Source organism: Ruditapes philippinarum, unplaced genomic scaffold, assembly GCF_026571515.1.
Source record: "Ruditapes philippinarum isolate M1 unplaced genomic scaffold, ASM2657151v2 ctg2920_1_1_1_1, whole genome shotgun sequence".
Taxonomy (NCBI): Eukaryota; Metazoa; Mollusca; class Bivalvia; order Venerida; family Veneridae; genus Ruditapes; species Ruditapes philippinarum.
Genome location: NW_026865871.1, coordinates 1 through 132,626, shown reverse-complemented (window position 1 = coordinate 132,626; position 132,626 = coordinate 1). Strand labels below are relative to the sequence as shown.

At 31.6% G+C, this 132,626-nt stretch overlaps 3 protein-coding genes and 1 pseudogene across 7 annotated transcripts; 2 read left to right on the top strand and 2 right to left on the bottom strand.

The window, feature by feature from the left end:
* The first annotated feature begins 630 nt into the window (after positions 1 to 630).
* LOC132730614 (heat shock 70 kDa protein 12A-like) lies at positions 631 to 7,272 on the top strand (annotated as a pseudogene).
* Positions 7,273 to 26,880: 19,608 nt separating this feature from the next.
* On the bottom strand, positions 26,881 to 28,931 carry LOC132730613 (uncharacterized). Its single transcript, XM_060716583.1, has 3 exons — positions 28,497 to 28,931; positions 27,562 to 27,679; positions 26,881 to 26,990 (listed from the first exon to the last, which is right to left on the bottom strand). Exons 1-3 carry the CDS (start codon positions 28,662 to 28,664, stop codon positions 26,881 to 26,883), a joined length of 396 nt encoding a protein of 131 aa, XP_060572566.1. The 5' UTR covers positions 28,665 to 28,931.
* Positions 28,932 to 31,396: 2,465 nt separating this feature from the next.
* Positions 31,397 to 40,175, bottom strand: LOC132730611 (leucine-rich repeat protein 1-like). Its single transcript, XM_060716577.1, has 6 exons — positions 40,055 to 40,175; positions 38,160 to 38,346; positions 37,518 to 37,616; positions 36,160 to 36,360; positions 33,456 to 33,985; positions 31,397 to 32,187 (listed from the first exon to the last, which is right to left on the bottom strand). The coding sequence occupies exons 2-6, from the start codon at positions 38,343 to 38,345 to the stop codon at positions 31,935 to 31,937; spliced, it is 1,269 nt and encodes a 422-aa protein (XP_060572560.1). The 5' UTR covers position 38,346; positions 40,055 to 40,175; the 3' UTR covers positions 31,397 to 31,934.
* Positions 40,176 to 40,299: 124 nt separating this feature from the next.
* On the top strand, positions 40,300 to 128,711 carry LOC132730612 (potassium channel subfamily K member 1-like). Of its 5 annotated transcripts, none has more exons than XM_060716581.1 (4): positions 40,300 to 40,802; positions 123,389 to 123,532; positions 123,805 to 124,203; positions 125,896 to 128,711. In XM_060716581.1, the coding sequence occupies exons 1-4, from the start codon at positions 40,625 to 40,627 to the stop codon at positions 126,168 to 126,170; spliced, it is 996 nt and encodes a 331-aa protein (XP_060572564.1). In that variant the 5' UTR covers positions 40,300 to 40,624; the 3' UTR covers positions 126,171 to 128,711. The 5 variants fall into 5 exon arrangements, with proteins under 5 accessions (XP_060572564.1, XP_060572565.1, XP_060572561.1 ...); XM_060716582.1 differs by lacking the exon at positions 40,300 to 40,802 and adding an exon at positions 98,989 to 99,229; XM_060716578.1 differs by lacking the exon at positions 40,300 to 40,802 and adding an exon at positions 101,818 to 102,506.
* The last annotated feature ends 3,915 nt before the right edge of the window (positions 128,712 to 132,626 follow it).

Below are 132,626 nucleotides of genomic sequence, written 5' to 3'. Positions count from 1 at the left end.
TCGAAATCATTTGGTATTTTGTTAAAGTAGATCATTAAATGAAGAGTAAATTATCTTATTTAAATACCTTATTATTTACCTAAAATGTAATACAATTAATTTCATGTCTTTGTTCGCGTTTCATTTGAACTATGACAGTATTTAAATGGATAAAATGATTACCTTTTATAAGTCGGGATGCTATTCTGAACCAGGATCCAACTTCTTGATGTATCTATTATTGAAATATTCAAGGTCTCTAAATTCCCCCAACAATAACTTCCATATTCATCCACTTTTCATTGATTTCCATAGAAATAGATTCTTCTGTGGAACAAAACTGCAGTGTGTTATGTGTGTGGACCATTGATGTTGAAAAACCAATATCATTTTGCAGACTAATTGATTGTCGTCTGCCAGCGCTGAGTACTCAGGGCCAATATTAGTCAGAACTGCATTACAGACAGATATTCTTTAGGGTAAACATTTCTACCAGGGAACGCTCTTTATTGAATTTTAAATGAAGGTTCCCAATTTATTGTCAGCTAAAAAGGTTGTTTTCACTTTAGGCTAATTTCTAGTGAGCGTTTCTACTGATCACGACTGAGCCAAATTGGACTGTGTCATGGAGAGCTTGAAAAGTATTTTTAAAGTACGTGTACAACATCATATATACTGAAGTTATACACTCCTATTTTTGTTCCTTTTACTATTGTTTTACTAAATGTTATAGACAACTTGTTTATGATTATGAGTATTAATTTTACTACATGTGTGTATTCTATTTATAACGGGCAGTAAGTGTACAACTCATTGCATGTTCAGAGATTAAATAAGAAAATCCTCAGAAAAAAGTTTGGTAAACAAAGTAAAGGACACCATAATTTATTAGTAATATATTTCTGCATGCATAAATAGATAATACGTCAATATGCAGAGTTAGTCCCTATGAATATCATACGATAGGAAATTCGTTGCGAAAAAAAGTCTTCAATATCAATAGTCTGTAAACGGAGAGCCGGATGCTTTCTGTTGGAAATCGATACATGTTCCCATACAAGTAATAACTCTACTCTTAATGCCGCTTTGTTGGTGTTGACATTGTGTTGTTGAAAAAATGAGGAATATGGAGACGCTTTGAAACAAAGGAGATTATTTCTAATTAAAATTTCACAAAATAATGGCGGATGCAGAAAATGACGTAACAGAAAACGCCCTCTTCTGTGCATCAAGAGGAAACGCTTGCAGACGATTGATGACACTTATGAAGCAGACGACATTTCGGTGGTGGAAAACATCGCGGAAACCGATGACATTGCTTCTTCTACGCAGCAAAATGAAGACAGTTTCAAAAATCGTTGCTGCCATTGATTTTGGTACAACTTTTAGCGGGGTATCGCTTACTCTTTCGCAGACGAGTGTGATAAAATTTACACAATATAAAACTGGGGACAAACGCAAGGGTTTCTTCTGCATAAAACTCCAACATGCCTTCTTTTTGAGGCCCGGACGGGGAGTTTGAAGCATTCGGCTTTGAGGCGGTGTGTCAAAGTATAATGATCTAACTGAAGAAGAGGCGGATGAATACTTTTATTTCGACCGATTCAAGATGAAACTATTCGATAACAAGGTACGAAAATAACGACAACTCTGTTCTATTTTTACTTTATATGGTATGTTTACTTTTTTTAATAGTAAAACAAAGAAAAAGGGGTATTGTAATGGACGGGTAATGACCATTTAGCTAAACCATCACTAACTCTTCCTTTTAAAAGCAACTCAAAAGATGGCACTCGATTAATAATGCATATACCTCATTAACTGTAACAATTTCTATGCCATTTACCAATTATTCCGGCGGCAATTATTTACGGAAAGGACCGAGAAGTTTCGATTTTAAATAAAAGAAAACCAAAAATCCATATAATGCTATTTTCTTCTCTCAGTCTTGCAGAGTCGTAGTTTCGATCGATTATTCAATATTTGCAATGCATTTTGCCACTTTGTATAAATGTAAACGGTAATCTTATTCAATAATATTTCTTTGTCTTACATGGCCAAAATTTTATTTATTTAATTCAATATTCAACTTTAGAATCAATCTTTACATAACACCAGCCCCATTTAGCTCCAGGATCCGTGGTTCGATTAGAACTGTACTCACAATAGAGCATGAGTAATCGTGGTTTGTAAAAAAATATACATGTAAATACAAAATGTATAAATCAATAGAAAAACATCCTGTTTTAGAGGACGATCAGATACTTACAAAACTTTAAAAAAAATCATAAAGAAGTTAGAAATTGAACTGTTTTCCTGTATCACACGACACTGAATCATCGGAAATTAATTGATAAAAATGATAAAAGAAAATTTTAATGGTTATTCAATGGCTAAATTTAAATACGTTTCTCTAAAGGAAAAAAATCACATGGGAATTTCGGTTTTCGAATAAATGACAATAAAGGATTGTTATGAATGAAAAATAAATGGACAGCGATTGATGTGTCAATGATATGATGCAGTATCAATTTACGTTGGGCGTAATTATCTCAAGTGTCTCTAATCTAAGTCAAGTACCATCTTCATTGTCTGTGCATGTCACGTGATTAGCACGTGTGTTTGTTCCTTTATGGTATTAACGTTCAATGGTCAGTTTTGTCCCATTATTGATGTACACAATTGAAAATAAGAAAAAGGCTTGACCGGAGCAGAACGAAATTTCATTTAAACTCGTTATATTTTTCCTTGATCCATTAGTAATTTGTAAAACCCCAAATCAAAGAAAAACTAGTTATAGTTTTAGAAAGTACATTTAATTTTTAAATGACAATTAAAAATTCTGTCGGTGAAAGAAATATTGCTTCGAGTTTGCATCAACTTTTCCGAATTTTTGGATGTTATTCACTTAGGTCCCCAGTCCTTGCTACTGTATCAGTAAATTGGTGATCTATAAAATAGTAATTACATGTAGCGTTTGAATATTTTATACGTTCTGGTCAATTTCTCAGTTCAATATCAGTTTTAATCAAATTAAACAGACCAGCTAATTGATGTTATGCTATTTTCTATTGAAAAGAGATTAAGATAAATAGAGTTTGAATTTAACTAGAGAACGTTTTGGGCGATAACTACCCTATCTGTGGTGACATGATATCACATTAGTTACCTCCCTGAAATTTTACACACCGTGCAAATTGGTTTTAATTAATTTCAGATCCCTTTTTTTAACAATGCGCGAATTTGTGTTAACTTCACAAATTAAGAAAGGTAACATACGGTGATTAGAAATAATTTAAACACTTATGTTGAATATGACCTTATATGTGTAACTATCATATACATGTAATCTAATTTTTAAATGTTTGATATACAGGACCTGCATACTGATATTCTGCTTGAAGACGCAAAAGGTAAACAACAACCGGCAGTAGACGTTTTTGCAAAATCACTCTATTATATGAAAGAACATCTACTTAGGTAACTATGTAGTACATTGATTGTATCTTACACGTAAACCATCTTAAAGTTTTGCCATTGCCACGGTATCGAATTCTTGAATAGACTTTGGATTCCTACATTCTACTGAAGGACGGTGGTTCTGCTCACTCATCCGCCCGCATCTGTAGAACGCTCACGTCTGTACATAAAGCGCTCGCGACTATAAACGCTCACATCTGTAGACTCACGTCTGTAGAACGCTCAAGTCAAAGGATATGATTAAAGTAGTATGTGAGCTTTTTTATCACCAGTTAAGCGTGCAAGTCGCCATGGGATCTTTGTATTGTGAAATTAATTGCATTAATTAAGATTTCAAATATGCATTTCAACATTGCATACCATTTTCACGTATTTTTCAGAGCTATGAAAACTAATCTTGGGCTCGATCCAGACCCTCTGTCCGTTAGATGGGTGCTAACCGTGCCAGCAATCTGGGATGAAAATTCAAAACAATTCATGAGGGAAGCAGCTCATAGGGTAATTTCAATCAGTCGTAGGACAATGAACGACAACTCTTGAATCATATTTTTATTTAGTGTTACTCGGTTATCTTTCGTGTTAGCTGCATCCTTCATTACATTATTATGTTTAAGTATATACATGTAGAAAAAGAAAAAATTTACAAGTAAAAAACATATAATTTCTCCGTTACATTTTTTTTTTGTAATTTCAAAAAAACAAGATACACTATATACATGTATCTGATTATAACGAAGGGTCATGACTACCATTGACTAATACATAAATATATCTTATAATTATAGATCTACGTAATTCTTTATTTACATGTATCATAAATTTATATTCAAAGAGTTTTAATGCGCTTACTTTTATAAATCACATTCTCCTAGTGTTTTTATATAAATTCTATTCCTATAAAATATAATATCAAAACTTTTTTTCAAGGGTGGATTGATAGATACTCTCTACAGCAACCAGTTAGTTATCGCCCTCGAACCGGAAGCTGCGTCACTGTATTGTCGAACACTTCCGGTTAGCACATTCATGTCAACTGCCGACGATGCTACAAAAACCATGTTTTCGAGTCTGGCACAAAATACTTCGTCGTTGATGCCGGAGGTTAGTGGCTCTTTTGAGAAAAACACACAGAGTATCTTATATATAATACTATACCACTGACCGCAAACAAAAAAATATTAAATACCATTGACTGTTCTTAGTACAGCTAATAAATGCACGAAATTTTCATGAAATTTTGATCTCGAACATCAAGTCTAATGGACATTTGTCTCTCACCGCTGATTTAAAAAAAACCATGTGGGATTAGTAGTTGGTCACCTGGGGTGAAATTGGTAATTACTAGTTAGTAATCCAGGAAAGTCAATTTGGTAGACCAACGCCAAGATATGACCGAAATGTGTATTGAAATCGGCGTAGTAACTAACAATCTTCCTAAAGAAACCTATTTAAATGCCCTGTTTTTATTACGTGAAAAATTTTTTTCCGCAAAACTTTTTATCCGTATCTCTATATAAGTATACAGTAATTTTATGGCCAAAAGAAAACGGTGCGCCATTTTTAAAGAGAGGGGAAAAAAACTAGACAAATTTTGCTGCCCTCAATTTGTAGGGTTTAAACCCAAATTTTTCGTTAAAAAAAATGTAGAGAATAACAAATTTACATTCTAATATTTAAATTTCTTGATGCTAAAAGAAAGATAAAGCCCCTTTTAAAAATTTTTAAATTATCGGGACAGAGTCCGGTCAACCAGCACATCCATGCACACTATGACAACCACATTTTAGTATTTTGATACTCATAGTCCTGAATCTAATAATGATTTGCTCCAAATTCAAAAGGGCAAGTCCATTAGTTAAAGGGTTATAGACTTAGATTCTGTGTGATTTCTTGAATAAAAAAGAAGGGAACTTATTTATTTTTTGTATAGGTGGAACTATAGATATCGTTGACATAAGGTTAAAAAGATGGGCCGCATTTAAAGAAAATTGTTTTCGAGCAACAACAGGTGGCGCATTTTGGGGAGGTAAACCATGATCGACAATCATTCCTGAATCTTCTAAACAAGATATTCGGTGACGGGGAACGACTTTCATGCAAGCATTCCAGAATGAAAATTTCCAAAAGGACTTTGTTGAACTACTTTCAAGACTTTGAAATCAAGGAAAAGAGGCGAATGTGAAAGCATTAGGGGTTTCTTTACCGTATAACTTTTTGTAACTACAGACATTTAGGTCGATCTGTGCAAAGAATGTATTAAACAGTTTGCCGCGCAAGGCGGAAAGCGGAAATAAAATTCTTCGGTTCTGGTAAAACTTGTTGATGTCAGCAGCTGTGGGGAAACGAGCTGTTTCAAAAGATGCACTTGGTTACAAATAAACGATCATTTACAATCTTTAATGAAGAAAATCAAGGACTGAAAGACCGTAAGGTATATATATTTCTAGTAGGCGGATTTGCCGAGTCGAGTAGACTACAAAGAGCCATCAAGGACGAGTTTAGTAGCGAAACCGTAAGTGTCCTTATACCGGAAGAAGCTAGTTTAGCCGTTGTAAGGGAGCCGTGGCCTTTGGTAGGGATCCAAGCTCAATATGCCAAAGAATTTGTAGGTTTCACCTATGGTGTTGGTTTCTTATCTGCCCTTTTGAAAGAGGGCGTTCACAGACCAGATTTGAAAGTAGAATCTGATGGAATGACTTTATGTAAGAATATTTTACAAATCTGGGCGGAAACTGGAGAGTCATAGGGCATAACGAGATTTGGAAGGAACGTACACACCTATTATAACAAACCAAAAAGGGTATTATATTTGAGTTTTTTACAAGTCATCCAAAAGAAAGTAAAATACACTGACGAGGAAGGCGTCTCCAAATGCGGATGCTTGGTTGTTGAAATGCCGGATATGACAGGAGACAAGTCTCGTTCCGTTGACCTTGAGGTCATTATTTGGGGGGACTGAAATCCGTGTTGTCGGCTACGACCATTACAAGTAATACAACAAGAGAAACATACATTGATTTCCTAGCTTCATGAAATAATGCGCCTGACTGATTGAGACCCAATCGTACAGAGATGTCTTTTTATCTAATTCATTATCAGTGGAAAAAATATATCCTGATCAGATATATCTTTATTCATTCAGAATGTGCTGACGTAATGTGTTTTCCATTTGTAATGCTTAATTAATACGCTATGCCGTGTATCTTTTTTGGATGTTTTGATGTTGCAAAATTTCAGAATGCAAAACCTACTGCTTATGACTTAGGAAAGGTTTTAAATAGTTCAAATTTTAAATACAGTCAAACCTGTCTGGAGAAAATCGGAGAGACCATGAACAGAAAAAATCTTGATGAGTTTTAGACGGTTTACTGAGATTCTTTACATATGTGTTTTCTGAATAAAATGGATTCTTGTTAATTTACCTAACCAGAGCAAGTTTTAAACAGTTTCATTGCAAATGGTAATATAGCTTTGTCCAGAATATATCCGTGATTTCAATGATAGACGCAATAAGTATATTGTTGTCGGTCTTTTGAGTTGCATTTATGTGAATGTTATTATGATATATATTTACTGTTGTTTTATTTGTTTTTTTGTTTGTTGTTGTTGTTGTTGTATGACCTATACCTCTGTATGAACACTTGTGATTTATTTTCTTTATGATAGATGTTTTCTATACTTTATGTTAAATGTTTTCTGTATTATTTTCGTTTCAATGTGTCCATGTTTTGATAAGAAATAAGATATGCATACGTATAAAATGCAATGTTCATGTTTATTTCTTAACATATAATAAAGGTGTGGAAAATATAATCCGTTTGTCTTTTAATGCTTCTATATTTCAGTATGCAAAAATGGTATTGCTATCTCGAACTAGTTATTAAAATGCATTATTCCTTTTGATGCTTATTTAATAAAATGAAATCGATTTTTCAAACAAGTAATTAAAAGTCATTATTCTTTTAATGCTCCTTATTAAAATGGTATCACTATTTTGAACATGTTATTAATATTAATCATTCATTTAATACTTCTGTATCAAAATGGTATCTCTATATAGAACATCAAAATACATTTATTCTTATAATGCTCCTATATTAAAATGGTATCGCTGTCTCGAACAAGTTATTAACTGGCATTATTCTTTTAATGCTTTTTTTTAATAAAAATGGTATCACTATCCCGAACAAGTTATTAACAGGCATTATCTGTGTGTTTGGTTATTTTTACACTCGCCTCCGGAAAGAGACCATATTGGCGAGCATTTGCGTTATTCTTTTAATGCTTCTTAAGCTTTGTAGCTTTCTTCCCAATCCCAAAATGTACTTTGTAAATATTGTTCACTTGTTAAATGTTTGTGTTGAATAGATATGTATAAACCATTGCTTCTTTAATAAAATGGTATCGCAAATTTCGAACAAGTTATGAAAAGTCATTATTCTTTTAATGCTCCTTTATTAAAATGGTATAGCAATCTCAAACATGTTATTAATATTCATTATTTCGTTTAATTGCTTCATTATTAAATTTTAAAATGGTACCGCTGTCTCGAACAAGTTATTATAAAAAGACATCATTCTTTTAATACTTCTTTATTAAAATAGCACCGCATTCTCAAACATGTTATTTATATTATTTATTATTCATTTAATGCTTCATAATTAAAATGGTATCGATATCTCGAACATGGTATTAAAATGAACTATTCTTTTAATGCTGTACATTAAAATCGTATCGCTATCTCGCGCATGTTTTAAAAGGCTTTATTCTTTTAATGATTGTTTATTAAAATGGTGCCATGACCTCTTACATGTTATAAACAGGTGTGATTATTCGTCTTATGCACATAATCGTGTATAGTTTCAAAAACTTAGCTTGTTTAAGCAAGAGGCTTTATTGTATAATTTCAGGATATTTGATTTGCACATATTTAAGAAAATAATAGGATTTGTTTCACTTTTTCACCTTATGTATAGAGCGTACATGAAATCTACACTTTTTATGGATGAAAATAAAAAAAAGTCACGGATTAGCAAGTTTAAGAGTATAAAATTACTTACGTTCATGTTCTTTGCTTATGGATAGACATATGGAGTTTTCGATATAACTTGCTTGAAGCAGCGTTGGAGAACAAGAGATGTTATCTGAAGTTAGACAAATGTTGGGTTCTAATAGCTAATCTCCCAGCACGCAAAAAAAAAATAACTCAAAGCTTCACGGTGAACTACCGATTACTGAACCCAAGTTTTAAAAAAATTTTGATAGGAGCGAATGTAATGACAAATTAAACTATGAATATCAATGTTGTTTAATTATATTATATTATATTAGGATAAAAGACTACATGGTCCTTTTTATCTTTTAAAAAATTAAACATATATGCTCAAAGTGTTCAATGAGTGACGTTCACATTGTGAGTAGAGTTCAATGAGATATATATATTGTCAGAAGTGTTTAACGAGTAATGTTCATAACTTAAAATTGTCGATATAGTGTTTAATGAGTAGTTTTCAAATTGTTAGAAGTGTCCAGTGAATAATGTTTGTATTGTCAGTAGTCAATCTCATGATTGATCATTGGTTAATCCGATCATTCTACTTCGATCCTGGAGAACACGCACACCGCGCGCGCTTTCTTATTTAAATAAAGAGAAGGAATATATTTAGTGGTGTTATACACAGCAATAAAAAGTACGGTACGACACGGGGTTTAAATAAGAAAAAAGAAGTCAAGGGAAGTTACTCTAGAGCGAAAGAAAGTTACGTTAATCACTTAATTTGTAAGTACACTGTTGCAGTATATTTCTTGTTTTTTGAAACTATCTTTGCACTTAAAGTTATGGACATTTGTATATTTTAATATTTCTCTATAGTTTGCAAATAAGTCAGTATTCTGTCTTCTTTTGGAAGTTGAAAATTCATCTCGTAAAATATGCAGATATGATTCATTCACTCAGTGGCACCAGTGACCAGAGTCTAAATAATTATAATATGAAATCAAATAATACCCATGTAACAGAAAATGACAGAAACATTGTCAACATTACTTTTCAGGAACATCCGTATAGATACATGTTATCATGTGTTCATTTTATGATTGGAAGTGGACAGGCCCGTACGGCTAGCCAAAAGTTCTAGCCGTACGTGAATCATGTACGACTAGCAAGGACTCACTGTATTGGCTAGCCGTATTGCATTTTCAAAATTATATGGAAGTCAAAAATGCATATTAAAAGGTGTAATAATTGTAATTACCATAGCTGCTAGCTTAATTTCTTTGGTTTAAACATTTTACGGATTGTTATTTATAATATTTAATGGTTTCAAACCATTAGAAAAAGGTATTGTCCAAACAAAAAAATATCTTAATGTCTCCTTTACAAGTCTAATAATAAATTAGTTTATAGACTACATGGCTTTAAAATGGTCTGTTATTAGCATATTAAAAGCCCAGTCTTTGAACCACAAGTATGAGGCATTGATTGGTCACTACCCCCCTCCCCCCCCCTCTTTAACCATCTACCTTTCTCAAACAGTCTTAATTGCAGTGTTTTTTTCAGGTAACATGTGTTTAAATATATAAGTATATTTTCAGTAAAGTATGCAACTCACCACTCATTTTGCATTTTTCATTCAAATGTGAACTCCATAACTGACTTTAACTTCCAACATTTTTTCACCATATATTTCAAAATCTTCCTACCAAATATTAGGGAATTGAATCAATTGATTACTCTTAAGGGAAATAAAGCTGCCTTTCCAATGATTTCAAATAACAAATTAGATACATAATATCAAAGTCTTGGCAAGTGTGGAAGGACTGCTACATAATCTATGTGTTTTCATAAGAACTACCCAGCTGTTTATTCCATGCTCAACGATGCACTAATTTAGCCATTTAAGAGCCCATCACAGAAATTAGGAAAAGGTTAATTTCCCTATTTTTGTGTCAGCTCTGGCATTGGTAAGCCTAACTGTTTTATTACCGTATTTTAAATGTGATCTGTACACCAAGATGTATTTATTTTGTATACATTTCCTATATAACAAACTGTTTAGCATAATTTTATACTTTAAATTAATTTATTTTAAGGAAATATATTATTTTAAGGATTTGATTGCATGTTAAATTGTATTTAAACTTGATATTAGAGTCTTCTATTGTAAAGCAATGCATTAAATAGGAATGTTTACACTTACCGGTACTAGTCACTCACTTTCATATGCACTTGCAAAAATGCAGCACTTGCCTTTATCCCCAGACAAGGTAGAGAGCCCTTCTCTTAAATTTAGGAAAAAAAAACATGGGAAATTTCAAAAGGGGAAGAAAAAACTTTTTAGGAGGAGAGAACTCCATGATTTTAAATAATTTTCAGGGCTCTAGCTAGACCAAAATTTTAGGGAGAAGTGACTTCTCCCTCAGCTCCTATCAGGGAGAAGTTTGACGACATAAGGAGAAGTGAAAAAGTGCTTAGGACATTGATTTGATCTATAAAAAGGAGTTTTACTTATTTATTGATAGTGACATTTGAAGTATAAGTTCTAGAACCCTCTATCATCAGACCATTATAATGTTTTTCTTCCTGATTAACTCCACACCCCCCCTCCCTTAAGAAAATATTCATTGTACAGCACATACTGGCAAATTTTCAATGAAAATTTATGTAAACGATACCTTAAGGAATTTTCATTAATAAACTACATTTTAAGTGCTATTGGACACATTTTAACAAAACAATTTTTTCTTTTGGTAACTATTATTTTCATCGTAAAAATCGGCATCGCGAAAATATGTGACAAATGAAAATTTGTCTGTTTCCTGCAGAAACATTTACAATTCTAGTTGTTGTTGATTTTGATTATATTTTAATTAAATATTCAATGATTATTTTTAGAATTGTTATTCCACCGCTATTACAACACAGGCATTGTAAACACAAAATTTTCAAATTTGTAGTTTTACCGCATAATTTACCGACGTTTATGTAACTTTTTGAAGAAAAAAATTATCTACTAGTGTTTTTGACTTGTCAAATTGGTCTAAATGTGGGTCATGTTTTTTAAGTTCTTTAAAATTTCATGTTTTAATATTCAAAGGTGTCAACATTTACTTGTTGGCTCTGTGTGTATTAATTTATATGCAAGTATTTACACGATTGTGTGAGGTTGCGTGTAATTGTAATATGGTAAGAGCAATTTTTCAAGGTGGTAATTTGTTTTTAAATGTGGCAGGGTGTCGTAAAATTATGGCTTAAAATGTGATGTTTTACATCCGGCCCTTTACATCGCGAATTTCGATCATCTGCATACATGTCACTTTAAATGTGTTTTAATTGATGTCAATTATCGGCAGTAACTGCAATGTGCGTCACAATTAGGTTTGATTTATGCCTGGAGGCGAGGATGAAACTTAATTAACATGCATGGTATTGATATATTAGTACATGTGGTCAGTAAAAAAATGCGGCGAAATCGTTTTCGCTTTGATGTTCAAACTCGGCGAAGTTCTGACACTTTAGGCGACTAAGTCGCCGAAATCGCCCAGTTGCTAGAGCCCTGATTTTCCAGTTAGAAAATGTCCCCTGCTGTAGAATAGAAGTGGGGATGGAAAAACCCTGAATATAACCTTATTAAGATGAATTTTGAGTCTATTTTCTGGCAGTTTTTTTCCACATTAAAGTCAATGGTGCTAAGAGAAGAGTAAATGGTTTTATGTTGGCTTGATCCTGATGCATTGTATTAATCCTTACCATACTTAACATCTTAAATGGACTTGTCTATCATTCAATTTGAACAAAACCATTCTTCAGGGCGTTTTTTTTGATGGAGGAATACAGTATTTATACTAAGGATTAGAAACATCTCAACCTAGGTGCTTGATAGTCAGATTTGAATGGATACTTGTGCTCGGTCTGAATTTTAGTCTGCATATGCTTATTGCACTTGGTATAGTAAATGCTGTAGACAATGTATATGTAGATATGATTAAAGTTCAATGTCACGAAGAGCCTTCATAATATTCTATGCTCTTATTGTAAATATTTATATATATTTCAGCCAAGTTTATTGAATGCCATTGTGTATTGTTCGCTCTAGGCATATTCAGTGGTCTGAATCAATCTCTAATGTAGATATATTTTTGTCTGTTCAGTTATCAATATATCGACTGGGTGTTTTCTACATGTATATTTTGGTATTTATGAACATTATATCATTATAAATGATCGCTTACTGATTTTATGTAAAGTGTGATCAAGATAATATATGCCCAATGTGTGTTTCTATAGATAAGATTTCTTGATTTTTATTCTTTATTTTATAAATTGCACATTAAAATTCAACATTTTCTTATATTCAGGACGAGGAATTATTTTGTCACAGACTTGTTTTTTGCAGCATAATTTGCGCCTTCATTTTACTATGGATTTTGTTTGATGTTACAACTCCTACTCTATATCATTTTGATTTGATATTATATTATAAGCTTTTACACCTCTTTAATTTGGATTACGAGGATTTATATTGTCTGTTTAGGAATCATTTATTATACTGTCTGCATGCAATTATTAGTTTATTTTAATACTGTGTTAACGTTTACATGTCCACGGCGTCAAGCGAGAGGAGGGCTATTCTAGCCTAGCAACCACACATCATTGGGTGGAGATTTAAGCATATTTCTTCACTTTAATCGGAATGATAATGATGTACTGATATGAAAATACACTATTTCATAGCCTACCACTCTTATAGCTTGTGTTTGATGAGCATCATTGTGAATTAAAATATGTTATCATTTGAGAGTCTCCAATAGAGAGATATATACTAGGGATAGTTCTATTTACTGTCCTAGGAATGATCCTTTTTCTAGATAGCCAGTTTAATCATAAGTTATACATCCTAAGAACACTTTTTATGAATAAAATTACTCTCTCACACAAATACATCGGACGATCAAGAATTATGTTATTGAGATTGGCCAGCCCTTCCGATGGTAAATCCAGTTTTGCATGTTCCTGAAGGTTGGATATACTGATCCTTGGCTCCCAACATATTCATTGATTAGACTTAAAAGATGCAGGTGATGCACCTAGGTATAGGGTAGAGCTGATGGGACTTAAATGGAGCTAGAGGAGGTTTATAGGATGAGAAAATGTTACTCCTAATATACTATTATTAATAAGAAAGTTTCTAGAATAGTCCTATTAATGTTCTCAAGTATAACATAAAATCTACGCAACTTACATTAATAGAGGTTTCAGAGTGTCCTATATGAATGTGGTTCTCATTTAATATAATCGCACTGATGAGTATTTCTACTCATACAGTCTTATGAATAACGCTTCTATTGTACACATCAACCATGGTTATGTTTTAACTTACTGTTCTACTCAGTTTATAAGATAAGATAACTCGTGAATTTAAATGGAGATTGCGGAATATACTCCTTTAATCTTGGTGCAGTATATACTAACAGAGTTAGGAGTACCATTGGATTATATGTTGCATAGCATAAGACAAGACTTTTAGTATTGCTGGTTTTATCTTTAATTATTGTAGCATTAATATGTACAGAAAAAACACTCAAGAATTGCATAACTATACTCATTTTTTATTAACTTTAAACAGTATGGGTTTTTTGCACTCGCAAATTATATTTCTTTCTAGAGTGTGCTTGATTTCATTCTAATGTAATTTGGTCCTATATCAGCATTTGACCTTGTGTGAGCCAGTTTTGTACTAGGGCATCTAAACATCCGGGTATTAATAGTGAGGCGATCGTATATAGTCGGGCAAAGTTCTAAATTCCTTTTTATTTAATTTGTGTTGTCAAAATCTCACGCTATATGTTGATTCGTCGTGCAAGATGTCGTTATTTATCTTTGTCAATAGTTTACTATCTTGATATGTATTATTGGGTTTGGCGCAGTTCTTTGGATCCGTGCCCACGGTATGTCACACGTTGGCGTTATCACTTTATATCAGTAATTCGCATTACGTTGAATAGTCCAAATGTGCCTTGTGACATTGTAGATATGCGAAGTGTGGCATTGTTTCAGTATAATTCGACGGTTGCTACCAATATCTTAGCAGTGTGCAGAGAGATGTCGTATTTTGAGTAGTGAGCGCAGAATCTGCATTTATTTTTACGAGGTGTAGGGTGTAATGCACTATTATACAGCTTCGAATCTTTATTAGTAGGTATGTCTTTGAGTGTAAGTATGAGGATATTGAACTATGGTTGGACAGAAGATAACGATATGACAGAGAATACACTCTGTGTATTTTGGAGAGCGAAGGATTAAGTCAGTTGCGTTGTGATGGATTTTATCCATGTGTAAAGGGGAACAACTGCTTCTTCACAGATCAAGAGACCATGATTTTAATTGCTGGCACAATCGTTATGGTTATAAGATTGATTTCCTGTATGTTTATGCATTGGGAACGGGATGCAGCTTTTGCCAGCACATGATTTAAACTTGTGTTTTGTTTTCGCCAGCTCAAGGCTTTGCATAACACGAGTGAAATGTGAAATATAACTATATACTGCAAATCTCAGTGTATAATCACTTATAAAGGGAAATAGGCATAAAATTTCTAGGGCGCCTTATTACAATAGCATATGAGTATATAATTCTAATTATGAACTGCAACACTCATCTATGTCACTTTTTAGGTACTTGTATCTCTGCTATATTTCGAGTTGTGTACAAATAGGAGCGAAACATCACACGCGTAGAGCCTGCTTTGTGGGAATCGTGCAGGCTGTGAGTACTGGTGATTTACTAAAAGTACAGACAACCAGATAAACTAATTTTCTCATTGATCATAAGCTTATCTCCGAAGATTTTATTAGCATCGTCGACTTTAATATTGTATTAAGTTAGTGCCTTTTGATTCACATGATACACCACTGTTCCGGCGGTTTTCCACTGCCTGGTGAGCCGTTCGGCTCGTCTATATTTATTGCCACTAGACAGTAGATAATAGGGTGCCCTAGCTATGTCACCGTTGGCGACATGACCGTATCGATTGTCACTATGGTGATTTCTCAGTGTGTTGTATACTCGTGTCATCTGTTCTTTAGTTTACTCATACGCAGTTGGGTGTTGTATTAATGGAACTGGTCTGATGGGTTATGAGCTGCTATATGTTTTTACGCGTTGGTGTAAGTTAGGGAGTTCATGAAGTAAGTGTTGAGCAGTTTAATCGTAGGAAACAGACTGACGCTCACTTCCATCACTGTTTCTTTTAAGAATGGGTCATTTTTTCAGTTTTGCATGTGCTATGTTGATGGTAACGTAGGGTGAATGGCCTTCGCAGCTTCTGACGATATTGTCACACCTGTAATCATTCTCTGGAATCACACGCACATTGAATCATACCATGCTGATATTGTGGTGTTGTGAGGCCATGCTGTGTCGTGCTCGTCTATTGGTATCCTGCTTTGTACGTGTCTAATATTTTGCTCTTTATGAAGGAAGATACGCAAGTAGCACGTGCAGCCAGCATAATTGAATACGCCGCTAAGCCATATTATACTTGCTTGTTGTCGGCTACGACGGCAAGAAGGACGTTTTATCTAAATCGTTGAGTATTAAATTGTTAGTGATTTCTTATCTATTATAATTTTTCTAGCTATACGTTTAGCATAAGTTAGTCGTTTTAGTCTGATGTGGATCCTTTACATTAATAGTCTCTATATAGGGCCAGTGCCTTTGCCATGTTTGGTTTCACTTGGGGGGTATTTCTATATATACGGGTTTTTAGTGTTCAGCTTTACACTTTATCCTCTTGTGATGTCGCAGGTTTAGGCAGCTCTGTACATGGTATATTCCATATGATGCTCTTTATCCGCGAATGCAGCTTGCTATAATTGCTCTGGAGGCTAACATTGTTATCATCGTTTTTTTTTGTACGGCATGTCAGCCCTAAAACTAATATGATTTTGTGGAACTAATTTAGTGTGAAGCTTCATCCACGACAGATGTGCGCTAACATGACGCATTAGGGCGAAAAGAGTGATTTAAATCAGGGGTGGTTCTTTACGTGCACGGTTTGCCGGTTCTGGAAAATATACTTGTGCTTTTATCACCGACCGGGAATCCTCTTAGATAAAGAATGTGCATAATTACCATCACTTTCCTTGCCGCATGTTCATTTTCAATAGTTATTTTATGTAGGTTTGGTTATTTATCCACTCTGGCTCATTGCTTGGTAGCTTCCGTGCTTTCGCTAGTCTGGCGCCTTAAACTTCAGAGAATAAAAATCGAATGTAGTAATCATTTATGATTGTGAGGCTGGAGTGTACAATATTTTATCCTAATCCAAAGATTTACATACAGGTTGTAGCAAAATTAAATTACTATTGTACTATCTCTTTAAATAAACCAGTAACCAACATTACATTGCAGATCCGGTAGCCGAATTTTCTCAGATCTCAAGGGCTAAATCTATTAATGTGTTACACCTGGCGACCTTTTGCAAGCTGTGTGAATGCGGTGTGGCCTGAAAGTTTCAAGCTCGAATTTTTTTCCCACCGTTGTTGTTCAATTATTTGTGATTGTTAAATATATAATTGATATAGTTTTTCATATCTTTGTTTTGACCATGAGCTCATTTAGTGGCGTCTATGTGGGTGTACGATTAGTATTCTAACTATATTAGACCTGCTTGAGATCTATGCTCGTATCTTGTCTATTTTTGAACATTTTAGAATTGAAAGCAGAAAGTGTGTTAAGGTGTTATTTATGGGCAACAGAATGTCTGATATACGTTTGTATATTTTCTTGTCTTATTTAGTATACTGTGTGACATGTATATCATTTATTACAGTCACGTGAGGTAACCTACTAGAAAAATCTGACACGCTGATATAATTTAAGTTACGGAACAAATGTCATGGGGAGTGTGGTGTCCACGGTCGAGAGAGTGGGTGGCTGGTGTGTTCGAGGGGGGAGTGGTGCAGGAGGTGAGTGAGTGGGTGATTCTTTTAGTGTTTCACGGCTACATCCATCATTTTGATATGTCATTTCTGTTCACTGATCTCGAATACTTACCAAACAGTGATAGGGTATTGTTTGAGTGCGAGGTATGAAAATACTGTGTTTGGGATACTATTATTTTTTTGAAGTGTTAATCATTAGTTCCATTTTCTAGTAATTATAAAACAATACTTAGCCATTCCATTGATCATACTTGAGAAAAGATTTCCGCGTGTATTAATGCTAGTATGCCTTTATAGAGGATATAGTTTCCTGGGAAAATAATATATTTATTAAGATATATATATAGATTCTCTTAGTCTATAAATATATTATAGCTGGATTTTATCACTCAATTTGTCAAGAAACTATTTTCTAGTGGTTTGTAGGTGTTGAATCATATCGAGTGCCATAACAGAGATATTTTTGGCATTGGACCCGTCTTTCCGGACACTTCTTCATCGCGGCAATAATGGATGTGTAGGCAAGTTGTTGTGATAAGGGGGGGGGTGGGGGTTGTGGGGTGGGTACAATTACGTATAATATTTTTAACGTCTTTTAAATATGAGGAACGACTTTTCTTCCTGAATTTTCATGTATATGATACATGTTGTTTAACTTACTAGTTTTATAAGTTGTCTTTTAGGCCTCGGCATATTTTGGGAGGTGACATGTTTTAAATAATTTTTAGTATTTTCCTTTACCTTTTAATTATTTTTTTCTATATAAGCATACCGTAAGTTGTATTTTATATAATATTCTTCGTGTTGAATGATGGGCCGCAGACCGTGTTGTTGATCTTTCTATGTGGTTTTGTAGTTTTTTAACAGGTTTATTGCGGGGGGTGGCTCTTTTGACGCACCCGTTTTGACTTTCCGGTCCCGTTTAATCTGGATAAACTCTATGAGGTAATATCTAAATGTGCACGATAATGCAATTTCCTTTTGCAGTTCATGGGCGAGAAACAACACAGATGGCACAGTGTCGTATCTTATTGATCACCTTTAACTTTTTTTTATTTGAATAAGATATATTTAACACAATTGTTTTGTATATAATTTTGTAGACTATTGTTCGGGCAAGTTTGCGTATTTGAGGATGCTAATATAATCTTCTCTTCAATGATATTAGTGCTGGATGGATTAAAACGATAAGTTGTTTAGGGCCGTAAACATTATTAACAGAGATTGGCGACACCGTACTCTTATTTCATTTGATAGCGGCCTCGGCTTTTTTTGGTTTTTCATTTGGGTGTTATGGTTTCTGGTGTTTTCCAGTGGGATGTCATGTGAATTTCAATCAGAAGTAATGTTAATTGAGATGACTATGATGATGATATACTGATGTCTGAGATTGCATGTGAATCCTGACAGTTCTGCGATAATGTGGGGGGGACATTGTAATTATTATCGTAAACTTGTTAAGTGTCAATCGTTCCTTTGTGGTAGATATTCGGATTTGTTTGGATTTTTAGTAAACCAACATGTTCAGTATAGGAGTTGTTATTTTAGCGATCCAGGCGTTGAAGTGGCACGAGGATTTGATTTAATGAAAAATTTATGTAATAATTTTGCAAAATATATATTTTGATTTCCTTTTTTCGCGGATGTGAGACTCGATGTCACTGTTATTGACGAGTATATTTATATAGACACTTTCTCGCGAACTCTCAGTACATCGTTCCGTTTTTTTACTACTCGGGACCAATATGACTATTACCCTCGGAGCAATTTCCTTGGGACGTTTATGTTTTTGTGTAATGTATGGTATTTTTACTGTTTCGGAGTTCGGGATGTTTTATGGCGATGTTGTGGAAGTTATATCTGTCACATTGGCGGTGAGCCGGGGCAAGTGATATAGTATGATTTTTCTGCCGCTGTCGAAATCCGAACTGTAGTCAAATCTCATGAGTGATTTGTTATGCGGCTTCGCGAAGCGACTAAGGAATCCACGCTGATTTTGGTTTGTTAGATATTGTAGTATTCAATTCTATTAACTAGATGCACGACATACGAATAAATGTTGCCGTACTTGATAGATAAGCAATAATTTGAGTCGCTTATTTGACATTCCGTATCTTTATTTGTTCGCTGGGCTGGTTTTTTTTCTTGACAGATTTTTATTATGTTTGTTTCACTCGATCTTGTGTTCACTGAATACGCTCACAGTTGGATCTAAGTATGATTGTCTATGTAGCTATGTACTGTTGTGCATATACTTGAATTAACACACATCTTGGTGCTCTCTGGTTATCTTTCGACTATTGTATCTTATAGGTGGAAGGGGATAATTTGGGGTTGTCGTTGAAAGGTTATTGAGTTTTTTTTTATGAGTTCTTGAAAAAACATCTATTTCACACCATCTAGTAAAGGATCGGTATCCTAGTGGTTAATGTTATTAACCTTTGTTATCTTATTTTTTTTTTTTGGGTTCTTTCAACAAAATGTGAAATTTCCCATTAAAAAGTATAATTATACGATAAATTTATATGTTTTATAATAATCAGTCAAGAATGATTATATTGACTTATTGGATAGATGCGCATATAAGAACTATTAACTGATTTATATGGTTGTTTAATTATTATTTTGGAAGAATAAACTTCCAGTATTTTGGGCTTCCGCAATGAAATCTCTGTAAGTTTGCAATAACAAAATGAGGAAATTTGGAGAATAAGCTTGTCAGCCTCATTGCCCTTGCGATGCCATAAAGGGTGCCCTAGGAGTGGAGAGGAGGGGTGTGTGGCACCCTATATTCTTCGTGCATCATGTTGTAAATTCCTGTAAATGTATCATGGAATTAACCAAAATGTGTCTGCGCATCAAAGCGATTAAAATGTATGTTGTGCATAGCATTGAAATTTATTGTGACATTTTTATGTTCACTATAAATATATCGTTGGTATGATATGCCTAATCGTTATTTATTAAGGAACATTAAATGCCTAATACCTTCCTTTTTTTCTGTTACTGCTTTTGCCTCATTATTAAAAAGAAGTGTTGGCAGCCTCTTCACCAGGACATATTTTAAGCCGGTATGATACCGGGGTTGGTGAAATTGGCTGTTTTTTCTGCCACTCAACCGACTGATATATATTGTTTTCGAGAGGGCTGCATACTATCATCGTCCCCTATATAGTGAACAGTTCGGAAGCCATGTACATATTTCCCTGGCTGCACTTTATTGATCTCTGTCGCTATGTAATGGGTCAGTATGTGAAACAATGTGAAATAAGGTACCTTTTGAGTTTTATACCATCCATCATAACACGTTGCCTTAGTGGAATAGAGTGTTATGGGTATTGGATCTTCAAGGCCAGGGATTTCCATTTATTCTTTGGTTCCAAGTTTACTGATACTGTTGGTGGGTTCTTTCTGTTTCTAAATAAGTTATGTCAAAAGAGGTTGTATGAGAAAAATATGCGCTCTATTACTCTGGTGACTGGTGACTCCAGTGGGACCGCATTGTTAATTACACTGCGAAGCTGTGTATTATCTACTTGGGGCGTGAATGCATTCATAGTGTACTCTGCTTGCAACATTCTTTGCTCTTGTTAATAAGGTAATACGTTTCTGAGCTGTAAATTGAGAAAAAACATCAGTTTACAGTATACTTTTTTTATATGATTCCATATACCTATGTTTGTGCAGGTTAATGGTCCTGGCTTTGGACGCCCGGGGGGAAGTGGTAGACACGGTTTGGGTCTCTTACTTGTGATAGTAGGATCTGCATAGCCGCTTCTCGCTGCATTATAGGACGATGTTTTGCTCTGTGATGTCCTTTTTTATGTGTGTGGTTTTGTTACAATGAAATTTGGTGATTTTTTTTCTTTTTTTCACATATCAACAAACTTAGATGTAATTGGGTAACTCAATATTTTAACACGTTTAGATATGATTGTTGCCGTTGTGAAACTTAACTTGGTCTTCATTTCCTCTTAGGAGGTATATATAAGGTAAAATTTTTTATAAATAGATGTGATATGTATTTTGCTTCATCAATGAAAATTTGCCCTAAAGGTCGGTTTCTTCATTGTGGCAATATATCAAGGGGGTTTTGCTTTTATTTTAGTCTAATTAGAGGTGTAGTTAGTTATTCTTGATAGCTAGATATTTTTTTGTTTGATTCTATTGTGGCTGTTACTTTACTTGTTTGTTCGTGACCAGTAAGGTTATAAGTTGGTAACTTACCGCCTCAATTATTATAAAGTGATTCTAGATGTGGTAAAGCTTTATTGTTAATAAGCGATTGGAGTATTCCCTGCATTAGACCATACTTTCTTAATTTATCATGAAATTTATGTTGTTGGGGATTTTCTTATATATGCAGTCAATTGTGTTAGTGGGGTATAGTTTCTTTGACTTTAATATAATTAATAGCATGTTTAGCTCTGTGATACTTTCATGGACTTAGTGTTTAGTTCATTTCTTACTTTCAATCGAAGGGTTATATGTATGCAAATTGTCGATAGGTTACTTTCTCGCCTATTTAGTTTATATGAAATAGTTAAGGTGTGTACCAGCTTGTGATAAGTTATATGTCATGAATAAAGTGATTAATAAGGCCAGAATTTTTGAATATTCAATGTTAATTTATTGAGATATGTCTTATGTCAATCAACTTAGATATGCTTGTATTAATAGTATTCGTATTTACTGTTGGATCATTCTTATAATTCTGTTTCATTTCTAGGTCTGTTTATTTAATAAGGTAATAAATTCGGCCTCATTACCATTTATGTAGTGAATTGGTAGTTCTTATCTTAAGGAAAGTAAAGGTGCTGTACGGTAGAGATTGTATTGTCTATAATACTTCATCTTCATATTTTTTTGTAAGTGAGGAAATTTGTGTGGGACTTCTTCCGCTACTAATTAGTCATTAGATTTACGATTTGTTAATTAATATTGATAGATTATGTTTTGTTGTTCTCGCTAAGATATTATATTTCCACAAGGTTCTCTATAATTGGTTAATTATATGTTTTCATATCTTAGTGGTGTATTTGGGTGTTAGTTGCCATTGAATCTTAGGACATTTATCTTATGGGGCATCTAGGAGATTGCCTTGCCTAAATATCTCTCGATATTTTGTTAGGTTGAAGAATTTTGTTTATGGTACTTTGCCGTTTGTTCTAGGTGTCATTTTAGTATGGTATGTTTGTTTAGATTTTAATATGTAATAGTTATTATGTTACTATTAGTATGAGAAATTTCTGTATTGCATTTTTCAACGGTGAAGATAAGGATTAAGTTTTTTTTATTACGCGCTCCCTATATGTGTGAGGGAGCCGCGGGTGTAGGGTCAAGGGAGTTTTATGTGTGGCTATTCTGAGTGCTTTATGCTTGAATAGTTTGGGGTCTCACATAGAATTTTTCACTATATACATCAGTTATAAGTGTTGTCTCGTTTTCATGTGTTAACTACAGTCATGATTTGATATTTGATTTTTTTTAATGTCATGTTATACATAAGAGCTTTAATTACTTAGTTTATTCTCTTAAGTTACTCATATTCTGTCTTGCATATAGGTATTGTGAGCTGACCGTAACCCTATGAACCATAACAATTCGATATATGAAAGTGAAATAGTTAGAACTTACAAATCATATTTGAAGAATATATTTGTACACATGGTACCTCCAAAATGATATAATTAGTATGCAAATTTGGGTGTTTCTGTAAATATTTATATAAATTAGTCAAAGGAGAATGATTTTAGAAGTATATTTATAGTTAGATTTGTATCAGTTGGTTTATTGTGTCTTATAAACTCTCTTTGAGTGTTATGTTAAACTCAGTGACGTGGACTTCTAGGGCGCATACCTATTTCTACTCTAGTCTGATGAATAAAATCTTCCGTTATTAAGATGTCAGTATTGGTTGTAGTTATTGGAATAGGCTTATATTACTTGTGTGAAGAAGTTGAGTGCAAGAGTTGGCGACATCATTAGACTTATGCTTCAGGAGGTATACTGGTCAGAAGAGAGGGTATTGCATATGTGTCTTAAGTATATGATGTAATACCCTGATTTGAATAAAAATCCTAAAAGTGATAATTGTAGATTTTATTGATAATTTTGATTTGTTATAGTGTTTGATCGAAAAAAATCATATTATGTTGAGCTATATTATTTGTTTTTGATCGAAAGTGTGCTGGTTATATTATGAGAGACCTCATATTAGAGCCCATAAAAGGATGATATAATTTGGTGGTGGCGCGCGTCTCAGGTATAACCTAAAACATAATGGGTTGTCGAACCAGCATGGATCCAGACCAGTATCTCTCTTGGCTTGGTCATTTCTTTGAGTGGTTTCTGCGGCTTTCATCAAGTGTTATTATTATTGTCCGGGGTTTATAAGTGAAAACAGTAATTTTAAAGCTACTCCACATACAAACTAATGAGTGTAGTCTATGCTTGATTATTGAGGCTTGACAGACATAGGGGAATTTTGTAAAGGGTGGCTTAGCCTGTCTGTTGTTGGATTACATGTCTAAAAAGTACAACATGGTATATTTTAGCCATCATAGAATTTTTTATCTAGAAAAAAAATCAAGCTATTTTTTATTAGTACAAAAATATAGAAATAGTACAATGTACAATTTTTGATTATTAAAAATGTTCACTATACATGTACAAAAATAATGAAACTATTAACAAAATGTCGGTACAGCTGCGGTACGGTATTTAGAGGGTCACGGGTTCGAGTCCATGTCAGGATGCACTTTTTTTCTCACCTTGTGATTGACATACATTTGTATAGCCCAGCTAGAAATTAATTCACAATGCTAAGTAACCCTGGGAAATTCGAAGAAATATTTGCATACACAGTAGGTTTATAACTATTCAGGTTATTTTCCATTACTCAAGTATAACGCGTAAGCGGACCGATTAGACTCAGTTAAAGGTAAGTCCAAGAGCTCGGCGGAATCTGTGTATTACCGAAGTAGTCAGGGGTTTGAGTCCCTGCCAGGCTGGTCATTATCATTTATCAATGTTGTAAATCTGTCCATAGTAAAATATAGGAAGAACTGTTTGATATAATTATGCTGCAGCTATAGAACTTAGTGATTTTTCGGTATTATGTGTATCTCGGACAGTCGATATTGTGTAGGTGAAAAGTACAGAAGTATGTACTTCGTTAATGGCGGGCTGGGGTGCTTGTGCTCTGAATTTACCATCATTTTGATTCTTTACAGAACTTCATATCTTATATATAATGGTACGCGGGGACTATTAAACCCATGTCTTTGACTGAATTGATATATCAATGATTGCAATGATTTAAGGTAATTATATGCGTCTATGCGTATGTAATAGGATATAGTTATACTATTAATTGTGCTATCGGCATCTTGGTAAAAGTATGTAGAAATTCTGACCTGTATCTGCGCGTTAGGGCTCTGGACATTATCTTTAAACTTTTATGTTATATATTATTCGTAACAATAATACTTCCTTTATATAATATTTCTTTCATTTGGGGACACGGGACAGAACATCTCTTACATGGTTTAAGGAAAACAAGAAATTTTTACATAATATATCTATGAGCTATTCTTTTACTTATAAATATTTTGCAGAGAGGTGTTTAGACGTAGACTCGTCTAAATTCGCTTAGAGAACGTCAGACGCGCTAAAACGTATTCTGGAAATATTAGAGGAATGTCATCGGCTTTTCATTACGCACACGATAAAGTCGAAGAGAACGATACACGGAAAACGATAAACGTTAACTCGCTTGTAAACGATTCACGCTTGGAAGTCGTGTTCAGCAATCGCAGCGATTGCACGCTATAACGTAACACGCAGCGTTAGAAGGTTTCGAAAAAACGGACGCAGATTTTTCGTTGGGTCTAGTTTATGATTATTGAGGGTCATTTACAGTTTCGGAAAAGCGCTCTATTTTTGATACTAACCGAAACTGTTTTCACCCCTACTGTAATTTGCGGCCTTCCACGAAGGGGTTTCCTCTCATTGGCGTCGACGGCCAGGGGATCCAGGCTGTTTGGTTTATACAGAGGGGGTCTTTGGACACACCTCTTTGTAGGGGTCGTATGTCTCTAGTACGTTATCATCTATGAGTAATAAAGGATGACAGGTCAAGACGAATTAAGCTCTTATACTAACAACGAACTTCAAAGATTTGGTGATAAGTGGTCACTTATTTCTACAAAGAGGCCAGATGCACTGGGTGTTTAACAATTGCCATTGCCTTTGATTTTCACTACTTAACCAATAATTTACTAAGTTAATTTCTATTATAACCTATACTAAGGCCTTTGTGATTTATTACTTTAATGCACTTAATCTTCCAATTTAATTTTGGATTTTTAACTTAATACATCGTAATCTTACTCTTGCCGGTAGCTATGGGGCGTGGAACAGAATTAAGCTTGAATGCTTTCGCCTCAGTTTCTGACATTGAACAGACTCGGAATCGCAACCCGAGTCTCGTAACGCTTTCTTAAAAGATTCGTATTTGGCTTTGCTTTTTAACCATTTATATAATATTATTAATATGCGCGACTGTCCTGATTCATAGAGATCTGATTACAACTTGATGCCACGGAGGACAGTTTGGTGACGGGATATTGGGGAGGAGTTGAGTTCGTTTAAATTTGGCCACCGCAAGCGTGATTTTCCCGCAATTCAAGGGTGCCTCTATCTAGTTGCTCTGTGTACATAGATTGTAGAGGGAAGCGCTGTCAATTTGAAACTTGGGCAGAAATCTTTCAGTCGCACTAAAATATTAAATGTGCAATGAGGATAATACTTTTATCTCCATATACCTTCCGCTTAGGGCGTTAACTGACTCTAATCGCTGTTGCGATCTGATGCAGACGACGACGCATGAGCTGGTCACATTCTCGTTGTTTGCTCTGATGCTTAGTACGAAACTGTTCGCTTGTACTTTTCAGTCAGTGACTTTATTTTGGAAACATAAGTGTTCGGGTGGGAAAAATTGATTTTGTATTTGTCGTGTGATTGTTGTCTCCAGATTAATAAGCCGTGGACAAGTGCATTTAATATTTGACAGCGATAACCAAGTCGTCAATAATGGTTTTGTCGTTCATGCATGGATCCGACTTTTATTTGTCTGCACTCTTCGCTCAGACGGCCAGTCATGATTCTAGCGATATCCATCGCTGTCTTCGCTATTAGTGTTCCCACTGGTAATAGAGATTGGGTTAAGTGTTTGGCATAACAGGCATGGATTCCCTGCTATTTCAAGATGCTGTCGGTGATCATGCGCAGGCTGGTCTGGATCCATGCTGGTCGCAAACCCATTATGTTGGTTTTGTCGTGACGCGGCTCATATATTTAGCATGTTAAGTGTTGACTACAAAAATGTCATAGCACATATCGATAAAAAAACATAATTTATATAAGACTACTTAGCGTTTCTATAATTATTTATGAAAAATTATATAATAAATCTTAATATACCTGGGGCACTGCTCCGATTTTTGAACAGATAATGTTCGAGCCTTTGAACTCGCTTTCTATTTTTGTCAGTCTTTCTGTAAAACCGTACTCCTCATACAGGTCTGAAGCAGACGAACATCTCTTATAAACATGTAGCATGGTTTAAGCACAGTCATGGTTCAAATAAATACCATATGCATTTATTGATAGGAAACATAATACATGTGTAGAACGGCATTTTAAATGAGTCAAAAGGGAATGACCCTTTATTCAAATTGTAGTATTATTCTTTTATTTGCGTTTATTTGAAGTCACCATCAGAACCCAGTAAGAGCGATCATTCCAAACGAAAGTACGCATAGTTACTTTAACCGTTTTAGTGTACCACATTCAAGAGGTTACATAAGTTACCATGTCTGTGCTCACAAACCGGATATAGTTTCACTCTGAAAGAGTTATATACCATTTGACCACTCGTTTGCTCTTAAAATAAAAAGTTAAACAGAGGAACGACAGTAATTCCTACATTATCTTAACAAATACATTTATATGTTCATTGAAACTTTAAGACAATACTTTTCGGTCATATCTTAAGAGTTTAAAGGAAAACACAGACAAGACGACACGACATAATTCATATAAAAACTTATTCATCTTAGACAATTTTGTATTTGAATAAGAAATAAACCATACTTTTGATTTTCCCTGCTTTATACAATTTCTGAGCGAGATCGTCCACAATTTGGTTAATACATTCTCTCATAGGTTGTAACTCCGAATCTTTGAAGAAATCTTCTATTACAATGTAGCCCTTTAAATTAAAATATTAATTTTATAATTTATAATTTTATAATTACATAAAAGCCATTCATTATTTTTGAGAGGAATAATGTACCAAGGAATATGCACATAAATCAACACTGATTAAAACCATTGAAGAGAAAAATACTTAAAATCCATTACATTAGTAAGGTATATAACTGCAAGTCAAACTATTATTGTGTTTTGATGAAGTTGTCTCCCTTTATACATACATAAAGTTTGTTAAATATATGTACATGTATCAATTTTAGATAAAATAACGATTGCGACCTCGGACAAGCGTCATGTGCTAATTGATACTGGTTTAATGATATTTTTTATTTATTCCAGTCTCATCTATATACAATATAATATAAAATACTGGTTTAATGTGAGAAAACCTAACAGGACACGGACTTGGGATCCCTAGGCCGAGAGGTAGACACCTTGATTACTAATGAAACGTGTCTATAAAATAGTCAACACACTTTAATTACAATATGCTGAATCACACTGCGGTATTAATTCTTTAGTAAAGATTTCATTTATTTATCTATATTTTTCTTTTACATTTAATTGCAATCTAGATTGCCATATTTGTGACGTTGAATAAATTTATATTACAAGCACTACAGAATGTATCGTGTACGTTACGGGTATGAATAACGTGCACGGTAAAAATGAAGAGACAACATTAAGAGTTTAAGACATAAATGCCAGTGCTAAAGTCGACATGTTGATGAAAAAAGACTCAGTTTTTATTGTACTACTGTATAACCGATCTTATTTAAGTGAACCTGTACGTTAGTGTAGAACATTGTACTTACATTTTCAAAATACTCCCTTATTTGATCTTCTGGTAATTGTCCAGGTTTTAGCTCCTTTGGTTGCGTAGGCATTGCTCTGGAATCGAACAATTCCGGAAATGCATCTTCGGTATATCCCGGAAAATGTTTGTCGTCTGCTTCATTATTTCCTTTGCTCACGTTGGCCATTATTTCAACAGATTGTATATCACAAGTTCAATAGTCAAACATTTCAAAGGCCAAATAAAAAGAAATGAAGTTATTTGTTTCTCTGTCCAGTAAAAAAGAAAATAAGTGTCCGTAGCCACAATTAACGATAGACATACGGTTATAAACTCCAGTCATATCATAACGATCCATTCGTATATAAGAAATTAACACATATCTAGCATATGTTAATTTCTACTTCACATATGATAATGAAAACTTATTCGATATGTATGTAACATAACTCGTGTTATCGCTTATTTTCATTATGTTGTAAAAGTGGGCAAACGGGAATATCATTGGTCTGTCTAACTTTAATGCTAGCAGTCGTAACTTGCGATAATCATAAATTTCCTTTCCGTCAATCTTCGGATACTCGTCGGTGGACCAGCCCGCGTATCGAGACTCCCTTAAAATAATGGACAGTTCCAAATTAAAAGTATATCAGTCAATTGTCCTACATTAGCAGTCAATGACATGAACGTGTCGTATGCCGAAACACTTTGGACTTGGCATTCAAATATGAGAAAATAACCGTCATTTATATGCAATTTAATAACCAGCCACGATTAAATGAAATTGCCTGAAAACTACATAAAATTGGCGCGCGCCACCCGAACGGCTTTAAAGGGCATATCTAGTATTATTCAAGTTTAATTTTGTCTTAGCTTAGAATAACTTCATCGTACAAAGTACATATATAACGATGAAGAAACTAGATTGAAATAAATGGTTAAAGTTTATCTAACAATTTCGTCCATCAGTACATAAATAAAGGAAATGAAGAGAGATAAAAAGACTGCGAAACAAAGTGATAAACAATTGAGTGTGTGACCCAAATAATGATAATAGATTTACATCACCTATCTCCCATTAGATTTAAACATTTAGGTGTATTATAATAAGATCAAGAAGTATCATTTTAAACATAATCAAAATAAATATTTCTTCCCGGTTGAATGGAGTCAAAATTCGTTTTTAAATAAAATTTCTTAATTTTGAAAAATTTACCTTAAAGGGAAATGTCTTTTATGGTGTTTAAGTAAAGCAGTGATGGCCCAAATTGAAATACAAATGTACTAGACTAAGTACAAGTTCTAGTAGATATGCCCTACAAGAGCGACCAGTGATCACATGTGTCGCCTCCTTTTAGCCAATTGCATGCTGCTGTCTCTGTGTAGCAGGAGACACAAACATTATTGACAAGGCAAAATGCGTCTTTTTTTATTCAAGGGCCATAACTCAGCAAAAATCATTCAACCAGGAAACCCGAGTAATATGCGCAAGTACTTGAGCTACAGGTCAGGTCTGTAACTTTCATTGTAATTGCATTACTGTAGTGGTAGAAGAGGAGTAATCCGGACAAATTTAAGAAAATTAAAATCATTAAAGGGACATAACTTTGACAAATATTAATGAATTGAAAAATGTTTAGGAGATCCATAACTAGACTTGGTAGGATCATTCCTGTAAAGTTTGGATGAAATTGCACCAGTAGTTTTTGAGAAGTAGTCCAGAAAGACAAGCTTTGTGACAGACGGACAGACGACGGAGAAGTGATCCCTACTGTATAGGTCGCCACTACTCTGTAGTTATGGAGTTCATGGGTAAACAAGAAGTCTCAGTCCTTTGTTGCCTTTGCTTGATAAATTAGACTATTGAATGTAGGTTGAATCAACAAAGCTGCTAACTGAGAGAAGTTTTTTTTTTTAAGTTTACCCCTTCAGTTACCATTATGTTATACCCACATCATGGCAAGCTGATATAACTCATGTCAGGATTGTTTACAAAATAATGCCCTATCAACATAAAGATTGTACCACCCCACTTTTTGTATACCTGTATTGCTTTAAGACTTAGAAAAAATGTTTATGTCCATCATACTCATTTAAAAAATAACATACTTAACCTTTAGAAAAGTTGAAGGCTGCTTGAAAAGCATGATTTTATATCATCACTTTAACAGGCTGGTGAAAATGCCAGATTGGGCTTATGTCATAAAAAATCATATTTCTAGAAAAGAAATAAAGATATTTCTTTTAAACTTTGTTTATTGAGAATAATATTTGACATTCACAGAAAGAAAGATGTTTGGCTACTGTCACTTTTGTTAGATTTATTTCCCTTTTTTCATGTTTATATAACACATACTTTTTGAAGTCTTTAAAAAGTATGTTAGTCTTACATATGCAAAGTGTAAAACAAAATAGGTTAAATAACTTCTTTATGCTCTAATTCATTGCGCCAACACCTGTCAGCATACATTTCATTCAGTTTTCAGAGAAAACTTCAAAGTATAATGTTCAGTGTCAAAGAATTGTCAAAATATAAATGCCAGAAACAGAATATTTAATCCAAATATATAGAATAAAGGTATTGGCGCAATAATCTAGAGCAAAATGAAGTTGTTGGACACATTTTACATTACAATATAATTTTTATGAACTTCAAATATTTTGTTTCTAGAAAATGGGAAAAAAAAAAATATCAATGCTTAATAAACACAACAAGTGAGAAAGAAACATATACATTATTTTCCCAGAAATATGATATTTCATGTTTAAGCCCGATCGGGCATTTTCACCAGGCTGTTAAAATCTTGCAGTGAAATAGACGGGATTTTGTTTCCAATAACATAAATGTAGATGTACATACATTATCCTTATATTTAATTTGATACATAACAAACATTCCAACAAAGCACACAACAATCTTTTATAAAGGTTTTCTTTCAATTTATTTAAATAGAATAATAAATGCAAACCAATCAAGAACTTTCCTTTAAACAATATCTGCATGAATTAATTTCTACATGTTCTAGAAAAATGTTAAATTGATAACATTTGGGAAAATTGCTTTATAACAAATACAAACTATTGTTTTATAAATTAACAAAGAAATCCACATATATAATATGTACAGACACAGTCAATAGTTCTTTCTCCTGAAAAGTCATCTTTCTGTACAGTTTCTATTTCCAGCATAAATTTAAACAGCTATTTCAGCATAAATTTTAACAGCTATTTCCAGCACTTAATTCAAATATGTATTTCCAGCACTAAATTCCATCAGCTATTACTATCAATAAATATCAACTATTTCCAGCCCTAAATTTTAACAGCTATTTCCAGCACTTTATCTAATACAATGTACATGTATTTCCAGCACTAAAGTTCACTAACTACATTTTCATTTCCATCTGGCATTGATCAGTCAGTTTTAATAAATATTTCCAACACTTAATCTAAACAGCTATTTCCAGTAGGCATTTGGGTTGTTCTGGAACTTTTTCAGACATTGAGGCGAGCACAGAAATCCTTCCACGGGAACCCCAGTCCCTCCTTGTACATCCACAGCTGTAACTGTAGTGGCTACACGGCGCAGATCCACCTTGCTTGTGTATCGAACACTGCACTGGAAACAGTAGTTACCACACCAACACTGCCTGGCTGAGTCCAGGTATCGGCATAGATGTAAATGAAGGTCCTCTTCAGAATAGGATACTCTGTAACAACAAAAAGTACATTATAACTGCAGCTTTGTAGATATGACATTTGTTTAAGAACTAATATATCCCAAACTGTGATTATATCGCTCAATAAAATCACTGTTTGGAGTTCGGATGCCAGGAATTATATCACGAGGTCGTAGCCCGAGTGATATAATGATGCGCATCCGAACGACAAACAGTGATTTTATCAAGCGATAAAATCACCGATTTGGATATATTATTTCGATTCTAACACGACATCAACAAATAAATGCTGCCATACCTGATACCAAGCTAAACTGTGCCCGATTTCTTTTCGTACTTATTTTCAGCGTATCCCATTTTTAGTGGTAACGTCACATTTATAATGATTACGTCACAATTCTTTATATAGAACAACAACAGTGATTTTTATGCATAATAACACTCACTTTCGGTTCTTCTTTGTTCAATAGGGAAAAATGCGAGTTGTGTTAGAATATATAATTACTTAATTTGAAGACATGCTCTATAGGCCGTTGTAATGGTCATTTTGGCAAAAAAATTCTTAACATCATAGTTCATCTCAAAGTCAAGCTAAGGGTCCTGTCACTTTATACTGTAACAAATATATATGCCATAATGTATTATGTAAAAAATAAATTACTTCATCAAAATGTTTGTACATGTATCCATAAAAAAATCACAATAAATTAGTATTCAAAATGAATAAGCAAGGAAAAATTATCAACTGGAGATAGACGTTTGGTCAATATCACAGGCATTTATGATTGGCAAAGGCTATTTCAGTTTCTAATTGTGGGAGCTATTAACATCTGAAGTGTCAATGTTTTAGTCCCAAGATCAAGATCATAAATACATGCACAAACTGATACCCAAACATTAAGATATTTTGTATAGTCTTAGAGAGGAGATAACATTCAAAGCCTATGCACTGGCATAATGAAAGTACATGCCAAACATGAATTAAATACATGTGTCTTTTCCAGCTAAGAATAATTATTATCAGAAATGGATGAACATCATAATAGTAAAGCACATAATATTGAAATAGAGTAACAGTGCAAATACCATTATCTCTGTTATATTACTGTGAATATAATGGAATTGGAAACCTTCTAGAATGTTTGTGCAAAATCTCTTAACATTTCACCTTCACAGTCTCAATTAGAGGTCATTTAAAAGTGACTGTTAAAATTTACAAGAAATGTCTACAATACTGACACTTAAATTTTCATAAAAAACTTTTTAAAACAACATCTTTTTCACATATTTTTTGTTACCTTTCTTTCTTTATTGATCTTGCTGCACATTCCATCAACGTGGGCACATCCACAGACCCTGCTGAAATTTGGTAGTTCTCAATCGCATCAAAACTGTTCCCGAACAAATCCACACTGTCTAACCTCAGTTTCATGAAGTTGGCAGGCAAAACTCTTAATTTATTATTACAAGCAGATATAAACTGAAGTCTATTCAATCGACCGATTGTAGGTGGCAACATTTCCATTTCGTTATTATCAAATTTCAAGTTCACGAGGTGCATAAGTTCACATATCTGTAACGGCAGCTTCTGTATTTTGTTGTCACTTAGGTCTAACAAATTCAATGATTTTTGTAAAGACTCCTTAAGGCATACACTCGGTGAGAAAATTGTTAAGTTATTATGGGCTAACACAAGTTCTGACAAGTTCCGTAATTTTGATAATTCGTCGGGAACAAGTTCTATGCAGTTGTGACTCAGGTCAAGTCTCGTAAGGTTCCGCAAGTTGAAAATTCTTGAGTCAATTCTCTTCATACGGCACTCAGATACCTGAAATTATAGAATATACTTTTGTACAGTTTTAATTGACAATGATGTAATCTAGTAATTAGGTAGGATATTTATCTTAATCACACCTTAGAATGGATTTTACTCAATACAGTGTTGGAGCAGTGCCTCCAGACGCTTGCAGAAATCATAATCTCAGCTTCTAGCATTATTTTCTTAAATGATCGTATATAAATCTGTTTAAAGAGATGAATTAGACATCTTACAGTGCATTTTGGCATGTGAAAAGGCAAGATTAGCATTATTCAGGTGGTTGGTATGGTACATACCAGTATACAGTATTTAGTGTGGTGACCGAACACTTTTTTTAGTGTCTCTCCTTAAGAATTTCCAATAACCTCCTTTGTCAATTAAGGGATATAAGCATGAGAACTGTAATGTTTGCAATGTCATGACTAGACACCCCCCCCATGCCTAAATTGTAAAAGGGGTTTGATCCTTTTAGATTTGTGAAAGACAAGGTTTGATATTTTTTTTAAATTGTGAAGTTAAAGTGTCATTTTCTTCAAAAAGTGAAAGAAGAAGCATAGTATTGACATTTTTTTTGGAAACCTACATTTTTTCTTTCTTTGATAAACATTTGAGATATTTAAACTTGAACTGTTTGAATAACTCTTTCGTGAAGTTGTAAATTAAAATACACTTGGATAATAGTTAGGGATGGCAACGCATACCAAAATCAAAACTCGAGTACTCGGTCATTTTTTCCGATCGAGAACTCTGTTACTCGGATGATTTCCAGTGATATTCAAAGTTTATCACACAATATCAACACTGTCACAGCTACTTTCTTTTTATATTCAAATTCATAGAATTCTGTAGATAGAAAATAGGACTGCACGGGAGACAAATAAATTATAATCAAATCAACAACATTATATTTTACGATGTTTTAATTAATGCAATATCAAGTTTTAAACATGTATAACAGTTCCTATATTTTTTTTCTTCTTGAAATAATATAGACTGATCGGCGGCAACAAAAGTTTAACCTGGTCTAAATACTAGTTACCTTTATTCTTACATTCATGATAGTAATCAGCCCTTTGTTGTTTTCAAAACAATTACTTGGGCTACACAATTAAAGGTAATTAAATATCATAAGAGGCTGGATGACATAAGCGACACAGGTGTGCATGTCAAACTGTTGATCGCCTCGTTAAATTTGTAATGCACCTCTGCAAGGATGTTTTGATTGCAATTAACAGTTATTTATGAAGATACATGCACATCTTCGAATTTCTGAACTAATTGGATACACCAATCTTTCTAAATCGCAAAAAAAGAAAGAAAATATTTTTTTTTTTTCAAGTAATCGAATATCAATTTTGTTAACCGATATTCGGACAGTCGATCAGGTACTCGATTAACCGGTTACTTGTTGCCATCCCTAATAATAATACTTTGAAACATGTAGTAAAACAAATTAAAAGCCTTTTTTTCAGAGTTTGAAGGGGTGCATGTCCTTAATAAACAGGTTAACTGGACATTTCTATATTTTTCAGATGACCATTTTAGAGGAACTATTTATTGTAACCCTGGCCTCTTACCCTGCAAGAAGCATGGAGGTTACTTTGTGTAATGTTTTTACCATTTTCCCAACATTTCTGTGTCAAAACCTTAATTTTTGACATCAAAATAGCCATAGAATATTCAAATTGCAGTGATGAGGCATTTAGTTTCTAAATGTTCCTTCAGGGTGTGGCCTTTTTAAGGGATTTGAAAATCCTGGCAAAAAAGTTCCACTTTTCTCTTGAGATTAGGGGACCACGTTTTAACAACTACCTAATGCGTTACTGTTGACATTAAATACTTCTAACGCCTTTCGCTCTTAAGACTTTTAAATACTTTAGGACATAAATTGAAATCTTTTTAAAAATTATTACAAACCTTAATCAAGACATTTAGATTTTTGGGCTTCAGTGCCACATAATATTTCCCCATCAAAATTTAGAAAATTAACTTATGTTACTCTGGTCTTGAGACTGTCAATTTCAAGTACATATATATAAAGAATCTAAATGCTATATTTCAACAGTCTACTGAATAATTTCTAATCTCACTTCAAACAGTCTTGACTCTGCCTGGCATAATCAGAATCTAAATAAAAGTAAAACAAACTATTCAAAGGGAGGTAACTGGAGCAAGACTATTACCTGCAATGACTCTAATGACATAGGAAAATTAGTCGTCAGTGGGTAATCTCTCTTTGTTGTTATAACAAGTCGTGTCTTAGGTTTCTCAATGTTCTTAGAGGATGCTGGTGCAAGACTGGATAGCGTGATGTTGTCAAGGTTTTTCCCCTGTAACGCCTGCCGTAATACGTTCAGAAAACTTTTCAACTGAATAACATCAGCCTGTAATGTATTGAAATGTGCACATAACTGAAATATCACTTTCCTGTCTATAAAATAATATAGTTGTTAAAGAGTGAAAGTAAAACATCAGTTCCTATCATGATGAAGTTAAATTGAAAAGAATGATTTTTTCGACAAAGCAATCTACAGTTTTGTTACTACAGTTCAATAATCCGTAGGCTGATAAAATCAGAAGGGTTATGAATTTAATGGCATAAGCGCATGTCTATCGGTCAGCCAATCCCAAATCTTACTATCAGTTTCTTATATGTCTCTTGAAATTATACAACAATAAATCCTGTAATTGAAATGGAAAATGAGACTTCAAAAGCCAATAAAATCAACATATGAATTTTTGAGTTAGTTCCCTTTGTTACAACAAAAAAAAAATCCATTTTGAGCTATACTTTACAACTGGTTGATTGGATTGAAATGAAACTCAGCATAAATGCATATACTTATAAGGAAATGACACTCATCAAATTACTATCAAAATCGGATGCTACATAATCAAATGTATTTTTTAAGGTTCTTAATCCTTTAGCAATGCATTTGGCACCCTTCATTCCTTTAAAGGGAATTCTCCCAACATATTTCATTAATACCAGCATTTAGGAATTTTTATTATTATTATTTAAATCTAAAACAAAAATTCTGTAAACTGCTGGCAGCAGAGATATAGCTGCATACACTGTAACTTTATAGCTCTTTATAACTTTTAATCAGCCAATTTTTTAGAAAAATTTATATTCAGAGCAAACAATGATAATATAACAAGAGCTGTCCAAAACATAGCATGCTCAACTGTATAGTATTATTATTAATATCAGTGCTTGACAGTAAGAAAGGGGAATAACTCTGTAGAAAAGTTACTCAGAGTTACACGTATGTTAGATAATCAGAGAACAGGTGTGTGACCCAAAAAAGCTAAAAACAATGCCCAGGTTAGTACAATTATTATAACTCTCCCTATTCTTCGAAAAGTTAAGCTTAAAGGAAAGAAAAAAGAACCAGAGGCTGCAGTCAAAGATGGGAATATCAGCCTATCTGGTTAACTAATTACTACCTTAAACAGTCACCATTTGCATGGGCAGCCACTCTGCCAGTGAACTATTAAATTCTCTCTCAATTTGAAACAATTCTATGAATATAATTACTTTGCTTATACACAGATCTTGTTCAGGCTGCTTAAATCTTATGGTAGCTTTGCCTTCATTGACAAACTTTGTAAATACTTGTGATATATTGTCTTTTATCTGAAAAAAAGAAAGAAGAGAATATCAAATAAATCTTGAGAATAATTTTCAATGTTTAAGATAATGATGTGAATAAGCCCAAAACACATCTCAAAATGGTTAAAAAATAAATTAATAATTCAAAATATCTGTAATGATAAGTCCTTTGAACAATATATTTGAATTTTCATATAAAACATAATTATAATATATATTATAACACTGAATGACAAATTTGTTGTGAAAATGTAAACATTTATTTATCTTTCATAAAGTAAAATGTACAGTTCCCTGCCAGGATAAAAGAATTATAGATAACTAATTGATATTCACATAATTAAACTAAATTGATAATCACATAATTATACTTTCCCCTTTAAACACACAATATTGATGCACTTCAAGTAATTCACAGGGTTTTAGAATTTAAGACATAACAATTAATGACACTCCAGTAATGTGAAAGGGTCTGAAATTTCGCTACCATTATTTGTTTGGTCTGACAACCCAAACAAATAAAAACGAGAATTATTCTTAAAATGTGAAAAGTTGTCTTATACATACAGGATACCTGGTACCATTTCTGTCTTTTGCTGTACAAAGCATAATGTACAGAGCATTTTCTTTGAGCGGGCCATTTCCTGGTTTCTTCCCTATCGATATCTGTGATCGTGTTGATTTCCCTGTCTTCTTCATATTGTGTGTTGCCAAGGCCCTGTTCACACAATCTACATCACACGTTAGTCTCATTCTGGAAAGAAAAAGAAAAACTTTTTTAAAGTTGGTGTAAATTTTTTATTATATTATATAGTTCTGTAAAATAAACAAAGAAAGTGCGCATGTCCCCATACCTATATGCTAAAAATGATATTATCTGCTGCACCTTGCAAGATAAACTTTTCTGGTTACTTAATTTTAATAGTCACATTAATTTTATATATTTCATGAAATGCATTATCCCTGAAAATGTATTAATATGTACAGTAGTATGGAGAAATTGCCCATAAATAAAATAGCTCAAATTATTTGATTTTTGCATGTTCTACAAAATGATTTTGTTTTTATTAGTTTGTCCTACACATTAATTCTTTTTAGCTACCATTAAGGTTACGCGAGTATCTTTAGAAGTAGGGGTGTCATGGTTAGAAAAAATGCTAACCGTTTAAATGGCGACATAATAACAGTGTTTAACCGACCATACCAATAAAATCCTTAGATTTTAGGAAGTGGCTAGCCGTACGGGCCCGTACGGCTAGCCAAAAGTTCTAGCCGTACGTGAGTCACGTACGACTAGCCAGGACACACTGTATTGGCTAGCCGTACGGCACTTTTCAAAAATATATGGAAGGCGAAAGTGCATATGTTAATTATGACTTTAAGCGAGGATTTTAGTCAAGAATGTTTACTTTTTAGAGATTAATCGACGTGTTGGCTACAGTAAAGAATGTACTTTGTCATCTCAAGACGTCGAGAAAAAATAGCGTTTGGTTGCAGTTAAATAACATCAATTGAAATAGTTTACAAAATTTTGATAATAATCCTTTTTTGTTTCATTAAGTTTAATTTTTAAATTAAAAAAAACAAACAACAAACAAACAAAACAAAAACACCGAAAATAATTGTTGTTGGGCTCTGATAATTGCGTCAATTACCGACGGTATAGAAGTTTGTCCATCATTAAGGAAAGTTTGCATTATTAAATTATTTTTCCTTTTCACCGTTTTTTTTACTTTCTTTTTATTTATTTATTCATTCCCCTCCGATCATTGTTTATTCGATCCATGTGCTTAATTAACAGATTTAACAATTCATCTTTCATACAAATCATAAGCATGAAAATTAAGGACGTTATAACATTCAACTTTGACACTTAATCTTATTAAGATAGATTATACAACGCTTATAAATTCGTGTTCATTTTTTTTTTTTTTGGCAAAATTGCGGAGCATCTTTATTAAAGTGAACACACTAGGACAAATGCGGAGATTTGTTTAAAATCGTCGTTTAAGGTCACAAAATAACATATGCATTTTCGACTTCCATATAATTTTGAAAAGTGCCGTACGGCTAGCCAATACAGTGTGTCCAGGCTAGTCGTACGTGACTCACGTACGGCTAGAACTTTTGGCTAGCCGTACGGGCCCGTACCGCTAGCCACTTCCTAGATTTTAAATATCAATTTTGTTTCTAAGACAAGATATGCCACTGTCATTTAAATCATTCAATCTTGAAATCAATAAATGTAAGTTCAAATACACTATGTGTTAATATTAAGTTTGTAACACTGTGCAAAATGACTCTGATGACAACAAATGAGCGATAATCGGCTATATTGTTGGAAGCACATCGCGAATTCACATTGTATTTGCAACAAAATTTATACAATGGTAGCCCTTCAAAAAGTAGTTCATGAACTATGGACATTTGAACAATATATCAGAGATCAATATAAACAGTACCTTCAAAATGACGTTAACTTTTATCAGTTGATATTATGGGCGAAAAATCTTTATACAATTTTGTTTACAAATCGAATTTTCCGCGAAAACAGCTATGCCACTTCCGGTTTGAAAATCCATTACGAATAAAAAAAAATATACAATCGTTGTCGTCGACGTTGTGATTATTAAATTAAACGAAAGAAAATGATAGCGTGTGTTTACTACACTGTCACTCATCGAATATATATCTGCTTCAGTATTTCGATATAGGAAACACATTAGGAACTTTATTTTCCCGCGGGTTAAGTGACACTCTTACAGTAGACGATTCCGCTCAACTATTGATTTATTCCATTAGCGGTGAAGATCAACAGAATCAGGGAAACAAACAGTGGTAATGAATTTGAGACCGTGTGTCCTCTAAATTCCATGCCTTGTGACATTTATTATGGAAATCCAAATTCATAGAAATTGCCACTTATTTCGACATCGCGTACTTTCTCGTGTAAGTTGTTTGACAGTCTGCAGCGCTAGTGATTTTATTTCTGGAAGAGTCAAGTCGGGTTAATTTCATAACTAAAACTGATCATGCCGCTTCGGAAAAGTAATCTACGTTTGGTTGTTTTTGGATTATTCTATCTTTTGTATTTAATAATCGGTGCATCTATATTCTCTGCAATAGAAGGACCACAAGAGAAGGCACTGGTGAAAGAACTGAAAGAACAGAGGGCCTTGTTTCTGAAGGACCATAACAGCTGTATATCAGGTAAGGACTTTCATTTTGTCTCTGCCCGTATTCTAAGGATGCAGTTTGCAGGCGAATTATTCTGCTTGATTTGCTTTTTCATGTTTTGAACCAGCTTGGAGGCATACGCCTACAATTGGACCATAACGTTTTGATTCACTCTATCTTCCTTAACTGAACTCACACATCATTATTTCAACTACATTAAATATTCATGAAAACAAACCGTATGTGTTGGAGGATAGGTTTAATATTATACGTATATGCATATAATATACATAGAAAGAGCATATATAAATCGTTTGGTAAAACGTATAATTCACCGTTTATACTAGTTAAATTAGTTTCACGTTAATGAAGATCTCCCAAATAGAGAATTCTCATTGACTGAACGCCGAGTGACGAATATGTCAATTATTTCACTTAATTAGGACCTGTCGTGATGTTACAGACCAATTCTCTCGTTTCTAGCAGACGACAGTTTTTTGCTAATCAGACGAGAGAAAAAACCCACCAGAAACACAACTTTTGTTTCGTACTCTCCAGTCATATATACATCGCAGCTGAATATTGTTATGTTAACTCAGCAAACTGTATATTGGGTTATATATATTGGCGGATCGATATCGGAGCAACAACTCTCTCATGATTGATATTTCAACAGCAATACTTTACTTGTTAGGGTTCGATCAATGCGTATTCTAATGTAAATTGATTTGACAAGTATGAAACTTAAGCGGTGTCATTGAGCAAATAAATGTAATGGATTTGCAAATGATATTGATGTTAACCTCTAGAGACCTTTAAACAGAAGAAATGATTTTTCCCATGAAGATGTAACAAGCTGAAAATATTTATGCGAAGTTTCAAGTGACAATAAATACGAGCATATCTATACATTATAAGCTGCATGTCTCAATATTAGCAACAGTATTTCAAGAAAATCAACCTTGTGAAAAATTAACTAATATTGTAAGAAAAGTAAAAACTCTCAATTCAAGAAACAATTCACATGATATGCGTAATTAATAATACTTATTTTTTTAGCACCAAGCACCATATTTCCAATGCGCCACTGGCACAGTAAGGGCTAATTTTTTTTATATCCTGACCTGTATGTATTTCTCTTTTGAATTTTCATAGATTTTAAGTGTCATTTTGCAATGTGGAAACTACCACCATAGTTCACTTGACAATATTATACTTTTGAATACATTTTAAAAAAATCATGAAAATTTGCATGAATCCTGAGGCATGCTGCTTTAAAGACTTGACATCAAATCGTCTTTTCTTTGCCAAACATGGAACTTAAGAGCTATAATTAATAAGTGTCTATATTTATTTCAGAAGTTTCAGTTCACATGCAATACTTTTTAATCAAAACTGTAGATCTGCACATATTAATTAAAGTATCGTTTTCTTTGTGATGAGTCTACCCAATATATTATTAGTCATGACCCTGAATACAAAATCTTTTTTTCCCCTAATTTTGAACTAGGTGTATTATACACGTATGAATTTCTTTTTTTTTATTTTTCTTAATAAAGCATGAAACAAACAGTAACGTAATTGCACAAACAAACAACAAGATGCAACAACAACACAACATCAACAACAACAACAACAACAACAACAACAACAACATTATATGCTTATATGTTCTCACTAATTAACTTTGAGAAGGCTTCTTTGAAAGCATCCTTGAAATATTTACAGGCTTCATCTGCAATATGCTGATCGTTTTAAACAGACGTTAATATTAGAGACGTGTTATGTTTTAAGATAAATTATTTCCTCGTAAAGTGCAGTGTTTGGAGACTTGCAGACACCTTTATCCTGTCTGTCTGCAAGACGGTAATCATTTATACGAATATAAGAAGCCTTAACTTCACAAGAATCAATATCAGCTGGGCTATACAGCCGCATCCAATTATGAATGCAATACATATTACATTTGCAAGTTGCTAAATACGATTAAATATCATTTACTCAGACTAGTATTGATAATGAAACAAACAAACAAACGAACGAACGAACGGACGGACACACAAACAAACAAACGAACACGCAATCATGCATACACGCACATACCCGCGCACGCACACAAAACAGCACAGCAAATCAACAAACAAGAACGTACACAATCCACACCGGAGACACCCAGTTTGTATATTACATTGAAAACTATTAACATTTTGTTGTTGTTTCTTTAAATAAAGATTGTACTTTAGTTGATATACTTTATTGACATCTTCATTAAAATTTGTGACAATTTTAATGCCCAAAAACGCCCATTGATATTCTAGTTAATTAAGATGTTAAACCATTCCTCCGTTAGTGTTTTTTTAGTTAGAGTCAAAATACATATAATCGTTCGGATGGATTCTAATATAACCAATCAGTAAATTATACTCTGTGTTTCGTAAATCTTCAAAGAGTCCAAGTTGACATCTAGAAGAAGTCTCTTGAGTTTTCAAATATTCAAGAAATTTCCAGGAAAAGCGAAAAGATCAAACTGTATATGATACGCGCTGCTATGTTTTTTTGTCTGGCGATTTCCCAGGAAAGAATTGGTCTTGTTCATTATTTTATTCATACCTGTTTCAATAGAATTGGACGATTTGCTTATCGCAATTTTTTTCTCCCTTTCGTTAATTTCTTCATTAATCTTAGACTAAACGTTACTAGTTACATGTTGAAGGCGTTGCATTATTATAATGCGTGTTTCTCATTTGAATATGCGGAAAAGCAGACTTTGACTCGGTTCCTGTAATATTATAATTGATAAGCCGTGCGTATTGGGCTCAGATTTTCCAAATAATTTTGGACCATCACGAATTCTATGTCGTAAAATGAAGATACAGCTTGTTAACGACATATATAGTTGTCAGTTACATTGTCGTAAAATGTTTTTAGTAGCACCCGAAAGAGAAGATCTAGATGGTTGCTCTGAAGTTAAGAATGTGATTAAAGTGCTATTTGTAAAACGTAATATTTTGATGTATTTAAATGTGATAATGACGGGGAGAATTATAGAATGGCCATCGTAAAAATGAGTCTGTTTTTTTCTTTTCCATGATGCACCACTACATATACATGTTATTTCATAATTTTATATTTAAAACTTATATACACGTGATAGTATCTTTCCCACAAAAGCTCTTCATTGATTAATAATGAGTCTAAACATGGTAAGTTTAGAAGAACCTCTTATCTGACTGAAAAGATTTTGATCATTACTATAAATATCACTAGGGACCTATCTTCGTCACAGAAAGACATATATTTTCACATTGTCTTGGCAACACTCTTCGTTTATAGCATTCATGATTTATTGGAACAAACAGTGGCCAATGCAAAAAAAACATGTATTTGCGAGTGCCTGCTTTTAAACTTATTTGATATTAGTTTTCCTTGATTAAGTAAGAGAAGAAACATAATTGAAGGGACCTTGGTATTGAATTAAATCAAAGGTCGTAGATATCTTAAAACTAAAGAAAGTCTTATGGTAATGGAACTCCACTGAGGCCCAAAAGTATAAAAACAGAAAAAAAGAAATGCATTTCTTACAAAGATTATTTTAGACACTTAAAACAGAAGGATATTCAAAAGATAATAAGGAAATATACTCAGAAATGAATTGAAAATCATATTTGTGCTATTATAAGCCCGATTTTAGTGAAAAGCGTTGGTCATTTTATCATTCTGGAAAAACGGACTGAGCGAATGATCTGAAATTTTGCACACAAGCTTTTGGTCTAGACCTACATCTTGTGAATACCCCTTTACAGCTACGTTCTCTCACTTTTATGTAAATTTCTATGCTCCAGCTAGCGAGAAGTATTAATCTTATTGTATAAGACGACATTGAACATATAGCTGTGCGAGATGACCCGAATTCATTTACGTAAAGACATGAAAGAATAATTTAATTAGAGATGATATGCGGTATTGTATGCATTATAACTGGCCTCTCACCAGCATCTGTCTCTGTCAATAACGTGCATGAGATCATAAGGTCATTCCGTACAAATATTCACAATAATTCCATAAATAAAATGGTTAAAAAGAACAAGTTACTGCAGTGTAGTGACATTTTCTTATAAATGCGCCATATGTTGTTCCGTAGAATCATGTTTCACCTTTGGGCAATTATACGTTGAAAATTGTAATCATTTACATGTGACATGTTTTCTCGGAGAAAATAAGATTAACTGGAAATTGAAAGGATTATAATGTTATTAATTACTATTGTGTTTACTATGGTTGATTAACATTATTTATGTTCTTTTTCATACAGTAAAAACCTGTGAACCCCGATCTATTTGAACACTACTCTCCCACCTGATAGTTTTTGTCTTTATTGTTTGAAAACAATGATTTTCAGCTACGAAGTTTACTTATTAATATATCTTTTTCTGTCATCACATGCCTTTTTACTGCGCCAAGAAGATTTCTCTCGTGGTTCAAAATAGACAATTATTCCTTATACAATGATCAATTTAAATTTGACAAGATGCATGAATATTTATAAAACTCAATTATGCACAGCAATTTGAACTCTCGGAAGAAAAGATGTTGTGATGAATCTATATGTCACTACGTATAGCCAAATTAATGTTTCACAAAAGAAAGTTTCAAATCATGAAACATATGAGAAACGACAAAAATAACGCTTTATAAAACGTTTGAATTCTACACGAATTCTCACACGAAAGCTAATTATCTAAAGTTTTACAGAATAAAGATGCACCCGTATATTTATGAGAGTGGCATCATGTCCACCCATGGGTATATATTGAACAGACAGGTGAACGTAAAAATAAGTTTACAGTTGGCCATAATTCCCTTCAATTTGATATTTTACTACGCATGAACGATTTATAAACTCATATGGCTCACAGAAATTTCTGTAAATATCCACCAGAATTTACATGTAAAGTTCATTTTATATAAAGAATGGGACAGTCTTGATTTATATTTAATGAGCATTTTCCATGATCAGGTGTTTGTCAATCACCATTATAACAGTCAATCTTTTGAAATATATAGCCAGTTCAGCTCAACTTGACAATACAAAAATGAGCATAATGTCACTTTAAAGGCATAATGTCACTTTAAAGAAAAAGGTTCTCATTTTCATGTATCCCATTGAGAAGATTGCTACATTAAGCATTAACGAGTTGTAATAATGGTGCTAGGAATTGTTTAATGAACACAAATACACGTAGACAGAGGTCATAAAAGCGACATTCCTTGATTACAGTGAATTGTGTATTAGAGATTTTTAGCGTTGTTTTTACTGAAAGAGTCAATACTAGAAGATTGCTTCTCCTTAGAGCTTTACTATTTATCTTAATGCTTTAATGTTTTGGTAAACTGTATACAAACCTTAAGGCTGTAGGTCTATTTCGAATAATTGCAAAATGTAGTTTCTGGACTTTTTCAAGCAAATGATAGCTTATGGATGTAATAACTGTTAAATATTTTTAACGGTAGTAATGTAATATAGAATCAATGGAAATATTATACAGCTTATTTTATAATAAAAACAGGAAAAAATACACATTTTTAAGGCGCATCAGCCATTGCATTCCACTATTCGTGTTTTATTCTAACTCCACTGTAATGTATAGTTATATGTACAAATTACAAATTGTGAACCACCTTTCTTATAACATCGTTTTCATCCATCAGTATCAAGGACATAAAAAGAAAGTAAAGACAATTTAAGGTATACTCATGTTAGGTACAGATTTTTTTGTCATTTTCGTGTACACCACGCGAGACCCACTCTTGTCACATAACAGCATTCTAGCAACATTGTTTTAGATATTGTACATGCTTTATTATAACCAAATGTGTCACATGTACAAGAACGTTTTTCTAAGAATGAGTACCAATATAGGGACAAGAGTGCTGATTTGAAACCAAATCAAGACGATATATTAAAACTTAGAGCATAACTTATGTAATGGTCATATAGATATTGAGATGAACTTATTCGACCAGCCCTTAACTGTGATTTTCAATATTTTTTCCCCATTTAATATGTCTCGTATAACGTGAAATATGTCATGTTATATTCAAAAGATCGAAATTGAAAATATATCTGTGTGAGATGAATGTGCATAAAATAATGGTAATTATTGTATGAAAGCTAGACATAAAAGAATTATTCAGTTAAAGATGAGATTCAGCACTCTATATATTACAAAAGCCTGTCACCACCATCAATCTCTGTGATTAACGTGTATGATACCATAGGATCATTCCGTTCATAACCATATTTATACTTTAGCATAATAATGTAAATGGCTATATTATTTTGCAATGCAAAAATGCAAAACTGCATGACTTTTACTAAACATTTGGTTTTGTCTTGTCTTGACAGTGAACACTCTTTTACTGTGTAATAAGGTATTTTGAATTTCTTTCTTATAGTCGTGTTCTTGTGTATATTGTGTCATTTACTTCACCATTTAATTTGCTGTTTTCGTGATTAATAAAGAAAACTTAAGTCTTCAAATAGATTAAGTTGACATTTAGAAAGATTTCCCGGGGAAGAACTCATCTTACTTTAAAAAAGACTGTATCACACCTGCTTCTATGACATTAAAGCAATATGTTAATTTGCATTTTTCTGCCCTATATGTCATTCTTTCGCAGTGTCCATGCAATATATGCACAGATTTCATTATTTGAATGCATGTGTATCATAACAAGAATTCTACCCGGTTCTCTTATAAATATATGACAGAATGCTATTCTCTTAACATCCGCATCTTGTTTTCTATCCCGTAATATCAATAATACAACTGTTTACGGCATATAATGTTAGTAGCATTGTGTCGCATTGTCGTAAAACGTTTTATTAGTCTCCTTGACGATATATCAAAACGTGCTCCATGGAATGTAATTAAAGTGCAATAAATGAATGTAAATGAACGTGATAATCATAGAATGATCACAATAAAAGCCCAGTCAGTCATTTCGTTTCCATTATTCGTGTTTCATGCTATCTTCACTGCAATGTAGAGTTGTGAACCATCTATCTGATAACAAACAACCTTCTCATCGATCAGAAATAAGCTCAAACATGACTAGTTTAGGAGAACTTCAGGCGAGAAAGCTATTTTTCATTATAACCATGTACACATAGGCTTTGATAGATTCATTTTTGTCTAAAAAAGTCATAAACTTTACATTGTTTTAGCAACATGTTTAATAGAAGGTATGCATGGTCTATTCGATTTAATACCAAGTATACAAGAACTGATTTTACAGTGTCTGATTTTAAATTTTTCGTCCATGTTATATGCCTTCATTAGGTTAGAGTTCACATGTAGGGACAAGGGTGTTGAAGAAAACACAAATCAAGACAATATCCTAGATCTAGAATATAATTTTGGTTAAAGCCACATTTATATACTGACAATAAAGTGCTTGAGTAGCTGCTTACTGTAAGTTCTATCATTCACTTTTGTCCTTCTATATCTTAGAAAACAAGAAATATAAGTCTAAAAAAATAAGTAAAGGAAATAAGGTAAACGCATTGTTGCGGGAGATGAACGGGCAAAAACTACTGAAATAATTCTATTAACATATACTGTATGATAACTAGATATAAAGCAGTGATTAATTAAGAGGTGATGTGCGGCGTTGTATGTATTGTAAAAAGCCTGTCACCAACATCTGTCACGATATTACAAGGTCATTTATATACCGGTATTCTCGCTTCAGCACAGTTATTTCTAAAATGAACATATTGCTATGTATTTTTCAATGCAATGCAATAATAATCTTGTTTGAAGGTATGGTTTTATATTGTCTTGACTATGAATACTCTACCACTGTGTTTCCTCTCACATACATCGTTAACGTTCTTGTGTTCCATAAGTCAATTCTACAACTGCATGTGTTGCATTAGCACTTGATAATGAACACTAAAGTCTTCTCAAAGTCTAAGTTGGTATCTAGACAAGGTCCCTAGAGTTTTCAAATATTCAAGAAAATTCCATGAAACACGTGAAGATCAAATTGTATGGGATACACTGATGTGATTTATCCGATGCATTTGTCCAGGAATAATTCATCTTATTTCAAAATTTCATCATAATATTTTCTACGATATTTTAACCATTTATTGAAATGAACATTTCGGCCATTTCTGTCTTTCTGTTCCGCAGTGTCCATACAGTATAGAATATTTGTTTGTATACAAGCATTTCATTATTATAATAAATGAGTATCTTTCGCGTATGCATAATATCGAACACTTCAAAGTCATTTCTTTCATCGTTGGATGACATGCTAATGTACTGGATGATATATTCTCCTAACATTCTCAGATATTTGGCATATCCTGTTTTTTACATCTTAATATTAATGGTACAACTGTTTACGACATAAGATGGCTGTAGGATTGTGTCACAATGTCGTAAAATGTTTTATTAGCCTCCTTGACGATATATCGAAATGTGCTCCATGGAATGTAATTAAAGTGCAATAAATGAATGTAAATGAACGTGATAATCATGTTATGATCACAATAATTTCGTTTCCATTATTCGTGTTTCATGCTATCTCCACTGCAATGTTTAGTTGTGAACCATCTATCTGATAACAAACAGCCTTCTCATCGATCAGTAATAAGCTCAAACATGACTAGTTCCGAAGAACCTCAGGCAATAAAGCGATTTTTCATTATACCCATGTACACATAGGCTTTGATAGACTCACTTTTGTCTAAAAAAGTAATAAACTTCACATTGTTTTAGCAACATGTTTAATAGAGGGTATGCATGATTTATTCGATTTAATACTAAATATACAAGAACTGATTTTACAGTGTCTGGTTTTAATTTTTTTTTCCTTCTTATACGCCTTGACTAGGTAAGAGTTCACATGTAGGGACAAGGGTGTTAAAGTAATCGCAAATCAAGACAATATCCTAGATCTAGAATATAACTTTGGTTAATGTCATATTTATACTGAGAATGAAGTGCTTGAGTAGCCGCTTACTGCGAGTTCTATAATTCTCTTTGTCCTTTTATGTCTTAGAAAACGAGAAATACAATATATAAGTCTAATAAAATAAAAAGGGAATAAAAAAAAGCAAAAAGTAATGAAATAATTTAATTTAATATATACTATAATTATGATAACTACGATATAAAGCAGTGATTTTTTAAGGGAGGATAAACGGCGTTGTGTGTATTCTAACAAGCCGGTCACTAACATCTGGCACAGTCACTAGCATCTGGCACGATATCACAAGGTCATTTCGTACAAATATAAATTCTCGCTTCAGTACAATAGTTTCTGGAAGGAATATTGCTATGTAATAACGGCCTTGTTTTAAGGTATGGTTTTATATTGTCTTGGCTATGAACACACTACCACTTAGTCCTCTCTTACATACATCGTTAACGTTCTTGTGTTCAATAAGTCAATTCTACAATGGCATGTGTTGCATTTGCACTGGATAATGAAAACTTAAGTCTTCTCACAGTCTAAGTTGGCGTGTAGACAAGGTCTCTAGAGTTTTAAAATATTCAAGAAATTTCCATGAAACACGTGAATATCAAATTGTATAGCACACACTGACTGGCAGATGTGATTTATCCGGTGATTTCTGCTAGAAAAAAATTCTTATTTCAAAATTTCATCACAACATTTTCTACGATATTTTAACCATTTATTAAAATGAACGTTTCGGCCATTTCTGTCTTTCTGTTCCGCAGTGTCCAAACAATATAGAATATTTGTTTGTATGCAAACATTTCATTATTAAATGGGTATCTTTCGCGTATGCATAATATCGAACACTTCAAAGTCATTTCTCTCATCGATGGATGACATGCTAATGTACTGGATGATATATTCTCCTAACATTCTCAGATATTTTGGCATATCCTGTTTTCTACACCTTTATGTAAATGGTCCAACTGTTTACGACATGTAATAGTTGTAGCATTGTGTCCAATGTCGTAAAATGTTTTATTAGTCTCCTTGACGATATATCGAAATATGCTCCATGGAATGTAATTAAAGTGCAATCAATTAATGTAAATGAACGTGATAGTCACGTATTGATCACAATAAAAGCTTCGTCAGTCATTTCGCTTCCATTATTCGTGTTTCATGCTATCTCCACTGCAAGGTATACTGTAAAATCATTATTATTCGTGGGGCACGAATTTTCGTGGTTTTCCAGGGTATGTCAATCCACGAATTTAAGATCCGACGAAATTTTATCCCAACAAATACTTTTTACCCTGTTTCTGTCCTATATAATACAAACATGCGTCGGCTCTTTTCCGGCCGATTTTCGTGAAATAAATGTATATACATACTTACATGTACAGATAATCAGGTAGTGACAGATTTAATCCGTTTGCAATATTTAAGAAACTTGATAAAAAAACTCGATTATAATTATGTCCTCAATTTACTGTCACAAATGTCGGTCGCATATACACACTTGATCGTTGTTAGAATACTTGATATAATCGAGTAAATATGGGAACCCAGGCAATCCAATTAATTGGCGCTTATAAAAAATGTCAGTTTGCTCTTATTTATTAAAAAAAGTCTTTGATATTAATGTCGTAAATACACTAAACGATAAAAAATATAATCGCTAAAACAGATGAATTGTACTGTCTTTTGTCGTTTTTAAATGATCCAGTTTTACTAGATCCACACATATTTGTGTTATTTACTCAGATTAATTTATATGCATGTAAATTTACACAGTCGCTATGACGTTGCGTGTAGTTACTGTCAAATATGGTAAGACCAATTCAGGGTGTAAACTTTTTAAACTCGCTGGTTAAAACGTGTTAGGTGTCGTATAAATTATGCGATGTTTACATCGGCGAATTACAGGGGCAGTGTGTGTAATGGAGGTGCATATCAAGTCACATAAATGTGTTAATTGCAGCCAATTATCGGCAGTAACTGTGCTATATTAGAGTTATGCCCAGAGGCAAGGATTAAATTTATTGACAAGCGCTGTGTGACACATAAAGTTATATGCATGTTGTAAGTAAAAATGTTTGGCGATTAATATAAAGATTACTTTGCATTAGGTTACTAAATTTTTTACAAGAAAATGAAAATCCACGAATTTAAGAACCCACGAAAATGCCCGTTTTGATAAAACCACGAAATTTTATGCCCACGAATATAAGTGAATTCGCAGTAGTTGTGGAGCATCTATCTGATAACAAACAACCTTCTCATCGATCAGTAATAAGCACAAACATGACTAGTTTAGAATCATCTTTGGCGATAAAGTGATTTTCCGTATAACAATCTAGGTATACATCATGAGAGAACCACTTTAGTCACAAAAAGTCTTAAAACGTCGCATTATCCGAGAAACGTTTTTTTTCAGTTAGAAATCACGGTTTTTTGGCACAATTGATTAAATATACCAGAACTGTACTCTAAGTGTTTATTCTATATGCATTTGTTTTACATGTGCCTTGATTAAGAGAGAGCACAACTATAGGAACAAAGCTGTTGAATTAAACATTATTAAGACGACATCTTTAAATTACAGGATGCCTTTAGTTAATGTCAGACCAATACTGATAATGAAGTGATTGAGTAGCCTTTTACTATTACTGCGAGAGTTTTATCATTCTATTATGTCCATTTATGACCAAGAAAACGAGAAACATAAGTCTCATTGAATAGAAATGGGTAAAACAATGAACGCATTGCTTTGAGAAATAAAGGAGCAAAACTAATGGATAATTCAATTAATGTATATTGTATGATAACTAGATATAAAAGAGTGATTCGATAAGAAGTGATATGCGGGGTTTTATGTATTAAATCAAGCCTGTTACCTACATCTGTCTCCGTTCTGTATGTCCTTTTATGGCCTAGAAAACGGGAAACGAGAAATATAAGTCTTATTGAATAGAAAAGTGGCAAAACTGAACGCATTGCTTTGCGAGGCAAAGGGGCAGAACTAATGGATAATAATCAATTTACAAATAAAGTATGCTAGCTAGACATAAAAGTGTGATTCAATTGGAGATAGTGTGACGTTGTATATATGATAACAAGCTTGCCACCAGCATCTGTCTTCGTGAATAACGTGCACGATATCACCAGGTCATTCCGTTCAAATATATATTTATAGCTTAGCACAATGATTTCGTTTACAGAGCAAGTCAAATTTAAATGTCCTAAAATTGAATTAAACCCTTTAAAAAGTGGCAGGGAAAAAAACAACACCAAGTCCAAAGGAATGATAATCTTGTTAATGTTGCTTATTCGTAATGACGAACAGAGCAACGTATTTTTCTCAAGTCTTTACTTTGCTGCACTTATTTTTTTATTGTTCCTCATTCACACGGAATGCAATGATCTCCGATCTCGTTGATCACTTGTACTTTCACAATGGTTTTTTATGTCTGGAAATCTTCGCTCTATATACATGATATATATTCTTACATAGGTACATGTTGTAACAAATTGAACGAATTGGACCTATCTTGTTTCATATTTGTCCCAATTTATTCCATCTACAAATATGTTGTTGCCTTCCTGTAGCTACAGAGTATTATGTTTGATTCTTTTCCTTATTTTACAAGGTAACCAGTAGAGTCCTGCCGCAATATTTTTGTTTGTTATAGTTTTATTACGCACACAATGAATTTTATCGCATCGTCACTTTTTACTTAATATTTGAAATCTGTCTATTACCTCGCTCTTTCCTCTGCACCTAGAAGAGGAGTTCTGTTGTGGTTTAAAATATGCAAATATTATCATTTTTAGCTTGAAAGATGCATTCATATATTTAAAACACAGAATATATCTAACAAACACAATTATTACTCGCAAGAAGCCCCAGAATAAATGATATTTTGATGACTCTGAATTTCAATATTTTAGCCAAACTAATATTTCATAATAATGATACATATGGGAAATGAACAAAGATGCATGTTGTATGTAATGTTGTCTTGGGTCAGTTTTTAAGCTCTCATGCACAAAATAATCATTTTGAGTATCATAGAGATAAGATGCAACGGTACATTAGTAATATACAAATATTCCATTTTTCCTAGTATACATGAAATGTTTTAAGGAAAAGATTTTCATTTTTGTTCAACTAGAGAGTTATTACATTTCTGCATTTTATAAATGAACACATAATACACGTTAACAATGGTCATAAAAGAGACATATTTTCACAACAGTTAATAACTTATATAAGAGAAACGTTATTAAAGATGATAATACGTCTTAAGTTAGTTAAAATACTCATTGCAAAACAGAACAAATAGTACAAAGTATTACAATATCTACAATAGTTTAACTTTGAGTGTTTCGGACAAAGTAAACTATAATCGCTACTAACCAATAATGTAATGTCTTACAATTTGAAAGAAGCCAAAATGATGTATTAACTGCCTATAACAAATTTATACAGATCTGAATCTGTGAAACAATCTCTTTCCCCGTTTTGTCAGATATGCACATGAGATTTCCCAGACGACTAAAATTGTGCAGATATTAATGGAAAGTTAATAGTTTGAAAAAGTGTCCCTATATTACAACACGCAGTTTCTTTGAGACGAACTTACAAAACAAAATTACATCTATTAGAGCGTTTTTCAACTTCAAGGACAAATAGATTTTTCAATGATTCTGGAATGCTGGAAGATGCAAATATTTGTTTTTTTTCTTCATTTTCTACTTTTCTCAATTGATATATCAGCAACTTGCTAGATAATTATATTGTAAAACCACCTCGATCACAAATCAGATCACATGTTGGAATATGTGCATGTACAAAATACAGAGACATTTATATTAGTATAACTCGAAAGATTAAAAATATATTTGATGTCAAAAAGGAACAAATGATACAAATATTGCATTTCACAGGCATTAAAATATATTTTTTACATTACGAATTGTGAAGCAATGACTGCTTGTATTAAATTCTAGGGTTTCAAACATAGATTTAGACTAATACATGGTAAATTTCCTTATAATATGGACACATTTACATCATCATTTTTTTTTCTACAGTACCTTGTTTTGTTTGAAAAAGATAACAAAGCTAATAAAACTCTTATATCCAGTATTAATTCATGTCTATCCTCAAAATAAGTATTAACCATATATAAAACTAATATCAGTATAGACGAAAGTAAAGTAAACGTAGTTTTCGTTTTGTTTCTAAAGCAACTTGAAATATGTCACAAGTTTGCATTACGTGTTGCCATGCTGTTTGCAAAGCACTATATATTTGATGATGTGACGGAGAGAGTAAAAATGACTTTCAAACAAGTATCGATTATTATGCACAGTTTTTTTACTCAGATGATTTTCTTTCGACATATTGATGAATTTCAGGAATGTTTTATTAATAATAACGACCTCATGTTTTACACTTTATAACGTTACATGTATAGATGCGCTAGATACCATCATGCAAAATGTACCTGTCTTAATATACATGTATAACAGAGTAAATATATTTATTATTAATATATTTTGTCTACAACACTTACAGTAAAATAAGTATTGCAAAAGTTTGTTAGCTTCATATGCTTCTTTAACCTAGGTCAAATAGTCAACATCGACAAAACTGTTCTCGTTTCATTTGGCTCATTTTGCTATGCAAATTGCGATCAGGGGGATTTATAGGAGTTATAGGATCTACAACATCTAACAAATCATTAAGTGTGTTGGAAAACAAGCTGGAAAGATCAAGACAAATTAAGCCGTTGTCTTCTGGAACCGAATGTGGATAGCCTTTTCCACTAGTATAGAGGCAGATCATTCAGCACGACCAGACTCTATATCATTTGCTGCTTAAAAGTTGTATTTTGATACTGAAATCAATTAAGCTTTGAATGGAAGGTTTTAAATTCAAAAAAGGGCAAATTCACTACCCAATTTCATCAAGTTAAGAGTAAAGTATAACTTTTAGCAACAATATCATGAATGTATTTCAATTAAAATGAAAGTCGTTATAAGATAATCTAGCTCTCACAAAAGCGTTAATTTGTTTTTGATCGGCATATCGTAATAATGAAAGGGAAAACGCAGTCATGCAATTCAATCAGAAGCACGTATTGCGACGTAATATATTGTTATTAAAACCAATATATTAATGTTTAAATCTAGTTAACATTTAAAAGAAAATAACAACATTTTTTATTCTGTTAGTAATGGTACCATTGAATATACTTGGATTAAACTCTTAAAACAATATTGTTTTCCATTATAATAACAATGCCTTTCTAATGCTAAAAGCGTAAAATAAGGTTTAGCTTCGAAGGTGTCAATGCTACATTTTAATACGAAGTTGAACTAAGTTATAATTGTTACAGGACTGCACGGACTCAATGTTGAGCTTAGTTTCATCTCAATCCTTCCGGGGGAGGACATTTATTAATAATTCAAGGTACGAAAATAAATATCAAAACGAATATTTATGTAACAATATCTACTTTTTTCCTGGTAAATCCATTTGCTTCGTTTTTTATTTTATATTTCATTTCTTAAAGTCTTGATACCTGTAACTTAAATGACACACGCCGCCCTTTCCCACGTTTTAGTAAATGTTATGATTATATATTCGAATTAATTATAACATTACTACAAATAAATCGTGACTCACATATTAATTCCTCAAGAAAGTACTGTTCAAGATGACCTTGATGCTATATTAGCGAGAAAATAGTATTTTGCAATAGTGGATAAATACAATAAATTGTGCTGTGAGGTGTCTATTCCAACATTGAAACAAATCAATGAAATACAATTTGCTCTTTCTGATTTGTTAGAATAAGGATAACAATTCAATTAGAGAAATCCTGATCTTTTCCTCTACTAGCATCGAAAAACTTACGACAAGAAACATATCTTCGTCCAGAATCATAATTACAGATGTCTTTGAAAAAAAATCTGCTATTTACTGATATACTCTAACTTAGAAGAACTAAATTAAAAAATAAACAAATGTCATGAACTTCAGTGTATCATTCATTCGAAAGAACATTTTAACACATCAATTGACAAATGACATTGTTCATTTGCGTGAACTTCTTAACATGGAAATTGTTAAAATGCAGTGTTCGTTTATTCAAGGCTTCGTTTAGACAAATCTTGTTATGCTGACAGTGATTTTATCATTGGTCATTATGGTTGTAACTCTAAAATCAATAAGATTAAAATGAGCATTGATACATTTATATTTCAGCTATTGCACTGTCTCTTGTGAGGGTATTTGAGGCTTGATTTACTTTAATTTTCAAATTAAATTCTGCTGGGATTCTTTTTTTTGTACTAATTTTGACTTTTATCAATGTCAATGTCGCTGAAAAATGGAAGGTTTGCATTATAAATTGCTGAAAATAATGCAATTGCATGGTTTCATATTGTATGAGCGTTAAAAGCAACCTCATTTCAGGTAATTCAATTTAAAAGAAACATAAACAATATATAAGGTTTTCCTGTCTCAATAATTTTGCTTTGTAAATGTTATTTCCTTTGAATATTTATATCAGAATGGATACATGGTTATATTTAGATGTTTTCTTTCATGAATCAAAAGGGTCATAGAAATGATAGATGTTGCGTTGTATATCCTTTTTCAAATAAAAAAGTAAAACAATCTGATAAAAGGAGATCCCTTGCAAGCAACGAAAACAACAAAATATATAACAATTTCGAGACTCGGTTTGATCCAGTCCACTCATGAGAACGATGTAAAATTTCAGCAGCTGCCATGTTCTCTCACGCTGCCTTGAGCGGTATCCCATTTTCAACACTAAATGAGCTGAACATGTTTTTATGACATACTCAATTATCAAACATCATGTTTGCGTTGACCCTAATATCACAAATGAATGTCATACTTCACAAAGGACTCAGACAACAATATTACCTTACATTTATGCCAGATACATTAGTTAATATAGAATAGATTGCATGCGATGAGTAATAAAACCGTATTTGTAGGCATTTTCGCCTAAGGGAACACACATTATTGTGTGATAGTGACGTAACTGGAAACCAGCGTCATCAATAAATTGTACTAAAACTTCAGAAACATTATAAATATTTTATAAAGTAGCCATTAGTTACAACTTGCATTCTTTTCTAGCCTCCTAGTATATGTATGCAAATGCGAACACTGTTATATATATTGAATTCATGTTAACACAATATGCTAGAACGGTAATTAATTATATTTTGACTTCCACATTTCAATAAAAGACTCATTGGGCTTAAAAAGTGCAATCTCTTTATTTCACAAACGCTTTTTTTATTTGTGAGTATCAATAACGGTTTCAAATTAAAAACAAAAAAAAAATTAACATATTTCTTAAAGCTGAACCATATTTTGCTTCTTCTGATCTAGGGCAATTAGAATAGTTATATAGTGATTTAATGTTTTGAATAGAAGTCAAAATACTAGTTTATTTACATTTTGCTACATTTAAATCATATTTTGTTTTTCACATTCAGCGATAATTTCCACCAGCCTTATTGAAATGTTTTAAGATATGTTTTTTTATTGGTTTGCATTTTTCATGACAGCGAGCTCGGATTATTGACGATACATTACTAAATATACTTATTAATATTCATTCCTTAAAATGTAATACAATAATAGTATACAAGTAGCAGTCGAGTGTTCATACATATAGTGATTGTACATTGTTTTCAGATTACATTTACATCGGCAACAAATTAATAAGTGTTCGGTATATTCCTGCAAAACTGTCAAGTAACACAATGTTAAGTAAGGGAAATGCAAAATATATAGTTATTTTCAGCTTATTAATCGAATACAAATGTAATGGACATGCGATAAAAGTGACAAGAGGCATGATTGCAAATGTGTACAGGTACACCTGAACTTTAAAATGCCATTTGATATCATTCAGTACAATTGATTAATTGATTATGGTTATTAGTTGTCATTTGGTTTAATTTCCTGTCATCGCTTTGAAGAAATAGAATTATACGAATGTTTTTTGGGGGATTTTATTTCCTGTATATATGTTATTATACTGACTGTTCAGGTCAGGTATGGTGTATACCAGTTTCTAACAATATCATACGAATGGCTCTATCTGTACATCGAGGGTTGAGCGCAAAATTTGTTGTAAGTCCTTCTTGGTTTCATATAAGTTATAATATAATTGCAACGTTTATTAATTATCGAAATACAAATTAACCTGTCATTAAGTAATATCAGAAATATAAAGTAACGAGAAGTTCAGAAGAAATTTTGACAATATAAAAGATGTTCAGGACCCCACTTGTTTTCACAAAAAAGACACAAATCTTCACATTGTTCTAGCAAAATATTCTGGTACGTAGTGTACTTGATTTATTGGAACAAACTTTGTTATTATTTGGGTGTAAATTTTGTATCTTTCTCATTTCTTTTTTGTTAATATACGACACTTTGAAGAATATTAATAATTTTGTAACTCTAAGAACACTATTCAAGTATTCGCGAATTTTGTAATCAATATTTGTGTGAATTTCTAATAATTGTAATTCATTGTAAAATGATACCAATTTCGACTGCCGCTATTACATTTACTTATTTTATTTTTGTATTAATTCAGAATCCGTCTTCACAATCTGTCATTATGTTCTTTCTAATGTGGCAACTAGATTTCTCTTGTGGTACCAAAATACGCAATAATGTATGGGAAGTTGATCAATTTTTGTTTGGAAGGAAGGATCGATACCTAAAAATTTAATTATTTTGTGCAGTTTAAACACCTAGAATAAAAAGTGCTTTGATGAAAATGAATTTCAATACGTCAAAGCGTTTAGACACAGTAATTTTTCGCGGGAATAATTTATCATCATGCTCCATACAGGAAATAAGAAAAGATGGATGATATATAAAAAGCTGAACTGGGATATTTGAAAACTCCCATGTACAACTGAGTATTTTGAGTTGTGTATATTGTAAAGCGCCGTTCTTTCGTAGAATAATCAGTAAAATAGATATTGTTTATTTACATGTTTTTTTTTTTGTTTCAACGACTATGTTTTCATTGTATTTTAAGCATTAACAAACAATCATGGTATAAATTGAAGGCCAGAATTCTTTTATGAACAAAAGAAGTATGTTAACGATGGTCATAAAAGAAGCATTTTATAGTTAGTAGAGAAACAATTTCACGACAGTGAATTAGAGGTTTTTAGCACTGAGACGTGCGACTTTATTTAAGAATTTCTCAACTACAAATTGCGCTTTAAATGAAACGATCCGTGGTTGGTTAAATATCAAATAACACTCCAGACAACCTCTCATTTGACCTTAGCTTTAAAAAGAAGGATTTAATCTGCGACAGTTTTACAATCAGCAAAAGGAGAAATATATAAAAAAAAATGAAATACGTAGAAAAATAAAAGAATACTGAAACGAAAAAAGACTTTTCGCTATTATTGTATAATATGCAATTCATTCTAATGACAATATCTTCAACTGAACCATTTAATGTGTTTGTTTAGCAAGTTGTTATTGTTTATATATATCCATCAAGTGTGTACATGTGATTGATATGTAAAAATTCAAAGCGGTTCTCCTTTCTAAGGCCCGTTTATGGTATGAAATTCATGACCTACTGTGTAACAGGATTCAAGTTATTATGCCCCCATTTCGAAGAAAAGGGGGTATATTGCTTTGCACTTGTCGGTCCGTCGGTCCGTCGGTCCGTCGGTCCGTAGACCAAATGGTTTCCGAGTGATAACTAAAGAACCCTTAGGCCTAGGAACTTCAAACTTGGTATGGTGATTGGTCATGACCAGTAGATGACCCCTATTGATTTTGGGGTCAAGGGGTCAAAGGTCAAGGTCACATTGACCTTGTAAGCAAAAACGGTTTCCGATCAATAACTAAAGAACCTTAAGGCCTAGGAACTTCAAACTTGATATGGTGATTGGTCATGATCAGTAGATGATCCCTATTGATTTTGGGGTCAAGGGGTCAAAGGTCAAGGTCACATTGACCTTGTAAGCAAAAATGGTTTCCGATCAATAACTAAAGAACTTTAAGGCCTAGGAACTTCAAACTTGGTATGGTGATTGGTCATGATCAGTAGATGACCCCTATTGATTTTGGGGTCAAGGGGTCAAAGGTCAAGGTCACATTGACTTTGTAAGCAAAAACGGTTTCCGATCAATAACTAAAAACGCTAAGGCCTAGGAACTTCAAACTTTGTATGATGATTGGTTGTGACCAGCAGATGACCCCTATTGATTTTGGGGTCAAGGGGTCAAAGTTCAAGGTCACATTGACCTCTTGGGTAAAAACGGTTTCTGATCAATAACAAAAGAACCCTTAGGCCTAGGAACTTTAAACTTGGTATGGTGATTGGTCATGACCAGCAGATGACCCCTATTGATTTTGGGGTTAAGGGGTCAAAGGTCAAGGTCACATTGACCTTGTAGGTAAAAACGATTTCCGATCAATAACGAAAGAACCCTTAGGCCTAGGAACTTCAAACTTGGTATGGTGATTGGTCATGACCAGCAGATGACCCCTATTGATTTTGGGGTCAAGGGGTCAAAGGTCAAGGTCAAATTGACTTTGTAGGTAAAAACGGTTTCCGATCAATAACGAAAGAACCCTTAGGCCTAGGGACTTCAAACTTGATATGGTGATTGGTCATGATCAGTAGATGACCCCTATTGATTTTGGGGTCAAGGGGTCAAAGGTCAAGGTCACATTGACCTCTTAGGTAAAAACGGTTTCCGATCAATAACTAAAGAACCCTTAGGCCTAGGAACTTCAAACTTGGTATGATTATTGGTCATGACCAGTAGATGACCCCTATTGATATTGGGGTTAAGGGTCAAAGGGCAAGGTCACTTTGACCTTGTAGGTAAAAATGCTTTCAAATCAATAACTTAAGAACCCTTTGGCCTAGGAACTTCAAACATGGTATGGTGATTGGTCATGACCAGCAGATGACCTATTGATTTTGGGGTCAAGGGGTCAAAGGTCTAGGTCACATTGACCTTGTATGTTAAAACGGTTTCCGATCAATTAACTAAAAACGCTTAGGCCTAGGAACTTCAAACTTTGTATGATGATTGGTCGTGACCAGCAGATGACCCCTATTGAGTTTTGGGTCAAGGGGTCAAAGGTTAAGGTCATGACCAGTAGATACTTGATAACCCTTATTAATTGTTTGATCACTGGGTCAGAAGTCATAATAACCTTATCACATGACTAATTGGCTGCTGATAGGGGGCATACATGTTTTACAAACATATCTTGTTGGTCTATGAGATGGAAAACGAAGTGGCCAGAGCGATGCAAATTTTGAAGAAATTTTGACAATTTGGACTACTCGTGGTTTTTTAATGTTTTGAATGCGTATGTCCTTACTTCAGATATCTATTATGAAATCATTTGTACAAAAAATGTCCTTTGTACACCTTTTTCAGGCCTCGGTATTTTGGGAAAAGAAAATGTATACAAACCAATGTATAATGCAATGTTTGTACTGTCAGTCATTGATATATGCAATTTGAATCAACTAGCTATGGTGCATGAACAGTCTAAAAGTTGCTTTTAGTTCTAAATCCGGTATCAATTACTTTTGGTAATGCGTCTTTCCTAAATGCACAGCATAGTTCTCAAGCTTCTTTAATTGTGAAGAAATTTATGGAAAATTGATCGGCCTAGTTTGAACAGTTTCCCGACATTTTCAAAACGCAATTTCATTGAGCCGAATTTACAAAGCTATAATTATGTAGAGCCTTTTTTAACTTCTAGAACAAATTAGTTTTCAATTGTTCTGGGATGCGAGAGAATTCTTTTTTCAGAATGCTTTGATTGATTTTTTTCATTAGCAAAATTAATGTGCTTGTTTCGACAAATGGTGGAAATAGAAAAAGAAATGTATATTGTTTAAACAAGGTTATGCCCATGTTTATCACAGTCCTGGTGTAAAACATTATAACATGCAGGTTGATAAAAGCATATAACTAGAAAATAATCGTCAATTTGAAATTAAAACTTTTTCATCATCAATTTCATACTTTTACGGACAAGGTAAAAACGAAACATATTATTTTTAATATCAAACACTACATGTTCTCTGCAACAACGTAACCATAAACAAATTAGTGGTTGCTATCATTTGGTAGCTTAATAGGTCTCTGTGACAACAGCATTATGATAATAGTAAAACATCGGCAAAACTTTACTTGTTTCGTTTGGCTCATTATCCTATGCAAATTGCGATCAGGGGGATTTATAAGACATACAAAATAGAACGAACTTTTCTGTTAGATGGAAACAAGCTGGATGGATCAATGCAAATTAAGAATAACGATTGCCAACAGTAAGTAAGAATGCATCACGATTACAGAATGTATAGCCATCATACTGAATGTAAAATTGGTTACTCGTAGAAACGACCATCGTCTCACTATAACGTTCATCATTTGTTGCTGAAAAAGTCATTTGTTGCTGAAAAAGTCCGTATAATTCATAACTAAATAAAGAACAGAAAAAAATGCAATTTGTCCGGAGCAAACTCTTATTTGATATTATACAATTATGACTTTTTGTGATAATTGTGATATTCACCGGCAGATGACAAATCGCCTCGGTCAATATGACTTTCTGCCGGTGAATATCACATCATATTCAATGGCTCACTAGTCAATAATTGTTTTATTATATAAATAGGCTAAGAAATAAAAAAAAATCACAAAAAGTACAACCTTATATATACATGTACAAATTTTGCCTCGTTGAAGCGCGGGAAAAAAGACGCACGTGTTAGGCGTGGAACGACTTCGCGAACGCTGCGCATACAAAAGTAATTCAAGTTTATACTCATCATTGCGATGTAGCCTTTAAGTAAAATGGTAATGTATTTATATTCTAATCGAGAAATATGTTATAAAGAACAAAAAGCAACAATTATTGTTTAAGTAACACGCGTATTTAACAGTCTACGGTGTATGCTCATTGAATATGAGTCTCAATCTATTTTTAGACTGGGAAAATCCAATTCAGCCAGTGAATATGATACTACACCCAGTAAATATGATTTTATAAAACGTTCTGTTGACTACTGTTTGGACCAATGAGATTGCAGCTATATTTAGATCATATAATAATGTAAGTTATAGTAACACTTTTTAAGCACCCCTTGATTAATAATTGCACCATTTTCAAGTTAAAAATTTGAATTAAATCTGCTTAAACCGGTGCCAGGGGTCGTGAGCGGTAACTTCACTTTCAAGTACCGTCCATGAACAGGCATTTTAAGCGTTCTTTAGGGACTCCGTTTTTTTTTATTTAATAATGTTAAATTTCATGTTTGTATGCTTAAAATAATGTAGGGTTTGCCACTGTGACAAATGTTTGCACAAGTGGAAAAGTATGTGTCTATGTCGACAAAAGACTCAATCGATGAAATACAATTTGCTTATTCTTCTTTATCAGATATTTGGTAATAATTCAATCAAAGATGCGTGACTTTTTTCTTCGACTGGCAAGAAAGTCCTACTACAGACAATAAAATATCTCGTTTGGTGACCTGTAATATTATTTTCTTATTGAATGCTTCATTTAAGTATATCATTTTATGATTATCTTATATTATTGTTCATTATCGCTATCGCTATAAAACTAGCCATTAAAGCATAACGGGGGCTTGATACGTCTATAATTGAGGTACTGCTCTGTTTTCCGTTATGGAATTCGTGAAACAATTTGACTTTTTGAAGTTGATTAAATATTCGGTATTTTACATAACTCTCAGTCAGACTCGATGTTTCTAAATTCAAAAATTCACCATTTTTGTGTTTTAAATGTTGAATTCTGCTTAAGCCGGTGATATGGGGCGTAGACGGTAACTTGCACTTTCCAATACCGTCCATGAACATGCTCAATCAAACCGAGCTTGCAACATTTTACATTTTTGCCATGCTGGGTTTTCTTTAGGGATTCTGTTTTTCTCTTTTTGATAATTCAAATATTGTAACAAAACTACCTATATTGTCCCCAACGATGGTATTGCATTTATTTACATTACATGCGCATTATTATATAAAAATCATTTGGGTAATAGTACGTGAAAAACTATAAAATAAATGATAATTATGGTGTTTTTGTTCCGTAAGTGCTATTTTCTTTTGGACTTTTATATATCAGAAAGTAAACATTGTGAAGACTGCCATACATGTTACGTTTGAATGTTTTTTTTACAGCCAAAAGGTTCATCAATGAATATAATTATGTAAAATATCTTTATACCCTTTCTTCTTTTAAATAAAGGCAAAGTAAAAAAGCCAACAACAATATTTGATTATCAAACAGCATGATCGCTTTGACCTAAATTTTACTGACGAATGACATACGTCACAAAGTATCCAGACAGTGTATTGTATGTATGTAGGAAAATTACAAAAACCTTACATTCAGTCAGACCAGAAACAGTGGCTAATATAAAATAGATCGCATGCGAGGAATAATAAAGCCATATTTGGAAGCATTTTCTCCTGAGGGAGCACACATTATTGTGTGATTTGGAACGCAATTGGAAACAAGCGTAGTCAATAAATTGTACTGAAACTTCTGTTACAGTTACTTATCAATATTATATAAGGTAGCCAATAGTCACTTCTTGCATTATTGTCATGTGTATGTGTGTAAGACTGCTTGTTTGTGTACAAACACGAAATGTATTGAACAAATGTTGAAACAGTATGCTGTACTGTTGATCAATTATATGTTATCGTATTAAATAAAATTTCTAACTTTATGTTATAAACATATGCCCAAACATTGAAGTACCTTTGCCAATTTCTCTTTAGTACTCAATATGAAATAATTTTAGTGTTACTCAATGATAAGTATTCAAGATCATATTAGCAGCAATAGACACATTCTTATTACTATTCAGTTGTTGTTATATTTATTTTATGTTACTGTATAGCTCTAGAACTGTTATAATGATTTTGTTGTCAAAACGGACACACATATAAGCTTGATATTTAAATAATTATCGAACATATCATCTTAATTCATAATATTTGACTGTACATACTTCAAGTTTTCTATCAATAGCAAGATAACATATAAACTGCTTTTCCTCATGTTGGCCTCACTTCTGTATAACATGTATACTAAAATAAGTCCACAAAAATAGTTTCTTTTCAGATCGCTATACCCTCTGATTAAGAAGCTTATGATATCATGTCTGTCCATTTAGTTACTTTTTAATTTTCTATTAAATTATATTTAATTAAAGAGTATTTATTACAAATAAAACAAAATTCATACTTTCTTACTCTCCTATCTTCTTTTTCTTTCTTTCTTGGCGTGGACGAAAAAACCCAGTGTAAATTATTGTATGGTTGGCCTCGGCATTTTATGTAAATTGTCAGCGGGAAGACTTATACGATCAACAAAGTTGAACAAATTGTTCGGTGAGATGCAAACAGAATTGATCGATGCAAATTACAAATCACGGAAGACTGCATCTAAATTACAGTCACTGTGACCTTAATGTTGAATATTTTCTTGTTTACTATGAACTTGATGGGTGTCATGAGTAGTATGCTTGATATTATCAAGTTTGTGTAAATGGCAGTTTTTGTTTTGTCCAATACATATATATGAATTCTGTAACATACTTGTTACTTTCTGGTCTTACATTAAACAATCAAATTCATTTTATTGTAATTAACTAAATATTTTTTAATTGACAGATTATTACCAGTGCAATAAATGTTGACAATAAACATGTATCTTTATTGTCGGCAAAATCATTTGTAGATGGGAAAAACAGCATACAAATTGTTAATGATTAATACACAGTAATCTATTCTGCTCAAATGATAACTTAAAGTATTAAATAAAGAGTTAAAATTAAGCTGAATTTTATAAATCTCCAACTTTACTTTGCAACATGCATTAATTCTAAGCGAGAACAAATATAATAAGCAAATATGTCAGGAAAGCAAGGGGGAAAAAAGCTTGCATGCTGTGTATAAAAAAGCCCTGTTCCCAAGATTTTCCAAAGTTTTACATTTTAAATGTGAACTGGACACAAAAATAAATTGTTATAGTAAAATTGTCCTAAAGTACTTTAACACCCCAAAAATTGTCCCATTTCTGTTTAAAAGGGGGCTTTTAGGTTTCAATTTTCCCTTTAAAGGGTTTTTTAAATGAGGGGAAACATGGTGCTTTTAATGCTATAAACATTTTGATATGATTAATAATGGTAAAAGTTTATTGTATTGTACCTTGGTTTCGTCCATTGCGAACAGAACAGAACGATTTTATAAATGTAGCGATATGTTATCTACCGATACTGGCTGTCAACTTCCTTTTTGACAAGGTGCTATGCCAAATTTAACACTTTTTTTGATTAATAGAATCTACACGTTTTACAGATCAAACGTAACTGTTTTATAATTTAGTAATAGCAACGCAAAAAAAGGCCCTAGCATTCTTAATCGTGTAGATGAGTGTGCAAAGTAGTGGAAGAGAGCTAGACTGTAGATTTTCTTGATAAACCAGTCTGAGAGTGAAATTCCTTGAGGTTTGCCACAGAATTGACGTTTTGATATATAACTGTCAATATCCATAAAATGTAGATGAATATAATACAATGTAATTGCGTGACGTTTATAGCAAAGTCGTTTGTTAAGCCATTCTATATGTCAACACCTTTTATAAAAGACATTTGCAAAATATGAACTTGTTTTGTTCGCACTCTAGTTAACGCATCACGTAATCATTTGATCACTCACGCAACTTTAGACGAAAAGTGTTAGAAACCGATTCCCCGTTCATTATTTTTGTCAAGTCAGAGACAAGGTTACTTAAAAAAGATGTCATATTCAGGTTCTGAATAGAAAAACCTACAAGGACTCAAATTTACCCATAAGTTAACACATTACCTCTATGTTTAGCCTTAATTATAAAATACAATTAATTTGATTCAATCATCATCTGCATTTGTGTTACATACACATGTTTATCCGTCAAATTATGTCCTTGTTAAATCCCCATTTTAATAAGAATTGCAAATTATTTGTGTATGTGTCAATGTGTGCAAGGGTCCTATATTTTTGCCCTGGGTGTCAAACATCTCTTTATACTTTGTACAATTAAAGTAAATGATATCATTGTACCTTTTGTGAAATTTACATTTCATCTCACCGTACTGACAACACTGAGACGTACTTCTTAAATCTCCTATAATTAAAGAATCTGTCAATTGCTAGAATTAAAAGGTCTATGCTGCATTTGTCGATACAAACTCTGTCAGTTGGTTCTTCAGCGTATACATCTAATAAGCTATCCAGATGAATTGATATTCTAATCAAAGTAACATCGTCAAATGATCAGAACCGTTCACTTGTTTTTATATCTTCAATATCAGCAAGGTTCACAAATGGACGTAAATAATAACTACTATCAGCATTGAGAAGAATAACATTAATCAATCAATAGGCACTCATCTGGCTATTGATTACGTCGTTGGCAGTCCATCTCTATTTGATTTGATATCCTGTCCTTCTATGATGAAATGACAGAATACGTATGTTTTCCCCCTGAAAATGTCTATGGATTTCATATGTGGCATGTGATATTGCATTAGATCAAAGACTTATACAAACACAATATACAAATTTGAAACGTAACAAAAATACAAGGGATTTTAGCACTTGATCGCAAAAGTCCAATATGCGTTGGAATATGATATATCTTAAATGAGAAATGTCCATCTTGCTTTAGTTTGCTGTTATAATATGACACATGGCCGATATTTGGCTTATTTTTTGTCTTAGTGCTTTATAAAGCAATGCAAACAACTTTTATCTAGACCCTTTGGAGTAACCTTTTAAATTTGACGTTATTTATCATCTTGGATTGATGATAATAATATTTCGCTCGACTCAGGTGACCGTTCGTGTCTACAAAACAATGCAATGAATGCCATACGACCTATAATGTGTTGTTGCAACGTAACTCAACCAAAAAAAAGTTTCCTACGTAAAAGAAAACACTTCCACTTAAGAAATATGTAATATTATCTTCGATTCGTAGGCGTACTACTAATAGAAATGTACAAAGCTATCAGAAATGTGATTCTAGTCATTATCGACAATACTTGTTATAACGAACTGTCAATAAGCTCTTTATCTTAATGTAATGGCGAGGACAACTTTCTGATTAATGGGCTTTCATCTTTATTAAATACATTATTGGAAGACATTCCTTGTCGTTAAGGTTTTGTGATCTTATTTATTAATGAGTATAAAAGCGGTGCTAACCTTTTTAATGTCTTTCGTGTTAAATATTTCAACTCCGTGTTTACATTTTGTATCGTCACTTTGTTAGATTTCAATGCGTCCATCAAACAAATCAAGCGCTAATAGGTTAAATCCAACTGATCTGAAATACTGGCATCAAAGAAGCTATAACACGTAACTGTACATACTTTGTTCTAATTCACGCATGTTAATGGATGAATAATTATATTATTTACAAGTAAATGAATAAAAACATATTTACAAAGAGAAACCTTTATTAATTTTTCTAATTTTTATTTTGCATATCAAAACATGTACCATATATTAACTATAATCTCATAACTTGAAAAATGATTGATTGTTTTGGACATTTTTCTGTACGAAATCTGCTGTGGTCATAGTATTATTTTTACAATAGGTTGATCTCTTAGATTTGGTTCGCTAAATTGCTAATCATGGTCATGCAACTACATAGTTAGGTGAAGAAGCAGGCGCTTGTTTTGGTTGAGTCTATTATGTTTTGTTTAGGGGGTGAGTTGTCATACACAAATTTACAATTTATATGCATTTATTTTTTTCCAATGATTGTTATTATCTTAAATGCTTCTGTGATTGTTGTTTTATCAATTCATTTGTAAATAAGATTGTTATATGTCTATTAACGGAATATTTTTAATGAACACGAAATTAGTTCACACCTACATGTGTATTGGTAACGTGATGGTTTAAGCCAATGAAAAAAAACACGTCAATATTATTATACTCAGGCAGAGAAAAAGTGTGCAAAGAGTAAATCGATAATCTTTATGTAGCCAGCAAACTTTGAATTGCAAGTATTTTTTCATATCTTTTCGGCAGAATAAAGATTTCGAGGATTCGTATCGTAAAATGGCTGCCATTTAAAGTATCAAGTGATTATCCCAAGCACCACCGCGACTTAGCGCGGGAATTGTAATTATAGCTTACTTCGGCGCGTATACCTTTTTCATATTTTATTGTTACAGTAATAAATATTTACAAACTGTGTCTTTCGGGTTTTTTTTATCAATATATAACCAATAATGAGATTGATATGAATAAATAATCATATCTCAAATCTTTGACTATGATTTACAATGAAATTCTACCTTAAGTGTATTAAAAAGGTTTTTAATTTCCTGTAATTTTATTTTGTGATTATGCTTCAAAGCAGTCAATTGACCGTGAATTTTCTTTTCATATTTTGATTTCCTTGAAATCATTTTTCTCATCTGAAGGCATGCAACTTTAATATGGTGATACATTAATTACATTCCATGAAAATGTTTAAAGATATAAAATATCTCATGACATGTTTGTTCATTTTACATTACAACAAAAAGTAGTATGCAATCGTACCTATATTACATACGAATGTATGTAATATTTTTCTTGTTAATCACTATGGGGACAAACATTTCTTGGAATCGGAATCAACTGTAATGTTGTCTGTAAAATGCCGGAATGACAAGAAACATTCAATCTCGTTGAATCTGATAAATAGTTAAAGTCGCTTTATATTCCCTAAAGTAATTCCTAATGCAGAGTGGTGAAAGATTCTTCTGAAGATTAAAATTGTAAAAAAAGATATTTGAGCCGTGTCACGACAAAACCAACAAAGTGCGTTTGCGACCAGCATGGATCCAGACCAGCCTGCGCATCCGCGCAGTCTGATCAGGATCCATGCTGTTCGCTTACCAACCCTATAACAAGTAGAGAAACTGATAGCGAACAGCATGGATCCTGATCAGACTGCGCGGATGCGCAGGCTGGTCTGGAGCCATGCTGGTCGCAAACCCACTATGTTGGTTTTGTCATGACACGGCTCATTTAATCTCAGAAAAATATAATATGTCTGGCAATACTTCGCCATAGACTAATAAAACTTAAGCTAATGGTCGTAAAGAAATGCTGAATTAGCTTATAAATTGAACAGACCGGGCAATTGATGAATTTTATGTCCTTAACAGATACTATTTTATTTGAATCATCTAAAGTTACAATTTTCATATTCTCAATTTATTGTATTTAACGACTAGGTATGTATTTATAAGATCATAGCATTTTATTTATGGATACTTTTGTTATCAACATTCATTCAGTGATAAGCACTGATGAACAAACACAAAAACGCACGCACGCACGCACACACACATACACTTGCAGGTAAGTTATACCAAAATTGAAAACAAAAAAACAACAAAAAAACAAAACAATAACAAGTATTTTTTTTTGTATTTTCTCTATATTCGCAGATATGTTAAATAATCATATTCTTTCTCACTGCAAAATGTATATAGGCAGACATTCGTTTTAGACACATCAGTTGTGAAACATTCAAGATTTACTTCATTATGTCCACCAGACTGAATATTTTACAGAAGAAAACACTAGCAAAAGTCTGCGTCAATTAAAACTATCGTCTATGTATACATGCAAAAAAGGAAAAAACACTACGTCAACTGTAAAATTAATCATTTAAGTCATGTGCAGACCTTACCTCTTTTGAAACATTGAACACATTTTTATTGTTAGCTCGCCAGAGAACGAATTGCTTAATGTGAGCTTTTGTTATACACCTGTTTCCGGTCCGGTTTGGTTTCGGTCTGATGATAGTCGTCAAAACTGAAATTAGAAAACAAAATCTTAACACGGAATCTCCTCCTCAACCAGGCGGTAGATGTTGATGAAACTGTGTAGTAACCAACAAAAAAAATCTCAAATCATTCCGGTCTGTTGAACAAGGAATGCCGTTGTAGTTAAATCTAGTTCATGTAAACCATGGTCACTATGACCATTTTTCATTTATTTTCGGAAACTAAGATTCCTTTTGATTTAACATTCTTTTATTTTTATTACTTATCTTATAATAATTACATTTCTATGGTAATACGAAAAGAAATGGTGTGTAATAGTGTATTTCTTTATCCAACGGTATTGATAAGGAGAACAGAAAATATTTGTTTATACATATTGATTATATATTAATTGATTACATAAAATGTAAGAGATTGATTACTATGTATGTGAATAGAGGCATATGAAACAGATTTATTACATGCTTGCATGCAAGAAACACTGCTAATCAAGTGATGTTTTATATATATTCCCTGTGCACTGCTTGAGTTATCTCGTTTAACAGTGTCGTGGGCGATCACCAGTAAAACTGCTGTAATATGAGGAAAATGAATGTGGGGTTTCTAATTATAAGCAAATGAAGATAGAATATCATTCCATTATCTATTTTTTGTCCTTTTAAAATACTGAAGTATATATTTGTATTCATTTAAGGATGACTTGTTTTTATGTATTTGAGTTTATGCAAGGATAACATTTTATCAATTATTCATGGACATGTTAATATTTTAGATTATTTGGCAAAACACATGACCAAGTTTTTGAGCAAATATATATTGTAATTGATTAAATTGATATTTTGACATTCTGAATTTAAAATGATATCTTTTTTATGCTGTCTGGTGAAGCTTTATAATAATGTTTTAGATGACTACACATTGTATTAACTAATTAGACTTTTTCTAACGTGATTTTCATTTACTATTTATCTAAACATTTAAGTGTGTGTTGTTCTTAGAATCTTCGTTCAATAAAATGCTAATTCTTGCGAAGGAATAAAAGTGCAAACATGTTATAAACATGTTATAAAAGACATCAATGTTTACAATATTGCTGTCTTCTAGACGACAATAGAATATCGACACTCCTTATGAAATACTTTGCAAAACCATATTTCTATTTTCTTAAAGTAGTCTTAATCGTCTGATTGCAAAAGTAATTCTAGTTAACGAGATATAATGGCAAAAACGTCAAGTAAGAATTTCAGTTTGAATTTGATTATTTAATAACGGCTTTACGAGCCTTATCAAAATGTGCTGTGATCGAGAAAAAATACTTGCAAATTTTCTCAAAACAGAATTGTTCTATATACCATAGAAAAAGAGTAGATTAATAGACTTTAGGGACATCTACGAGGGGTGTCCCAGAATTACGTGGACTTTTGCTATAACGTTTTTATTTTTTTAATGCATTTTTTAGCAAATTTGTACACAAAACCTTTAACATATCCTTAATGAATATGTCCATTATTTTAAAATTTCTAACATTGCATCTCTATATTTTACGTCGCTATAGTAACGCAGTATGCGCAGGGCGGGGCAGTCCAATATTTTGTATTAATAAGTTGTCTTTACTTTCGTATATCTTGCGTATTTATACGTAAAAAATGGCGCGACGTCGTAAGCATATGCAGTGACGTCATATAAACGTTCGTTTGAAATTTTGACATCATAGCTGTTTCCGTTATTGTTTACCAGCGGACAACTGACAACCGTTGCTCTTGGATATTAACAAAAAATGACGTCCACGGATTACGCGGAACATCGGACTATCATCAAGTTTTGTGTTAATCTTGGGAAGACGCCAACATAGACGCAGGAAATGTTGGAGACTGCAAAAGTGAGACCTCCTGTTTGTCGAGTGGCATAAGCGTTTTCGAGACGGCCGGGAGGACATTGAAGACGACAAGGGTCGTGGGAGAAAGTCAACGTTGACTGCGGCGTCAATTAAGGAAGTCAAGGACGTCATAGATCGGGACAGGCGTTACACCAAGGTCAATGCTGAGTACTATTCATGGGTAAGCAATAATTTTGTGTTTAAAAAAATGATTTTTTTTTAGAATTAAGCTAATCACAATTTGTTATTTTAAACGCAATTTATCCGCTTCAGCTTTTAAGAAAGTGAACTCAAACTGCTATAGTAAGCAGTGCGCATGATAGGTTATTTCCCTTGTTAACGCACATTATCTTTGAGTACAAGATAAACTCCACAATAATAATAATAATAATAATAATAATAATAATAATAATAATAATAATAATAATAATAATAATATAAAAATAATAATAATAAAAAGATTAATAATAATAATAATAAAAATAATAATAAGGGACGGAAGTTCGATTCCTTCCAGGAACTCTCGTTCGCAACGCAGAAAGTGGTGGCTGATTTCGACCAGGAGTGGTACAGGGCGGTGTACGACCAGTGGATATATCGACACCATAGGTGTATTGAGTTAGGCGGCGACTATGTTGAGAAAAACTGACATTCGACGCCACGCATTTATTAACAACTAGCGACGCCACCGGAATGACGTCGTAACGGCGGAATGGACTGCCCCGCACCCGCTACCCCTTGTCTCATTACCCTGCCCACAGACACTGATCTAGTTGCCGGAAAACTTTGAAATTTTTTGTACTAATGCAATAAAGTTGCATTTTGTTCATGTTAATTTTGTTTGTTTTTATTTTCAGTAGTTTTTGAGTTACAGCAAAAGTCCACGTAATTCTGGGACACCCCTCGTATAAGTCTTACATGGTGCTTGAAACATCTTCACTTAGTTATATTTATGATTGTTTTGAATGTAGAATTGTCCGGATTCTCTTTAAACAAACAAACAAACAAACAAATAAGAAAAAAAGAATATTTTCAATTGTACTACCAACAATATAGAGCCTGAATGTATAAATTGCACAAATGTGAAGTTAGGTTTTATTAACAGAAAACGATGATATATCTTTGGAAATAATGCTTTAATTAGTTTGTTTATCTACGAGAGCCGTTAACGTTGTGGTATCATAAATCAGTTAAGACTCTTTATATCTTTACATATATCTAAAAGTCTACAATTAACAATGAGAAATATTGTCTTAGCAAAGTGTACACAGTAATAATCAACACAAATAATAATAAAATGTAATATAGTATTGATACTATTTTGGAGTAAAATACCTACATAATATCATTATAGAAGGACCTACCGAGTGGTTGTAGATGATATGCGAGAGTAACTGTTTTTCTACATTGGATACTGAATTTCATTGTCATGCAATTTCAAACTTCAAAAGCAAATTGATTGCTTAAATTTAGAAAATCTTATCGACTTGAATTCGTTAAATTGCTTTTGGCAAGCACGGAATTGAATCTTGTAGAAAAAGCGGAATTGTCAAGACGTTTTACCAATATCATTATTTCCTTCCCAATATCTGGTTATATTAAATTACGATTTAATTGAATATATTGCGTCTCTAATATTTCACATTTTTACGTTTCTCATCCATTATAAAATGCAATATTTTGTTCGGCATTAATTTCCCATTATATCAGGGTAATTAAAGTATCTTTGAAAGAAAATACAGTTAAATATCTGTCAAACATTTGTATGTCACGATGCTTGAAATACTTATAAGACGTTTGTCAAATTATATTACCATAGTATAAATATTATAGGCCTTAGCTATAGATTATGGTTTGACATTTCTATTTTTTCATTCTAATGATTTCTCCACTTTCCACTCACAAAACACCTAAACCCTCACAGTTAAAAAAAATTATTCATTGCAAATCTAAATAAGTTAAATTACATTTTAATTTATTGCCAAACCATGGACAAGCACGATGCTGTTACAGTTAAAATGTTTGTTTTTTCGTTTGTTCATTTTCCGGAGCCTGGGGACAATTTTCCATTTCCATTCGTAGGTTAAGAAGACAAAAATGATTATCTAAAATTTAATTTTATCGTTGGTTTTAGAACAATATAGGTGGTTACTTAAAAAAATAACACTTGACTTATTCTTTGGGTTTTATTACTAAAAACCCCCGCTCTAAATTTTCCTTTTTCCAAATTTTTTGATATAGAATTATGACTGGAAAAATAAGCTTTTGACGAAAGAAAATAAAACATTTTTTTTGTTTAAAACTAAACTATTAATATTTTGAAAGTGTCTTGACTGTAGTGAAAGTAAAAAATTGACATGTATCAGTTGATTTCTGTTAAATTATTTTAGAACACAAACGCTGTTACTGTTACTGATAAGTACGAGTAATGAATGGATTATAGTGAAATATTTGTATACCAAAAATTCAATAACAAAATTTGCGATTCATTTTGCGTTACATGCTGCAATTGTCGTAGAAGAGGATTTATGCTTAAAGGGTGTTGATTTTCAAGAATTATTTTGTTTTTCATTCTGGGTAACATGAAAACGCAATAAGCAGTTTACAAGGATGGCCATCAAGTCAAATTCTTAGGTTAAGCTTAAATCTAAAGTAAGGTGTTCCCCTACACCGACGGATTCTTTTAAATGTAGAGTTTAGAGTTGTTTGAGCTGATGACGACTTAAAATCTTTCGTAAAATGAGTAGGTGTAAAAACCTTAATGTAATATAATATGCGCATCAGTAGTGCCATATAAAACTCACTCATTACATCACCTTAGCAATGTCATTTATGCATGGCATGGTGCTGCAACTTAACAGTGATACTAAAACATCACATTTTTATTTGGCGAGCATAAGTTAAAGGGAAGCAACTGCTTATTCCCTTCTTAATTCGCGCATACTTTCTACCATTACCAAGTAATGTACCACAAGTTCTTGTCTGTTTTGTTGAAATTACCTGTATTATCTCAATTAGTCACAAATAATTAACTTACTATTCGGATATGTCTAATCAGTTCAATTAAATTACTTGAGATGAGTACATGTTTGAGCTACTGGTAATTTATCTTATTTTTTAATTCCAATTCTTAACATAGCATGAGGAGTGACTTTAGATAAAGTACAAACAAGTAAAACAATATGTAAATAACGATTTATCGCAATGTTGCGTTATAGACATTATTATAAAAACCCTTGGTCTTAAGGGATTGCTTTTTCTTTTAAAATAAAATTTATCTTTACAATTTAATGTAACTTCTTACATTTGTCATTTGTTTTGTCGTGAAATAAATTATATGGGTTTTAAGATGAAACTGTTGCAATACAAATTGCACCATAAACTGACACTAAATAGTTTAGTCAAGAACAATCATGTAAAATATCTCACACTTATCAACAGTACATTTCATCAACATCGTTTGTTTTTTCCTGATTGCATATTAATGTTGCATAATTCAAGATATTCTAGATAGATTCCTCCAGACAGGATTATGAATATAACTGATATTTTTAAATGGGTCACTTAGCAAATCAATATATTATACATGTGCATACAACAGTATATCTATGCATACATGTATATAACACACCAATAAAGTAAACATATATTGTGTTGTCGTTATTAGTAGTAATTAATGTCATACTCAGATTATAGCTAATTAATACATTTAAAAACGTTGAAACATTATTGGTACAAAATATTTTATTGATCAAATTGAAATAACTTTTTATTCAATTAAAGATTCTATAAGTTTTTTTAAATACCAAGACAGATGATGATTACATGGGCATTGAGTTATCCAATTCTTCAATATACGAAAAAACGATATAATACTAAATAATCTATGTTGGCGTCAACGGCAATTTACGCAATCCATTTAATAAATAGTTGGAGAATCAGGAAACAATTCTCCTTGTATTGTTAATAATTAAAGCTATGAAGGTGGATAGGAAAATATGAAACGTCTTATCTCATTTAAATATGTCGTGGGCGATCATCAGTAACACCACCGTCCTTTTATCCTTTAATATGAGGTAAATGAATGGCTAATTGCTAATATGGATCGAATATCATTCCATTATCAATGAGCATTTGCTGTTTAGGAGGTATCGTTTCATATATAAACAATTTAAAAATTATTCGTTTATTATTCATGTGTTTATACAAAAATTCTTTTCATAAATTAGACAATGCCATTATATTTTATATTTTATAAATAATTTTATTTCACTTTGCAAAAAATATGCATCAAGCCATATCACCTTTACTTTTTATAGAAATGGTATATTTCCGTTTGTTTCTATAAGATTAACAAATGTTTTATCTTCATTAGAACAAAAGATATAAAAGTGTTCTATTCTTAAAACGAATAACTAACAAAAAAGCAAAGCAAATAACAAAATTCATTTTAGTCGTCAGCTGTTTTGTCTCTTACTTGTGAAAATTCTCAGAAAGTAAAGACATGCTATTAAAGATAAAAATAGATATTTCAGAATTTATTGCATTGCTGCGTTGTAGACAACAATAAAATGTCAACACTCCCTTTGAAATGACTTGAAAACCAAACAGCTGAATCTATGTTGTATCAAGTTTTCTCGTAAAAGGAATTTCAGTAAATGTTTTCTATGTAAAATGTCAAACCAAAGACGACAAGAAAGAATTGATAAATTGCAAATTGTCAATAAAAAGTATCATTGTCCAATAAACAAAATCAAGATTTATGACTTTTATATCACAGCTTGTCAAATTTACATTCTGCATATCATGTCTACTGTTATACAATACTAATCGTTGGTTAGGAAAACCTTGTGTTTTTGTAACAACAACAACAACAACAACAACAACAACAACAACAACAAACATGACTACTAATCTTTAAGATTCATGATTTAAAAACAAAAATGAATTAATCGTTTTTCTATAACTATTTTCATATTAGCATTAAATGGTTTATATATATATATATATATATATATATATATATATATATATATATATATATATATATATATATATATATATATATATATATATATATATATATATATATATATATATATATATATATAATTAAATAATGATTTAATGATTTAAACAATGTCTATCAGTTTGACTTCCTATTAATTTAATATTCCTTTAAAAGATTTTTTATACTATTCTACCATTTCGATAACACCAGAGACGTCTTGCAATAATAGACAAAATATTCATTCAGATTAACAAAAAAATCATAGATCATCTAAAATTATCCTTTTCTATGAATGTACAAATCAATCATCAGATGTTCACATAAAACTATAATAATTATGGTGCACTATGAACATGTGATCTACATTCATTGGCAGCTGTCGCTGACTCTCCTACACCTAGGTGTCATTTGTAAGCAAATTCTTTGTTGCTATTGCTTTTATTATGTACGGGCGATTTTATTATATCCACTCACTTCCTGTTTGTTGACGAAGGGGTAGAACTAGTCTGTATATGTTTTGAATGTGTCAGATAATTAAGTATGATACTTAATATCATTAAATATTTCACAGTCATTATTTTTGTATGCAGTGGCTTGACACTCATTTGTTTGTCTTATACTTAAGTCCATGCACTAAATATGAGAGATTATATTTTTTTCCAAATATAGTCACGAAATATTCAATAACCGCAATATGATAAAAGTAATTTGTAGGCGTAGTTTATACAATTTTGAATTCATACACGATTCCAATTGCTAGATACTAAAATAAATGTGTTTGCTTGAACATGTTTTCTGATTCAGACTACAATAAAAGATCGCCAGAGACAGTGTCAGATAGTAATGTTGAAGTGTCAGTATCATTATAGAGACGGCATTAATACAAATGAAGCAACATGTATTCCTGCTTTTGTTGATTATATGTAACAAATGTAACCTTTGCTTGATATCATGACAGGGAATGGGTTTGGCAGTAACTTGCACTTTCCAGTACCGTCCATGAACAGGCTCAATCAAACCGAGCCTGCAACATTTTACAATTTTGCCGTGTTGGGCTTTCTTTAGGGATTCTATTTTTCACTATTTGTATGTGAGTACGTTAGAGATATTTAATATAATAATGTCTTTAGATATATTAGTAAGGACAAAAGTAGATATTTCTTTTTCTTTTATATGAAGGCATTCAGTGATTATAGATTCATTAAATAACTAGATTGTATACAGGTGTGCACGTTTGGTAACGGCTGTCAATCTCGCATGCTATAAATGAAATTATACTTAGATAGAAATATGATTGCACTCTATGTTATATCTGTTTATTTAAGGTTTGAAGTGTGTAGAGTTGACAGTACAATTTAACTTTAATGTAATCAGAAAACATTCTTCGTGGTCGTCTTATACAGTTATTGCTTCAACTTGGCGGTCACTTGGATCTTTACCACCGAGTTCTAGTTTTATTCAGATTAAGAATTAAGAAAAGTTACTAAAACTTATCTTTTATCAAGATTCTGTGGATGCTTATCATATTTTTCGAATATGTTATCATTGTTCTTGACGTTATAACTTGCATCAAAATGCCGCCTTTGTAATTAGAAACAAGTGGATGTGAATAATTTTTGCACTACTGCCACTCTTAAACCTTATTTCCATGTCAGCGTAAATGCTCTCGTTACGACGCCAGAATGACAAGCGACATTTCATCTCGGTGATTCTAATAAAGTGCAGCTGACAATTTGGTATTCCCCGAGAGACTCTTAATCTTAAATCGTGAATTATAATTAAAAAAAAACAATTTATTCTCAGAAAATGATTGTATATAAAGAATCTTTTAACCACAGACTAAAAAAACGTTTGCAAAATGTTTAGAGTTCAGATAAAAAAAAAGACATAGACTAATAAAACTCACAAACGTTGATTTTTTAAACTTTGAAAAGAGGTTCATAAATTAAAAGATATAACATGCGTGGAATGTAAAGTATTTATGCACATATTTTTCCACTTTTCTGCATTTCTTTCATTTTTTAAAGAACTTTCATTATCCGTAAGGCATAATAACATCTATTTTACAACAAAGCATCTAACTATAACAACTTACGTTATTGACATTTATACAACATTAGCATGTAAGTGCACGAAGATATTCTGTTTTTATCCATGCAGACATTAAACAATATAAGCCCCATGAAGAATTGTTATTTCAGTTTTATCTGTGGTCTCTTGTTGCAAGATTAATCGGAACATACGTTGGCATTTTTAATATAAGTATGTGCTGCCTCAGTTGAACAAGGCGGCAGCTTTAAATCTTTATCTCTGAATAATGTATCATCTTGATTTTTATTTAAGTGTCACAGTTATACAACTATGATTACAGACATATCTGCTAAACCAGTTTGTTATCCCCCGCCGATGGAATCGGGAGGGGGATATAGTTTTGGCGTTGTCCGTCCGTCCTTCCGTCCTTCCGTCCGTCCGTCCGTCCGTCCATCCGTCCGTCCGAATTTCGTTTCCGGAGTAGTTCTCTGCAACTAATGGCTGGAATTCAACGAAACTTTATGGGAATGTTGATCAGCATGTGAAGTTGTGCACCTGGGTATTTTCGTCTGGATATTTTTAGTATTTTAAGAGTTATTGCCCTTGACTTAGAATTTCGTTTCCGGAGTAGTTCTCTGCAACTGATGGCTGGAATTCAACGAAACTTTATGGGAATGTTGATCAGCATGTGAAGTTGTGCACCTGGGTATTTTTGTCTGGATATTTTTAGTATTTTTAGAGTTATTGCCCTTGACTTAGTAAAATTTGTAATTTTCAACTTGTGTCGCATGTAACTCAAAAGAATTTGACCTAGAGTCATGAAACTTTACAGGAATGTTGATCAGTATGTGTAGTTGTGCACCTGGGTATTTTCGTCTGGATATTTTTAGTAGTTTTAGGGTTATTGCCCTTGACTTAGTAAAATTTTGTCATTTTTAACTTGTGTCGCATGTAACTCAAAAAGTATTTGACCTAGAGTCATGAAACTTTACAGGAATGTTTGATCAGTATGTGTAGTTGTGCACCTGGGTATTTTCGTCTGGATATTTTTAGTTTTTTTAGAGTTATTGCCCTTGACTTAGTAAAATTTTGTCATTTTCAACTTGCTGTGGCATGTAACTCAAAAAGTATTTGACCTAGAGTCATGAAACTTTACAGGAATGTTGATCAGTATGTGTAGTTGTGCACACTGGGTATTGTCATCTGGATATAGGTCCTCTACCAAAATTGTTCAAATTTTTAGCCCTGGGGTCAAAATTGGCCCCACTCCAGGGGTCATAGATTTTCCTTATATGTATATAGTGAAAACTTAAAAATTCTTCTTGTTTGAAGGTACAAGGCTTCAAGTTCAAAGAATATTACAGTTTATGCCATGATTAATATATAAATAAAGCCTTATGTCTTCAGTTGTTGTGTTAATAATAACCAGTACTCGGCGGGGGATATAAATTCAACGAATTTGCTTGTTCAAATCAAATTAAGCTAAAATTTGTTTGTAATTATCAATTCTAACGTTAATAAAATGTACTACAATATGGATACTATTTTGGTGAAAATACATACATGATATAATAATAGCAGGTCCTACCGAGTAGCTGTAGTTATTCTCAAAGGTTCTTCGAGACTTGATAATGCATGCCATTATCATGCAATTTAAAATTTAAAGCGAACTGATTGCTTGTATTTAGAAAATGTTATCGATTTGAATTTGTTAAATTGCTTTTTGCAAAGCATGGAATTGAATCTTGTGGAAAAAGCTACTTTGTCAAGACGTTTGCCAAATATCATTATTTCCTTCCCAATATATGGTTATATCAGATTACGATTTAATTGAATATATTGCGTCTCTAATATTTCACATTTTGTCGTGTCTCATCCATCATAAAATGCAATATTTTGTTCGGCATTAATTTCCCATTATATCAGGGTAATTAAAGTATCTTTGAAAGAAAATACAGTTAAATATCTGTCAAACATTTGTATGTCACGATGCTTGAAATCTTATAAGACGTTTGTCAAATTATATTACCATTAGTATAATATTATAGGCCTTAGCTATAGATATGGTTTGACATTTCTATTTTTCATTCTATTGATTTCTCACTTTCACTCACAAAACACCTAAAACCTCACAGTTAAAAATATCATTGCAATCTATAAGTAATTACATTTTTAATGTTTTGCCAAACCATGGACAAGCACGATGCTATTACAGTTAAATTGTTTTTTTCGTTTGTTCATTTTCCGGAGCCTGGGGAAAATTGTTCATTTCCATTCGTAGGTTAAGAAGACAACAATGAGTATTTAAAATTTAATTTTATCGTTGGGTCAAGAACAATATAGGTGGTTATGAGAATTTAAAACTTAAAAAAAATAACACTTGACTAACTCATTGGGCTATTACTAGAATATAACCCGCTCTCAATTCCTCAAATATTTAATATAGAAGTTATGACTGTAATAATTAACATTGAGGAAATGAAAATGAACTTTATTATGATTAACTAAACTATTAATATGTTGAAAGTGTCTTGACTGTAGTGAAAGTAAAAAAATGACATGTATCAGTTGATTTCTGTTAAAATTATTTTAGAACACATACGCTGTATATTTAAGGAGTACATGTATTTTTATTCGACAGATATGCTTAGATTAGCGCTTAAACACACTTGTGTTACTGTTACTGAGAAATATGAGTAATGAATGAATTCTAGTGAAAATATTTGTATACCAAAAAATCAATCATAAAATTTGCGATTCATTTTTCATTTAAATTTAACGCTAAATACGTTACCAGCCACATTTTTATTTGGCGAGCATAAGTTAAAGGGAAGCAACTGCTTATTCCCTTTTTACTTCGCGCATTCTTTCTACCATTAACTTTTCTGAGGTAATTTTTGCACATTTTATAAGTTGCAATGATTGCAATACAAACTACATTAACTAGCACCCTTGTTTCAGTTTATTGTTTAACCTATCCTATCATTTATGCCTATAAACGTACCCGATTTAAACAAGACAAGTTCTTGTCTGTATTGTTGAAATTGGCGGAGGAACATTTATTATCTCAATTATTCACAAATAATCAACTTACTTTTCGGATACGTCTAATAAGCTCAGTTAAATTACGTAAGATCAATAAATGTCTGAGCTACTTGTAATTTATCTTACTTTTTAACTCCAATTCCAAATATAGCAAGAGGAGTGACACAATATGTAAATAACAATTTTACGATTTATCGCAATGTTGCGTTAAAAAACCCTTGGTCTAGTGGGATTGCTTTTTTCTTTTAACAAATAATTAATCTTTAAAATTTAATGTAACTTCTCACATTTGTAACTTGTTTTGTCGTGAAATAAATTGAATTATGTGGGTTTTAAGATGAAAATGTTGCAATACAAATTGCACCAAAAACTGACAATGAAAGGTTTACTCATAGTCAAAAACAGTCATGTAAAATATATTACACTTATCAACAGTACATTTCATCAACATCGATTGTTTTTGCCTGATTGCATATTAATGTTGCATGATTCAAGATATTCTAAATAGAGTTCTCCAGACAGCATTATGAATATGATTGATATTTTTAAATGGGTCACTTAGCAAATCAATATATTATACATGTGCATACAACAGTTTATCTATGCATACATGTATATAACACACAAATAAAGTAAACATATATTATGTTGTTTTTATTAGTAGTAATTAATGTCATACACAGACTATAGCTATTTAATACATATGAAAACGTTGAAACACTATTGGTAGTACAAAATATTTTATTGATCAAATCAGAATAACTTTTTATTCAATTAAAAATTCTATACGTTTTTACTAAATTCCCTACTGTAAATACCAAGATAGATGATGATTACATGGACATTGATTTATCCAATTCTTTAATATACCAAAAATAAAACGATACAATACTAAATAATCTATGTTGGCGTCAACGGCAATTTACGCAATCCATTTAATAAATATTTGTAGACTCAGTCAACAATTTTTCTTGTATTGTTTATAATTAAAACTATGTAGGCGGATAGGGAAATATGTGTAGCAGATTAATTACAGGCATGCAAAGAAGATTGCTAATTGATGTAGGTTTTAAATATTTCCTATGCATCGTCCGCCTTATCCCATTTAACAATGTTGTGGAACACCTCCGTCCTTGTATCCTTAAATATGAGGTAAGTGAATGCGAATTGCTGATTAGGATCGAATATCCTTCCATTATCAATGAACATTTGCTGTGTAGGAGGTTCAATTCATATATATCAATTTAAAACTTATTCGTATATTATTCATGTGTTTCTACAAAAATTATTTTCATTAATTAGTCAATGCCATTATATGATACGACATTTTATAAATAATTTTATTTCACTTTGCAAAAATTATGCTTCAAACCATATCACATTTGATTTTAATAGAAATGATACGTTTCCGTTTGTTTCTATAGGGTTAAGCAATGTTTGACCTCCATAAGAACAATAAATATAAGATTGTTCTATTCTTAAAACGAATAACTAACAAAAAAGCTAAGCTAATAACAAAATTCATTTTAGTCGTCAGTTGTTTTGTCTCTTACTTGTGAAAAAAGATAAATTGCATAGAACGTAGAGACATGCTTTCAAAGATATAAATATTTATCTTAGAATTTATTGCTTTGCTGCGTTGTAGACAACAATAAAATTTCGACACTCCCTTTGAAATGACTTGGAAAAAACAGCTGAATCTATGGGTTATCAAGTTTGCTCGTAAAAGGATTTTCATTAAATGCGTTCTATGTAAAATGTCAAACCAAAGACTTTCTGTTTGCTTCTATAGGATTAAGCAATATTTGACCTTCATTAGAACAATAAATATAAAATTGTTCTATTCTTAAAACGAATAACTAACTAAAAACGTTAAGCTAATAACAAAATTCATTTTAGCTGTCAGTTGTTTTGTCTCTTGTGAAAAAAGAGAAATTTTATAGAACGCAGAGACATGCTTTTAAAGATATAAATATATGTTTCAGAATTTCACTCCCTTTGAAATGACTTGAAAAAAGCCAGCTGAATCTATGGGTTATAAAGTTTGCTCGTAAAAGGAATTTCATTAAATGTGTTCTATGTAAAATGTCCAACCAAAGACGATAAGAAAGTATTGTAAAATAACGAATTGACACAAAAAGTATTATTGTCTAAGAAACTTAATTTAGAACTATGACTTTTATATCACAGCTTGTCAAATTTACAATTTGGTTATTCTAGTGTGGTAATTATGATACTAAACGTTGGAAATCATCTTTGGTTTTTGCAACAACAACAACACCACCAACAACAACAATAAACATATATTGTAACAAGTATTGTTAGGTTGATGAATAAAAATATATGTTACAATAAACTATTCGTGGTTGAAATTGATAATATACCGTTTTGTTAAAACATTTTTATATTAGCATTACGTTGTTATCAATTTAGGTTAAAAACAATAATTAAAACAATGTATGTTATATTCAGTTCATATCTATTTAACATTCCTGTAAAAAGTTTTTGTTTATATTATTGTTCCATTTTGATAATACCAGCGAGTCTTTCAAAATATTCATTCAGAATATCAAAGAGATCATAGTTATCTTAACTTTTCCTTTCTGATGATGGTACAAATAAATTGTCAAATGTTGACATAAAACTATATTTAAAAATTATGGTGGCCTATGAAAATGTGCACTATTTTTATTGGCCGTTAATGAATTGCTAATCTTGTCCACTCTCCTAAAGCTATATGCCCTTTATATCCCACTTCTTATTGTCAATGCTTTTGTCATGTGCGAACCATCTTATATTCACTAATTACATGTTTGTTCACGAAAAGGCGGAAGCGTGTGTGTGTGTCATATTTATAAGTATGAGACTTAATAACATTAAACAGTTCACAGTCATATTATCTTGTATGCAGTGGTGTGACACGCAGTTTGTTTGCCTGATAGTTGAGTTCATTCTATTAATATGAGATTTTTTTTCTAAATATAGTCACGAATTATTCAATACCGCAATAAAAGCTAGGCACAGTTTACACGCAATTGAATTCATACACGATTTCAACTGCTAGAGACTACACTAATTATGTTAAGGTGACAATGTATTTTGTATCAGACAACACACAAGATCGTCAGAGACAGTGTCAATACGTTTTTTGGAAGTGACAGTAACATTATAAAGACATCATTAAAAGTAACATGTTTTCCTGCTTTTGTTTATTATATGTAGAAAATGTAGGACATTTTATTAACCTTGTCCAAAACCATTCCATTTGGTCATCTTGTACAGATATTGCTCACACTGGTGGTCACTCGGGTCTTTACTACTGAATTCTAGTGCAAACCATGTTATTTAGATAAAGAATTAAGAAAAGTTACTAAAATTAATACTATATCAGGATTCTGTGGATGCTAATCATATTTTTCAAACATTATCATTGTTCTTGACATTATAACTTGCATCAAAATGCCGCCTTTGTAATTAAAAACTAGTGGATGTGAACAATTTTGCACTATTGTCATTCTAAAACATAATTTCCATGTAAGCGCAAATGCTCTCTTTACGACACAAGAATGACAAGCGACATTTCATCTCGGTGATTCTAATAATGTGCAGCTGACGATTCTATATTCCCCCGAGAGACTCTTTATCTTAAATCGTGATAGATTCTTATTTGAATTATAATAAAAAAGCGATTTTGTCTCAGAAAATGATTGTGCTATGTAAAGAAACATTTAGCCGCAGACTAATAAAACATTTGGAAAATGTTTGAAGAGTTCAGGAAATAATCAGACATAGACTAATAAAACTCGCAAACAATGGTTTTTAATGAAAAAATAGGTCCATTTATGGACAGCTATAACAACTGTGAAAAGTAAAGCACTTATTAATTTTAGTTTCGTTTTCCCCTTTTTAGCAGTTCTTTCATATTTTTTTATAAAGCTTTCATTTTTCGTAAGACATTATAAAATGCTTTATCACAACACATCATCTTACTATTACAACGTTTTGTTATTGACCTCTAGCATGTTAGTGCACTTTATATATATTCTCGCTTTTCTATGTAGTCATTAAACAATATGAGCCCCATGATCAATTTTAATAGCCTCATGAACAATGATCTTACAATGTTAGCTTTGGTCTTCTGCTGCAAGTTTCTTTTTGCGTACACATCGATACATACGTTGGTATTTTTAATATTAGTATTTGCTGCGTCAATAGGACAAGACGGCGTCCTTAACATCTTTGACAGTGGATGATGCCACAACCTGATTCTAATTCAAGTTAATGACACAGTTAGAAAAGTATGATTACAGACATATCTGCTAAACCAGTTTGTTTAAAAATTAATAATCAATACTAACAATAATAAAATGTACTGCAAGATGGATACTACGTTTGAAGGGAATTCACACATAATATCATAATAACATTAAAAGACCTACCGAGTAGCTGTAGTTGATCTGTGAAAGTTTTCTAAATTAGATACGGATTTCATTATCATGCAATTTCAAATTTCAAAGCAAAATGATTGAGTTTAGAAATTCTTATCGATTTGAATTCGTTAAATTGCTTTCGGCAAGCATGTAATTGGATCTTGTATAAACAGCTACATTGTCAAGACGTTTTGCCAATATCGTTTTTTCCCTACTAATAATTGGTTATATTAGATTACGATTTAATTGGATATATTGCATTTCACAATCTTCACATTTTTACATATTTCATCCATCATAAATGCAATAAATCTTTTTCCGGCATTCATTTCCCAAGATATCAGGGTAATTTAAGTATCAGTGAAACAAAATTATTGACATATCTGTCAAAAATTTGTATGTTGCAATACCTGACTACATATACTGAAAGACGTGTGTCAAATTTTAATATCTTTTGTAAAATATTAATTGCCTAAATATGGTTTGACATTCTAATTCTTGTCTATTGATTTCACATTTATTTAGAGCTCATAGTGAAAAAAGTTATTTCAATATAGAACTATTGTTGGTTAATGAACAGTTTTGACTAACCACAGACAAACACGATACTGTTACAGTTAAGCTGGTTTTCCAGGTGTTGTTTTATCGGGCCTAAATTCCTTTTTTATTCGTTTATTGAGGAGTCAACAATCTATATTTTAATTGTATCGTTAATTGTAGAGCACTTTAGAGTTCTCCAAAACACTTTACTAACACAATGGGCTTTTACTGGAATCTCCAAAGTCCTCAAGTTCCCAAATATTTAGGAAAGAAATGACTGTAATAAAAGCATAAAGAAAAATGAACTTGAATGTTATTTGATTTACTATAATATAAATATTGTGAAAGTGTCTTGTCTGTAGTGAAAGGGAAAATAACTGAATTGTTTCAGGGACATGTATCAAATGATTTTGGTTCAAACTACTTTAGAACAGAAACGTTGTATTTAAATTTAACGAGTACATAATATGCCTAGATTAGCGCCTAAACACAGTTTGTTACTGTAGCTGATAAAAATGAACGGATTCCGGTAACAAATATTTGTATACCAATAAATCAACAACAAAATTTGCGATTTAAGTTGCGTTTCATGCTGTGATTGTCGTTTTTACGATCAGCTTTAATGGATTTGTTTTTTTTTTCAAGACAATTTTGCAAGTGGTCTGACAGATTTTTGTGTAACAAGGAAACATAATTATCAGTTAACATAGATGGCAATCAAGTCAAATTCTTAGGTCAAGCATAAATCTAAAAAAGGTGTTCACCTACAACCACTGATTATTTTAAAGTTTAGAGTTGTTTGAGTTAATGGGAATCAACACGGACGACTTCAAAGCTTTCGTAATATGATAAGGCGCAACAACCTGAATGCGATATGTTATGCGCATGAATAGTGCCATATTAAAGTCACTGATTACATCACCCTAGCTTTTGATGATTCAATGACAGTGATGCTTGATGGCATGGTGCTGCAACGTAACAGTGATAATAAAACATCCTGTATAGTACACCATAATAAATATGGACGACCTAAAATCTTTCGTACCATGATTAGGTCCAAAAATGTGATATGATATGCGCATGAATAGTGCCATATCAAAGTCACGCATTACATCCCCAACTGTTTGATGGTACAATGCCATAATCAGTTATGCATGACATGATGCTGTAACGTAACAGTGATACTAAAGATCGTATATAACATAATACACATTTTAATGCGTTACTAGCCACAATTCTAATTGGCGAGCATATGTTAAAGGGAAGCAGTTGCTTATTATATTCTTCTTTCGAGCATTTCGAGCATTCTTCCTGAGGTAAAACATCTTTGCTTCAGTTAGTTGTTAAGCCTATCAGGTATGTCTACTGACGAACTAAATTTTAACAAAACACGCTTTTGACTGTATTGTTGGAATTACCGGAAGAACCTTTATTATCTCAATTATTCACAAGTAGTTAACTTACTATTCTGATACGTTTAATCAGCTCAGTTTAATTACTTGAGATCAGTACATGTCTGAGCTACTAGTAATATATCTTACTTTTTAATTCCAATTTTAAATATAGCATGAGGAATGACTTTAGATAAAATACAGACAAGATAAATAAATCAAGATGTAAATATCAATTTTACGATTTATCGCAATGTTGCATTGTTGACTTATCAGGCACACTTTTGTCTCATGGGATTGTTTAAATCTATAACATTTAATGTTAATTCTTCCATTTATTACCTGTTTTGCCGTGAAAGAAATTTAAGCATATGAGTTTTAAGATGAAAATGTTGCAATACAAATTGCACCGAAAACTGACAATAAAGAGTTTAGTTAAGAACAATAATGTAAAAATATCTAACAATTATTTACAGTACATTTCATCAATGTCGATTTGTTTGCCTCATTGTAATTTAGGGTTCATTGCTTTTATGTTATTTATACTATTCAAAATCATTATACATCTCCATAAATATATTGAACATATTGAAACCAAATAAAAGGATTGAACAGAGAAAAGTCCGTTATCACACACAAAAAATGCGAGAAAAGCAAACACAATATATTTTTACCATGTACATACTTATGGTTTATTTTCATCGAAATGTTATCCAAATAAATCGCTCGCAAAAACAAAAGAAGCCCGAATTCCTATTTTCGTGTCTGTCAAGTCATAAACGATTACATATTTCTGGTGAATAATTCAGGATATTTTTAAAAGTGTCCTCCAGACTGCATTCTAAATGAGACGGGTGTTTTTAATGGAACACTAGTACTAGTACCAAGTAATCTATGGTGGCTTCACACGCAAATTACACAATGCGTTTAATAAATATTTGTAGAATCAGGAAACAATTCTTCATATATTGTTAATAATCAAAACTATGAGGGTGGATAGGGAAATATGTGAAGCAGATTAATTACAGGCATGCAAAGAAGATTGATAGTTGATGTAGGTTTTAAATATTTCCTATGCACCGTCCGCCTCATCTCATTTAACAGTGTCGTGGGCGATCATCAGTAAAACCTCCGTTTTTTTATCCTTAAATATGAGGTAAATAAATGGGGAATTGCTTATTAAGATCAAATATCCTTCCATTATAAATGAACATTTGCTGTTTAGGAAGTAGCAATTCATTTGTATCAATTTGAAAATTATTCGTTTATTATTCATGTGTTTATACAAAACTTAATTTTCATTAATAAGTCCATGCCATTATATGATACGATATTTTCTTAATAATTTTATATCACTTTCCTTTGCAAAAATTATGCTTCAAACCATATCACCTTAATTCTTATAGAAGTTATATGTTTCCGTTTGTTTCTATAGGATAAAGCAAAATTTGACCTTCATTAGAACTGTTACAATAGATATATTTGTTTCTATTCTTAAAACGAATAACTAACAAAAAAGAAGAACAAAGCTAATATCATAATTCATTTGTCGTCAGTTGTTTTGTCTCTTACTTGTGAAAAAGAGAAATTGCATAGAACGTAAAACATGCTTTTAAAGATATAAATAGATACTTCAGAATTTATTGCATTGCTGCGTTGTAGACAACAATTACATTTCGACACTCCCTTTGAAATGACTTAAAAACCAAACAGCCGAATCCATGTGATATTCGGTTTTCTCGTAAAATGAATTCCATTTCATGTTTTCTATGTAAAATGTCAAAACAAAGACGATAAGAAAGTATTGTAAAATTGAGAAATGTCACAAAAAAAAGCATTAGTGTCTTAGAAACTTAATTTATATTTATGATTTTTATATCACAGCTTGTCAAATTTACATTCTGGTCATGTCTACTGTTAAATATACTAATCGTTGGTTAGGAACACCGTTTTGTTTTTACAACAACAACAACAACAACAACAACATAAACAACATAAACAACAACAACATAAACAATAATAAATTATTCGTTTTGTTAAAACTATTTTTTTTATTAAATGATTATCACATTGAGATAATAGATATCTGAAATTTTCTATTTCTATGAAAAAAAATCAATCGGCAAAAGTTAAAAATGAAACTATAATAATTATGTAGGACTATGAAAATACGCACTACTTTCATTGGCAGCTAACGGATTGCTAATCATGTTAACTCTCCTAAACCTAGGTGCCATTTGTAAGCCACTTGTTATTGCTAATGCTTTTGTCATGGCGGAACATCTAATATTCAGTTGAGGCAGAGACAGAACGCACCTGTACATGTAATGAATGTATCAGATAAAATAGTATCATGATAGTTAATATCATTAAACATTTCACACTCATATTATATTGTATGCAGTGGCGTGAGACTCATTTGTTTGACTTATACTTGAGTCCATTCACTGAACATGAGAGATTTGTTTTCTAAATATAGTAACGAAATATTCAATTACCACAATATGATTAAAATAATCGTAGGCGCAGTCTACAAGGGTTTGAATTCATACGCTATAGACCACCATAATTATGTTTACGTGTAAAGGTACTTTGTATCGGACTACAAAACAAGTTTGTCAGAAGCGTTGTCAGTTCGTGTTATTAAAGTGACACTAACATCATAGAGACATCAGTAGTAGCAACATATTTTCCTGCTTTTATTTTATTTAATGAGGCAAATATAAACTTTGCCTGAAACCACTAAAGGGGATGGTAATAAATATAAATATTTAATATATGTCTTTTGATATATACGAGTAAGTAAGGATATCAGTAGATATTTCTTTTTTTCATTTATAGGAAAGCGTTCAATATTTATTGAACAACTAGATAATATGCAGGTGTGCACTTTTGTGTAACATCTGCAAAGCTCGCTATTAATAAATGAATTGATACCAATATTCTTGCACTCTATCTGTCTTTGTGATATCTGTTTATGTAATGTTTGAGGTTTATGGAGTTGACTCTACAAGTTAATTTCAATGTTATGAGTAAAGTATAAAGAATAAAGTTTATTACCTAGTCCAGGAACATTCAATTTGGTCATAGTGTACAGTTATTGCTTCAACTTGACGGTCACTTGGGTCTTTACCACTGAGTTCTTGTGGAAATCAAGAATTAAGTAAAATTACTAAGAGTTATACTATATCAGGATTTGGGAATGCTAATCATAGTTTTCAAACATATTAGCATTGTTCTTGAAGATATAACTTGCATCAGACTGCTGCATCTGTAATTAAAAACTAGTGCATGTGGACAATTTTGCACTACTGCCACACCACTCTAAAACCTAATTTCAATTAAATGGTTTCTTTACGCTGTCAGAATGACGAGCGACATTTCATCTCAGTGATTTAGATAGAGTGCAGCTGGCGATTTGATATTCCCGCGAGAGACTTTTAATTTTAAATCGTGATAGGTTCTTATTTGAATTAAAATAAAAAAAAGCGATTTGTCTCAGACAATGATTGTATATAAAGAAACTTTTAACCACAGACTAATAAAAAATTTGCAAAATGTTTAAAGGGTTCCAGAAAAAAATCAGACATAGACTAATAAAACTTGCAAACATTTATTTAAAATGAAAAATAGGTTGTCATAAATTGACAGCTATAGCATACATGCACTGACTTTTCAACCTATTTTGCATTTTCAAAGAGCTTAAAAAAGGTACGTTATTTGATCTGTCAAGACCACTCGTTTCCCAATTTGATACTGAATTTTAATGTTACAGTAATGCAATTTCAAATGAGTGCTGACATTTAGAAAATCTTCGATTTGAGTACGCCGAAAATTGCTTTTGCAAGCAGTCAATAGAATCTTGTAGAAAAAGGCAACATATTCAAGACGTTTTAACAATATTATAATTCCTCTCCAATAACTGCCAGTCACGATATAATGAAGATTTAATGACTATATTGCATTCCAATTGTATTAAGTCTTCCATAGGTGCAGTTTTGTTTTGTCTCTACATCAATCTGAGAAATAATAAAAGTATCACTGTAACAGAATATGATTTAATAGGTGCCAAATGTCATACGAAGACACAGATACGATAAGGCATTTGTCAATTTGTATTTTATCTAGTACAATATAATATCGTATTATACATTTGAAAACAATTAGGGGATATCATTTCTATGTTTATTCTTTTATTATTTTCGTCTCTACTGCACATGCAGATAGACTCTTTTCATAGAAATCTTATATGAATCGAAAATAAGTTTTAGGTGTCGCCTAAACATTGACAACCTTAATGAATTAGTAGTTTTTAAGTTCTTATGTTGTATTTTTACTCTTATTTTTTGCAGCCTGCAGAATGATCTCATATCAGTTCGTGCAATTTTGAGTTATCAGAGGTGTAGTTGTAATGTTACATTATATAGCGCTATAAATGTGGTTAAAATACATGACAATGAGTTTAAAAAGATGATAATGGAGGTTTAAGATTCTTTACCCACACGTAAAAATTATATTGGGCAATTACTGGTATAACATCCGCCCTCATTTTTGCAATTATTTAGAAAAAATTCTAAATTAAAACAAAAAATGTCATCGAGGGAATTTAACTTCTAAATATTGAATAATTGTCTGACGTAAAGACTTTGCATTGTTCACTGACATGTACCAATGGAAAGTTACTTTATCATGTTACTTTAGAAAAAATAATGAGTTTTTTGTTTCAGATTTTATTGAGGGCATTTTCATTTCTATTTCATTTATCAATTAATGTACATGTCATAAGTGAGCGCCTTAAACAAAGTAAGTGCAAGGTGAACTCTATTGAAACAACAGAAAAATATCAACATAATAAAATTATTCAGGTGTAGTAAAGAAAAGAAGGCGTTTTATGCTAAGGCTTCGAGGTATGCTGAAATCGATGTTACAGATCAGTACGATACTTATACTTAATAAGTATCTTATTTCGAGACACTTTCTTGACATACCTCGTATGTGTAATAATATAACTTAATTATAGTGGAATGTTATTAATGGCAGCAGAAACAAATATATCAATTAAATACATGAACATATAAGATAACTTGTTGACCGTACACTCATCATTTAATTCAAGTTTAGCGTTTAGAATTCATTTAATTCACAATGAGGCGACTTAATAACCTACAAACATATGTAAGGCGTGAAAAACATAAGAATTATGAGAGCATGAACACTACAGTGTCATTTGTTTGTGCTACTTGCCAATTTTAGTACTATGAAATGATCGATTACACGTTAAGGTTGGATATTGCCAGTATAAATGGCGATAACTGAAAGAGATGTTCTTATCTCTAGCCTCTTTGACGTGCCTTAAACGAGCTATGTTTTATTTTGAGATCATAAGTTAAAGGGAGGGAATTGCGGAATTGCTTAGTTTCCTATTTTGCTTTACTTGTATACTTTCTTGTTTTATTTTATATTTGCCAATAAAGTTTACATATTTTCTAAACTGATGTGCATGAATTACATGATTATACCTTCAATTATCCTATAATATCATATGTGCCTAAAGATACATGTATATGATCACGGTTTTTGTCTATATTGTTCTCATTACCGGAGGAACCTTAATTATTCACTAATAATTAACGTACCAAACAAATACGTCTGTCAACCGAGCCTATCTTAAATAATATTACTTAAGATCACGTCTACTCATTTATTTTTCAATTTAATTCTAGCGCTTGCATGAGTAGAAAGTACACCGAAAGTACAGACAAAATTAAAATGTAAGACATTAGAAACAATTTTACGATTTATCGCATCGTTGTATTGTAGACAACATTAGAATAACTTCTGTTCCCTAAGGAAGTATTTAAAATATAAATGTAACATATATTCCACTACTTTCGTAACTGTCTGGCCGCCAAATAAAAGTGTAAAATGACGATATTGAAATAAAATAACGGACACTACAATTTATAAATATTGAATGTACTGAATCCAATGTAGGAGTCTTAATTAGTTTTGTTACAAAAACCCCTATATTGTTATGTCAATTATATTATCTAAAATATATTACACTCCGCGTTTTCTTTACGTCTATTTGTATCAGATACGGTTTAATAGGGGAACGCCCATTTGTCATTTGGATAATGCATGTGGTGCGTTCTGACCATAATTATTGTTTGCATTCCAAATAACTATAATATTATATGCATAGTTAATTTCTTTATACTGAATCCGTTAGATATATAACAGTCGTTGTCATAAATCTAGATTGTTATTGTTTATTTTATATATCCAACTTAACTTCACCTTCTGTTGAATACTTTTTCTTGGTCTTCTATGTGATATGTGTTTGTGTAATAAGCGGTGCCCTACGGTAGATTTGTTTCAACAGATCAATAGAATGTACAATGGTTGCTGCTACCTTGGGTGTTCCCTATAATAGCATATATTTTTATGTAAGAGGGAAAACCCAAAAGAAAGGAAGTGTTCAATTTTGAGTAAAATCAGTTGCAATAAATTATATATTTTATGTGTCTCCATGACTGCAATTCTGCATGGCAAGCTTATAGCATTTTCACAGTAATTTGAACAATTATTTCGTAGCTGTTCATACAATTACGAAACTAATTAGGAGTCGCTTTATCTCGTAAAAAAGTGGAATTTGTGATCTTAGTATTTGTCAATTAAACACTTCAAACATTCATTTAATTTTGATTTATCACATAATAAAAACTATGCAAAAAATATCAAGGATCTTTTTTACGTCAATATTACGGCAACATTTGTCATAATGCCATAAACGGTGTAAATTAAAACACGGAAATTTGAGATAAAATGTGTTCTCTATGGAATTTATGAATAATGAATTCAATTACATAATTTCTTTTTCAAATTGAGTATTAAGGTAGTACACCCCTAATGGGCACTATAAGGAATTGTATATTTCACAACATAGGACAGTTATATGCCTTAAATGTCACCTGTATGCAAAATTTAAACAACATTTACCGTGTGGTAAATGAGTTATAGACATTTTTGTGAACTAAAACTTTGCCATTAGAAGGGATTTTTTCAGAAATGAGGAAACTCTTAATAATCTATAATATCATCATTATGAAAAATGTTTTCCCTTTGCTCATTGTTAAGAAATAAATAATGACATTTAGGTAACAAATTAAACACGCAAAATGATTGTTTTTAAACGAAATGTTTTTAATATGTATAAAAATGTAACCCTACCCCACCCACTTTTAACACTAATTTGACCATTTCCTTTTGTAAAAAGCCTTATTTAAAATATCCCTAAAATTTTCCAAAATGAGGGGCTATTTTCAAAGTTTGCCTAAATTTTCTTTAATGTATATTGGTTGGTCTTGCAAAATATAAAATTCTTTTACCGTTTATTTTTTTATTTTATTAAACTTTGAAAATATCTGGTATCATATTTGCTATTAAATTTGGCATTATTTAGTAAATAAATACCTACAATAATTATATAATTAAAATAAAACACTTTTTTCTTCCATAGGGGGTCTGAGAGATTAATAAAAAATGTTAAAAAGAAAAAAAAGAAAGAAAAAAAATTGCCCCTTCTGGGGTTTGAACCCACGCCCCCTCAGTTTCAATACACTTTACAGTGATTTTAGCCTATTTGAATACTCTTCAAAGTGGAGACAGTGAATTAGGGGTGTACTACCTTAAAGCACCGATAACTATAAATTATATTGTAATCTCAAGTAATCCCAAAAGATTTCAAAAAATGGAAAAGAACCCAACTTCACAGAATTAAATGATTTATTATAATTATGACACATTTGACGCCAAGAGAATAAAAATGGCTTTCGTCTATGATTGTTTTCAGCAACGAATTAAGATAATACTTCTTGGACAAAATATTAATAAAGGACAGAATCAAGATTTCACAAGTATAATGTACTCCGTGTCTTATAATGTTTTATAGATGTCCCCAAAGAATAGTTAATAGATATGTTCCTACTCTATTATTTACAGAATATGTCTGCTTGAAGGAAATCGGGAAACGGTAATTTCTATTTATTTAAGACACTGTCTGGCAGTTGTTTTGATTTATTGCTTCTTTGATTAGTTTCTTTGTTCTTAATAAAACACATACTGTATAAAAACGGAATTTCCTAAAGAATGACAAAAACGGTAAAATTGAAAAGATTGCAGACTTGGTTTCATTGAGCTTGTTCATGGAAAACTGTAAAAGTATATTAATGTAGGTTTCGATATTTTGTTATCGACCATACAGAACTATCAAAAGATATTTGTTCGGAAGTACATGTTTTTTTACGCCAAACAATTTGACTGGGATGTGTCGTGAATAGTTACCCTTGAGTCCGCTTAATACCGACACAATATCAAAAGAAAGATGAGCAGCACCTAAGTAGGTATTGGATGTTTTGTCATTTGGTTAATGGCGTTCGTCATGAAACCAATTACGCACCTTCAAGTAATTCATTTATTTCAGTAACCTTGAAAAAATCTTTGTTGGATTTGTGTCTGGAGGATAACTGAGCACGCATGACAAATGATCTGAAAAAAGAAACATAATAGAAAAGTACTACATTATTACATTATTATAAGAATAGGGGAAAAACAACAACACCCGCACAAAAAAAATCACGAAATAAAAAATGTAAATAAGTGAAAGGGTATAACAAATTAACGTATGTAAAAATAACAACAGGTTCAATTTGTAAAAAAGCTAATATATCATAAGAATACTTTTCCATCAATCTGAAGGACATAAAATAATTATAATATGACCTTTACAATATTGTTCTATGTGTATTACACACATATTTACTACTTACAAACCTACTATCACGCTCTCGAGTATACAATGTTTCATATTGTATTCAATAAATATCCCTACATTAAATGAAAATAATACACAGAAAAGTAACATATGTTTAAAGTAATTACAAATAGCTACCAGTGACACGCTATGCTATATGAACTCTCAATTTCTCCCTATTTTGTAAACAAGATGCGTGATGGAGAAGAGAATTCTGAACAAACTACGATTTGGAATATTTTGTAGTTTATATCTTGTATATGTACTTGTTGGTGCCACAGGGTTTATGTTGATAGAATCACCGTTAGAAGTTGATATTCGTAATGAACTTTGGACTTTACGACGGGATTTTAAGGCCAAAGCCTATTGCATTACAGGTAAACGTTTACTAACATTTCAAAGAAAATCTAAACAAGAAGAATTTTATTGTGTTACCAGCGGGATGACATATAACTAATTTAAACTGTTTTACAGAATATTTCTAGTTTACTTACTTCTAACCACTTGCCCCTCAGCGCTGTGGGTTCAAATCCCGACAAGGACTTTGAATCTTTTCGAGGAAGGAAGCTATCCAGCTAGGTTACGGAACGTCGGTGGTTCTACTCATGTGCCCGTTTTTATCTGGAATAATGCACGGAGGGGCACGTGAGGTCTTACGCAACCAGTAAAGCTGGAATGTCGCCATATGACCTATACATTGTCGGTTTGATGTAAAACCAAGTCAAAAGAACCAACAAACTTGATGAGATGTATTCGTGTAAATATCTGATTTTACGAAACTTTGCCTGGTGATTCCTGGTGGTTTTCATAACTGGGCTCCAACTCTGCCGATCCCCCGACTTCAACCCCACTAACTGAATGCTCAATTTCCCGATATCTAATTAAACGATGTATAGAAATAGGTAGGAATGTATTAAGCACTGCCATTTTACTAGTGTATATAAATATATATATATTTAGACCTCGGAAGTTAGTTTACATTTATAGAATCAATAGTGAAAGTGTGAACAGTGTGATAAAATCATGTCCTACGACCCACAACTTATAAGGAATTTCAACTTAAAAATGGTGCATATTGGGATGGGGAAAGGGATATAGCTAGTAGGGCGGGCTGTTAGAGGGCCGTGTTCATATTCCTTTATTTGTGTAACTACTTTAACAGCCAGTTTTGCATGATATGTCACTCAAATATTACATTTTTGCAACATGACTGCCAAACCAACTCGCGCTGCATAAAATGCATTATAATGAACGTACTGATAATGATACAAAAGATCATTGAGAAATACACACATCTCTTGTGTTTTTTTGGTTTCAAGTAAAAATTACCTCTTTCTATTTTACTTTAATTAAGTATACATTTTAACCTAGTATATAGGTAAATGACATTTACAAAATCAATACCTAAGTTAGCGAAAGCATATACCGTTGTATCCAATATCATCATAAAAATAGTTTTTCGTACTATTATATTTTAAAAACAGAAATATTATTCTAGTTTCAAGTGACGGTGATAAATATGATTTCATGTTATACTTGAATCTGAAGAAACTTTTTTTTATTTAATCTTGTGATCTTTATTTAAAAAAAAACAAACAAACAAAACAATTACTGGAAAGACAAAAAACCCATCAGAAATGTCACCACATGCGACCTTGACTTTAGAGTAAATGATTTATAGATATAATAATCTATTTTGGTATAACATTAGCACGAATTTAGTACAACGATTTGTTTTTGTACCATTGATATAAAATATGTATACATTGTATATTTATACATTTTGTGATACAAAAATTTAGCTGTTCCAAAAGAAATAGGCTAGTAACAATAGTGTTTAAATCATAGTTAAGATATATATGTAGAACGAGTATATTGCACTTTAGAGAATATATCTTAGAGCTGTATGTTTATATTACAAACGCATTTTATCGCGTAATATGTTTCTATAACATCAAAGCAAAATAGCGTGTATTCAGCTGTTCAGCCTAATGATACAATGCATCTGAAATGTGTTTACCATCTATAGTTTCTTTGCACTGCAGTAGTCTCCCTTTGACCATACACACATTAAATATAAGTAACGGGGAGATGGCGTTAAAGGCTGAAAGTTGCCTAGTTTACTGGAATCGGTTATCATTTAAATGAATAGACTATTACATTAATCAATAGATAATACCCTTATTACATAACAGATTGTCAATGGTTCTATTTAGGTGGCCTTTCTTGTCTTAAATAATGCAGATAATAGTCGATACCTTAATATTCTATGTATGACTGAAAATCAGACAAAATGATAGTGAAATACATCAACAATAGAAATAATGATAATGATAATAATAAAAATAATAATTATAATAATAAGTTATCATCATTTTTATGCTGACGATTAGTATCATGATGATGATTTGAGGACATTCTTATTGTTGCTGATGCTGATGATGCTGATGATGATAATGATGATACTGATGATGATAATGATGATGATGATAATAATGATTAATATGATAATAATGATGACAATGGTGTTTTTAATGATGATGATGGTGTTGTTGTAGTGTTGGTGATGATGATGATGAAAAAACAAACAAACAAAACAAACAACACGAAACCAAACGAAATAAACAACAGCAGCAACAAATTAACTTGAATGCCTGAAGCATTTTTGCTGAATCGCTGAATATCTGACAATTGTTTTTAATCCTGCTGTTAGATCGATCGATTCTCTTCTAATTGGAATTTCTGAGTATTGTCTGCTGATTTTCTTTCTATTTATTTTAAAATTTATATCGTGTAACTTAATTGTGCATGCAATTATGCAATTTACTAATATCGATTTCGAGACACTTGTTTGATTAGCAAGTTGAGAATAAAATCACGATAAAGTAGGAAAAAAACCGAAGCTCTCAATCGCTTTCCGATAATGCATTAATATAATTATGATACATGCGTTGTCACAGTGTCGTCTGCTATAGGGATGTGAGTGGATATTGTTTTGTATTTATGAATTCGATTAAAGAAACTTTTGTAGAGAAATTTTGCTTAACTGGATTAATAAACTTGACTAAAACTGGGTCTAAACATTTGTGTTTGGAAGATAATTGTATATGTATTTCATAAATACATGTAAAAGTGGTAAAACATAAAAACTCAGGATTTAAATTTACAAGTTGTATGAATGAAATACACTAAACCACCGCGGGGTGTTGAAAGTGCTTTAAATAAATAATATCATGCCCTTTCAATAATCGATATGTTGAGGAAATATTTGAATTAATGATTTAAAAAATATGAATTTCTTATTTCAGTTTATTTCAAAAGTAATAGCAGCTTAGTATTAAAATATATTATTTAAGATTGTGTTGTTTGAATAACATTATTTTCACCGATCTTAAAAATGAAAATTTGAACATAAACTGTTAGAAAAGATAAAGTTTAACTTACTAAAAATGACGTTGAAGGAAAATGTTGAAAGATGGAAGGACAGGGAAATGAACCTTGTCCGTTTCGGAATATTATTACTTGTTTATATAATTTACTTATGTTTTGGAGCTTTGGTGTTTTCTCTTGTCGAATCACCAGTAGAGGAAGACATGAGGACGGATATTTATAACGCCAGGAGTTATTTTAAGGCAAATGCAACCTGCATTTCAGGTAAAGATATTCAGTTGACACCTTTCTTTCACCCCTAGCCTGCTGACGGCAACATATTATACCCATGCGACCTTTGCAGACCAAGACAAATGGGCACAACTTGGTCGTCTGATCATGGTCTTCATGATTCGCTGTTCCGTCAATACATGTTTTGAAATTGTCCCTTAACTTGATAAATTGTTTTGTTCAGATTGATGAAGGGCGGGTTTGTTCAATTAAATATATTTAGCATGGTAAGAGTTAATAATTATTTGTATTTTATGGGAGAAAATAGCAGTTCATTATATTCATAGGGAGAAAATATTTTACTGCATATGTTACCTTTACTTAGATTTATGTAAGTAATTAATGTTCGAAACATGTATCCGTTGTAATGAAGTTCGCATAATGCAGATGTTCAACTATTATACGTATGTTGATGTGAACATAATGGGCAATAATCCCGTGTTTATTTAATTTAACATTTTTGGCAGAATATACTTCACCTTTAAGTTACAAAAATGCATTATTCTGTTCTGAAGCGTTTACAAGTGCCATTTTTGCCTTTAAATATTTAATCACTGGTTCGACAAACATGTATAGTGACCACTATTACTTTTTATTGGACCGCAAAATAAAAAAGGAAAATAAAAAAGAAAAACAAATAGTGATGCACAACTGATTATTAGATTTTACAAAACGTACATTGTACGAGTACCTGGATGTTCATTTTTAGAATTATTTTTTTTACTTGAAATGTTGCTTTGAAAAGCAGTATAATTTCTTACCCATTTCATGGAAAAACTCCGCTTTGATACACATGAATGTAGAAATTCGCATGATTACATTTTATGAAGTTTATCGTATAACAAGTTGTTGCTATTACCTAACGGGCATGCTGTATACTGTATATGAAACTTCTAAACCGCATTTCAACCATTGTTGATTAGAAATAGAAACAATATGCCACCTGTTTATCTGATGAACACTGTAACTCATCAACATTAAACCTAAAATGCTGAATAATGAACTGTTTGAAAGTTTCAGGCATTGTAATTGTTGTATTGTCCGTGGCGAGAATGTAAATTGACTATACAATAAAATCAATATTCATTGTATTGAGTATTAAAGTTAAAATGGGTTTAAATAAGCGTGAACTTGTTTATATTTGCATTTATATTTCTAACATTATTTGAATAATACAATACAGCTTACTATAGACTGTTATTTTCTGTTACTGTCTTAGGAGTCCGTGTTACCTATAGGTAAAAAAAAATTAAAATACATTGACACCATCCAATCGCTAAAGTCTTTCATACATCTGACTTATTTTGAAATTTTAATATATGCTGATGAAACTGAAAAGTTCTGTAATGGATATTTTTAAAGATTGCCAAAGAAAAACAAAAACAAACAAAGCAAAAAAACAAAAATGCCGAGAAAAACATAAAAATTGCTTAGATAGCGTATATATGTTGTTTAATATTATTCATTGGAGTAGATAAATGGCAGTATTTTCTATGTAGTTAGTTTCATTATGTCCACAAGTTTATGTTATCCCTACTACTGTACAGTGCTTCAGTTTAGTCTCAACTAAGGCTGATAACTCTTAATATTATCGTGCTCTCGACAGAGGTCTTTCATACGTTTTGGAGAGATATAAGGTGCAAAAATAAATCAGGGACTGTAGTTGTAGCATATATGAAATGATAAGAAAATAAATAAATATATGTTTCTCTTTGAGTAACTTGAAGTTGCTTACAATATCATATATTACTCTTATTATACATGCATCGGAAGAGAAATAAGTTATTTTATCAATTAATACTGCTATATGTCTGCAAGAAATGTTGAATGCAAATAGTACTAAATGAAAAAGTATGACTAAATATGTTCATGCTAATTTGTATTCTGCTATATACAATTATTGTCAAGGAACTACAAAGCAACCAAGACATACATATATTTACTAAAAATCACACCATAGAAAATGGAAAACGTTACAAAGAAAACGATTATTTTAGGAATATTATGTTTGATATATATTGCATATTTGTGCATCGGAGCTTACGTATTTTCTCTCTTGGAATTACCAGTAGAAGAAAAATTTAGGTACAAACTTCAAGTTGTGCGAAATGACTTTCTAATCAATGCTTCTTGCTTATCAGGTATGTTGGAGGTTAACTTGACTCATAGAGAGCTAAAAGAGGCTAAAATGAATTTAGCATTATTCAACCTTATTTTTTTTTAATGTGTAACTTGACATAGATCTAGTATTCAGTCTCATTTAGAAAACTGTGACGCAGTCTTAATTTCCACATAATACTACACACTTTTGCCATCATATTTGCAATATTCATTAAATGTAATAGATTAAGATTCTTTTTCCATTAATGAGTTCTGTTTAGGAAAAATATCTGAAAAATTGTCATCTATTATCAGCTAGATGTGTTTTCAAAATATGTTTCAACGATCAGTTTTATATGGATCTATTATTAAATAAATGTTATGGAATTTTCATAGAACTTTTTATTGGTTTGTCACAGAACTCTTATATCTATGCTAAAAATGTTAATTAATAACAGTTGATTAATATTACACATAGTGACTGTTAATGAAACCATTATCACATCTTGTATCATTTTTCTGATATCAATTCTGACATGTCTATTGTTACCAATATTGTACCAAACCTTATTGATATTAGTATTAGGTTTTATTTGCCTTTTACCCTTGCTTCTTTTATATTGACCTGCTCTTTCCTCTTTTAGTTGAAGTACATGATCGTTACTATATAGTTCGCTTAATTGGATAAAAAGTGGTCGTGTCATTAATGCAATATGATTACGATATTTGTTGCTTGATTGGAAGTGTAAATAAAGAGAGTACTTCTATCATTGATCTGCACATTAATGAGTTTGCCGATGACAGATCAATCAAACTAGCTCACTGATCAGATCAGGATAGCAGCATTTGCCTAAACATGTTTCTGCCGAGAGCAGTTTACAACACAAGCTATATTTTGCTTTTGTGTCCAAGGACCATAAACAATGTCGCTAATTTTGCCTAAAAACGATTTTCTGAACATGCTTCTGCCAATACCAGTTTACAACAATGATTTCACATACTTCATGTTTTGCTATTGTCAAAGGACCACAAACAATGTCGCTGTTTTTGCTTTTGCCTATAAAAAGGTTTTCTGACATGCTTCTGTCAAAGGACTACAAACAATGTCGCTCTTTTTTCCTCACAAAGATCTCTTAAAGAACGGTCTTCTGAACATGTTTCTGTCGAGAGCAGTTTACAATTCAATTTTTCTCATAGTTCATGTTTTGCTTTTGTGATCAAGAACCAAAACAATGTCGCTCTTTTTGCCTTGCAAAGATATCTTATAAACCGGTTTTCTGAACATGTTCTGTCGAGAGCAATTTACAACAACGTTTTCACGTAGTCCTTGTTTTGTTGTTGTATCAAAGCACCACAAACAATGTCGCTCTTTTTGCCTTACACAAATCTCTTATAAAACAGTTGCTATGTTCTTGTTTCTAAAACTATTACAATTTAGTTTTAGTGACACGCTTTATGTAATAGCTACAGCGGGCATCGATGAAATTCACAGGGGCATCAAAATCTTTTTCTTATCTAATTTGCATTGCAAGTTGCACGTAATCAACGGACGGCTTAATTTTAGTGTTAATATTGAACATGACGATCCGTTCCTTTGAACACGTATGACTTTTACACTTCAGAGTTCCCAGCCCAATGTTTTATACCTTGATGACCTACAAATAAGGATTTCTCAATATATATTAAGGTGATAGAATAAGACACTGTCAAATCGTACTATGCAACTGTTGTCATTAGAATTTCATTTAATTGATCATTTGCAAATTAAAATTAATAGTTGAAAGAAAGAAAATATCTTTCTCTACAGCCATTGCTCATTCAGTAGAGGATTCTAAAATAAATAATGAATCATAACATTATCAGCTTAAAACAAATAAATCATCGGAAGCAAAGTCACAAGTGTGTTAGAGAATCAACAGATCATTAGTTTAGAATACAGAACAATTAATTGTCCAAAGCGTTTATGTCAGAAAAAAATAACACGTCTATAAATTATTGATATTTAAACGTGTCAAGAAAGAACATGTTACAAGTCAGAAATATTATGCAATTATGTTAGTCATTTATAATTTTTAATTTTGTTATATAATCCTTTCTTAGAGTAAGATCGAATAATCAGATACTCAAATAGATCTACATTTTTAAAGATATGTGTCCCTTTTTAGCGTTATTTGAGATAATGTCAACGCTATTATATTGTTAATATTTTGTCTTATTAAAAGTGTAATTTACTTATTCTAATTAAAAGATGTTAAACTGTACATAGCTTTACAGCAACAACACAAACTTTAACAAATAACACGTTTATAGCTAGAAAACATATGGTGCTCTGTAAAATAGCAATGATGATTTAATTGACGTTACATATATGTGACACCCACGCACATTATGTAATAATTTGTAGTTTCCTGAGTGATTGGCCATCAACAATTTCATTGAAGTCTATTATTGCTGATTCATATTTTATCAAGGTTGCAAGTTATTGACTCAATTACAGTAGTCAAACGATTTCAAATATATTGTCATATTAGTTGCAAATGTGTTATTTATGATAAGGTCAACGGGTTTACATTTATGACGTAATTGCAGACTCTCTACGGACACTTGTTAGTTAACGTCTAATGCTCATACAGTTACAAACAATAATAGATATGAAGCATCTCTAATGAAGACTTACAGTTAATACACAAACACGCTTTAAAGGCATGAGTGATAACTTAGAGACGATCGTGTCCCAAGTAACAAGACCTTTTATACAAACAGATTAATTGAAGAACACGTGTCTTATATCTACCGATGTCATATAATCTATTAAAAGCAATAAATATGCATTTAAATGATTTACGAAAATTACATCGTCTCCCATGAGAACAATTTCTGATATTAGATCTGACGTTAAAGGCATATCTGAATATAACATATCATACTTGTAGCGGAATGATTTTGAATATCAAAAATAGACATATTTATTGAATAAAGTCGACTTTTTTTCTCGGCAATTCGTATACTGTGGCTTATTTGAATGTTTCTACTTTTATGTCATTGGCACAAACTGAAATAATGTACAGTGTTTGTAATGAAATGATAAACTGGCAATGCTGCTCGTCACGATTTCATGCTTAATAAACAGAAAAAATGATATTAATACATGTACTTATGGAAACCAAAAATAAATATTTTAGGGTACAATTCATTGCTTAAAAAATGTATGTTTAGTATAATTATGTATTTATGGTAAATTCAAATTCACAATTTTATTGCTATATCTATTCTTATATTACTGTACAATTATGTAAACATATGTATGTGAGAATGGACCTATTTCTATATTATAGTATCGGTGTACATTTTTACATTATAAAATTATCTTATCAAACATAATTCTGAAACACTTGTTACTGTTGCGCATGCCGCAAGTTGTGCTCTGTATGACAGATATCATAGTTACCACATAAAAATGCAACACTGGATATAATCATTATTTCACGTTGCTTAAATATTGTTACATTGAACTGTAAAAGTAGTCAGCACTTTTAATTTTATCAATTTGTTTGCCGATATAAAATAGTTTGATAATTAATCATTCTGCAATGGACTATATGAGAGCTTTTGACAGCTCATTAAAGAAAATACAGAGGAAAAGAATCAATAAGGAAAGTTATAATCGGCACAATTAAAAATATTGCAGGCTCATTTTGATTGATCCTGTTCATAGAGTGTATTGTAATGTGCAAGTTACTGTCCACGCCCCCTAGCAGAGACTTAAGCAGAATTCAAAATTTAAACACGGTTATGGTGACATTTGAATATAGATCAAGAAACAGATGTGAATCATCCATTTTTTGTAGATATACGAATTGTATAAAGCGATAACTTCACGTTGACTATCACTTAATTTGATATTTCAAAGTCATATAAATAGTTTCAGTGATGAGTTAAGAAAGTGTGTATAATCATTTACTGAAACGAGTTTGCAGTATAATATTTCATGAATTGTCTATACTTTTTCTCGTTGAATTAATAAATGATATAAGAATAATATCAACTGCTTAAATTTTGAAATAGGGCTAAATACTCATATATGTTTTGATATCACAGTATATGCATATTTTAACAAAAAGTGAATAGACTCTAATCGAATACTATTTTGATATGGAATAAATATTCTTTGCATGGTGATTGCAAATAATTATGTTGTGATTCCCGCAGTGGGCAATTTATAGAAGTTTAATATATCGGCAATGTTTGATTTGTAATATTTAACAGGGCATTCATTGAAACGATTCATGAACGCTAAAACATGTCTGAAGCGGATATGCTTACTTTGTTAACAACGATAATAAATATAGAAAACATTGATATTGTCCTGTAATAAACAAGTGTGTGCGTAAATAAAGCAATTACTAAAAGTTGTAGTAATGCTGCATTATGTATGAATACACACTCTATATATAATGCGTTTGATCTTAGACATTTACTAGTATTATTAGTTATAAAGATTCAAGTAAAAATATAAAGGTATTTGTGTTGACCTTGAAAGTTATAAATAATATTATGTGTACTGCGTGCAATATATTGATATATAAATCAACTAATTACAAACGATTGATTCATAAATGATATAAGGTATGCCGTATGCAATGAATTTATCTATAATTTAGCTAATATAATTATACCGTATTCATCAATAATATATTCATCAATGATATAATGTATACCGTCTGCAATACACATAGTTACATATCAACTAACGAATACAATACATTAATTCGTAAATTATATAATGTATACATGTACAATATGCAATACATATAATTATATACCAATTAACGAATACCGTATAGAATATATTGATTCATAAAGATATTATGTATACCGTATGCAATACATATATTTATATATCAGTTTACGAATACCGTATACAATATATTGCTTCATAAATAATATGATGTATGTCGTATGCAATACATATATTTATAGATCAACTTACGAATACCGTATACAATATATTGATTCATTAATTGTATTATGTATACTGTATGCAATACATTTATCTATCTATCAACTTACGAATACCGTATACAATTAATTGATTCTTCAATAATGGTATAAGTTATGCAATTTATAAAATATACAAGGTATACAGTATGCAATATATTGATCTATACATGCATATCAATTTAGGTAAACAGTATTTTATATGTTGATTAATAAATGGCATGAGGTATACCGTATGCAAATAAATGTATTCATTAACTCTATCGGGTAAGCAGTGTAAATAAAAAGAACCAAAAGAACGCGCACGTATACTTTGTTTAAAATGATAAAATTGAAACTGAATAGTCTATAAATCAACAACATTATATTAATCACTATAGATTACAACATAAATCAAAGAAAAAAACACTGGTGTCATATGTTTGCCAGATGTTTGTATGCTTTATTTTTTCCAATCATTTATTAAAGTTTTGTATTAGGATTGCAAATTAAACTATTCTGAGGAAGGTAACCATTATTTAAGTATTGTTACTGAAGACAATGTTGGTTTCGCCCAACCATAAACTATCATTTCTGGCTAATGTAAATATATTGAAGAAAGCTAATTTATTGCAATAAAGTTTTAAATTATCTTTTCCATGCTTTTAATCTACCAACTGCATGCCCAATTTCCCGATATAGAATTAAACGATGTATAGTAATAGGTAGAAATGTGTTAAGCACTGTCATTTTACTAGTGTGTATAAACATGTACATTTAGACCTCGGAAGTTAATGTATATAGATTCAATAGTGGAAGTGTGAACGAGGAGATAAACTTATTTCCTACGACTCATAACTTATAAGGAATTTTAACTTTAAAAGGGTGCATATTGGGATGGAGGTAGGAAGAAAATCGTAGCTCGGAGAATTAAAGGTCCTTGCACATATTCCTTTATTTTTGATAGCGTTTTAACGGCCAGTTTGCAGGGTATATGTCACTCAAATATTACATTGTTGCTGACTGTCAGCAGTTTGTTCCAAACCATCTTACTGTACTAAAAATGCTTTAACTGATATTGATACAAAGGAGCTTGGAGAAATAACAAACAAAACACAACTACACGAAACAACAACAGCAACAACAATTTAACTTGCCTAAAGCATTTTTGCTGAATCGCTGAATATGTGACAATTGTTTTTAATCCTGCTGTTACATCGATCGATTCTCTTCTAAATGGAATTTCTGAGTATTGTCTGCTGATTTTCTTTCTATTTATTTTAAAATTTATATCGTGCAGCTTAATTGTGCATGCAATTATGCAATTTACTAATATCGATTTCGAGACACTTGTTTGATTAGCAAGTTGAAAATAAAATCACGATAAAGTAGGATAAAAACCGAAGCTCTCAATCGCTTTCCGATAATGTATTAATATGATTATGATACATGCGTTGTCACAGTGTCGTCTGCTGTAGGGATGTGAGTGGATATTGTTTTGTATTTATGAATTCGATTTAAGAAGACTTTTGTAGAGAAATTTTGCTTAACTGGATTAATATACTTGACTAAAACTGGGTCTAAACATTTGTGTTTGGTAGATAATTGTGTATGAATTTCATAAAAACATGTATAAGTGGTAAATCATGAAAAATCGGGATTAAAATTTAGAAAGTGTATGTATAACTTGTTGAATGAATTAAAAAGTAAACCACCGCGGGGTGTTGAAAGTGCTTTAAATAAATAATTTTATATCCTTTCAATAATCAATATATTGAGGAAATATTTGAATTAATGATTTAAAAAAATATGACTTTCTCATTTCAGTTTATTTCAAAAGTAATAGCAGCTTAGTATTAAAATACAATTTTTAAGATTGTGTTGTTTGAATAACATTATTTTCACCGATCTTAAAAATGAAAATTTGAACGTAAGGTGTTAGAAAAGATAAAGTTTAACTTACTAAAAATGACGTTGAAGGAAAATGTTGAAAGATGGAAGGACAGGAAAATGAACCTCGTTCGTTTCGGAATATTATTACTTGTTTATATAATTTACTTATGTTTTGGAGCTTTGGTGTTTTCTCTTGTCGAATCACCAGTAGAGGAAGAACTGAGGACGGATATTTATAACGCAAGGAGTTATTTTAAGGCAAATGCAACCTGCATTTCAGGTAATGTTTTTATTCAGTTGACACCTTTCTTTCGCCCCTAGCCCGCTGGCGGCAACATATTATACCCATGCGACCATTGCAGACCAAGATAAGTCGGCACAACTTCGTCGTCTGACCATGGTCTTCACGATGTGCTGTTCCGTCAATACATGTTTTTAAACTGTCCCTTAACTTGATTAATTGTTTGGCTCAGATTGATGAAAGACGGGGTTGTTCAATTTAATATATTTAGCATGGTTATATTTTATGGGGAAAATAGCAGTTCATTATGTTCATAGAGAGAAAATTTTTCTGCATATGTTACCTTTACTTAGATTTATGTAAGTAATTAAAGTACGAAACATGTATCCATCTGATAGCATTGGTTGTAATGAAGTTCGCATAATTATAATGTTCAGCTATTATCCGTATGTTGATGTAAACATAATCGGCAATAATCCCGTGTTTATTTAATGTAACATTTTTGGCAGAATATACTTCACCTTTAAGTTACATAAATGCATACTTCTGTTTTGAAGCGTTTACAAGTGCCATTGTTGCCTTTAAATATAAAATCACTGGTTCGACAAACGTGTATAGTGACCAATATTACTTTTTATTGGACAACAGAATAAAAAAAGATAAATAAGAAAAACAAATAGTGATGCACAACTGATTATTAGGTTTTACAAAACGTACATTGTACGAGTACCTGGATGTTCGATTTTAAGAATTATTTTTTACTGGAAAAGTTCCTTTGAAAGCAGTATAATTTTTTACCTATTTCATGGAAAAACTCCGCTTTGATACAAATGAATGTAGAAATTCGCATGATTACATTTTATGAAGTTTATCGTATAACAAGCTGTTGCTATTACCTAACGGGGCAATACTATATAATTTACATTAAACTTCATAGCGGCATTTCAACCATTGCTAATTTGAAACAGAAACAATATGCCACCTGCACTGTAACTCAACATTAAACCTAAAACGCTGAATAATGTTTGAAAGTTTCAGGCATTGTTATTATTGTATTGTCCGTGGCGAGAATGTAAATTGACAATACAATAAAATCAATATTCATTGTATTGAGTATTTAAGTTATAAAAGGTTTAAATAAGCGTGAACTTGTTTATATTTGCATTTATAGTTCTAACATTATTTGAATAATACAATACAACTTACTATAAACTGTTATTTTCTGTTACTTTCTTATGAGTCCGTGTTAGTAAAATAAAATTTACATTAACACCATTCAGTCGCTAAACTCTTTCATATATCTGACTTATTTTGAATTTTTAATATATGCTTATGAAATTGATAAGTTCTGAAATGGAAATGTTTTTAAAGATTGCAAATTACAACAAAAACAACCGAGAATTTCAGAAAAACACACACTTGCTTATATAGCGTATCTTTTGATTAATATTAATATCTTGTTAGTTTCATTATGTCCCCCAGTTTATGTTTTTTCCTTTGTATGTGTCAATCCTTTTCGTACTACAGTCTAAACTATTGCTGATCTCTTTTAATATTATCTTACACAACTCGGGACATTTCATTTATTTTGCAGTCAGAGTTATTTGATGCGAAAATAAAAATAAACAGAGATTGTATATGTAGCATATATGAAATGATAAGAAAATAAATAAGTATAATTATGTTTTTCTTTGAGTTACTTGAAGTTGCTATTAGTTCAATATACATTCAAATATACATTCATTAATAACATATGGCTCTTAATTAACATGCATGGAATAGAAATTAGTTATTATATCAACTGTATGGCGTATATATGCAAGAAATGTTGAATGCAAATAGTACTAAATGAAAAACGTATGACAAAATATGTTCAGGCTAATTTGTATTCTATTATACTGGCTACTTTTCTTGTAAGGGAACTAGAAAGCAGTAAAGACAAACATACATATATTTACTAAAAATCACACCTTAGAAAATGGAAAATGTTCCGAAGAAAACGATTCTTTTAGGAATATTATGTTTGATATATATTGCATATTTGTGCATCGGAGCTTACGTATTTTCTCTCTTGGAATTACCAGTAGAAGAAAAGTTAAGGTACAAACTTCAAGTTGTGCGAAATGACTTTCTCATCAATGCTACTTGTTTATCAGGTATGTTGGAGGTTAAGTCATATAGAGCTAAGAAGCTTAAAATGAATTTAGCACAATTCAACATTATGTCTTTAAATTTGTAACTTGACATGGATCATTTTGATAACTGTGACGCAAACATGATCCCCACAAGATATGACATAACTCTGCAATCATTCTGTGCAATATTAATTAAATGTGATTATTTAAGATTTCTGTTGTTAAAATGTTTAAAAACATCTTCAACTCAATGTGTTTTAGAAATATGTTTCAATGATCAGTTTTAAATGTGTATTATTTATAACTCTTTATTAAATTTTCAATATTAATGTCGTTCTAATGAACATATTAAAGATATTTGTCCTCACACAACTCTTATATCTTTTGATATTTTTTACAGTTGATGAATATTGCAAAAAAACATGATGACTGTTAATGAAACCACTACTTGTATCATTTTCTGATATCATTTAGAACTTACATGTCTATTGTTACAAATATTGTGCGATACAAAACACCTTATATACACGTTAATATTAGGTTTATTTGCTTTCTACGCTTGATTCTTTTATATTGACCTGCTTTGTCCTTTTTTATAGTTGAAGTACATGATCGTTACTATATAGTTTGCTTAATTGCATAAAAAGTGGCAATATGATTACAATATTTGTTGCTTGAATGGAAGTGTAAATAAAGAGAGTACTTGTACCATTGATCTGCACATTAATTAGTTTGCCGATGAGAGATCAATCAAACTAGCTCACTGAACTAAAGCAATCTTCAGACCAGGATAGCATTTGCCAGAACATGTTTCTGTCGAGAGCAGTTTACAACACAAGTTTTCTCATAGTTTTATGTTTTTGTATTGTGTCCAAGGACCACAAATAATGTCAATTTTTTTGCCTTACAAAGATCTCTTATTAAACAGTTTTCTGCGAGAGCAATTTAAAACGATGTTTCCACATAGTTCATTTTATGCTATTGTGTCCAAGGATCATAAACAATCTCACTCTTTTTAGCTTTACAAAGATCCGTAATAATACATTTTTTCTGAATATTTTTCGTTAAGAACTTTACAACAATGTTTTTACACAGTTTATGTTTTGCTAATGTGTCCAAGGACCACAAACATTGTCGCTCTTTATGCCTTACACCACTCCCTTATAAAACAGTTTTCTTGTTTCTTGCAATAGTTTCTAAGATTAAAATTTAGAGTATTGTTAAACACTAATCATAATAGCTATGTGCGAGCATCAATGAAATTCACAGGGGCTTCAAGATCTTTCCTTTATCTAATTTGCATTGCAAGTTGCACGTAATTTAAGGACGGCTTAGTTTTAGTGTTAATCGCCTTACAAAGGTCTCTTATAAAAAGGTTTTCTGACATGCTTTTGTCAAAGGACTACAAACAATGTCCCTCTTTTTACCTTACAAAGATCTCTTATACAACGGTCTTCTGAACATATTTCTGTCGAGAGCAGTTTACAATTAATTTTTTCTCATATTTCATGTTTTGCTTTTGTGTTCAAGAACCAAACCAATGTCGCACTTTTTGCCTTGCAAAGATATCTTATAAACCGGCTTTCTGAACATGTTCTGTCGAGAGCAATTTACAACAATGTTTTCACGTAGTCCATGTGTTGTTGTTGTTGTTGTATCAAAGCACCACCAACAATGTCGCTCTTTTTGCCTTACACAAATCTCTTATAAAACAGTTTGCTATGTTCTTGTTTCTTAAACGATTAAAGTTTAGTATTAGTGACACGCGTTATGTAATAGCTACAGCGAGCATCGATGAAATTCACAGGGGCATCAAAGATTTTTTTCAAATCTAATTTGCATTGCAAGTTGCACGTTATCAACGGACGGCTTAATTTTAGTAATAATATTGAACATGACGATCCGTTCCTTACAACACTTATGACTTTTACAGCATCAGAGTTCCCAGCGCAATACTTTTTCCCTTTATGACCTACACATAAGGTTTTCTCAATATATATTAAGGTGATAAAATAAGACATTGTCAAATCGTACTATACAACTGCTGTCATTAGAATTTCATTTTATTGATCATTTGCAAATTAAAATTAATTGTTGAAAGAAAAGAGACATAATGTCTTTCTTTACAGCCGTTGCTTATTCAGTAGAGGTTTCTAAAATTAATAATGAATCATAACATAATCAGTTTGAAACAAATAAATCATCGGAAGCAAAGCCACAAGTGTTTTAGAGAACCAATAGATCATTAATTCAGAATACAGAGCAATTAATTGTCCAAGGCGTTTATGTCAGAAAAAAATAGCACGTCTATAAATTGTAGATATTTAAACGTGACAAGAAAGAACATGTTACAAGTCAGAAATATTATGTAATTATGTTTTTTAATTTTGTTATATAATCCTTTCTGAGAGTAAGATCGAATAATCAGATACTCAAATAGATCTACATTTTTAAAGATATGTGTCCCTTTTTAGCGTTATTGGAGATAATGTCAGCGCTATTATATTGTTTGTATTTTGTCTTATTAAAAGTATAATTTACTTATTCTAATTTAAAGATGTTAAACTGTACATAGCTAACGGTATAAACAACACAAACTTTTACAAATAACACGTTTATAGATAGATAACATATGGTGCTCTGTAAAATAGCAATGATGATTAAATTGACGTTACATATATGTGACACATTATGTAATAATTTGTAGTTATTGACTAAATTACAGTAGTCAAACGGTTTCAAATATATTGTCATATTAGTTGCAAATGTGTTATTTATGATAAGGTCAACGGGTTTACATTTATGACGTAATTGCAGACTCTCTACGGACACTTGTTAGTTTACGTCTAATGCTCATACTGTTACAAACAATAATAGATATGAAGCATCTCTAATGAAGACTTACAGTTAATACAAAAACACTCTTTAAAGGCATGAGTGATAACTTAAAGACGATCGTGTCCCAATTAACAAGACCTTTTATTTAAACAGATTAATTGAAGAACACGTGTCTTATATCTACCGATGTCATATAATCTATTAAAAGCAATAAATATGCATTAAAATGATTTACGAAAATTACATCGTCTCCCATGAGAACTATTTCTGATATTAGATCTGAGTATCTAGTATTATGTTATTGTACAATTACAATGTATGTGTATGTATGAATGTACTTATTCTCATATTATATATAGTCGTATAAGGTATAAAGTATATTAAATAAACTGAAACAAAACGACGCATATACTGTGTGTTAAAAAAGATAATCTTGAAACCGAATAGTCTATAATAAATCATCAACACTCCATTAATCACTATAAATTAAAACATAAATCAAAGAAAAACAACTCTGGCGTCATATGTTTGCCAGATGTTTGTATGCTTTATTTTTTCCAGTCATTTATTAAGAAAAATGTTGTATTAGGATTGCAAATTAAACTATTCAGAGAAAGAAGCCATTTTTAAAGTATTGTTGCTGAAGACAATGTCGGTTTAGCCCAACCATAAACTATCGGTTCTGGCTAATGTAAAGACATTGAAGGAAACTTGTCTATTGTAATAAAGTTTAAAATTATCATCAAGTATATTCTATAGGCTTAATACTTTGTTTAACAAATCATTAGTTGTTGGTGTGTTATTTTTCTTCATTAATTTGTTTTTGTTGCTAAAAGTCGTTTGTAAACAAGCGCATTTTGCCATTTTAATCTAAGCATGAAGGAATTTAAGATTTTATGAAGCTACATTTGGGTCTAAATGCATTGAAAATATAACAATTCAAATTCTTACATAGGTCAATTGATTAACTTGAAATAGGAAAAAATGAAAAAGATAATGACAGAATTCTTTCCAAATTCAATTAAGTATCTATTATTTTTCGCAATTTTTGGCCTGATTTCAATTTAACAGCTTTTCAATTTTGGGTCATTTTGCACATTTAAAGTTATTTTGAGGGGGGGGGGGGGTGTACAATCGGAAAAAAACATGACACAAAAGATAATAAGACGGGTTTATTATATTGACACATACGACAAAACATATTCGATCATATCATTCAAATATGGTGTTTCACAAACGAGTTTTATACACTGTATAAGTAACTATTTGATTTGTAAGAGGAATTAAACAGAGAACAAGATATATGGGTAACGTCTGAGTATCTGGCAGTTAATACGCCTAAAACAAATGACAAAGGATGTAACAAACTTAAACTGGTCGTGAGTAGGCTAATTCACTTATAAACCAATCACGTACGGCAGCAATATCGATGAACAGTAGGGAAATGGTAATTGTGTCTGGACTGTGATAGTGTAAGCAACTATGTAGACAATTTTATAGATGTCTGTTACGATTATTTCAGTCTGGTATTACCATTAACAAAACAGTGAATAAATAAAGAACCCTAAACTGGGGTTGATAAAATCTACATTTCTTAGCTAAACAGGGAGTGTTATATTATTTACAATATGAATACATGTTTGGATATGCTTTCATCGAACGGGTTAAATTCTTAACCCCTATACAGTCGTTTACTAGTATTTATCAATCACAACTCTCTCCCCAGTCTCTTGAAAACTCAGATTTTTGTCCGTATTATTATCATTTACATTCATTTTTTTACAGAAATATCTATATATTTTCTTTTGTTTGTTAATAAATGCACTTGTTGATGTTACATTTCATAAGATTGACCCTTTTCCAGAATTTCATAGATTTTTGTGGTATCTGATTAATTGTATTTAAGATTAATACGTGTTACATTTTCCATTATCTCACATGAACACACTTGAGCAAACCAAGTCTACAATATTCACTTTCAACTTTGTTTTCATTGTTCTAAAGGATCTCTCTTTTTCCATATATTATACTTGTACATGCTTGCTAACTTCTAGAAAACGCATATTACATAGTTTTTAAACGGATACAGTTTTGACATTGGAAACAATCATTTATTTACTGTAACTGCATTCCCGATTTGGCATTTAGCTATTTCAATATATAAACATCGCTGGTTTCTTGTATAAATTATTTTGCATCGTCGATAAAAAAGTAATAAATATGCATTAAATAAATGCTACGAGAATTACATCTACATAATGAAATGCAAATTTCGTCCCACGAGATATTAATTCTGATATCTGATGTGACATAACTGTATATAAGAATAAAAAATTGAAATAATTTTGATCGAACAATTTTCCGCTTTTGAAAAATTTGCTTTTTCTACAAGACCGGGGAATAAACTACGCTCTATCGATGATCTTAATATTGCATGCGATTTGATATTATTTTAGTTGGCTGAACACATTTCAGTTGCCGACAGTCTTCATCAATTTGAAAATGAGTTAAAGAGGCCTCAGTGTGCTTAGAATAATGATGATTGCTATTCAATTTAGAACATTTGAGACTTAAACAATGTTATATTAGTACATTTTATAAACGTGTATGTATAAAGATTTAACTCAACAAAAACTTCATATAAAACTTTCATTGTGTAACAGTAACATTATGTACATTTGTTCTATGAAGCGATAAATTTTATGTAAAAGGTGCATTAAACTAAATGGGCATTGGATTTATGTTGGCTTTAACCATTTTAATCTTTTGAAATGGAAAGGATACGCTTTTTAGCTTTGAGTTTACATACGTCTTTGAAATCTTTATGATGTTTAGTTACATATCGCATTTCAGAAAAAAATCCTTTGGAAACAGTTTGCTTTTTAAGCAGTAACTATAAGCTTTGCTCTGTTCAAACACTTTCCAACTGATCTCCTTTACCGTATACTCATGAGCAGCTCCGTATATTATATAAAAACAAAAACGAAACTCAACTTGCATTGTGCAGTATGCCATAATATTTGTTTTGTATATGTTTTGGATTATACAGTAATGCGTATTCAGTAACAATTTGCAGCGACAATAATTTGATATTTAACCTCATTGTGAGATTTATCGTAAGTTTTTGAATGGATAATTTTCATTTGTTTATAATAATTCTTTTTGATTGTAGATGGTTCCCAAAAGCAAACTTTACGTCTCGTTTTGAATTTGGTATTGAACTCTTGAATTGCTTTAGCACCATTTACCGAATCACATTTCGATGTTCCAATATTAGCACAATGTACAAAAATATGCTGTCTTTGCAATTTTCATGTAGCAGAGAGGACGGACGTCCAATCGTTTCATTTTATTGGATAACGTGTAAAACATTTACAAGTAGCTGAACAGAAAATGTAATTAAAATTTTCTTTTCAACTGTGATACTTAGCGAGGTGATTTAGTAGACGCCTTACAAAAATCTTTCAAGTGTGCATAAACAGTAGGATTTTAAATTTCTCTAAACGTGTGTATTGGAATAAAGTAAACACTTCATATATTCGCATATATCTATAGGTTTATTTAGCATCATGAGCTAAATTTGTAAATTTGTTAATTAAAGAAGTGAAAAGTGAAGCCAGTTAGCAAAATCAATTCAGAAGTATAATGTCATTTAAAGAAAATTTAGAAAGATGGAAAGACAGAAAAATCAATTATTTAAGATTCGGAATATTATTTGTTGTGTATATTATTTACTTATGTTTTGGAGCTATGGTGTTTTCTCTTGTCGAATCACCATTTGAGGAAGATATGAGAAATGATATTTATAACGCAAGAAATTTGTTCAAAGCAGATGCAACATGTATTTCAGGTAATGCGTTTAAATATTGAACCGCAATGGGTATGTTAAAGTCAAAAATTGTAATTGTATCTTAGGTGACGCCTTAAAGGCTTGCATTATTGTCATTTAAAGTTAAATACCTGTAATAATTCATACTGGTTTGATTTGCATATGTTTCTGAGTCATCGTATTTCACCAAACGAATCGCCACTAGTGGTTTGCTTATTAAGTTTTATTTCGGCTGCAGTCAACATAGAATAACATTTGTGGGATGAAAATGATTCTGTTTTTATTGAGCATGCAAGAAGTATATCAAAACACAAGTTATTTTCGATTTCCGCGGTAATGTGCTTAAATATTTTCCTATATTATCTATGACAATGTTAAAGACATTTTTTGCAAAATATGTCTCATTTGTAACCTAAAAGGCTTGCATTATTGTCATAAAAAGTTAAAAAAATGTAATGATTCATACAGGATTTATTTACATAAGTTTTTGAGTCAGGGAATTTCACTAATTGGATCGCCTATTGTCCACATGTGCATGTGATTTGCTTAAAATCAAATTCATTAAAGTATCTTTAAATATAAAATTTAAATATAAATTTAAAGCGTAGTATATCTTAAGAAATAAATTTGGGAAAACATTAACTTATTTTTAACTATGACTATTCAGAAATTCAAACATACGTATCACATGGTATACAGTCAACTTCACATCATATCTTAAGACAATTAAGACATAAATTAGTTTGTGCTTTGTCAAAATTCTTGATTTGAATTAACTAATTTCAGTACTCAATAATAAATAGAAATCGTACGAACATTTAATCGGAATTGACATAGCACGTGTTAATGTCCAACGACATTTAAAGTTGGCAATGATGAGCGTATGAGAAAAATGCTTTTCGGCTGCATGTCTGGTAGCAGTTACGCCTAAGCAATATCAGAGATTTACACTACTCTGTTTGGTCTTGTCCGAAATGTATGTCTGAATGGGATAATTGAGTTCTGTGTCCATCATGTTCAATCAAAAGAAATGACGAATAAGAGGAAAAAAATGATGATTGTCTCTGAGTGGCTCGTTTCATTGTCAGTGATAAATTAAATAGCAGTAAAAGAATGTCTGTTTCCATTTTAAATCAGACTAATACCAAGGAGACTGATATTATACAAGATACTAAAAGGATATGTGATTGCAATTGGCTAAACTGCATTTATAACTAATAATTATTACGATGTACCAATGTTAGAATTGTTAGAAGATGCGTCGATCTAATCTGGTTTCTAGTGTTCTATATGTATTAATTAAATTGATGCAATAAAACAGAAAGACAAAAATTGTTCTAAGATATAATTCTTAAAATTCTTGGAGTCGCGTTTATATGTTTTGCTATGTTTGAAAGTATATCTAATTGTATTATGAAGCTTATATTTACCGGTATAGATATTTGTTTTCATCTATATCTCTGAAGTACCAACACTCCCTTAATTTAATGCAAAAATGACAAATAAAATGATCGCAAATTGCTTTTCACCTTTGCAAGAATAAACCTTCAGGATGTTTATTTGTATTGTTTTTGACATTTCTGCTGTTTAATTCAACAATACCTGTCATAACAAGAGTAGATAGATATTGGTTTGTCATGACGATTTCACATAAATCAAGTCAAATTACGACGTTTTTGTTATTTTGGTATGATAAAAGTTTTGCAATAGAATCATGTTTGAATATAAAAGTTTCAATGTAGGGAAAATGCACAATTAGTTAGGATTTTGACATCTTGTTTGTGAGAGGTGGTTTTCTTCTTTTTTTTGTCTATATTCTATAATGATTCCCTAATGGTCACTTTTTTGTAGTAACGTTAGATAATTATTAAAACTGCATATGATAAGATTTATTTTGTGACTTTATTTCACCACTCTTACTTGTTTCTTTGTTTATCACGAGTTTCATATTTCTTTCTTTTATATTTGTCTGGTTTGTCTATTGGGTGATAAAATCGTATATATAGATTTCTAAAATTGCATCTCCATAATATATCATTTCTCTATACGAGTTACAAGTCCGTCCTGATGCCAAAAAGAACGTTGAAAAGTATACACATATAAGAACAAAAAGTTGTGCCTTTAAATTACATTTGACATTTCATGTATAATGGTATTTACTGCTTCAGCGATAGTGTTGTTGATTTTGAATAATAGCGTTCAGTGAAACATTCATCGTTTTATTGAATGACCGCTGCATTATAATTTCAATACATATTGAAAACACTCGTATTTTAATATTACAAAGACCTTTGATGATGCGTGAACAATTAATATTGATCTCATAGGCAAAGTTAATGCAATGTGATAGTTACATAATATCTCTATTTAATATTCATCTTTTTAAGAGGTGCATTGTTACACTAGACAGTTGTTTAGCTATTATAATTAATACTACGAAAATGGTTTTAAGTAGAATTGGGCAATTATAAACTCCTTTGATACACACAGATATGATATGTGATTATTTGTATCCAAAATAAAATTCATATACTTTATTGGATTATACTTCTACCCAGTATAACAAACACGTGCTGGCACCTGAGTTTGAGCACATAGTGGCTCCCGAGTTTCACCACATTTTTTAAGGTAGCTTAATTGATTTACAGTAAAAGTCATTTCATATTTCCCTCAAATGTAAATGGTATAAATTGTATGCTGCCTACGAGTTTACAAAAAAAAATGCAGGGAAAATAAACATAGTTTATTCATTGGCTACGTTCCTTGAGAAAATGTGCTGCAGTTCAGATAATTTGAAAAAAAGAGAATTTTCTCAGTTGAAATTAATATTGCTTGTTTTTAATATATTGTCTATATTCTTCAGATGCTGAACTAGAAGAATTTATAGTAAAGATAGTGCGTGCCACAAATAGAGGAATATCAGCTGTTAGAAATGTTACCAGCTCGAATCCAAATTGGAGCTTCGGACAGTCTATGTTTTTCGCCGGCACAGTCATTACCACCATAGGTAAGAAAAATAAGTCCTCGTCAAGACAAAACGTAATAATACCCTTTTGAATTAAGCAATAGTTTTTATCTGTCATTCACATATGTTATAGCTTTCCTTAAATTTTATGTAAAATGTATTAATGTGTTTGGTTCATATAGTAATTTTTACATGTACCTTTTAGTATTTTATGGAATAAAACTAGCACGAATAAATACACAGATTAACACGATTAACACTTAAGTGTAGCTTTTGTTTCTTTCCTGCAAACCATTCTTTTCTTGTTATTTTAGGATATGGTCGTGTAACACCATTGTCGGAAGCTGGAAAGGGTTTCTGTATATTATATGCTATCATCGGAATCCCTCTGACGCTTATAATGTTTACAGCAATAGTTGAGCGTCTGATGATACCGACGGCGTGGTTTTTACAATTCATGTTTAGAAAACTAGGACATTTGTACAAAGTATTCCATATACAGCTTCTTCATTTGTCTATTATAATCATCCTAGTCATAGTTTTCTTCTACTTGATACCTGCCGCCATCTACGTCACAATAGAACCCAACTGGAACTATTTAGACGCCTTTTATTACTGCTTCATCTCCTTGACAACCGTTGGGTTGGGAGATTACATTCCGGGAGACTCTCCAGATCAACCACTTCGTCCATTGTACAAAGTAGCCACGACATGTAAGTATTCGGATATTTTATTATCATTGCCAGTTTTTTAACCTTTAATTGTTACACAATTCTTACCAATATATATTCCAATATATATTACATTTTGCAATTTGTTCTATGATTAGTTAAAGTTATATTCTTACACATGATGGAAACTCTTAAATACTTTTGTCTCTTTCTCAATTTTGAATGTAAATTTCTTTTTGTATCCTATTCAAGATATGATGATGTTACTGTCCATATCTCAAATTAATCGCATCTTCTTGTTGCAAGGCTTAGTATAAAATCTTTTCTGCCTAGACATTTAAGCTTTCATTCTAACGATTATGCACTTTAAATTAAGTTTTATAAAGCGTCCTTGGCTAAATTATGTACTGGGATCCTACATGTTTACCGGACAATCAGTTTACCGGACAAAAGCTATTTCTGCTGAATAGTGCTTTTATTTTTGCTTTGATTAAAAAATCATCTGGTCTGAATCATACACACACTTTCTATTTCAAAGTTAATAACAACAAAACCACTCTCAGGTAAATATGGTTGATTCAGTTCTTTATTTACTAACATACCCTTTTGTTTACTAATTATTTCATGACCTGGTCATGCGGGGGAATAATCTATTCTGCGCATGTCCGAATAAAGAGGCCCTCAATGGGTTATTTTAGATAGGTTTTACTTTTAATTCTTCTCCACGTTATCTCAGGAGACAATCGAAACATATTTTAATAATTAAAAGTAATTTTAAATTTAGTCCAAAGAGTATCTCGTTGTTGTCTTTTACAATGAAATGCACATTAAAAAACATAAAAGGAAACGGGTTACGCCCATGGGAGGAATCTCTACATGAATTTACATTTCAGAAATGTAAATAAAATAAATTTTGGCTTTTGTAACATGCTACATGATGACCAAAAAGAAACTGTATGACAAAGAACATAATTCCATTTAAATATACGTTTAAGATTCATTAAGAATCAATACGTTAATTGCGTTAATTAAGTGTTAGTTTCAATGACACCCCATATATTGGCCTCTTCGTTACAAGCATGGCTGCAGTGTCTTGTTTTAGTGACATACTGTTGTTTTTTTCCCAATATCTTAACCTTGCCTTTCAATAGTTGTAGTTTCCTTGCTGATTATCTAAAGATTAATTTCAATTCAGGACTTTAAAAATTTGAAACGCAATGTCCGGTAAATTGAGCTGTCTACAGGATTTTTTCTCTCTTATAATGCCCTTCTTTAAAGACACATTTCTGCCGTCAAATGTTTAATTTCATGTTTGTTAAAGTAATGTTTACTTGTATTAAGAACCCAAAATTATTTGGGTAAAATTCCATTCTTTTTTATTGTTTTAAATAAAAGTTACAGCGAAAAAACATCATATTTTGTCCGGTAATATGTAGGATACCAGTATAGTTCTTGAGTCTAGACATCGCTCTAAGAGGAATAACGATGACAGAATTAAGTATTGTTGGAGCTAGAGAAACATACAATTTTAATTTGCTGTTATTGCAACTTATCTAAAGTAGGTGAAACAGGACAAAGTATCACAACTGTCTTGCGATCTCAATTCTTAGTCACACGTGTCTCAAATGTATGGTTTACTTAAGAATTAATTGACAGACAACGTACATAAATAAATAAAGCAATCTATCTAATAAAAAATATTTTCTCACGTTTGATCGTTCTTATGAATTTCAGTTTATCTTTTCATTGGTCTCATGATGATGATGTTGATTCTCGCGGTACTCTACGAGATTCCGGAACTCAATATTGGGTTCCATTTCTATCTGAAAAGCGATACTGATGAGGACGAGCGAATGCGGTTACAGGCCTCTGCTGCGTCCGGCCAGAAATATTCCAAACAAATTGATGATGAACCAGCACCAGTATCAGAATATCAGGGTATTCCAAGTTTTCCCCGCCCGCAGGCGACTTACCAGTCAACGGATGGTGCTTTACAACAGTCACAATAATTTTAATATTTGTGTTCAGTCTCATTTATAAAGGGGCCAATATTTACATTTTGTGAAAGTTTGCTATGATAAATTTGCAAAGTTTATAGTTAAAAACCTATTAATTTCAAATTGTTAAGTTTACAATTATATGAAAAGGATCGTCCAAACATTTGATTCTGGTTTGATATACTGTCGATTCTTATGAAAGTTAATGAAGCAATTTAGTGTTGCAAAATGTTGAAACAATTAAATACAGTTTTTGTAAATGTAACGTGTATTTACCTATAATACATAGATATTTTACTCGTATTGTCAACGTTTTTATAAAATCGATTTTTTTTAAATTTCAATAAACATTAACTATGTCATAACAAAAAATGCAACACGTTTACAATATTCTAAGAACATACATACTAGTAATTCTCTTATAAGTGTAAATTTGATAAAATACATGATTGTATTATTCCAACAGTTGCAATCTGTTTTGTGTATACATGAGCAACAACCAGATAAAAATAATGAATACATCTTTTGACGGATTCAATGATGTGTTGAAACATGTTTTCAATAATCTCAAACATGAATGCGACAGTGAAATTTAACGCGTATTCACAGAAGTCCAAATCAATATCTGTATCAGAATTAAAAAGTACAAACATAAGAAGAACGAACTCAAACAGATTATGGAAATCAGTTTGTTGCTGATGCATAAGAAGATTGACCAACAAGAGTGCTAATATCCAAGCATAATACAAGGACACAAATGTGTTAAATGACATGTCTGCAAATGAGAGACATGTATGTAAAACTAAGCTCTATGTGTCAATAATTTAATTATGTTATTATTTCGTCTAAATCTAGTCAAAGCTATTTATTAAAATGTTTATTGTATACAAAGTAATGCGATATCATTAAAAAACGTTATGTGTTTTTCAAAGTTTATATCTGGAAATTTCCCAAAATACATTTAGAACCAAAATGTAAAGGAACACGATACCTCTGATGGAAAGGGAAAAAGTTCAAACAGTCAAACAATGTGTTCAGGGAAAATTATAATAATGTTAATCACTTGAGCAAAGAAACGCTGAATATTGAATGATTTGCCACAAAATTAGTAAAATGTTAACATCTATATATAAAAATAAAAAATTCTAAATCACGACAACTATACTACTTGCACAAGATAACAGAAGAAGAAAAATATAGTTCATGTAGGTGATTAGCCAACGAGTAATTTTTCAGAAACTATAACAGGACATAAGCTTCTCAGAATAATAAAAGCATCTCTGAGGCATTATAGGCCTTTAATTTGTAATGCGTTGAAAACACTTTACACAATATCTTCAAAGGAAACCAATATACATTACCATGTAAACATATCATCTGCATTCATTTAAAACAGTGCAAGCTAAACATTATAACAGAAAATGTTTAAGTTTTGCCTCCACACGGGTATCTATTATGAGACGCAAAATTTACAATCTTCAAGGTTTTGCACAAAAATGTAGATGTTTGAAAATGTTAAAATTACTTTTGGATATATATTTAGTTGTAACCGTTCCGAATTTACATTTATATTACATGAACTTTATCTAATTCTTAAGTAAACTGCTAAATTGTTTGATATTTTAGTTATAATTAATGTTTTAAGATAAGAAATTGAAAATATATCTGTTTTTTTACTCTTTACGTTTGTGTTTGCTAGAATTTTATAACATTTTAGATATTCTTGATGTTAATGTTTAAATAGGAAGGTTTATAGTAATTACTTACTGGTTGTGACCTCGTTGTCTTTCTTTCAAATTGTTGATGTTTTCATGTTATTTTTGCAGTTATGATTTGTTACGAATCTAAATAAAAAACATATTATAAATCAATTAAATACATTGCATAAAGGACACGAAGACTGGCATTGAAACATATATTGGTCCGTGAACATAGAAATACAAGATTTCATAAAATTTGAAATCGGTTCTTACATGTCTATTAAGGAATAATGTAAAAAAAGGGTACATAAACAACTATTTCACACGTCAGACGTTTTCATATTGTTACTTTTATCGAACCCTTAATAGGAATATCCTTTTTTGTATAAAATGTGATCAGAGAGATTTTCACGACCGACTGTCACAGGTATAACTAATATTTTTATTCTTTAAAAGTCTCTTAATGCCATATTTCTAATATTCTTCATTTTGTTTACAAGACGATATCTATTATAGCTTACAAACACATCTAAAAGAATTGAATGAATAATAGAATAACTTATAAGTTACTAGAAGCCTCCCTTTTGAGTCAAGTTTAAATATTTCTCTTGCAGAGGCAATGTATTTCGCGATTTTAATGATAATAAAAAGATGAAATGGCGCCAACACTTGTTAAAATAACATATACAGACATGGACATTTCTAATCAAAGTTTATATAATGTACATATTTCCTCTTTGTTGTATGTCTTGTTATGATCATAGATATTTATTGTTATTTAATTTGTTGGCTTCTGCTTTGTTCTGTACTTTCTTATCTTATCTTAACATCTACAATAAAATTCTTAAATGTCGCATTAGTTTTCTATTATTTTGTTGGTTGTCCTGACAACACATGTTCATGTAGCAAAAATAAAGAAAGATGTGCCTTGCCAGGTGATTCATGTGTCCGTCTGACAACCCAGGAACCAAACATTCTCTCTTTATGAGCAAGACCACGTTTCCTAGTACCAAAGGAAGACGTCATATGTGGCAAACTTCTGTACTTTTTTTGTTGGCTGTATATATCGAAAGGTGTTTGTCCCTATTAGGTAAACCATGTAGATAAATTATTTCAAAAATCAGTGTTCAAGAAATTGATGAACATACTCTCTGAACATAAACAATGAATTGATTCATACATCACCAACATTAATTAATCTATATGAATAAAAACATAAATCAAAGTAAAAATACTGACTCCAGAAGATTATAATTAAAAGGTTTAATAATTATAACATAAACAGTTGCAATATATAAAACACATAAAGACAACTAAAGAAACATGCGGTCACTCAAATATGGTGTTTTATAACATATGTTAAACACTATATAAGTTACTATTTAATTTGCTAGAGGAAATGAACAGAAAAATTGATATATGCGTTACGTCTAAGTGTCTACAACAAATGAAATGAATGTAACAATATTTAACTGGCTAATTCACTTATGTGCCAATAATGTTCAGCAGCTATTCTGATAAACAGCAGGGAAATAAAAATTGAGTCTGTAACGTTACATTATTGACAACTATTTAGAAAATCTTATAGATGTCTGTTACGATTCCTTTTAATATTTCATTGTACAAAATGTTAAACTAAACAGGGGTTCATATAATCTGTATTTTAGCTGCACAGTTAGTGTTAAATTACCTACAATATGACTTCATTACTTAAACATATAAGTACACTTTCTATTTAACTGATTTATATTTATCTCCAAATATACGTCCCTCTTTCATAAAATGTGTACAATCTATTAGTTTTGTTCTTTAAATCAACAGCTTTTGTGATGAGAAGATTAATCAGAAAGATTTCAACATGTTCACAAAGAAATCGGACTTAATTTGGAGTTATATGGCGTGAGAGTTTTTGCACTTTCCATCTCTCTCATGAACGAACAAAAGCGAGCCAAGTCTGCAATTTACATTTTTAATCTTTGATTTCATTGATCTCCATGGATCACATTTTTTCCAGATGTTTTCTTATGTAAACGATTGCCAACTTCTTGAAATACCTAGTTTAAGTTATGATCAGGTACAGTTGCTAAACTATTGCAAGAACGATTTGGCTGGAAGTATTTTTCAAAATAATATCAATATATAAAACTCGCTTTTTTCTTGAAGATTTTAATTTGCATCGTCGATAGAAAAGTAAGGAATATGTTTTAGGAGAATTCCATCTGAGAAATAAAATACACACTTTCAGCCGCGAGATACAGATTCTGATATCTGATGTGACATAACTGTATAAGAATGAAGTTGAATAATCTTGATCAAACACAATGAATATTTTGCTTTTGAAATAGTTTTCTACCAGATTGAGGAATAAATATTTCGCTGCCTCAGCGAACTTCATTTTGCATGCGATGTGATATTATTTTGAGTGATTTAAGAACTATTTAATAGCAGACCATTTTTATCAAAATGAGTTATGGTAGCATTAGAGTTTCTGAAATGATGATGTTTTCTATTTCACTTACAATAATGAGACTTACAAGATGCAATTATAGCTTTTGATTTGATAAAGATCTTATTAAGTGTGTTTTTATTTTGAACCTAGCATGATGAAATAGTAACTCCATTAGCTATTTAACATATCAGACACGCATTATGATAAATACATAAAAGGCTCTTGATTCAGAAGAGTAAAAATAATTACAATAATAATATAAATTACATTGAAAGCATAAAAGGTGCCGGTAAACATTTGTTGAACAAATGCTACATATAAACGAAACTTCCATTAATACATGCCATAATACATGTTAAGTATATATTTTAGATTATACTAAATTATAAGTAATGCTTAGTGTGTATCAATTCGCAGTGACAACAATTTATTACCTAATTCTCATTGTGAGATTTATCATAAAATTTTGAATGAATAAGTTTAATTTCTTTGTTATAAATATATAAGATGTTGCTTTTGAAGCAGTATGATTACTTATCCATCAGAGACGCTTTCTGCTAAATATGTTGAAGTAAAGTGTGTTAGAAAAAAGTACACATCACTATAGAGTTTCTAGTATCATAGGGCCTAACAAGTCAGCTTGTTAAGCATTAGTTAAACATTTACCCGACCTCCCTGTCATGCCAGGTCCAAGCAAAAATAACAGACCTCAGCATCTGATTTTAGGTCTGTTAAATGTATGTTGTCTTACATAATGCTAGCAGACCCTCAATAGTGTGTACGTTTTGTTAAATAGAACGAACTAAGTATACGAAAGTTAATTTTAAGATTTCATTTTCAACGACGCCAATGTAAAATAAAGAATCCTTCTTTTTGAAATGGAAACCTTTCGCTTTGATAAAAATGAATGTCGAAATTCACTTGGTTACATTTTACGAACTTTACCGCATAACAGGCTGTTGCTATTACCTTAATTACGGTCATACTGTATAATTTATATTAAACTTCATAGCGGCATTTCAACCATTGCTAACTTGAAACAGAGACAATATATCACCTGTGATAAACACTGTATTCATCAACATAAAACGTAAAGTGCTAAGAAATTAACTGTTTGAAAGTTCCAGGCATTGTAATTGTTGTATTGTCCGTGACGAGTTTGTTAAATCATGTTTTAAATTGACTATAAAATATAATCAATATTCATTGTATTAAATATTTAAGTTATAATGGGTTTAAATAAGCGTAAACTTGTTCAATTTGCATTTATATTTCTAACATAGATCAAGTATTCAGTCTCATTTAAATAACTGTGACGCAGTTTTAATTTCCACAGAATAAAAGAAACTTTTGCCTTCACATTTGCAATATTCATTTAATGTGATTAATTAAGATTGTTTTTCCATTAATGAGTTCTGTTCAGGAACAATATCTACAAATTCTTCATCTATTATCAGTAAGATGTATCTTAAAAATATGTTTCAACGATCAGTTTTATATGGATCTATTATTAAATAAATGTTATGGAATTTTCATAAAACTTTTTATTGGTTTGAGATACTTGTCTTCACAGAACCCTTATATCTATGCTAAAAATCTTAATTAATAACAGTTGATTAATATTACAACAAAAACATGATGACTGTTAATAAAACCACTATTACATCTTGTGTCAGTTTCTGCTATAAATTCTTACATGTCTATTGTTACCAATATTGTACCAAACCTTATAGACATTTGTAGTAGGTTTAATTTGCCTTATACACTTGCTTCTTTTATATTGACCTGCTCTTTCCTTTTTATAGTTGAAGTACATGATCGTTACTATATAGATCGCTTAATTGGATTAAAAAATGTCGTGTCATTAATGCAATATGATTACGACATTTGTTGCTTGAATGGAAGTGTAAATAAAGAGAGTACTTCTACCATTGATCTGCACATTAATTAGTTTGCTGATGACAGATCAATCAAACTAGCTCACTGAACTAAAAGCAATATTCAGATCAGGATAGCATTTGCCAGAACATGTTTCTGCCAAGAGCAGTTTACAACATAAGCTATATTTTGTTATTGTGTCCAAGGACCAAAAACAATGTCGCTAATTTTGCCTATAAAACGGTTTTCTGAACATGCTTCTGCCAAGAGCAGTTTACAACAATGTTTTCACATACTTCATGTTTTGCTATTGCCAAAGGACCACAACCAATGTCGCTGTTTTTGCCTTAAAAAGATCTCTTCTAAAAAAGTTTTCTGAAGTGCTTCTGTCTAAAAGAATACAATCAATGTCGCTCTTTTTTCCTCACAAAGATCCTTATA

Coding starts and splice junctions, on each gene's coding strand:
- LOC132730613 (XM_060716583.1), bottom strand. CDS start 28,664: ATGGCCAACGTGAGCAAAGGAAATAATGAAGCAGACGACAAACATTTT. Junction 27,680..28,496: donor TAAGGGAGTATTTTGAAAAT/GTAAGTACAATG, acceptor TTTAATTTAAAG/GGCTACATTGTAATAGAAGA. Junction 26,991..27,561: donor TAAAGCAGGGAAAATCAAAA/GTATGGTTTATT, acceptor CGTCTGCTTCAG/ACCTGTATGAGGAGTACGGT.
- LOC132730611 (XM_060716577.1), bottom strand. CDS start 38,345: ATGAGACTAACGTGTGATGTAGATTGTGTGAACAGGGCCTTGGCAACA. Junction 37,617..38,159: donor GAAATGGTACCAGGTATCCT/GTATGTATAAGA, acceptor TCTTTTTTTCAG/ATAAAAGACAATATATCACA. Junction 32,188..33,455: donor AGATCAATAAAGAAAGAAAG/GTAACAAAAAAT, acceptor TTGTTGTTACAG/AGTATCCTATTCTGAAGAGG.
- LOC132730612 (XM_060716578.1), top strand. CDS start 102,302: ATGACGTTGAAGGAAAATGTTGAAAGATGGAAGGACAGGGAAATGAAC. Junction 102,507..123,388: donor AAATGCAACCTGCATTTCAG/GTAAAGATATTC, acceptor TATATTCTTCAG/ATGCTGAACTAGAAGAATTT. Junction 123,533..123,804: donor CACAGTCATTACCACCATAG/GTAAGAAAAATA, acceptor TTGTTATTTTAG/GATATGGTCGTGTAACACCA.